The sequence below is a fragment of the Xenopus laevis genome, chromosome 6L (genome assembly GCF_017654675.1).
Source record: "Xenopus laevis strain J_2021 chromosome 6L, Xenopus_laevis_v10.1, whole genome shotgun sequence".
Classification (NCBI taxonomy): domain Eukaryota; kingdom Metazoa; phylum Chordata; class Amphibia; order Anura; family Pipidae; genus Xenopus; species Xenopus laevis.
This window is the reverse complement of record NC_054381.1, coordinates 93,485,083-93,629,261: the sequence shown is the minus strand read 5'-3', so window position 1 is coordinate 93,629,261 and position 144,179 is coordinate 93,485,083. Positions and strand designations below refer to the sequence as shown.

The window sequence follows — 144,179 nt, the reverse complement described above, 5'->3', positions numbered from 1 at the left end:
GAACTACCCTCCTTGACACATCCTGGCATGAAATGGGTTTAGCAAAGAATTTCATCTTTGTCGGTTTTGAATTGGATTGTGAGGAGCACCATGGCCCTGTGTCTGCTAATAACCCAAAGGCATTAATTTCTCCTTTGTATAGATTTGCGAAGAGGCAATCTAGCTATAATGAACTTTATTTCTTTTACTTTCTCATCTACAGTGGGCCAATTTAAGAGAAGAAGGCAAAATAGAAAACCGGCCCTGAGGTAGATATTAAAAGTATTCAAATAAATTAAATATTTGAAAATACTATAGTTAAAAGACCTTCTTGTTTTTCGTTAGGTTGTGTTTTTTTAGTGTTGTATTAATACAAGAAACAATTATATAAAGTAACCAACAGTTTCTAGGTCAAGGCATTATATAACCAAGTTTAGAAAGTGGTACAGAAGTGAGTGTTACATCATTGTTAAAATCCTAGATCCAACCATGGTGTCCAGATTACTTCAAATTTGGTCTGGGTACCCCTAGTTTCTGAATAGGTTTGCCATGAAGAAACACTAGGTAGGGTTGCTCTCATCCAGTCCATCTAAATGTCTTTTCTAGATTACATTAACAGGAATCAATATTGATTATGAGCATAGGTTTAAGAGGTAAGAGATGCACATGGACAAGATAATTTTTACAGTTTTTTTTGTTAAACCCGGTGCCCAGTTAACTATAGGGACAATGTCTGTTGTTGCAACAAGCATGACTGTGTTTGTTGGCTGGCTTAGGGAGAACTGGATAAATGTGTCCCTGGAGCAAATTAAGGAGAGCAGGATGGGCCCTTTATTCTGTACTCCATTTAGTGTTTGCAGCTGTCCAGCTATAGGTAGCTGTCTGAATAGGCTGCAGGTGAGCAGCAAATAATGGAGGTGTGGGATTATATTCGATTTATAGAAAAAAGAAACAGACCAGGAACAGGCAGTACTTTAGTCTGCAAACACCCTTTATTGGTGTATTCTCACTCACGACATGTTTCGGGAGCTAGTCCCTTTTTCAAGCTCCCGAAACATGTCGTGAGTGATACACCAATAAAGGGTGTTTGCAGACTAAAGTACTGCCTGTTCCTGGTCTGTTTCTTATTTCTATAAATCGAATGCTTATGACATGATGGATGGTGTGTGTTGAAACAGCAGGTCTACGCGTATCTGATTTTGTTCGCTCATTCTGTTCTGATTATTGTGTGTGGGATTATATGTCAGTGCTCTCCAGACACTTTCTTGTGTTGGAAGGGGTTGGTGCTGCCAGAAGGTGAGCTAGGCTGGGGATTGGTGGGCTGGTGAGCTGGTATCCCTGGAGGAGAGAGTCAGCAGTGCTTAGTGGGAAGCCTGAAATATTCTAGAAGCTACCCTGAATGGTGAGAAAAGTCTTGAACGTGTGTTGTTGAAATGCTGTTGAACCGTGTTCCTGTGTACCTTTATGTTAGGAAACGTTGGCCCAAAATAAATCTTTATGCTTCAGATCCTACGCTTACCTGCCTTCCATAGCTATCTCACCCTAAAAACTCTATAGGCAGACAACAATGGGGGCAAGAGGCAAATTCTGGGTGATGTTATGTGGAGGAACTCTAAACTATTTACTAAAATGTTAATGATATTTTTCCAAAAGTTGGCTATTGGAACGTAGGACCAGGTCATATGAAAGAGTTTTGCTTTTGCTCATTAGGGACAGGAGTCAACCATCTTTCTACCAATTTTGATGGGGGTGATATAGAGTTTGGGATTATATATTAAATGAGTCTGTCCTTAGTGGAAAGTTGAAGGCATTGTAGTATTTCTCTATTGCTTTCTCCCAGTCCTAAAATGAACCTTCTTTTGACATGGTAATAAAAGCCACTAAAGGTCTAGAAACCCAATACAAACCAGGTAGCATGTTTTGGCCATCTCTGCATTTTTCATAATCTTGCAGCTCTTCTTTACAGCATAAAAATGTAAAGTGTGCAATGTAAAAATGTTCATTACACAATAGACTATTTAGTACATTCAGGGTGACACTGGGGGGCCCGGGGCCCACCAGGGCTGCTTTCTCAGGGCCCCCAGTCAACATGCCGTGCATGTGCGCATGCCCACAAGTGCACACAACATGTATTGGTAGGAATATGCGCAGGGTGCAATCCGTTAGTCCCGCCGGTCCAGTCCATCCCTGAGTATTTTTAGCCTCTGAGGAAGCCAGGAACACTGGTGAAACGCGTTAGGCAATAAGGACACATGATATAAGGGCTGCAGACAACACCACAGAGTGGAGACCAAAAGAGCCGGCAAAACCACCCCTGGGAGAGCGCCCTATGTGGACTATATGCGATTCTTGAGTGAGTGCACTTGTTTTTAAAAAATTGTTTTAATAAAACAGGACTATACTATCTTCGGTTTCCATCTCTTTCCATGCTTTGGAGTAGGAGACTGGTGCGGAGCTGGAGCTAACCAGAACAGGAATATAAACTACGTGCATGTTCATACCCTTGGTTTGTGAGTAGGAATTGCTGCTATTTGGTGGATATAATATCAATAAGTTGTACCACAAAGGAACACTAGAGTAATGTGTGTATTATTGTAAAAGGGAGAGAGTAAAAGAAATAGGCACCTTTAGGGTTAATTGTTACTAAACACTGGGTGTTATCCCTTTTAACAGAAATACTGCACCATATTGGTTTCTAAACTTCTGTTGCCATAGGCGCTGGTCTTGCTTTTGTATATTTTGGATCCGTCCCTGAGTACATTGTAAACTTAATTATGAAATACACCACACATTAGCAGGCATCGCCAAATAAAAAATGGCATATTATCAAGCTGTATAATGATTTTCGACAACTACACACCTCTGCGTATAAATCTGGTGCAAAAGTAAACTGCTATGGAAAAATATGGCTTTTTATCCATTGCATTTTTTTACACTGCTTTTTAATGTGACTTATGTTTTGCAGCTTGAATGTTTCTCATTGATGTTAATGGATTACCCAAGACCTGGAGTGGTGTAAAATAATGGTGTTAAATCTGATGTTCACGCAGTGTAAAATAAAACACGCCTCTATAAATTTGCCATTTATTTTACACTACATTTGCAGCAGAAAATTCAGTGTAAAAGAGATCAGACACATAGGGACATATTTATAAATAGACACCTGAGTGCCTATAACTAGGGCGCAGCTTTAAGGGGATGCCCTTAGGGTGCCTATATAAAGAAAAAAATGTCTCCACTGCTGAGACCTTGCTATCTAAACCTAGTTGCGGAAGTGACATCACGAGCGTACATGCATGGTTCCCCATCGGGGGGCGCTCGTAGGCCCAGCCATGATTAGACCCTATTATGAATAGACCACATAGTGAGTAATTTTTCAGTTAAAGCCATTTATTACATTCAGCCAATAAATTATTCATTTGTGCAAAGATGATCATTAATTCTCTTTCCTCTCATTTCTATTATTGAGTGTCTGCACATCCTCACAAATTGACTCCACTGGGCTTGCTGTGACGGTGACCGTATTTAAGATCCACAATGACTTTAATGTTCAAAGGTGTTCCACATCTTTTCTGTGCGCAAATGTCAAGAGCTTTAACATTTTTTCATAAATACGATTTAAAATTAAACCCAAACATAATCCCCCTATTTGTCTGAACAAAAATGCTCCTGTTAAGATCTCTACATTTCAAAGAGCTGAGAAAGAAACAAAATTGGGTTTCAATGCTTGAAATGTATATTTTATTCTTATTATTGTTTTCAAGGCAAACACTACTTGCAATGCTGTATTTTATTTAGACAAAGCGTTTTTTCCTGCAGTAGCTCATCTGTTCATTTGTTCAGCAATCACTTCCACGCGTCAAGCCTGACATATTTACTCAGGGAAGGATACATCACCTTGCTGGAGAACAAATTGACCCATCACTTACAAACAGCTTACATTTCCTTTAAAGATGATAGGATGTGTATTCTTTATTCTCACTCTGAAATGATGAAATTTGAATAGAATAAAATACCTTTTGCACAAACAATACACAGCACTGAACCATTATATATTAAGCACATATTACCATCGGTTTAATATAATGTTAGCATGTAACATTCCCCCCTAAGTATAACATCTATTAAAAAAAAGAAGTGAAACAAAGGCATTTGTTTACGTCATTGTAGCAGCTGGGTTTCAGGGATGTAATTTACAATTTAAAGACGGATAGTAACCTCTTGTTTTACAAGGTGAAAACAGTGATTTATTTTATCCAAGAGTGTTGTACCTTAAAACTGTGTTTCTGCAAACAAGATTAATTACTTAATGACCCATAACAAATGTAGCCTTGTATGTAACAACTGACATGTTAGGAACACTTACCAGCGGCAGTCCTGACCCCGTTTAGTAGAACATGATTTACATTAATACTCCCAGTGAAAGAATTTTAGCATCACCGTGCCCGCCGTCCTGGGCCAAAAACGTTTACACTGTCTTTGCTAGAATACAGGTTAATGGTAGTTTTAGCACTGCTTGTTAATCAGTTGTATTAATATAATGCATGTATAACCAATGTTCTGTTGTGAGTTCATCAGTATAAAAGTCACCTGGCTGGAGGTTTCTCTTACAACCCCTTCACAGGTGAGCAATATAATTGGTGCAATAAATGCATGGGGATACAGATTGCAAAATTAAGATAGGGGATAAAGGGCTAATTCACCTTCAAATTAATTTTAATGATGTAAACGGTGATCTCCTGAGACTGTTTGCAAATGTTTATTATTTTTGTAAACTTTTTTTTATGTTTTTCAGTTTTTTTTGTTTAGCAGCTATCCATTTGGTATTTTAGCAACCACTTATAATACATGAGTGATACTCAGACTTCCCTAACTCAGCCTGCATTCTTGCACCTTTACATGGTCACAATACCCCTCAGTGACTTCTAACATCCTTATCATTTACAGTAGGGGGTACATTATCCCTTATAATACATGAGTGATGCTCAGAGTTCCCTATATAACTCAGTCTGAGCCTATTGCTTTTATATGGTCACAGAACCCCCCAGTGACTTCTAATATCCTTATCATTTACAGTAGGGGGTACATTATCCCTTATAATACATGAGTGATACTCAGAGTTCCCTGTATAACTCAGCCAGCAGCCTTGTGTCTTTATATGGTCACAGAACAACGCTCAGTGACTTCTAATATCCTTATCATTTACAGTAGGGGGTACATTATCTCTTATAATACATGAGTGATACTCAGAGTTCCCTGTATAACTCTGCCTGCAGTCTTGTGCCTTCATATGGTCACAGAACCTCTAAGTGATATCTAGTATCCTTATAATTTACAATAGGGATACACTCTGCAGCAGGAGATTCCAAAGTCAAGAAAAGGATCCAGAACTACTAGAAGATCATCAAAGACCAGCGGCTCCCTAAAAACGTTCCTGACACAAATACGATTTTAATCATTTAAAAATGAGGAGCCTCAAAATTTATATTAAACGTGTTTATAAGTTTATATATTATATTTTATATGAAAAATATGTTTTAATAAAATAAATCTAAAAAAATTACAGTTGTGTGATCACTGTATTTGTAGCGACTTATATAGACACTTCAATATGAAGCAATGACAGGGCAGTGTGACACGGGCAGGTGCATGTAGAGTTAAACATACGGCAAACTCCACTGACCCTCAATGAATTGACTGCCTAATTAGGACATTAATTAACAGAACTATTTACAGCTTATGCTTATTATAGTGTAATCAGCTGTTTCTATTGAGATCTATGGGGGTACATTAATACCCCAGTTTACTAACAGCAGACATTGGGTTGCATTTTACACCACAGTTAACTCACAGTGAACATGGGCTACATTGATACCGAGTCAAATAATTTTTAAGCATAAGGCAGATGTTGTAAGAAGGGAAGCGGACAATGTGGATACAGCAATGTAAAGGTTGGTGCCGAGCACACTGGCAAACTCACGTAATTGATCAGACCAGAAAAAATGTAGATTAAAATTTGAAGCTTTATTACATAATCATCTCTCGCCTGACGCGTTTCGTATCACTGGGATACTTAAAGAGATACTGACATCAGCCATAACATTTTTTATTAAATATCATAACATTGTCTTTGACTACTATTTATAATTTTGCCATAAAAGTATTTGCCTGATGCTTTTACATTACCTTTCTTACTACACTGTTGCTCTATGAGGGGGCTGCCATATTTGCGCAGCAGTTGTCTGTTAGCATTAGAAACTCTAACTGACAGGTTAAGAATCGACAGTCAGGTTTAGGAACTTCAAGTAACAATTACTTGCAAAAGCAGAACTATCAACGAAAAATAATTAACATGACCTATAGGTAACTTTTAATGCAGATTAATATTTTAAAAAATTTTTTAAGTGTCAGTATCACTTTAATCATAGGCTTGAGTGTACACAGATATGGATCAGTATTTAAAGGCTAAACTACCAATCAAAAGGGAGGGGGAGGAGAAATGAAAATTACATCACATAACAACTAATCCAAATTTAAAGGCAAAATATGCCCAAATACAAAAAAACACAAAAGAAACATACAAAAGACAGAATATATGTACAAAAAAAGGCACAAAAACATATATGAATAAAGGAAAAAAGCTATATTCAATCTAAAAGCAATTAGCAATGAGCAGGATGATTATAAAAAGGCATTGTAGAAAAATATTTAAGTGGAAAAATGTATAAATGTATTATAGTAGTATAATTATGATAATAGTAAATACATGAATGGCCTTGTTCCAAAGATTGATATAAATATGAATATTAAGCAATATATTGGTACATAAATATGAATGAATAAATATGATATAAATATATGTCTCTAAGAATAAGTCTCTAAAAAAATCTAGCCTCTTTTTTATATATAAAAAAATACATTATCTGTTATTATCACACACTTTATGTATGGGGCTATAAGCATCAGATATAGTTCTATGGTAGTTGATAGTATGCAATTTACCTCGTTCCAAACAAAGGGAAATGATGGAGAAGGAGGAGGAGAAACAAGCAATCTGGTGTCAAGGGTAAAAATCCAAAAGACTTCCCTTTTAAGTATCCTTTGTAAGATATCCCCCCCCCATAAGGTGCTACAATTCGCTGAATTCCTTATATTTGAAAACGGTTAGTATTTCCATTAGCGCAGGACAAAAAATGTTTTGAGACATTTGTGAGTTTCTTGTTCTGAATGTCAGAGATGTGTTCTCTGATTTTTTCTTTCAAACAACGAGAAGTCTGTCCTACATATTGTATATTACAATTTTTGCATGTAATGAGATATATTACATTTTTTCTACTGCAATTAATGTATTTTCCTGTTTTGTAACTTTTCTTTGTGATGTTAGAGACAAAACTGTCACCACAGAGTATATAGGGACATAAGTTGCACCGTATGGAGCCACATTTAAAGGTGCCCTGATAGGACAACGAAGTAGGGATTTGATCTTATCACAAACCACACTAGGTGATCAACTGTTCCCTAGCGTATCACTTTTTCTAGTGACAAATTTACACCTGGGACCCAAAATGTTTTTTAGTTTGTCGTCTGTCTGTAATATGGGCAGGTGTTTGATAATGATAATGTTTTTAATACTGGAAAGTTGAGGGCTAAAGGTGAGTATGCAAAGTGGTGTTCCTGGTTGTTGTAATTGTGGTTGATGCGAATATTTTGAATAGTATTTCTGCAACAGAGAATCTCTTTGAGTTCTTCAAGCTTTCTCAAAAGCCTTGGTGAATATGGACAGGTGATAATCCCTCGAGAGTAGTCTATCTCTCAAGCTGCAAGACTGTTTTACAAATTTTTGAAAATTGGAGCATAAACGCCTATTTTTAATCAAATGTTTGGGATGGGATGATGAGGCCTGCAGTATGGTATTAGCAACACAGCTTTTTTGAAAAAGAGTAGTCATAACTACATCATCTTTCTTTTTAACACGATATCCAAAAAGTTTATCTTTGTAGGATGGAATTCAGAGGTAAAATGAAGATTGAGGGCATTGTGATTCAGATATATCACAACGTTTTCAAAGTTTTGTTTATCACCTGTCCAAATGAATACAAGATCATCTATATAGCATGCATAATAATAGATATATTCTTTATAAGGATTGTTATCGCTATATATATGTCTATATTCCCATCAAGTCATATATAAATTCGTATAGGATGGGGCGAATTTTGCCCCCATGGCAGTGCCCTGTTTCTGAAGGTAATACTGGTCATTAAAGGAGAAGGAAACCCTTTCGGTGCAAAACCCCTCCCCCTTTAGGCCCCCCTCCCTCCTCCCCCCGGCCTATCTCCCCCCCCCCGGGCAAATGCCCCTAACTTGTTAGTCACCCCTCCATGCAGGTCCTCTCTTGCCGAGTTCACCGGCCCCATCTTCGTCTGAGCACTCTTCTTCCTGTACTGATCGGGGTTTGGCGGCACATGCGCAGTAGGAGGCATGTGCCGGTTGGATCTACTGCACATGCGCCCGAATTTCATTCGGAAACTTCGTGACTTTCGGCGCATGCGCAGTAGATCCAACCGGCAAATGCCTCCTACTGCGCATGCACCGCCAAATACAGGAAGAAGAGAGATCGGACGAAGATGTAGCCCGTGAACTCGGCAAGAGAGAACCTGCATGGTGGGGTAGCTAACAAGTTAGGGGCATTTGCCCGGGGGTGGAGGTAGGCCGGGGGGGAGGGGGGCCTATGGGGTGGAGGGGGAGGGGTTTTGCGCTGAAAGGGTTTCCTTCTCCTTTAAAGAGGAAGAAGTTCAGTGTTTACAAGAATTCAATAGCCTCATATAGAAAGATTTTTAGAATGCCATCATAAGTACTATAATTATCAAGATGATAAGTGATTGCTTCTAAGGCCAAATGATGGGGAATATAGGACACCAGTTGGTCGGCCCGACCCCGCACTCTCAAATGCCGACTTCAGGGTTCGTCTTTTATAGACACTGCACCTGCTCACCCCGCCCCTTTTGTGATGTCATCAGTGTGGCGGCGTGGGTCTATGAAAGCAACCCAGAAGTCAGATGCGGGCGGGCGCGGGCCAACGTAGGGCGGGTTAGAATCGGGAGCGGGTCAGGGAAATCCCGACCCACACATCACTATAACAGATACAATGATATGCGTAGTTTCAGGCCTTTGTTGCAGAGATTACCCTTAATCAGTGAGTGCCTGTACGGTCTTCTGCATAGTATAATTATGTGTTCATATGCAAATGTCTGAGGTATATAATGGTACTGGTGCAGACATTTAGGGTGTATATAGCCCGCATGCAGACTTTTTTCATCGGTTATGGTTGCCTTGCTTGTAGGTCATGTAATATGCTCATATTGAATTAGTGTACGTTATAATATACAGCAGGAGTGCCTATACTTTACTAATGTAAGGACCAATTTTAGCGGTGTTGTCCCATTATGATCTACATCTATAATATCACTTAGCATTCTATTCCATGGAAAATATTACTTATATTCATTTATAAGAGAATTTATATTGCTATATTTAACAACTATTTCTTATGTAACCTTGACGTAAGAAATATCTAAATGAAAAACATGAAACAGGAGGGCGATTTAGACAAGCTGTTTGTTGACATTGTCTTGAATCTACTGATCACTAGCTAAAGGTCTACTGGTAGATCCTAATCTACCTTTTGGGCACCCCCAATATACAGTTTTTTTTTATGTGGAAATGTGCAGTATAAATTTGTGCAGTATAAATTTGTGCAGTATAAATTTGTGCAGTTCTTCCAGTTTGGCTTTTCTTGAAATGAAATGTGCGGGAAAGAGGGAGTAGAAAACCATATCATCCACAATGCATATACTGTATAATGTAGGACAATAGTTTTCCATTAATCATCGAAATAATACATTTTAATATTACTTGGTCTCTGTCCCTTCTAATGTTTGTGCTAGTAAATTCCATCAGAAAATCTGACTATAAATAGGTTTTAAAAAAAGGTTTTACTAGACTATTTAGTAATTTATTGGTAATTTCGTAAATTCTCAAAACACACTGACCACAAAAATCCTTGTCCAAAACATAAAGAAATTCAGATTAAATGTGCCATTTCATTTTTTTTACATTATATGTATGACTGACACTTATTCCCATACTAAGATCACCCTATAGCAAGTATAGACACTTTGTGCTGCAAAAAAGCATCAGCCACAGGGGTACCTGCAGGGGAAACATTTGCTGTCTGACATATACTTGAATTAGGGATCAGTATCCATTAGAAAAGCTAGTTCTTGTATTTTGGTGCAAATGTCAATCCACATTGAAAAGAGATACAGAGCAACACACCACGCTGTCATTCTGAAACTTTTCTTGAACCAAAGGGATTACAATAAAGAGCTCTTTATGATCTCATCACTTTACACTTACAATTCTGAAGCTGAAGGAGCAGATCAGCATGATTCAACATGCAGAATTACAAAGATTTTACTAAGCCTTCTCTCCGTCAGATAGTTATTGAGCTTCTGCCATTAGATGAGAAAATGTGTCATAGCCTAGGGCTGGAAGCATAAAAAAATGAATAAATAAAAAACAAACCATTGCTTGTTGGAAAGACACAATGTGCATACCTCCCAACATTTTTGAAATAGAAAGAGAGACAAAAAGATTTGATGCCCGTAGCATGGCAATTTTTTGACCAGGCCCATTGTCTGGCCACACCCCCTAATTACCATGTTTATTTTACAAAATCTGGCAGGTTATGAAAGTTTGAACACATATCTGGGGTTTTTATGTGTTATTACAGTTTTGCTAATGAAGGTGAATTGCCCTTTAAGCTGCACGTCAGTTTCCCCAAGGGACTTATCTTGTTACAATTACTTATTTGCTTATCTTAAATTGTTACAAAAGTATCCAAGTGCACCTGATGGCTGTTCTGGACTCTCTGGCAAAAGCCAATTACGTTAGAAATTTTTTGTCTTTTTCTGGATGTTCAGTGCAGGAGATCAAAGAGAAAGTCGGGACATTTCAGTAACAATCCGCGACTGCGGGTTGAGCTGTCAAAATCGTGACCGTCCCACTCAAAACAGGACAGTTGGGAGGTATGAATGTGCTCTATGTGTGTGTTAACAATATTTAAGAGAACTTAATGAACTGCAAAAGCCCATGAAGCATGGCATGTTCTATTTGCATAACTGCATAGGGACACTGTTATCAAACCTTGTTCCTTCAATACAGAACATACAGCTTCTTTACTTTCTCAGGCCCCTTCCACTCTCTACAGTCCATGAGGGTTTGACATGTAAGGTTTTGGTACTATAAAGAACATGAACAAGGTGATGTAATAAAAAGTCAAAATTTTGCCCACATCAAGTAACCCATAGCATCACCAATTAGATGCTTATTTTCAAACATCTGACCAGTAAATGCTACCTGGGTTACTAGATAAGTTACAAACTAGAAAATATTTAGTACATGTCACCCAAAGATTTCAGTTTCTTTCGAAATACTCTTTTCCCTTTTACTCTTACAACCTGTGGCTCATGGATCACTCAGTATACATTTTATGAAGATGTGATACTATAATTAGTATAACTGCTTCCTGGTACTATGTTCTAATATATAGTATAACTGCTTGTCATCAGGCAAATCTGTAAACCATCAAGAGGATAAACCTGGTACAGGTATGGGATCCGTTATCCGGAAATCCGTTATCTCCCATAGATTCCATTTTATCCAAATACAGTAGAATCCATATTTTACATCCTCTGATTTTAAGTTTTCCCTCATTTTACATTGTTGTTTTGTGGTCCCACCTATATATTATGCATAATACATCTCCCTGATTTTACATTTTCCTGGATTTTACACCATGTTTTTCTGATCCCCTGAAAAACGTAAAATGGGGGTTCTACTGTAATCAGAATTTTTACAAATGGATTCCTTTTTCTCAGTAATTATATATTTAGTCCTTATTGGAAGCAAAACCAACCTTTTGGGTTTACTTTTTCGGGTTTCTTTTCTTTTAGATCTAATTTTTCGAGATTTATTAAAGCCGATGTGGCAAAAAGACAGAATCTGAAAATCCGCCATCTTAGACCTGCTGAGGTTGTGTATACTGTAAGTCAGTGGGAGAGATCCCTATCCTATGTTGAAGTTTATGTGGTCTGCGCTGGAATTAGCCTGAAAATCTGTCCTTTCCAGGCAAAAATCTGACAAAATCGAGTGAGTCGGGAAAAATTTAGAGAAATAGAGTTTGATTGTGGGTTCTAAAAGCTCTAAAACCAATAAAATGTAATAAATGGGCCTCTCTGTATTATTTCACAATTCATAAGTAACTGAACAGGGGTTTTTAAATTGTCATTTTCTATATAAAGTTACTAAATTACTTGTTATTCCCAGTTTAACTATTGTAAAAAATACAATAGTTAATGACAATTAGTAAAACTGAGTAGATAAGGGATCCAAAAATCTGTTGATTCTATACATGTGTTTATGAATTAATAAGCAAGTAACGTCATATAAGAAAACGCTGGACAAATCCAATAGCCCAATATATTAGTAACATGGAAAGCTGTCTTTGAGCACGATGGATATTTTCAGTAGGTACTATGAGGATATTGTTTTGAAAATCAGATTAACAGATTAACAAACATTATCTTCTATGTGTCTGTGAAGGTTCTCATCTTTATACAAGTCATGGTATATCTATAGTAATACCGTAAGTGAAATCAACTGGACTAGCTGTCTTTTTTTCCTCTTGAAGACGTTTCGCTGAATTGAATTGAGAAAGCCAGTTGGATGATTAGCGAAATGTCTTCAAGATTAAAAAAAATAGTCCAGTTAATTTGACTTATTACTATAGATATTACCTTCTGTGGTAAAACAGATTGCCAAAATTCTCCAATTGTATCACAATGAATAATCCTCTACAGGTAATTCACAGCGCTATATTTCATAAGATGAAGCCTTATTTAAACTTTAGATACAAAATATATCCTCAGGTGGATTTAGTACTTTTATATGATTGAATTCTTAAATAAATGAATTGCCTTTTTCTAGGGATGCACCAAATCCAGGATTCGGTTCGGGATTCTGCCTTTTTCAGCAGGGTTCGGATTCAGCTGAATCCTTCTGCCCGGCTGAACCAAATCCAAATCCTTATTTGCATATGCAAATTAGGGGTGGGGAGCAAAATCCTGTGACTTTTTGTCACGAAACAAGGAAGTAAAAAAAAAATTCCCCCTTCCCACCCCTAATTTGCATATGCAAATTAGGATTTGGATTCGGTTTAGTATTTGGCCGAATCTTTCGCAAAGGATTCGGGGGTTCGGCTGAATCCAAAATAGTGGATTCAGTGCATGCCGAACTTTTTCTTCCATGGAGTCCAGTCAATAGCCATTGGCAGCATGTAAATGAGTTTGCAGAGCTGTCCCTCACTGCAGATCAGAAGTAGACAACTCATCCTTGTGACACTCCAAAGGCTGCTACAAGAATCTCACTCTTTCAGTCAGTTCAGGCAATGGTCTGAGAATTCAGTGGTGTATTAGTCCATATTATAAACAAATCAAATCAGAAAGGTGCCACACTTACACTAGACCGCCTTTTGCAGCGTCGGGTGCACAGCTGTGTTCCTCTCTGCCCAAGGAAAAACTCCACTGTAAAGCAATAATTCCAGCAGCACTCCGATATGTGAATCAATGATTATTTATTCATGCCATTAGCAGAGCGACGTTTAGGGCCATTATAGGCTTGATAAAGGGCTGGAATAGCCCGAAACGTCGCTCTGCTATTGGCATGAATAAATAATCATTGATTCACATATCGGAGTGCTGCTGGAATTAGTCCATATTATAGAGCTGTTCATCATTTAAAAAGTATAATAGTTGTTATTACAATTGATCAGACTGAATGAAACCCTGACTTAGGAAGCCACAACATGACTGTAGATCTCCACTATTAGGCAAGGGAGTAGGAATTTAAGGCTCAACCACAAGGAGCTGTGTTTTCTATGGGTGTCAGTAATGAAGAAGTAACTAGGGTGCTGATTGATCTGCTGAAAAAGCTTCCTACGAGTTCTTAGTTCTTGGATAGGCTATAGGCTACCTTAGCCATAGTCTGACATTTTCCACAAGGTGGAGAGCTCAGAAAGCACTGGTGTACCCAACATTCTTTAGGGGCTCCTGGCTTTCTTCTTTGACAACTAAGGAAAACTCACTTATGGGGGGAACAGACTGGTGAACCAGGGAATGTCCAGGAATCCGGTGGTGTAGGCAGCCAGACAGTAACAAAATAGATATTTAGGCCAATAGGCAGAGCAGATGACTAGTATCAAAATCCATGACCATGAAAAGGGGGAAAACAGTCAATAGTCAATTGGATAATTTTTTAGTACTGTAGTCCTAAATTCTATTATGGGCAATATCCATAAAGAAAACTGTTCTCTGTACTATGATTTCCTCCCACAATCCTACAGTTAATTGACTTGTGATCATTTTCTAATACATAACCACATTGCTGCTCGTGGTTTTTTTTGTGATATGGCATCCTCAAAGAAATGTTGTAAATGCTACCCTTTCTGCTACAACAAAACAATTCATCAGCCCAAAGAGCTTTCACAGTTCTATAGGAAAAAGAAAGAAAATGGCCATCAGAACAGTGAAAGAGAATGATGAAACAGGATAAAAACAATACATTTTAGAGGATGAACACAAAATGAAAGGCAGATAATCTATTTTTCTAAGCATGAGCTTGGAGAAAGAAAAATAGTGATATCTTATGTCACAGATAACAGAATGAAGAATTCAGTACCTGGGAAAACAGTTCATTTATTCTAGACACGTGTAATTCAACTCTGACAAAGGTGATTTAATGCTATAAAAACTCAGCTGTTGTATGAGTTGTTTTTGAAAATCTCAGCACTTCTTCCAATACCTTACCACTTTCTAAACACTGATATTTCAAATATGTCATTTTTTTTATAACTTTCGTGCATTTTATTAGCAATTCAAACTTGATCTATGTTTAGTGCTTGATAATAAGCAAGTTTAAGGCTAAAAGGTGCTTTCAAGTGAGTCACCATACGAATTGAAAACTTGTTCGCTCAGGTGCTGCCATATTTTAAATTATTCTGGTGTATCTGGACTTTGTACAGGGGATTACACATACTAGCATATTTTAATTGTTGTAATCTATACAGGCTATGAGCACATTTTGTGAGTTGTTTTTGATAATACCATGCCTGGGGCATTCCACATGGTAGAATTGGTTTCAAAAAAATTATTCCAAATCCTATTTTATCAAGCTAGTCAAGCAAAATAAATGTTAATTACACTGTATAAATTATTTGGATCTTTTTTCCTTTGGTCTGGGAACTTATAATTATAGCAAGCAGGCAGGAGCCATTTTGTGGACACTGTTATTAAGGTAAGCCTTGCATCATCTCAGAATCTTGCACCAAAATGGGAGACCTGATGTCCATCCCCATGCACTGGTTACACAATTAAATGGTTAAGAGAAGTGGTGGAATGTGGGGAGAGCAGTGACATCTAGGAAGTGCTGAATGGAAAGTGAAAGTAATTGCTTGCCTAAGGCATAGAGGAGGGGCAGGCAATATTTGATTGACAGCTTCGAGTTTACAGCTATGGACACTTTAATAAAAAAAAAAGAATTTGGATTTCATGTTTAATTTGAAAAGGACTTTTATTATACAGTCTTGGTGACAGGTGCACTTTAAAGCACTTTCTGTTTTGGCCACTGTTTCAGTTCTCAGATATATGTTAACTGCTTTGAGCGGTTGAATCTGGTGTTGTAGGTGGCAAGACAGTAACAAAGTAGACATTTAGGCCAATATTCAGAGTACATGGCTTGTGTGTCTTTTGTTAAAACACTTTCTGTTTTGGTCACTGTCTCAGTTCTCAGGAATATGTTCTATTCTTCTGAACTACATTTTATACTGTGGGGGAAGAGTTTAAAAGCACTGAGCTCCAACCACCATCACATTAAAATGTACACATTGCTAGTTCCGATAATGATTTGTATATCTTAGGGTTTTGTTTATTCTGTGTTATACAATTACAGGCAATTAAAAATCAGCCCTGTAATACTATTACCGTATCACTGCATTCAAATATCAATTGTGACCATTTACTTAAAGTATTTCTAACCTAAAACTGAAATATTCTAAATGGATTTTTTGTTACATCCCCTGCTTCAAAGCGCTACTTTAAAATGTGTTCTCATTATCAAACTGAGAATACTGCAGCAGTTAGTGTGCAGTCAAGAATGAAATGTCTGTAGAGTCTATAAAGACCCATTTTATAGCTTTTACAAAGGCATCCAGTGTTCAAGTTTTAATAATTAATTCTCCATTCTTTTTATTCTGTATGATGCTAAATAAAATTGGGATAAAGGCTGTAATGTGCTAGGCAACGGCTTAACGCTAATCCTTTGGACATCTTCCGTTTATTATAGATTTTTTAACCAAAAAAATGCTTTATTTTCATTACCACAAATACAAGATTGTGTCATGCATATCGTACATTTTAAATCTGTGGGATGTTGCATACAACGTCCAGCATTGTAATATTGCTTTGCATTGTGAACAATAAACAGTAAACAGTAACTCTCTCATTACTATGTCTCCTCATTGTTTGCATTATATTCATAATTTTCCTATAGAACCTGGGCAGCCGCATCTAGGGAGGAGGTGTCACAAGGGCAGGGTTGACCTATGGTGGGTGTTCGGTATTGTTGCCATGGCAGCCAAATTGTATCATGCGCTTCCATCTTATTCTGTGAAAAAGCAGCCATCTCCTCCATCTGTTTCGCTAGAACTAAGAAGTGTAATTAGGTCATTCTGTGCATAGGTAGTATTAAGCTTCCATTTCCTTGCGATGATTGTGGCTGTAGCAGTAAAGATTTGGAACAAAAGTTATCTCATTGGAGGTGTGGAATCTGATGGGGCGGCTTGGAGTAGAGCTATCTCTGGTTTAAAAGGGATTGACCATCCTAAATGTGTTTTTATCCATTTAAAAGTTGAAGTCCAGAACTTGTTTACTTGTGGGCATTCCCACCACATATGTAATAAAGAGCCCTTGGTATCACACCCTCTCCAGCATTTCTCCTTATAAGTGGGGCTGATGCAGTGGATTTTGGTCAGTATCATGTGCCATCTAAAAATATTGTGGTTGTTGGTTTAAATGTAATTAGTGCATCTGGTTGCACCTTTAGATGCTGAAAATATCATATCCCAGCTTTGTGGTGTAAGGCTAATGTTGAGATCTTGTTCCCATCGAAGTTGATATAGTAGCTTTTGATCTGGCTCCTTTTGTATGAGCAGCTTGTAGCAGTCCGAGCGTACTCCTTTGCCATATCTACTTGCATAAAGTAGTATCTGCTTTGCATAAATGTTCCATCAATGTTAGATGTCTAATTTTCCTATAATTTGGTAAATGTGATTGTAGCAGGTGGCATATCTGTATCCAGATATATCTGGTATTGTTCGGTATATCATATTTCCTTTGCAGGTCCTCAAAAGGCCTCCATGAGCCTGCTAAGTATAGATCTCCTAGAATTCTGATACCTTTGTTATAGAGTTCTCCTATATTTATGTTTGGAATCATGAACTCGATGGTTGTGATAGGGGTGAGTATGGATGGAAAGACCCCAAAAGCATATTTTTTGCAATTTATACCCCATTTGTGCAGAAGTAGCTTCGTTGTCGGTAATGCTTCAAGTATGGCTGGTCTTGACTCGCATGGAGTCCACAATATTTCGGCTATGGAGTGACCGTTTAAGAAATGGGTTTCAATATCTACTCATGATTTATGCCCTGGGTCGCTATGCATTCTTATCACATTTTCAAGGATGGACGCTTTGTGGTATAGGGAGATATAAGGTAGGCCCTGGCCCCCCGAATTTATCGGAAAATGCAGTGTATTTAAGGCTAGTCTAGGTTTCTTGCCCTTCCATATGAAGGATTGGAGAGTTTTCTGGAGATCTTTAATAAATTTTGGAGGTATGTACACTTGTAATGCTCGGAATAAGTGGATACGTGGGAGAAAAGTCATTTTGGTCATGGCTATGTGGCCCAACCAAGAAAACTCGAATTTTTGCCATTTGGTGCAATCAGTTTTAATAGTGTTTAATAAGGAGGGGAAGTTTATTTCAGTATTCTGAAAGGTTTTAGGAATTTTAACCCCCAAATAAGATATGTAGGTGTCTCGCCATTCGAATTGGTATTCAAATTGGTATTCTCGTTGAGGTCGTGTGACTATATCATGCGGGATACCAATTGGAAGGGCTTGTGTCTTGCTACAATTTGTGTGATATTTTTTGAAAATATGCAAATTCTTTTACTACAGAATAGCCCAATTTTGTGTTGTTCTTCTGCTTGATACCCTTATGAGAACGGATTCTTTCCGCTAGGGGTTCAAGCATTAGTGCAAAAATAAGGGGTGAAAGTGGGCACCCCTGTCTGGTCCCGTTTGTTATGTTAAAGGCGTTCGACAGGGCCCCCGGGACTCGTACCATTGCTGATGGAGCAGAATACAGAAGCATGCTTTTAAAATATTACCTTTAAGTCCTACCCCTTTTAGAAATTCCTGCATATAAAAACAGTTTACCCTGTCGAACACCTTTTCTGCATCTGGAGATAGGACCATCAGGGGATACCTATCCTGTTCTGCAACGTGGATGAGGTCTAGCAGTTTCCTAGTATTGTCGGGGGCTTGCTTACCCATAACAAACACAACCTTTTCATTCCGAACCAGTCCAGGGAGAAGTGGAGTCAATCTGTTGGCTAAAATGTTGGCGTATATTTTGATGTCTGTGTTTAGGAGTGCAATTGGTCTATAGTTGGTGCAGTTATCTGGGGCTTTGCCCTGCTTTGGGATAGTGACAATATGGGTTGTGAGAAATTCAGGGTTTATCTTTTTTTTAATTGTCTGCAATCCAGTGGTTGTATAGTTTAGTAAGGTGTGGTGCCAAGATAGCTGAAAATAATTTATAATAATTATTTGAAAATCCATCAGGACCTGGGGATTAGCCTGCTTTAAGTTTTTTGATCGTATCTACTACCTCATCCTATGTAATTGGTTCATTTAAGATTTCTAGCTGATGTTTTGTTATAGAGGGGATTGTCACCGTGCTTAGGTATTACAGTATGGTAGAGTGCTTCCACCCCTGATCATGTACCCTTTGTGGTACCAGGTGCTACACCGGAGAACCCACTCCTGCCGTGTGGGTCATGGAGATACATAGAAGAAATTCCAGTGGCACACTGAATGCTGAAAAAAGTGTTTAGTTTATTCACCCAAATACATACAGACAAGGGCAACGTTTCGGACCACTCGGGCCCTTTGTCAAGCCTTGTGCCACTGGAATTTCTTCTACGTGCTTAGGTATTGACTTATCTCTGTTAAGGTAGGTTTGTGTTCCTGCTCTTGTCCTGAGAGGTTGTAGAGTCCTGTGTAATATTCTGTAAAAGCTGCTGCGATTTCTATTGGATTTGTAATGTGTATACCCTTATGGTTTAAGTGCTTAATTCTAGTGCTTGTTGTTCCTTAAGTCTATTAGCCAACATTCGGTCCACTTTGTTGCTTTTAGTGCAATATTTTAGTTTCAGTAGCTTCAGTCTATATTCTGTTTTGGCAAGTAGTAGTTTGTTAAGCTGCCCTCTAATTTCTATTAGCTGTTTTTTAATTTCCTTTTGCTTTGTAGGTTTTTTGGTAAGCTGAAGTGTGGATTCTAATTGCTTCAATTGGGCCTCTATTTTTGTCTGTTAAGTTTCTCTATTGAATTTGACTTGTTTGCTAAGGTTAATCAATACCCCTCTGGTAACTGCTTTGTTGGCTAACCCTGTCATCTGTGGTGATACCTCATTACTTGTATTAAGGTTAAAGTATTCTTTAAGTCCCTGTTCAATTTGCTGTTTATGAACTATTTTGGTTAGCAGTCATTTAATCGCCATATGTTGGGCCCCTTTATATTGCTTTGGTTTTTGATATCCACTAAAACTGGTGCATGATCAGACCATGATCATGTCGTAATAGCGGCCTTTTCTAACAAATTTGTTGTTTGCGAATCTGCTAGAATAAGGTCTATCCTTGAGAATAAGTCATGTCTTGGGGAGTAGTATGTATATTCCCTCGCTTTATGATTATGGGCTCTCCAAAGGTCTATGAGGGCATTAGTATTGATTTTGTGGGCTATTCCTAATAAATTTGGATGCAGATTTTTCCCAGGAGGTCTAAGTGCATCTACAGATTTAAAACTATAGTATAATCTCCCGCAACTACCAAGCGTCCCCTCTTAATCTCGTGCAGTTTATTAAGTGTGGCACATAGAAATTTATCCCAATTAACATTAGGCACATAAACATTGGCAATTGTATAAAGAACCCCATTAGGCAAGCAGATTACCACCAGATACCTGCCATTAGAGTCTGTCACTACTTAAAGCAATTCAAAAGTAACATGTTTTGATACCAAAATGGAAACTCCCTTCGTTTTATTTAATGCGTATGCGTGGAAGCTATGTGGATAAGGAGTTTTGAATAAGATAATTGCACCACTTATCTAATGTTAAGGAGTTATTTCACCTTGGTGTACAAAATTTACATACCATATTTTCACATCATTAAATATACAGTACATTGTATTCAGAACCAAATAAAACATAGTCTGCAACAAGAAACATAAAGGGCAAGCTTCCTGACAACTAAAACATACAGTTTAATGATCTAGGGTTTTCTGGATAATGAACTTCTCCATAATTTGGATCTTCATACCTTAAGTCTACTAGAAAATCATGTAAACATTAAATTAACCCAATAGCATGGTTTTGCTTCCAATAAAGATTTATTATATCTTAGTTGGGATCAAGTGCAAGGTACTGTTTTATTATTACAGAAAAACAGGATATTATTTTTAAAAATGTGTATTATTTGGATAAAATGGAGCCTATGGAAGATGACCTTTCTGTAATTCGGAGATTTCTGGAAAACGGATTTCTTGATTTACATACCTTTATATTCAACCAAGCACATAGATTTTGTTCTTTTGATAACTGTTATATACTTGAGTGCCCTAGAAGAATTATCCACACCCCATAAGCAAATACTATCTGTAGTATGGTTCCCAAACAGACTTTTACACACGCAAGGTGAAAAAGGGTCATGACTAAAAAACACTTACAACATTTATTATCATTTACAGTCATGTGTTAATTAAAATGTACTTGTTAATTACTTGTTATTTTATAGGTATGGGACCTGTTATCCAGGATGCTTGGGACCTGGGGTTTTCTGGATAAGTGATATTTCTGTAATTTGCATCTTCATACCTTAAGTTTACTAGAAAATCATGGAAACAGGAAATAAACTAAATAGGCTGGTTTTGCTTCCAATAAGGATTAATTATATTTTAAATTGGATCAAGTAGAAGGTACTGTTTTATTATTACAAGGAAATAAAATGGAGTCTAAAGGCGACTGCCTTCCCATAATTGTGCGAATTTTACAGTTGAATATCATGGTCCTCACTCATTTCTTATTTAAAAACACTGTTGGTTATGTAGAAATCAATGGCAGAGGTCCCTTGAACCATTTGAAGAGGTCAATAGTCTGTTTGATGTTTGAGGGTTTTTTGGAGGGTTTTGCCCCAAAAACTCGAATCGCAAACTTGTTTCGATTAATTTGGGGGGTTTTCAGACGAAAACTCAATCAATCTGTGTTTTTGGGTTGCGGGAGTTGAACTCATGGAATTGGGTTTTCAAGTTTTCAAGTTTTTTCTTAAGATACCATTGCGTTTCGATGCTATCTCAGTGGGTTTGGTCAAAAGCATGAGCTAAAAAGGAGCTAAAGGTACAATTTTGTGGATAAGATTCCTTAAAATAAAAGGAAACGTAATGTGACAGTATACCCTCTCTGGTCAACATGAGTGCAATGAATAGGACTTATACTGAACATACTTTTTGCCTATTGTTTTTATCATGAAAAATCAATGTTTTTTTGCCTGTCTGACCAATCGCTACTATCTATCATCACGAGTCATAGAGAACCAATCACTATGTGTCTACCTTCACTTTCTAACAATCTCTCTTGACTGTAATGTAATCAGTCATTTATCCAGCCAGAAGGACACCAGCTGTCAACAGCCAAGATCAACCCACACTACAACAAAACAATGCAAACACTTTACATATTACATAACATGCCATGAAAAGCTGAATGTGTGATACGCTTGGCACTGATGTATCTATTACCAAAAACTTCAGATTTATATGTGGTTTTGCTGTCAGACTGCAAGTTCCATAATAATCAAAAATATTCCATACTGCCAGAGTCATGCAGATGGCACCTAATTGTACAACTTCTTCCTATATCCTCTCAGTTTACCTTAACAGTTTTATCATTTTTTTTAGCAAAAGTCTGCTTTAAAATTTTTGAGCACTGAGTACGGTGCTTTAGGTCTGACAGGCGGGGAACAGGTGGAGAAAGATATGTCCCAGGGGCTTTGAAGAAAAAGGTAGTAGCTTGAAATGTATGTACTGTCTTGAGAATATTTTCAAAGCAAAATCATAGTTTCCAGTTGTGAAAAATCTTTGCCATCTTTTTATTCCTAAAGACACATTTTTGTATACTGCACCTTATTTCTTTTTCTATTAAAAGTATAAAACAAGAATACACATAAATGTCCATTTTGAAAATGCAATTTGCACCTTATTTATGAAAATCTTTAAACCTTTTGTTTATATGCTTGGAACAAAAGCTTTGAATCTTTATTTTTGGGCCAGTTGGAACACATTGGGAAATAAGCGGTAGATATGGTAGAAAACAAGGGAGTGAAGAACATTATATATTAATGTATTAACAAAAGTTAATCCCCCAAGGGGCCATTCCTGTACTGCACTATGCTGCTTAAAGTTTCAAGCTGGAGGCATCCAGTATTAGCATTGTGATGAGCTTCTTAACTGAATCACACAGAGTTGTAGAAAAGATTTAATAAACTTAGTAATATTTAACTCTGTGGAAAGAAAACAATACTGCATTGTTATTTTTGTCTGTTTAGTTAGTGTTATTATTACATTATAATCGCATTTCTGTTCTTGTTGGATAGTCTCATTTTTATTGTTTTCCATAAAAACACACAATATTGTAATGTTTTATCACAGTTCCTAGAGTATTTAATCTCTTTACTGCTTTTGTCTTTAGTGTGGCACTTAGCCTCTTTAAAGCCAGAGACATAATAGCGAATAGGGAAAGTTTAGATTCATATTGCAATCATTGCATCCAAAAATTGTTAACCAGCCATGCAGTATTCAGATATAATATGTATCTGGACTTTGGGTACATACCCTCTGCCATTTACACATATACTGACCATCTGGTGCATATTAATAGGGGTCGCTTATGATTCCCCCAGTAAAAAGTGCGAAAGCATTAATGCCATATAGTGCTCATGTATGGAGCTCTTCCCTAGTCAATTGTGTGATTTGTACCTAGTGCTGGATTAAACATTCCAGTGCAAGGTACACCATGCAGGGGGCGGAGGTCAGCCCAGTCCTTAAGACCTGCCTTAAGGACAGGGCCCCATTGCAGCCTATGTGTATCATACCTCCCAACTGTCCTGTTTTCTGCAGGACAGTTTTGATTTTAACAGCACAGCCCACAGTCCTGAGTTTCTTACTGAAATATCCCGACTTTCTCTTTGATCTCCTGCACTGATGCCAGAAAAAGATACAACGTTTCTGAAACTTAATTAAAATAAGAGTTTTTTTGGCAGAGAGTCCAATTTAAGATAAGCAAAGATACAATTGTATCTTATTTTATTGCAGCTTAAAGGACAATTCACTTTTTAAACATAAAACATTGCACTAAAACCCCCAGAAATGTATTCAAACTTTCATAACCTGCCAAATTTTGTAAAATGGACATTGTAATTAAGGGGTCATAACATGGACGTGGTCAAAATAATTTTGCTGCGCTGCACAACTTTTTGTCCTTCTTTCCATTTTTTCAAGGTTGGGAGGTATGGTGTATGTATGATGTGCAAGTTATGGGGCAGGCAAGGGGGACATCAATATACTTTCCCCCTCCAGGCCCTCATGAAAATCTTGATACTGAAGTAGAGATCCATAGGGTTAAGTTCCCCTATGGTCTGAAAATCCCACATGGTTTGAAATCCCCTGGTGTGGCCAGCTAATTTGTCACAGGGGGTCACCATCAGTGTCTGTGACACTGACATGCTCAGTGGGTTCTGAGCAGCTGTTGAGAAGCTGAGCTTAGGGGTCATCACAAATTATCAAGCAGAAAATGAGGTTGGCTGATGCTACAGGGTTGATTATTAAATTCTGATACTAGTTGCACTGATTTCTAAGCTGCCATGTAGTAATAAATAAATATTATATAGCCTTATATTGTGACATTTATATTCTATGTGTACTGTATATTGTGATTCGGTCCCTAAGCTCTGTAACTGACATCAGCACAGAGCAGGACTTCCCTGCTAAAAGGCTGTTGCCTTGGGCTGGTACAGAAGCCCAAAACATAATATACAACATTTCTAGCTGACTTCTTTAATTAAGTGAAAGTTCTCCTTTAAGGATCTGAGATGCTGAGGATGCCTGTACCAGCTACAGTATGTGTGAGTCCTGCCTAAGGAAGGGGATTGAAAGGCTCCAGCGTGTGTCCTAGGATTGCCACCTGGCCTCCCAATTTTCCTAACTTAGGATTCCCTTAGTATGACATGGCGATCGGCCATCATTGGGACCAGAGCAATGGGGATTGGCGCACAGGAGGTTTAAAAAATGATCATATCTCCTGCTCATCCACAGTGTTACTGAACCAATGTGGGTGTGGTTGGGCAGCATACCGCCCCCCTGAAATCCTGTTGCCCAAGGCCTGGGCCTTGGTGGCCTTTCCACAAATCCAGGCCTGAGTGTGGAACTGTGCCTATAAATCCTGTGCCAGCGTTGGACTACCACACTGGTACAGGGGAGGGGTATTATTGTTATTGGTATTGTGTAAGGGGCCCGATGGCTCAGCCAGGAGTAACGGACCAAGGAGGAAGCACCAGTCCAATAGTTTGAGGTACAGGCAAGGGTATAGAATGAGAGTGGTCGAAGTCCAGGCAATAAGGTCGGTTCAGGCAGCAAAGGTTCAGAATACGAAGTCAGGCAAGGGTCAATACACAGGATCAAGAATGATAAACACAGGAAGCGCACCCAGGAACTCACGAGGAAGAATCTATAGTAGGGCACAGTCTGCAGTGCTTCAGCATCTTTTATAGGCCTCCTTTGGCGCAAAAACAGACGCAGTGGCGTCATGACGCTGGCGTCTATTCTGACGCTGGCGCTTAGGCGCCGGCGACCAATTCGATACTGGCGGATCTTCTGACGCTGGCGTGATGTCACAGAACTGCGACCAGAAGGAAGCACATGGAGAACGCTGCCATCTTGGACTCCGCCATCTTGGGACGCCAGGTAAGAACTCCTTACATATTGTAATTGCAGTTCTATTTTTTTGCTGCAGTGTGTGTAATTATTGTTTCCTAGTGGGGCCACCTTTAGGTGCATCCCGTGATCCTACTAGGCGGAGACACTGCCATTGAGAGACATTCCCAGTACCCTTTCATTTAGCAAAGGGGATTCACGACTTGTGTATGGTAAGATATTAATGATGTATATCCTATGATACAAGTGATGACAAAATAGGGGTACACTGAATACAGGCAATACTACACTCATAGGGGCAGCCACAGTGAACAATTCTGCAATAGCAGAAGCTGGTGTGCAAATACCAAAAAAACAGCATTGCACCCAAGAGGTGATGTGTTCTAAATATGGCAACATGTGTTTCTTGATTACATCCTGGCTTGTGAGTCTCTGCCCATACTAGTGGATGCTAACGCTGAACTGACAAGCAGTTGAACACAAAAAATATGCACGCTATAGCAAATGCATGCTTAAGCACCCACGGGTACATGTTGAATTTTATATCTGTCATTAGTGCCTTAGAGGAGATTCAGTCCAGAGTATAAAAAGGGGGATTCGGAAAAAAACAATGACTTTTCAAACTTAAAATGTTTGAATGACAAAAGTACAAGCCAGAACAGAAAGTCTGACAAGCACAACAATATTTGTGAATATACATCAATATAAAAAATGCTGATGGCTTTGATATGACTATCGATTTGTCACACCAACTAATCATTCACCAAAGGTGACCTCTATTTTCATCAGTATGTTTTCACTCTTTATAGTGCTACAGTGTCATAGAGTGTTATCTAATACGATATTTTGTTATCTGGTGCACAACAAGGAGTGGCTTTTCAAATTTCACATTTCCTTTAAACAGTTTTATTGAAGATTTCTGCCCCTATAGAATTAAATAATTCTTTCATTTTTTCCTAGTTATGGTACAAATATTCATTTGATATTATTATTTTCTGAAGACTTTTTCTAGATACAAGTGTTAGATATTTTCTGGCTATTTAACCAGCATTCAGGGGAGCCCACTTTAGAATCCATTAGTTGATATTTTGCCCATCCAAATTTGGACACTTGTTCCAATAATTGGCAATCTGCTCCGATATCTGGCACAGAGTGTCATCTGTTTTCATTTTCAGCTGCTGCCTCCCATATCTTGCAATCTGCTTGCATATCCAGCCACCATTATCCATATCTGGCAATATTTTTCCATAGTTAGCCACTGCCTCCCATATCTGCTAATCTGTTCCCATATTCAGCCACTGGCTCCCATTTCCGGCAATCTTGAATTAGCATATACAAAAAGTGTAAAATTTCTTAAAGGGAAAGTCATCCCAAAAAACAATATTTACTCAATAAAAGAAAACATAATTCTACTTTGCAACTTTGCAATATACATTCACTACACATTTTCTATGGTTTTTAAGTTATTTGTATATGTATTGCTATTGATAGCAGTGTTTGTCTGTCCCTTTCTATTCTCTGTCCTGATGGTTTAGACTGTTGATACAATGTAAGACAAGGCAGCTGATTAAAAGACCTGTCTTTGCTGGGGAACCAAGACCTTTTCAACATTGTTTGAAAAGCAACAACCAGGAGATAAACAAATGCTGCTTTTAACTGCAATTGCTTTTAAAACTAACTTTAAACACCCTAAAAATTTTTATTAATTGTATATTGGAAAGTTGCTCAGAATTATGTTTTCTTTTATTAGGCAAATTTCTACTTTGGGATGACCTTTAAATGATCCATTCTACTCAGTGACATACATGTAGTAATGGTAACAGGGGGTTCATGTGGATGTACTGGAATTGGTTTGGGATTTAGCCAGGTGAATCAGAAATGTCATGTCATATGCACATGCTTAAAAGAGAAGGAAAGTCTTTTTTGCTTGGGGGTGCCAAAAGTTAGGCACCCCAAAGTGATTATATTTACTTATCTGACTCTCCGGGCCAGTGCACCGGCCTGGGGGTTCTTCCAGTGAGCACCAGAGAGTGATCGTCTTCTTTCTTTTCGCTGGCTGCGTATGCTCAGTAGACTAAAAAACCAAACTTTGCGTCTGCTTCGGGAGATTTGAAGAATGAAGAATCGATGCTCCGTGGTTTTCGCTGACAGAACCTTGGGTCGGTGCAGCTTTCTGCTGATAGGAGCACCAGCCCGGAGTGACAGATAAGTAAAAATAAGCACTTAGGGGTGCCTAGCTTTTGGCAACCCCAAGTTAAAATTACCTTCCTTCTACTTTAACAACTGAAATGTATATTTTGATTCATAGATATTTAATTTTGGCAGATTTGCGGAGATTCAAATATACAAACCAGGGTTTGGTATTTGAATAATACACCATGGAGGATTCAGGATATGGCTACAACCAGAGAGATGAGAGAGCTCATTTATAACCACAAGTGCAGATACAGAACTGAATTCACATTGATGCTATTTTCTTGCATACATTCACACTCCTTTGCCAAGTGCTGCACATATGTGTCTATTCTGATCTGATAGGCAGTGCACAATTGCACAAGGGTAATCTGGAATTACAGTATGAATGCCATTACTGCACCAGAAGTTAAACCATTCACACACATTAACAGCGAGATACATTTGTCAGTGAAACTTTCCAAAACAAATGCTAATTTGCGCTCTGCTCACAAACTGCAGAGGATGCTACTATTATGCTGGTTTTCTGGTAAGAAATACTCTACAGTGTGGCTCAAAACATGGCAATTTACATTTGAATTGTGCACTTTGTTCACAAATGAGTTGTTTGGTTCTAATTTACATCTCTGTAAAAATATATAAATTGCAACTAATAAGCTAGCAATTCCCAGAAATGTATATCATAAAAAAATAAAAAGCTAATCCTGACTATATTGCCTTTACAAGTCATTTGTTTTGAGAATTCTCTTCTCGTTCTGGGAAGAATCAGTGCTCCGTCCACATTTGTTTTAAAATAAAAACATAGGTTGCCACAGAGGCGATAATGGAAACATGTCAAAATGTTTTCACTTTCAGGGAAAAACTCATACAGATACATCTGTAAAAAAAACAATATGGTAATCAGGCCAAGAGGTCTTCCATCACTGGGATATCAATATTATCAGTGCAAGTATTTTACTACACAAACAAGGGATGACAGTCTTTTCTTTTTCTTTTTAAATATATAAAGAAAATTCCTGCTGAGATGTCCTTTAATTACTGTATATTGCCAGGATTCCTGCTTTCTCTACATTACTTATCTGGGCTGGATAGGTTAAATTTTGGGTCATTGAAATTTCTCAATGAGATGTGGCAATTAATATACAGGGTAGTCTGTTTTCATATACACTATAACATTTCAAGCTTGTGTGTGCTGTGAAACATTAAGCAAACAGGCAGATCTCTAATGTAGATCCTTATATACTGTATTTATTAAAGTAATCTTAAAGGTGTTGTTCAACTTTTAATTGACTTTTAGTATAAAGTAATGAGAGTGATCTTCTGATACAGTATGCAATTGGTTCATTTTTTATTATTGGAGGTTTTTGAGCTCTCCAGTTGCAATATCAGCAGTCTAGTTGCTAGGGTGCAAATATTTACATGATTTTTTTGTAGACAAAGTATGGTGAGCCAAATTACAAAATTAATTTTGTTGATTAAAATGACTTCATTATGTTATAAAAATCAGTTTATGAACAGTTTCTGCAAGTTACTAGTTATTCAGAAATTAGACCTTAGCATTAATGCCACTAAAAAGGTAGAATTGATTTAAACAAACTGTTCTTAAAGACAAATTATTAAAAAGATTTCACGTCCTTTTGCCAGACAACTTATCACTCAGCCGAAAAAAACTTAAAGCCCCAAATTCATCAAAGTGCGAATTTTTCACCAAGTTACCCTATTTTTCCTTGCAAAGGAATAAGATGAAGCTACATCCTACATCCTACATCCCAACAGTCTTCTGTCAGTGACATCATATCCTGTATGCCAGAAAAAAACATCCAACATACTTTCATACTTTAAAGTGGAATTATGTTTAAAAGCTGTAACTGTTAATTATATATATATATATATATATATATATATATATATATATATATATATATATATATATATATTTATTTATTTTTTTTAAATTTGTCAAGGACAAATGGTCCAAGATGGCCGAAATGTTGTCCCTGTTTTGTATGTGTATGCAGGGCCGGATTTCGCCATGCGGCGCCCCAAGGCCGCATGGTCCCAGCACCAGCCGCATCTTGTGCACACCCCCCTCCCCCTGAGGCTGCATGGTCCTAGCGACGGCTCTGGAGAGCACGCAGCTTTGAGTCTACAATGCTCCTTAGGGATCCAGCTGACGCCCTTATAATTTTGTCGCCCTAGGCCCTTTATGGGTTAGAAGGGTGCCCAAAAGGTAGATCGGGATCTACCAGTAGACCTTTAGCTGGTGATCAGTAGATCTCAAGACACTGTCAACAATCAGTTTGTCTATATCATCTATATCCTGTTTAATGCTTTCATTCAGAGATTTATTACATTAAGGTTACATGAGAAATAGTTGGTTATTAAACATAGCAATATAAATTCTCTCATAAATCAATATAACATTTTAGTAATATTGTCCATGGAACAGAATGCTAACAATGCTTTTTTGAATGTCGCTCATAATGGGACAACATCACTAAAAGTAGACCTTGCATTAGTAAAGTATGAGCACACCTGGTCAATAAATAACAAAACATTTCTTCACCAACCACAGTGTGCTACTGGATTTCTTCTACTGTATTTACCAGTTGACCAGAAGCAGGTGAGGGTCTTCTAGTATTAGCACCTGAGACATATACAGGCTTGAGCTCTCCAAATTATGAATCAAAACTGTGAGTGACATAAATACCTATTCCGAATATCAGTACGAGAGTATGCAAATAATATCACTAGTTATTTCTTGTGATGCTATTCCATGGGTAACAGAAATAAAGGAAGAAACTGATCCATTACATTCTATATCCTATTTATTCAAGATAAGTCTTGATCAGCTGCACATTTAAACTCCTTGGAGAATTTAACAGCTTGGATTGAATATGAAAGGTAAATTTACACCCACAGTAAGTATAAACCTTTCTAACTATAAGGAGTCTATGTTGACACAGAATGCCAAAAGTAATTAATACCTTTTGAATTTTCTGGACAAATCAATGGCAATTGCAGTTGGCTTGTTGAAGTAATGCAGTCTAATATTCCCAAGGTGTTAAACCTCCAACATTTTCTGACCAAACCTGATTAAGTTCTCATTACTGGCCTCAACGTGTCCAATAAGCAATCACTTCTTCCACCGCTGTCTCTGTGTTAATTATTTAAACTGTATCAGATTCAGCTTCAGCAAACACAAGTCTGCATCTTGCTATTTACCTCAGAGTGTGCAATTTGCTGTACTGATTACAAAAAATGTAAAGAGAAAATTGTATGATCATTGGTACTAGGACCTAAGCAATATAAATGATTGTTTTCTGGCATTATTTGTAACCACTAACTCTGATCATCTTGTTTCCAAGGTTGGCAAGTCTATTGTAGGATTAAGAGAAGGGATTTCACGCTAGGTAAAGGCTTAAAACATTTTACTGCTATACCCCTTAAAAGGATGCAGTGTCACTCCAGTTACAAGTGAATAAGTAGATATATTTATTATACAGACCTGTATGTGACAATTTTAAAAAATACAACAACTTGTTCTCTTGTAATTGGAGTGATGCTGGATTTCTTTATTTACTGTATTTTATATTTATTTCAAATCAAATATGGCTGCCATATTTTTTCTTCCAGTGAAGAGATATGTTGCTATCAGTGTTGATGCTTTTCACTGAGAGCTTGTAAAGGGTGATAGTAAACCTCCAGCCTTCTTCTGCCCCAGGCAGGGGTTGGCTAAACAAACGAGTGGGGCTCAAGCTGTGGTTCTGGGGGCCCAGAGCAGTAGATGGCACGTAGGCCTTAAGGTCTTTTGGAATTATCTTAGTTAAAAATGTCTATTTTCTATCCCTTTTCAGGGCTTCATCCTTCTTACTTTTTCTTTGTGGGTCCTCTCAGTTATGTACTTGGCAGGGTATCTAATACCCATGCACAGTTACCAGTGACATGAAAGTAGCGTAAGGCTTACCCCAAACTCAAAGGTGGCTGTTACAGGTAAAAACTTGCAGAAATTAAATGCATTCTGCAACATTTCAAAAGCAACAAGCTCTTTAGGACACAACAGTTCACTTAGGTAAATTATTATTTACGTAATATGTGTAATAACACAAAGCTTTATTATTCACATACAAGAATTGTGCATTAGTATGAAGAATAAACGCACAATAAATTTATAATTGACTGATACTTTTCCTGTTCTAAAACAGAGCTCTCAAGAGGGTCAAAGCAAAGTGCATGTGCCCTTGGCACATCAAAAACTCCTTCAAAGTACCTTATTTGTTATTAAAAAAGCTTGATTTAATCGGGGAAAAACTTAATAAAATCGAGCTAAAAGCCAAATTTTTTGGGATTTTTGTCCGAAAAGCCCAAAATAGGTGGATTTTCAGGCTAATTTCCGGCACAGGCCACAGAAACTTCTAAATAGGATAGGGACCTCTCCCATTAACAACCTCAGCATTTCTGAGATGGTGAATTTTCGGATTCTGCCTTTTTGCAGCTTTAGGTTATAATAAATCCACTAAAAATTCAAGATTGTATAGCAAAAAAATAAATATCATTATCATTGGGACTAACCCCCTCAATGTCATCCTTGTCCATTCCACCACTTACCTACAGCCGGATTTATCTTCCCCCCCCCCCAGGCCCAGCTTCTATGCCACCCCCCACCTGTTGCATTATATTTAATAGCATTAAAAAAAATCTCCTTATCTGATCGGACATAAGTAAATAGTGTATTGTCCATCTGCACACAGGACACTAGCGAGGTCACATGATTCCGTCGCTCTACTTGTGCTTGACAAATACACTATTTCCCTGCCTCCATGATTTATTAAAGCACAGGCAGGGCAGCAATGTGTAATATCCTGTATACACATATTTACATAATGATGTAGGCAGTCTGTTTGTTGCCCCTAACATTTTGCCACCCTAGGCCCAGACCTTTGTGGCCTTTCCACAAATTTGTGCCTGACGGTAGGTCACAGGGACCTCTCCAACTCCAGAAACTTCCCAGGGATTCTATATCTTATCTGTGGCCAACTTTTTAATTTACTGCTACATACTGACCCAATGGTGAATTAAATTAAGAATATATATATATAAGGTGATCTTGTCAAATCCGGAGCACGTGGATTGGCACTCAGAAAATTTAAAGAGCCAGCAAATCTCCCGCATGTCCCCAGTGCTTCCAAACTCATTGTGCTGTGGCTGGGTGGCATGCCAGCCCTAAAATTCTCTAGGCCCAGGCCTTTGGGGCCTTTCCACAAATCCAGGCCTGCCCTTACCCTCACCATACACAGCCCCCACTTCATGCTTATTATGCTGTAGGTCGGAGGCGTGGAGGTTTGATGTGAGCAAAATTTTAATGGTGGTCATCTTTAACACACAAAAGTCAAGGAGAAATTGAGAAACTCTTATTGGCAGGACAGTTGAGACCTTTACGCTACCTATAGTGCCCTAAGGATTGGTAATGTATGCATTGATGTTGCAATGAACTGGTTGCATGGACACTGCTCACCAGTGTCGGACTGGAACACCAGGGGCCCACCAAAAACCCTTAGACCAGGGGCCCACCCAAACACCTTTAGACTAGGGGCCTACGCTAAGTATTATTTTCTTCCTTTCCTCACTCAACCTCTATTCTCCTATTATCTTTTCTTTACATACTATAACCTATTATTCCATCTATTTAGCCTCTTTATTCTTATAGAAATAGGCAAGGACCATGAAATAGGCCAAATGTTTAGAAGCAGGAGGGCCCACTGACACCTGGGCGGGAGTTTTCCTGGTACCCGGGTGGGCCAGTCCGACACTGCTGCTCACAACTGGGTGCGAATTGTTTGGTTTGAACTGTGTTGAATTATGGGAAGTGACGCAAGCCTAAAATAATGAAAGGGTGAACATTACTATTCAATTTGTTACATCAAGCAACTTTTTCTTTATTAAAAGCACCCTGTGGATAGGCATTATTTGCGGTGACGTTGCTATAACATATTGGTAGCAACACTGCTAAAATTTGGGTGTAAACATCTCAGCAAGGATTTTGTTGTGAAAAGTGCTATTGGTCTTAAATATTGAGATTGTTCATTCATTTTGCCAGATAAAAATAAGGATTCTTCATGTTGTGGATGGCAATCTTTGCCCACTTGATGAAATTTAGGCTTTTTTGAGTTATATTAAGTCTGGGAATGGACAAATATCAAATACCACCCCAATAATACTGTCACACAAAAACATCCATTGTTTTTAACAGGCAAATAATCATGAAGTAGTAACAAGAATGAACTGAAAATATATTTATTAATTACATGTTTATTAATTAGTGTATTGGTTTTGCTACTATATTAGTTTATTTATTGCATATTTAATGTGTATTTGTGCTGATATGAAATTAATTGATGTATTACACTATGAACTTGATTGATTAATTGATTCAGGAGACCTCAGGAAAATAAAAATTAATTGATTGGGAATAAATCTATTGTGTGAGATTTATGAGACACTTTTTTGTATGGTAAATTTTTGACTGAATTATGGAAAGGCAACCTCTCATTGGACTCCATTTTATTCAAATTATTCAGATTTTAAAAAGTATTTCCTTTTCCTCTGTAATAATAAAACAGTACCTTGTACTTGATCCAAACTAAGACATAATTAATCCTTATTGGAAGCAAATATTTACATGATTTTCTAGTAGATTTACGGTATGAAGAGCCAAATTACAGAAAGATCCGTCATCTGGAAAACCCCAGGCCCAAACGTTCTGGATAACAGGTCCCATACCTGTAGTGTAGATTCCAAAGTAAGCAGGAGAGTGTGCGGTCACCTCTATATAATAAAAAAAGTTATTATACTTTAGAAAAGCATGTTCTTCAGATTTAGAGAAATTCCAATTCTGTTTGCCATATGGTGAACATCCCCGAGTTATTTAATTTCCATGGTAACCATGGTTTTGATGTTTATAAAATCACTAGATAGTTTATATCCATTACTTTTACGGATCTCTACTCTGTAAAGCACGTTTTGGGAAGAGCATTAATCCATGCAAATCTATAATTGATGAGAAAACTGGAAACAACCCCCAGTCCAGTATTTAAAACAACTTTTAATATTCATCAAAAGCCTCACTTATGAAAACAGTACATAGAGAAAAGTGCAATTTTGTTTTTGTTATCCACCGCAACTTGCATGCAGTTCAACAATATGTATGCTTTTTAGTGTGCATCTTCTTGAACAGAGTGCAAGTTGCATAAAACATTTGATGGCATTACTTCCAGATTGTACAATAATAATAACAGCATTGCTTAGCACAAGTGGACCTACTATCATGTCTAAACTGGTGGTATTTTTAGGATTCCTTGCTTATGTGTGTGCATTTACAAATAATTCATCATAGCCGGCTGGGCAGGGACTTTGGGACTGGCCAGAAGTTACTGGGAGAATGTATCAATGTGTGTACCTTTGTGAATGGCATCAATATAGGCTAAAATTTTAGTCCAGTTTAGAGCTTTGCACTTGTGCTTGCAATTGTAAATCAAGCTTCAAAGAAAAACTCCAAACAATGTAGGTCTCTATAAAAATATACTGCATACAACAGCTAAAAAATACTTTTTTAGTAGTATGTGCCATTGAATAAATAGAAAATGTAAATGTTTGGCAGTATGAGGCGCTCCCTGGAATCATGCAATTCATGATGCACACAAACAAACCAAGAAACACATACCTGTTAATTCACATCAGCTGATGAATGGACACATTTTAGTATTTTACTCCCACAATTTTTCCTGTTTCCGTTTTTTCTGGTCAGGTGATTTTTGAAGGAGCACACAAAATGGTGGCTCAAGGGAAAAGAAGTAAAAGTGTGATATTTACTGATATGTATATTTCAGTTTGGAAGGATTCTTTAATTGGCCAATAATATTATAAAAATGTAATCTGTTATTATTATTAACAAGTATTTATATAGCGCCAACATGTTTCACAGCGCAGTTGGTTAAGTATTCGTTCTGGGGGTATAGTTTTACTTTAAGGATGAAATGTAATAAAAACCATAAGATTAAAATACATCATTTGTATAAATAAGAACAAAAATTCACATTTTGCAATGAAATATTCTTAATCTGACTGTGCTTAAGCTATGTGGTGCTGATATAAAAACTTATATACATTGAACACTGGTGCAAACTATAAAATCTTCGTTCCACTTTCACATGGGGTCAGTAGGTACTTTCTGGGTTTGCAAATGCTACATTAAATTTGCAAAAAAAAGGTAAAGTTGTTCGCATAAAGCAACAATATTTTGTACTGCACACATTTTTCCATTAACTACTTTTATTATGTTCCTCTAAAAAGTTATACTTGCTAGAAAGGAAAGCACTGGAACTATAAATGCAGGTGCTGCATGACAAGGGATCCAAATGACCAGCAGCCATATTACACTGGTTTATATTTAAAGATTGGCAGAATCACATGAAGCTGTGATTGGGTGAGGAGGAAGGCGTTAAGGCAGGGGAAAGCTGGGCTGTGGTGGACAAAGAGAGGGATGTGATGTCAACGGAAGAAGCAGTTCACTTCCTTATCTTCTGAGCAGGTAGAAACATCCCACCCACCTGTCCTCCTTTTTTGCATATTTTGTGAAATGTCAGGAGTTTCTCTTCTTTATTTTCTCATATATTATCTATTAATAACCAAATGTGGATGTTTTCCTGCATGCACTGTTATATTGTGGGTTTTTTTCCTTCCTCTGGATCAAAACAGTGGATATATGATAACGTATTTTAAGTTTTGTCACAGCAGCGGTAGGACTTTACCAAAGTACTGCACACATAAATTAAGAAGAGGGAGAAAGCATGTTCTCTCCTGTGGCTGCACAGTTGGTTGATTGATACAGACGCTACTACTGCTTGTGCTAGGTAGCCATGCTTGGATTTCCAAGGGGCAGGGCTGCTGAACTTCTCTCATGGTGGGAGATGCAGTTCCTGCAGGTAGCAGGTTTGGGGGCCATCCTCTCTGTAGGTAGAGGCAGGCCCGGATTTAGAAACGGGGTGCCCCTAGGCCATCTCTGCTCATCTCCCCCTCTCCATCCACATCCCCCTCCCCTTCTGCTTCCCCCTCCGCATCCGCGTCTCTCTCCCCTTCCCCTCCCCGTCTCCCTCCCCTTTACCCTCAGCGTCTCTCTCCCCTCCTCGTCTGCCTCCCCTTCTGCTTCCCCCTCAGCTTCTGCTTCCCCCTCCGCGTCTCCCTCAGTGTCTCTCTCTCTCCCCTCCCCATCTGCCTCCCCTTCTGCTTCCCCCTCCGTGTCTCTCTCCCCTTCCCCTCCCCGTCTGCTTTCCCCTTCGCTTCTCCCTCCCCTTCCCCCTCAGCGTCTCTCTCTCCCCTCCCAGTCCGCTTCTTTTTCTGCGTCCCCCACAGCTTCTGCTTCCCCCCTCCGCATCTCTCTCCCCCTCCACTTGTGCATGCATATATACGCGTATCATGAATATGCGCAATTGTGCATGCGCAACTGACTTTAATGCCGCCCCTGAATTTCTGCCGCCCTAGGCCCGGGTCTTTGTGGCCTGGGTAGAGGCAGCCTAATACTCAGTGGTGGATATAATGACATAGTGCTGATCTCAGGTCTTCACTGAGTAACAGCAGAGCATAGTAGCAATCTCTTATGCAATTCTGCCTTTGGAATATTGCATTGGGTGAAGCTGGCAAGGTCCTATTTGTTTGATAAAATGTGAATAAATGCTGTGGCTATTTTACCCCATTTCTGCCTCATGGTGTTTCATTAAGGTATGTAACCATGGGGTTCAGTGGGATGGCTACAAGTGAAGGGTCAATTGAGGAGTCCCCTGGTTATGTAATTATATACAGTAAGCAATGAGTATTCAACACAAGTCCTGTTAGTGGTTTTGTATTCCTATATTTCACTTTTGGACAAAATCAGCACCACTATACTAGTTACTGTGCAAATGGACATAGGCTAAAGCAGATACATCTGGCATAAATTCATGACACATATATCAATCTTGACTGTACTAGAAAAAGAAAGATTTTAATAACAATGAAGGGCCTCAGCTACTATTCAACATTTGTTTTAGCATTAATTAATTTTTAATGACTTATTACTAGTTTATGCAAGATTTATAACCTTTTAATGAAATCATTGACTATAATTACAGCATGTGCCTGGTGGCATATTTTCTCAAGTAGAGGGTGGTACTAAATTAGCTATGCAGGAAGCAGAAACTAGTTGCAACAATACTAATCAATATTTGCCAGTCAACAAATCTACAGTCCATGCTAAGAAAAAAAAGTATTACAAAGTTATAGATAGGTATATTTAGTTACTTTTGCCTTTTTTTAATAAGTAGTAATAGTCTCCCATTTTCATAATGTTTTAAGATAAAACAATACAATTTAATCTGTGTTCAACACACTAGAAAACATATCATTTGTATATAAAGGTCATTGTTTACAAATTATGAGCAGATGGAATTTGTAGTTTTAGTCCATACTTTTTTGTGAAAATACTGTAGCTAAAGAACTTTTTCACATATTGTTGTTTGGTTAACTTTAACAGGCAAACAGATCATGAATATTTTTGGATTCAAGTCTCTACGACCTCTAATTTTTGAGATTTATCGAAAAATCTTAATCTGTAATTCAGATAAAACCTGAACATCTGTAGAAGTTAATGAGTTCAGAATTCAAGCTATTTTCAAATTTTAATTTTCAAAAATAAAAAATTCTAGATTTTGCACACTCATTAAAACTGAATAGTAGAATGCTTTTTTTAACGAGACAGATTTATAAAAGTATAGATCGCTTAAAAACATTAAAAAAACTTAAAGTGAAATCTCATTCTACTAAGAGTCTGCAAACATGTAAAACGTAATTTTAAAACTGCTTGAATTCTGATGTATGCATAAACTTGCTAGCTTTTAGCTGCTGATTTTTATATGAGCTTTTTTTAGCTTAATAAATTTCAAAATGCAAGTGTTATAAAAAATGTAATGACCTAATAGTCATGAAAATTTTTACCGCAAAAACTCAAATGACAGTATAAACCCAAATTCAAATATTTATAAATCTGTCCCATAGTGTAAAATTTTTTGGCTAAGACGAAAAAAACTTCAGTTTCTCGATTTATTATACCCAAAGCTGGAAACAGCTCAAAAATACTTCAGCTAGAACCTATCAAGGCCATGTAGAAGTAAATGTCAGAGATCCCTTGAACCATTGGAAGATGTTAATAGCCTTCATGATTTTCGAGTTTTTTTGCTTGAAAACTCGACCAACTCAAGAAAATCAAGTTTTTCCTGCAGAAAACTCAATCAATTTGAGTTTTTGGGTTCTTCACCTCTAATTCAATGATTCCAGTTCAGCTTTGAGTTCATTTGAGGCATAAACAACATCACAAATCTCTAAATTACATTTTTGATAAATAACCCCCGTAATTTTCCTCTAGAAAACAAAATAGGCATTACAAGCTGTAATTTATAAGGCTGGAATGCTAAAGGGCGCCTAAATCTGAAGTGGAGTGTCTCCTCACTATATGATCTTTTTAATGTATTGTATGTTAATTACAAAACATTTACAAACAAGCGCATTTTCTATAAGTGTTTACAGTTAACATAGTCATTGAATTAAAGGCAGAGTACTTCTAAATAAATAGGGTTCCACCATAGCTAGTGGTTTCCAAGATGAACATAAGGCCGCCCCAGCAGTACATCTCACAGGGTCTCAGGTCTGTCTATGAACAGCTTAGCAACTTTGACAGATTACCGGTGCTACCAAGTATCCCACCTGTGCTTCTGCAATATGGGAGTAAGGAAATTAGCAACAACTGAAAAAATACTGTTTTTTTTCTCTTAAAACGACAGGAAATTATAGAAAGAGATAAGCAAAGCAGACATACAGGATGTACTGACAAAAAAGCGTATACAGACTTTGACTATGCTTAGCACTAAAATATCCTTTCTCTTCTCTGCAAATCACCAGCAAATAAACTGCTCGAGGAGAAAATGACCTTTCAATTAAGCAACTTGTTCTGCAGCTGATGCATATTTCTCCATGAGTGAATTAATTTCATATGTAAAAGCCTCCACGGAAAACAGAAAATCATTCTTACATAACGGCCACAGCCATCAAATTTAATTCAAGTCAAAATACAAAATAATCATAATTGGAAGCTCATTTAGTGAGTCAGTGAATAGGCATGTTAACACTCCACAACTTGGTACGTGAGCTGCAATATTGCAAATAAACAAGCAGTAAATAATTAAAGTATCCATAAACTGGAAAACTGTTGCTGAAACAATCTTCCACTTTAATAGTCTTCAGAAAACCATAGGCTCATCATACTAGCCAGTTATGGGTTCAAAATAAAGTAGGACTTCAGCCCATTGGTGTCATGATCTACAAGTGTTATATTTAATTAGTAAACACACAAAAACATTTTTCTTGATGATTTTCCAGCAGAGAGCATTGATCCTCTCAACTTTATTTTTTTATGGTGGGCCTATAGCTAATGTCTAATTCAGCCATTCTTACAGAAAACTGCTCCCATCAATCCTTTCAACTGAGGTTTTGAACAATGGAACTGTAACCCCTATCTTGGCACTAATATCCAGGGCCACACTGGGGCACTAATAGAATAGATCCCAAAGATTTGCGGGGTTTGGATAAGTTAAGTGCCTCCACCCAGGGCTAAAACTAGGTACCAGGCATATAACTCCCTGGGAACTACAACAGCATTGATTTTTATACCCAATGTAAAGACAATAAACCACACATTATGTAGATATGTATACATTTGTAATATTAACAAGAAACGTTATAGTCAGTGCAATGAAAACAGTAGTGTCTAATGTCATTAACCATTGAGCTAGCAAGGAAGTAAAGAGGTTTATTATACACATCCACCTACCTGTCCAAATGGGTTTGATGAATTCCAGCAGCCTTAGGGGTTGTTCACATTTGAGTTAACTTTTAGTATGGTGTAGTAAGTGATATTCTGAGACAATTTGCAATTAGTTTTCATTTGCCCATAAATGTCACTGCTTACATTCCATTCAACTTTGCTTGCGTAATGGCCCGACCATTTTGGCTTATACTTAGCTCTAGCATTTCTGGGTCTAACCCGTATGTGTTAACCCTTATTCTATTCTAATACTGTGAATCCTGCACTTGTGTATCTTGAAACTTTCTTATTTGTTTCACACCCAGGCCTCAACGTGACTCTGACCTCATATTGTTCTTGTATTCTGCCCACTCAACCTGTGTTTCACCCACTCCAACCTATCCAATCCATCCTGAGCCCCACTTAATTCATCACCATCTCTTAACTCTTAACAACCCCTGCTGCTTCGTGCCTAAAAGACATGTCAGTTCCCAATTTTTTAGGATATGCCACCACTCGTAGTTGCAAGCAACTGATTAGCCAACAAATCAATGGTGCTCTCATTCAGAGATAACAGCATAAGACCGGAGTGGTATATATCAACTGCAGTCAGTGATACACTTATACTTTCTGAGGGTCATTAAGCATTGGAATGTTATGAGGCGCCAGAAGGAAGCTATGTATAGCTGATGCACATGTAATTTGTGTTCAGCAGTGTTACTTCAACAAACTAAATGTTTGTCCATATTTAAGCGTAAACCTTATGAAAAATTCAGTACATATATAAAAATTCAGTACATATATACTTATATTGTGTCTGCTTTATTTGTAATTTATTTGTCCATATCTGCTATTCATTATTGGTGGCCATGCTTTGTGACAAAAGTGTCGGATTGGCCCAATGGTATACCAGGAAAACTCCCGGTGGGCCCAGGTGTCAGTGGGCCCTTTTGCTAGTTCTAGCCCTTTAGCCTATTTCTTGGTCTTTCCCTATTTCTTTATGGGGAAAAATGCTTAATTATGGAAGAATATAGTAAATAGATTAGGAGACTAGGAGAATGAGGAGGTTAAATGAGGAGAGGAGGAATAATAGTTTGGAAAGTGGGCCCCTGGCAGACCAGCCAGACACTGTGTAATGGTATGATAAAATGTATTCATTGGTTGTATTTCAGAGTAACTTAAAAGGTTACTATGTTCAAAGGACTGACTGGTTAAGTCACTGAAAATACTCTGTTCCCTTCCAATGGCAGTTCCTTGTGAGATTGGAAAAATCTATTGTGTGTCAATTACTAAATGTAGATAGTAAGCTTTGAGTCAAGGACTCGTTGCTTGTGACTTTTCTGTGCTCTATAGTGCATAAAGAAGTAACAGTGAGAATAAAGTAGAAAATTAGGAAATTAGTGTATGCACCAATCGCCAACTTGAGAAACACGGTGGTGTGCAGGGTCAGTAAATTAATCAATAAGAAAAAGAGAGGATAGTAAGACCCATGATAAATGTACCTCCCACCAAAGTTGTACGTATATCTCTATATAGCACTTAAAACTTAACTTTTAATATATAAATATGAAATAGGTACTGTATGTCCAGACAAAAAATGTTAAAACTAACTAGGTAGTGGTGTAAAAGGAACCCACTCTGGGATGTAAGTGGTTAACAGCTGGCCGGTCAGCTGTAATATAACGGTGCTATGTGTGCTGAACTGCTGAAAGCACCATTGTAACTAGTCAAACCTGGTGTACCCAGGTAACAGTAAGGTGAGCCTTACAATCAGTTCAGGTTTCCACCCTTCCTTTCCTACCAGCCCGGTACCCTTCCGCCCACCATTTGTCCCATTTAAAGGGATCCTGTCATCGGAAAACAAGTTTTTTTCAAAACACAAGAGTTAATAGTGCTACTCCAGCAGAATTCTGCACTGAAATCCATTTCTCAAAAGAGCAAACAGATTTTTTTATATTCAATTTTGAAATCTGAAATGGGGCTAGACATTTTGTCAATTTCCCAGCTGCCCCCAGTCATGTGACTTGTGCCTGCACTTTAGGAGAGAAATGCTTTCTGTCAGGCTGCTGTTTTCCTTCTCAATGTAACTGAATGTGTCTCAGTGGGACATGGGTTTTTACTATTGAGTGTTGTTCTTAGATCTATCAGGCCGCTGTTATCTTGTGTTAGGGAGCTGCTATCTGGTTACCTTCCCATTGTTCTTTTGTTTGGCTGCTGGGGGGAAAAGGGAGGGGGTGATATCACTCTAACTTGCAGTACAGCAGTAAAGAGTGATTGAAGTTTATCAGAGCACAAGTCACATGACTGGGGGCAGCTGGGGAATTGACATTATGTCTAGCCCCATGTCAGATTTCAAAATTGAATATAAAAAAATCTGTTTGCTCTTTTGAGAAATGGATTTCAGTGCATAATTCTGCTGGAGCAGCACTATTAACTGATTCATTTTTTAAAAAACATTTTTTTCCCATGACAGTATCCCTTTAAAGTAAATTCTGATGCCCTGCTTAAAATGATTTGTAACGGCAAGTGGACATCGTTCAGTGGTTATTAATTAAGGAAACGTAATAGCATATTAAAAAAAAAAGGATTTTGCTCCGAGGCAGCACTACGGTCCACATTCAATTATAAATGGCAATCTACACATATCAGATATTTAGGTATAAATCTAACTTCCACCTATCAAAAGCTGTACAAAGCAAATTATGTCCCATTGGTGAAGCAACTTGAAACTGACATGAAAGATTGGAAAAAACATAATATCTCCTGGCTGGGAAGGATAGCAGCAGTAAAAATGAACGTGCTGCCTAAATTGTTATATCTTTTCGAAACTCTGCCCATTAAAGTACCCGTCACTATGTTACATTATATCCAAAAGCAGATAATTGGCTTCATCTGGAACAACAAGAGAAGCAGAATCTTGAGGTCAGTTATGACTGCTCATAGAAGTCAAGGAGGCTTAGCTGTTCCTGACATTAGCAAATATTATGATGCAACCCACCTACGACAAGTCTTGGCGTGGTTACAACCCTATGCTCCCACTAAATGGTCCTTACTTGAAGCTCATTGGACTCAACCTTATTATATCAGCAACCTTATATTAACTGAGAAGCCTAAGGTCCAACTCTCGACATTGGCTCCTAAACCTATACGCTTTACAATGGCCATTTGGGCTCACTGTGTTAAAAAATATAAGATTGATGCTTACCCCTCACCATTGACATTGCTCTTGGCCAACCCAGGCTTCACTCCAGGGCTACAAAAATCCTTCTCCACAAATTGGGCTAATCACAATCTGGTCAGAATCATGGACTTTGTGGACCCCCGAAGCTATAAACTTTATCCCTACGAAAAGCTGAGAGACAAATGTAAATGGGGAGCGGATAAGATAATGGACTATAACCAAATCAAACATTTCATAGAGGGTACAATGAGCAAACGCACTAATAGAACTCTCACTCCCTTTGAAAAAATCCTAAGCAGCCCGTATCCCCATAGAGGGCTGATCTCTCATTTATATACACTGATGAATACTTTGCCAGAGGACCCATTTCAGAAACATTCGTATATGACTTACTGGGAAACAATTCTGGGGCAAGAATGGTCCGTACACCGATGGTATACTGTTTGGGAAAATGCACGCAAAATGGTTACCTGCACCCAACAAAAAGAAAGTATTTACAAAGTCATGATGAGGTGGTACCTGACCCCAGATAGATTGGCCAACATATACCCACAGACTAGTCCCATTTGCTGGAGGGGATGTGCTCAGACCGGTACGTTGGACCATATATTATGGACTTGCCCCAAACTTGCAGGCTTCTGGGACGAGATATCCGAACTGATCTGTACAGTTTTGAACATCTCAGTGAAAATTGAAATGCCTCACTTGTTATTGGCCCTTCCAATCCCGAAATTTACAAAACCCGCTCAAAGAATAGTTAACCACATCGCAACTGCTGCCCGTATAGCACTAACCTCTAAATGGAAGTCCTCAGCGATTCCCACCTTAAAAGAGGTGATTTCCAGGGTTGAAAATAACAAACGATTTGAGCACATGACAGCCAGAATTACCAACACGGCACAACAATACATAAAAACTTGGCAAATTTGGGAGGAATACTCAGCAAGTGTACAAACTACGGGGACCATGGTGAATACCACACACAACAACCCTTCTCCCTTGCTCACTCCATGATCAACGGGGACCCAATTTGAACCCTACTCCCTCTCAACACTGCTAGTACTGATGGTGATACCATTTATTGAGACTTTTTGATATAGAACCTACGGCATATGATGGCTGCTCTAGCTAAGCGGATACCTGAACCGCTGTCACTGTATGATTTTCTCTGTTTTGTTCTCTTCTTTTATTATCTACTTGTTGCCCATATGTTTTCGCACCTTTCTGTATACTCATGCTGAAAACTAATAAAATATAAGTTACAAAAAAAAAAAAAAGGATTTTGCCATGGAAATTTACCAGGGAATACATTTTTATATCACCAAATTATGTAAAATAAAATTACTATACTGTAATCCTGTTAGTGCCACTGGGGATTATACTGTATCTATACTTGTCAAATCACGTTATACAAGCCATGCTAAGATTGGCAATCTTCCCAAAATCAGAGGCAATTGCAACAAACTCATCAAAATGTCATATGGAATATCCAAAAATACACGAGTGAGGATGTTATACATCATTCAGAGCATGAGTGTAAATGTCATGAGATAAATATAGAGAATATTGTCGTCATAATTTCATATGAACACACTCATGACAATACTCTCATTAAATCCCATAGAACCAAGGGCATTCATCGGGAAAATCCATTCACTTTTTTTAGTTAGGAGTGCCTTTTCCAAGTTGCCACAACTAATCCCCAAAGAAATTTTAAAGAGGCCTATAGCCTTAAGACCTTTGCTTGATTTATTGTGGCCATTAAAAAAATTCCTACTGACTGGTGGCAGTTTCTTGTAAGCTTTAACTAAGTCCGAGGCATTATCAATACAGCTTACATGTTCCATGACGGGTTTTGTCAATATAAAACTTTTTGCAGGGGCAGATCAACATATAAATTATACATTTGTTGCTGTACTCTTGCGGAATAAATCAGTAGAGCTGGTACCATCCTCTCTGATTGATAAGGAAGAATCAAGGAAATCTATACTAACATTACTGATATTATAAGTTAACCTGATATTGGGGTAATTATTATTCAGTAAGCAAAAGATTCCTCCAAACCGCACTGATCACCAGTCCATAGAAATATCAGTTCATCAATATATTGGAACCAAAGAGATACATATTGGGTATATTGGGACATATGGCCACCCAAAACCCAATTCACCTCCCTCCATTCCATAAATATACTGGCATATGTGGGTGCAAATGCAAATGCATAAAGATTCCACATCACATCCCACTAAGAGGGTGCCCAAATCAACTTGAACATGCAGACCGGCCAGCTGTTAACCACTTACCTTCCAGAGTGGGTTCCTTTTATGCCACTACCTACTTAGTTTTAACTATTTTGTCTGGACATAACTATTTTATATTTATATATTAAAATTTACATTTCAAGTGCTATATAGAGATATATAAGGACAATTCCTCTCTTTTTCTTATTGAGAATAAAGTAACAATTAAGAAATAAATACTTCTTACTGTGCATGTAATATAAAGGTTCAGTTACTAGTATTTCAGCAGCAGAACCACTGCATTTAAGCAGTCTGTTATTGTAGGCAAATGGAAGTCCTGTTTCACAGTATGGCATCATTTTATGTGTGTAACCAGGCCTGGATTTCTAATTTTGGCGCCCTTGGCCAGAGGGTCCTTGTGCCTGACCCCCCCCCTGTTGCTGCTGGGTAGCACGCTGCCCCTAAAATCTTGCAGCCCCAGGCCCGGGCCTTTGGGGCCTTCACTCAAATCTGTGCCTGTGTGTAACTGAGGGTATGTAATGTACATTAAAACTTTTATATTTTTAGTACTCTTTCTTTTGCCTTCTTTTTTGCACTTATCTAGTTTTTGACCACTGCATTTTCCCCTAAGTGCAAGCTATATGCGGACACAAGGCAACACAACTTCTCCTGTTTGTTACACAACAAATGTCATCTGTTTCCTTTTTACAGCCAAGGACCTCTTTAGTCATAGCAAACTATTTTTAAAGCAGGAGTGGAATCTGCTTATAATTATATATGTGGAATGGAAGGACGGTTTAAAGCAGCAAGGACCAATGGAAGCAGAGTTTTCTAAGAGGTGGAGAGAAGCAAGCCTTGCATGTTACAAAGACAGAAGTCAGAGTTCGATCTAAAGAAAAGAAATACTGCAAGCAATCCAAAGGAGGGACGGTATGATTATGTTAACTCATTATTGGATAAAACTAAAACAAAGCAATTAAAATAGCAATATTTTTCAGTTCCTTCTCCAGATGATTTTAATATCAAATTTGAAACACTTAGCATTTTTTGTTCGGAATTAAAGACAAGGGAAACAATTAACAGTTTAATAGTAATCTTATTGTTACTTATAATTAACTCCTTAAAATATGATAAATGTGTTCATTGTAGTTTTACTAATGTAAGTAGAAATGTTTTTTTTCTATATAATTCTAAGTGTTAAATGTAGTTTTACTAATGTAAATAGTAGTGTTTTTTTCTATATAATTCTAAGCAAAATTCCAATATATATACATTGAAGATTTCCAATACTTTTAGTTATTCATTTGGAAATGCAATTGCTGTTAAAAGTTTTTTTTTTAATCCCTTTCTGTTTTCTGGGTCTGCCTGTTAAAGTATGTAACAGAATTCAGCTCTCTTCCAGGTCTTTTAATCAGCTTAATCAACTGGCTTGCAGGAGTCAGTAGTGCAGAGAATGTAGACAGGCAGTTACTGCTTTAAACAGTTTTTATTTACAAATAACTTAAATCCATTGAAAATGTTGACTTATGTATGTTAGAAAGTTGCTTCAACATAAAACCAGTTTTTGGGCAGAAACCCCATTTAATGTGCATTTGTAGTTCACAGTAAACATTAATTTTGAGGTTTGCGGTTGCAAAGTGTTTGGTATTTGCCATGATATTTGGGAAATAGTGTAATCACAGTATATAAACAAGTTGCAGTTTCTGCAAATAATTATTTTTTAATTATAGTACATGTTAATATTTTCAGCAGTACCGTATAAAGATATGGAGCCTCAGTTAATATTGGAGGGGAGGGTTCAAAGTGTAAAAACCATCTCTCAGAGATCTGCATATTTTTCATGAATATTTAGAGACTATATGGATTTACCCTTCAATGCCCCTTAGCTTGTGCATCATCCAGATGCACAAGCTAAGGAGTGCCAATGTCTGCAAAAAGCAACAGTATTATCACCTGCTTATGGTAGAGGTTAAGTACAAGACTCTGTTGAACCCACAGCAATATTCTCTGCCCATGTGACATGGCATCTCTCATTTTTGCCTGTAAATGAGCAATAGCTCCAACACTTGCATGTATATATGAAAATACATAAGTACTAGTTATATACATGCATTGTAAACATATGTACTAAATGGCGGGGGCAGGGGTAGAGATCTCCAAGCTGCCATTATTATAAAAATGGTATATACTGAATATCTGTTCTGCATTAATCAATAAGAGGAGGGTCACCCCACTCCTCGTGGCCAGCAGTCCTATTGCACGCCTGGGGTTAGCAAGACAAGAGTTAATTGCACAGTCTAAAATCTTCCAGGAAGGGGCTAAGATATGGATTTCTGCCCTATAAATATTACATCTCTCAGTTTGTCATTCAACACAGAACATTCTTCTCTGATGTGTTTCTACCTGTTATCAATTTACAACAGCCATGTGATCTACTTGAGCCCCTAAATACCATCAATCCAAGGCACAGCTCTCTCTGAATCTCACATCCTTACTGCAAACTGCAAAATACCGGGCCATGATATGATATATAATTCTAATTATGCATTATTTTTAATGAAAGTTACTGATATCACATTTTTTTCATATGCAGTCCGTATTATAAGGGACAATGTTTTGGAAAGTAATCCGCCTGCTAGGATTATTGTAAATGACAATTGACATTTTTCTCCAAAGAAAATTGTTATTTTGAATAGATGACATTAAAGAGCTAAAACCTATCTGCTATTCCCAAGTGTCCCATTCTTCATATAAAACTTCAACCATATGCCTTGCTGAATAAGTGACTTGCTTTAGATGCAAAAGATGTAGAAGAAAAAGTGTGTTACTATATTATATACTCTACATTTTGTATAGAAAACATTTCAGCTTTGCAAAAAGAAGGAAAATAGTTTTTTAGTTTTTATTATTTGCCTTATCCTTCTGGCTCTTTCCAGCTTTTAAACGGGGGTCATTGACCCCATCGAAAAACAAATGCTCTGGATGGCTACAAATGTATTGTTATTATTCATTTTCTATTCAGGTCCTCTCCTATTCATATTTCAGTCTTCTTCAAATCAACAAATGGTTGCTAGGGTAATTAAGACCCTAGCAACAAGATTGCTGAAATAGCAAAATGGAGAGCTGCTGAATAAAAGCGAATTAACTCAAAAACCAAAAGTAATGAAAAATTAAAACCAGTTGCCAAATTGTCTCAGAATATCATTCCCCTTTATTATACTGAAAATTAACTCAAAGGTCAACCCCTTTAAAGGGGAGATAAATATTATCTAGCCATGAGTTACCTGAATGTTGCTGGACTGCAACTGTGAACATTCTTTATCACTATTTAGGTTTACGGCATTGCTTAATCATAATTTCCTCCAGCAACCCATTACAGGTAACCGCATCATTCAAAGAAAAACTTGCCTGTTCTGTGTTCAACGGTTCTGTTTCAATGAGATCATTGCTGAACGCATGGAACATATTTTTGTTTAGCACTTATAAAAACAGCACAATGTCTGCCCTTTTCATGTTTGCTTATAACGTAACCAGCTGTGCAAATGACAGCTACTGCGTTCAATTGCAATTACAGTTACATATAACTTGGAATGATTGTACATTGGAAAATTGCTTAGAGTTATATTTTCTTTTATTAGGCAAAATGTTATCTTTGGGTTTTCAATATGGAAAGTACATCCTTGCGTAATAGGGGAGGTTTATAGGAAAAAGGGGGATTTCCACCCGAAAAATTCTGTTTGGCAGTCAGTGTAAACAATTAGCCTATTTAAAGACTAGTTGCAAAATAGTTCACGGGAGCAAAGGAAAACTGGACTCAATGATCCAATAACAGCATTTGTGATGTCATATGGCAGCACAGAACAGCATGGGTCTGAACCTTCCAATAAAGATCTGACAGCTCAGTCTGTTGGAAAATTGATTGAATGAGTAAATTTTGACTATTTATATGTATGGCCAGGCTGTATAAAATCTTCAACCTTTCTACCTAGATTTAGCATTATAAAAGAAAACATAATTTTAAACAACAACACAAATGAACTAAAAATCTTCATTGATTTTAAAGTTCATCGAAAATAATGAATTACTATATACTGGAAAGTGACTTAGAATTACATTTCTTTGATTATGCTTAAAGAATATCCCATTCAGTGCTGATAAATGCATAGACAGATCCATGGATCTAACCTGATCACTGAACAACAGCATCTGTTAGCTTTAATGGCCTCCAGAGATGGGTGACCTAGGAGACCTGCTGGGAGACTTATTTATCAAAATTCAAATTTATGAATTTTAGAATATTCTTTTTAAAAACTCAAATGTGCGCTTATTGATAAATTGATAAAAAAAACTTAATATAAAAACATAAAAGAGTCAAATGCAGTAAATCTGTATTCTGTTTATTATTTTCAATTGGTTTACCAACTTTAAAACAATTAGTTTTTTTTTGTTTTTTTAAAATGGAAAGACTTTTGAATTGAACACAAAGCACTTTGCCACATTTTGCCTAGGACAACTCCTACCGACTCCTTGAACTTGCCTGCTTTAAGGTGCTGAATTTTTACATTTTAAATCTTGACAATGCAAGTTTTGAAAACACTATTTCAAAAATGCAAGTTTAAATTTGAGTTCGAATGTTGATAAAAAGGCCACAGGAAAGCACTTATCAAAGGTCGAATTTCGAATTCAAGTGAGTTTTTTTAACTCTAATAAATTCAGATATACACGAAATTCGATTGTAAATCGAATATCCAAAACTCGCACTAATTTTACTGACTCAAAAACTCAAATCGAATTAGAATCAAATTCGACTATCCTTGATTTTCTCCGAAAAAAAACTTGTATGTCAAGAAGGCTAGTAACATGTCCAAACTGGTCCCTGGACCTCTCCTATTGACTTATACATGAACTTGGCAGGCTTTAGGTGGCGAATAGTCGCATTTGAGTTCCAGAGCGAAATTGGATCAAAATAAATTTTGGATAATTCACAAGTTGAATTTGAGCGTTTTTACTTGAATTTTCAGTTCGACCCTCAATAAATCTTTTATTACTTATTCCCAATAGCGTCTAAGCACACTTCCATTACTCATTTGAATCTTTTCAGCAGCAACAGAATTAAGTCGCAAAAAATATATTCTTTTCAGAAGAATAATTATGAAATGCTAATTATTATATAAAATTTCAATGATTGTGTCCTAGGAAATAATCATTTTACTACTCCTGTAGTTACCAGATTTTGGCATTATGTCAGAGGCAAAAAAGGAGAAGAAAAAGTCTTCAGTTCCAGGTCACACAGGTCGTAGTTCTCTCCCACCAAATGTCTCTAACGCAGATGAAGATGAGGTTCCCACCATGGAAGCCTTTGGTGTCATTCCAAGGGGTGCTAACATAAAAGGTACAATACAGTTTATTTACTATATTACTATGAGTATTGTGATCTTAATGAATATGTTTAAGTGAGTTATAGTTATTAGTTTTCCTTGCTATTGGTAATTAATTTACTTGCTTGATACATGAGATCAGGCTGCTCTTTAGGTACCAATCTCAGTATCACTAGCTGTTTCCTAATTCTCATCAATAGCTGCATTCAATTGATGAACATGTTAGCTGTTATTTAAACTGCCAATAAATTAATATAAAGCAGAAACATGAACATTAGTTCACTAATTGGGCAGGTTAATTGAATCGCATATGAATTGTCACTCTGAATTGGTGCAAACCCTGACGTAGAACAACTTCAAATTGACTAAAATGTCACCAATCCTAATGACTACTTATTGTTACCGGTCATCCCTTCTAGAGTCACAGAGCACATAATTATTTTGTCACTTGCTTTTAATTTACCTAGAAATACATCTTTGAAATAGCTACAGAATGAAACATTTTGAAATCTCACTTCCAAATAACACTCAAGCCCACATTTATAGGAATAGGCTTCAAAATCAAACTGGGAATCCAGAGTGATCCTCGACATTCAATATGTTTCCCCTTGACAAGTTATATCTCTAGTGCAAACAACACTCTACCAACTGTTAAGCCTTTAAAAACTGTTAATGCGAGTTTATATGTGTAAGGGTTACAGCGTGGAACCGCTGTGATAGTGGATAGCCATTCCATTGGGAGAGGATATGGCGGAAGCCCAGGGGTGTACCCATAGATGATAGGGGAGGCAGACATGGTGAAAATAAAGCAGGTTTACTTGGAGCTTGCAAATAACACAGGAACAGTTCAAAATAAGGTAATTACCAGGAAGGTGAGGATAAGGAAACAATGCTGGAACAAGGCAACACAGGAGCTTGGAATCCAGGAGCTTGGGATACAGGTAAGGAATCACAGGAACAAGATACAGTGACCAGATACAGGATACGATTACAATTAATGACTCAGCCCTGAGCAAAGCTCAGGGCGGGGTTAATAAAGGGACGGTAATTGGGAATGGGAAACACATGAGGGTAAACGAGGTGGGTGGAGAATGGGGAGGAACACACTAGAAACTGACAGGTACATGAAACACAAGACACACAAGGCTAAGGATCAGCCTCAAAGAGCCCCCAGTGGCTCAAAAGAACACACATTGTCCAGAATCTGGGAAATAAAGATTCGAGTCCCGGGCTGATCCTTACAATATGGACTTAGTGGTTTGGAAAAAAACATTTTATGCATTACTGAAGTTTATTAGGAATGTGAATATTTATTAGTGAATCAGAGGCAAATGTATTTATATGGCACATATTATGGTTAAAATACAATATATTTATTAAACAGCGCCAAACTATATTTTCCCCTTTTAATATATATATATCCAGAGGTACTAATACTTACAAAAGCATATAAATGTTATTTCTCCTCTTATCTTATTACATCTGTTCATCATAGAAAAACCTATATCTAGTTTTGACCAAAAGGTCTACTCTTTTTATCTCTAAACATTGATCTTACTGTCTCCTATATGGGCTTCTAGTGCCTACTACAGACAATAAAGCAAATTATTTTTAAGAAACACTTTAAGACACGACATGAACTCAATAATGCGCTTATAAATATGGGGGAAATGTACCATTTTTGTTTATATTTTTATAATAAAAAATGTTAGCAAACTGAAATTCAAAGATGTAATGTGCATTATTTCATATTAAGAATTATCAGCCACATCCTTTAGGTTATTAAAAAGGTTAAAGCCCACCAGGTGGCTCCCTAACCCACTCATAGCCATTTACTTTTTCCCAAAACCCTGGAGCTGGAGTAAAAAAGTTCAATTACATAGAGTCATTTATTGTTAAAGGGATACTGTCATGGGAAAAAAATTTTTTTCAAAATGAATCAGTTAATAGTGCTGCTCCCGCAGAATTCTGCACTGAAATCCATTTCTCAAAAGAGCAAACAGATTTTTTTATATTCAATTTTGAAATCTGACATGGGGCTAGACATATTGTCAATTTCCCAGCTGGCCCAAGTCATGTGACTTGTGCTCTGATAAACTTCAATCACTCTCTGTACTGCAAATGGAGTGATATCACCCCCCTCCCTTCCCCCCCCCAGCAGCCAAACAAAAGAACAATGGGAAGGTAACCAGATAGCAGCTCCCTAACACAAGATAACAGCTGCCTGGTAGATCTAAGAACAACACTCAATAGTAAAAACCCATGTCTCACTGAGACACATTCAGTTACATTGAGAAGGAAAAACAGCAGCCTGCAAGAAAGCATTTCTCTCCTAAAGTGCAGGCACAAGTCACATGACTGAAGTGTAATGACTGCATGAGGCTGTGAACAAAGCACTGTTACACCATACCCATTCTCAGCTACCAAAACGTAAAAAGCTGAGTGAATGTGTATGCAATACTGACACAGACAGCTTTCCACCTTTGGTACCATTTTGTGACTAGGTAGATGATAGGTCAGGCAAAAGTCAATTTCCTATAGGTCTCCTGAAACACAAACAATCTTCAAAACCCCACCTAAAGTCATATGTATATAGAAACTGCTTCACAAATATAGAACTTCATTATAATTTTCTTATCTTCAGTTTGTTCCATCCTAAACCCTCCCCCCAAAAAAACCTTACTAAACCATGCTACATTTGTTAGATCGTTGCTAAATACTTTTCTTTTTTTAAAGAAAGCACGTGCACTCATAAAAGCAGAAGTACTACTCTATCTGGTAGTGTATGTTCCAGCAGAAATGATTAAGAAATTGCATAATACAAAACAATAAACCCACAGTGCTCTGGATGTAAAGTATAACCGAGAACACACATAAGAAAATGTTAATGTTTAATCATTACAGGAAGCCAAGGTATTTGAAGGAATGAACCATGCAAGAGTTTAGGAACTCTTGGATGTTTTTTGAACGCTCGAACACGAAGGCTCGGGAAATCTTAAATCGGGCCAATGTGTACACTGCAGTGTTAGGGGACACAGGCTATCCCTGTCCTTTCAGAATGCCATAGGGCAGATCCAAGCCCCTCATGCACACTGCCTACAGCCTCTACCACCCCCTATCTTGTGCATTTGAAAAACACTTAAGTAAAAGGAAAGGTGTGGGGGGTTAGGGACACACCAATATGTCTTACCCCTACCAGACCCTCATAAAATCTGCCCCTAGAATTTCTTAATATATACTGACCAAGTGTTTTATTTAAATCATTTTCATTCAGACCTATTAAACAGGTGTAGGGAGGCACTTTGATTTAAAATGGACTGCAGGCTTACTATATTAGTAGTCTCTGAGAACACCAAACTGCTTAGACACTGATTCAGCACAAGAAGAATAAATTAATTGTACTTGCTAATGTATTTTGCATAACCCACAGTGTTTGATGTGGTCATCCATTTACATTAATCACATAATTAATCTGGGTTAAAAAGGCAAAAGCCCATCAAGTTCAACCCCTCCAATTGACCGTCAGTGCATATATATATATATATATATATATATATATATATATATATATATATATATATATATATATATATATAGAACAGGAAACCGGCACTCACGAAATAGAGGTCAAGCGTGCCTGGGTGCAGTCTTAGTTCGGTGACATCAATTAGGAATAGTGAAGATCGCACTCGCAGGTCTTAATGTAGCAAAAGAAGTTTAATGTGGACAAGTGCTGACGTTTCGGCTGATACAACAGCCAAAGAAAGGCTGTTGTATCAGCCGAAACATCAGCACTTGTCCACATTAAACTTCTTTTGCTACATTAAGACCTGCGAGTGCGATCTTCACTATTCCTATATATATATATATATACACATACGTGTGTGTAGGTTTTGGTAATTTTGAAGGACATACAAGGCAAGGTTCCTAGATCCTTCTTAATTGTATTAATATATCATTACTAAACTCTATTAATTTCCATCATTAAATGATTAACCACAATGGAGCCAAGGATACCATCCGACTATGCAAATCTTAGATCCCTCAAGAGACGATCATGGTCCCAAGGTACACATTCCTAGTTTCTGTGAAGAAAAGTGATCTGCAGATCAATGCATCAATGCAAAGCCAAAAATAAAACGCCCACTGACTGGCCATTAACTAATGCATTTTGCTAATAATAACTGCAAAAAAAAGCAGACTTCATTGCATTTTGCAAATGTTTTGCTGTTCACTCATGACAATCAAAACAGGACTCAAATCCTTAAATGGTGTGAGCAAAGTGCAAGTTCAAGCCCAGTCGTCATGTTTTATCCCAACAATATGGCATTTCCCCAGAATTCCAACATCATTGTGGTCATAAGGGACAATGCATAAATTCTTGGCATTTGTGAAGATGTCCCTCTGGCATCATTTCAAGTGTTCAGCGCAAAAGTGACAAGTGTGATCTACTGCCTGGTCAGAAGGTGGCAGTTGCTCCAAGTTTTCCATGCGTCAATAGGTGCAGCAGGGCTTGATTCGGAAAGGAAAGAAGGAAGGAATGGGTGGTGCCGTGTACAACTATACAGAAGTGCAAGAAGCACATTCTGATGCAAGGGGAAATAGCAGGGACCACAACTGCACTTGTGGACATATATGAATAATTTTAAGCCTTAAACTCTACAGATAATAACTTCTATAGTTAAATTAAAGATAAATAAATGCATTTATATTAATAATATAAAACCTTATAACATAATTGTAATGCAGTTTAAGAGAGATTTTAAACTTCCAATTAAACTTGTGTTTTTTTCAGTATGAAGGCATCGGGGGTTGTTCTACTTCTCATAGAACAGCAGCCTTATATCATGGCCAGCAGACCAATGCCTCCAAACTTAAATACCTCATTTATGTCTTCTGGCCATCTGTGTGGCTTACCTCTTTATATCTGGGACATCTGTACAGTGGGACATCCTGGCTACTAGTGTCTTGTATGGGGTCGTAAAACAATGGTTTTTCATGATAGAAGTGGAGTATGGCTGCACCAGGGAACCCATATAGTAAGCTGTAAAAAAAGAGGAATATGGTTGATGGGTAGGGGAAGTGACGCTGCAGCCACTAATACAATACTAATCTAAAACCATTTTACTTTGACCTTTAATTGTAGAAGAATCTCTTGAATTTTCTGGTATTAGTTCACAATAGAGTATGTCAAATTATATATTGCTAAAATTCTTTGTTTTACAAAATTAAATATAGCAATTTCTCATTTATTAAATTCATATACCCATACACTCATCATACTATTAATAATGATATTAATATAAAGGGTCACATACTCATTATATAAATTGCCTAATGTACGTTAATACCTTTACTGAAAGATAAATATTACATTGGAAAATTACTTCTATATTTCTCATTCTTCTTCTGTGTAGACAAAGGGGACCTGTTTGTGGAATGATTAAAAAGTATCAGGTTGCTGTCGCTCTTTTTGTTTTTTAACCTAGGAAGAATCAATCAAAGGTCACAAATCTGAAATTCAGCAAAAGTCAGCACTGTGTGTCACCTATAACTAGAATAGCTCCCTTCTTACATTTGATTTATCCAAGACGGCTTATGGGAAGAAACACCTTAAGTAGTGGACAATGTATTCTTTTGGTCTTTTGATATTGTAGTATATGGCACAATAGACTAGTAACTAAGCAATCATATGTTGCAGGGGATATTACATTGACCTACAGAAAAAAATCAGAATTACTGTTTAAAAGAGAGTCCATAAAACTGTGATGTCTGCATATTACATAGATGTCTGGTGATAATTTTTTGATGTTGTTTTTTCTATTTTGCCACATGGCTATTTATTTTGAGCTCATCTTTTTTAATGTTATATATAAATAAATATATATCTTGTGCTATGTGCTGTGCCATGGGGTCTTCAGCCATATAAAGAAAGGTTAGAAATATATATTTCCATAAAAATGTTACTTAAGAAGTATTTCAGTGTTATAACAAATAAATTCATGTTTGTAAATAATGTGTAGTGTATAGTTCTTGACAAACTATTAAAGAATGGTGGCTTCACACGAGCATCAATAATTAATGTACATGGAACCATAGAAAATAAACCAGATGATATAGATTCCATGTTAACATTCAACAAGCAGCGCTTACTCAGCACATCCTCAAGCCTACTAACCTAATCAATACATTCCCTGCTGCACCCTTTAATCCATAATAGAGCAACCTAAATCCTGTAAAAATGCAATCCCCAAGGCAGGTGGGCAAGGTCAAACGAATAGCTTTAAAAACCACACAAAGACACAAATATATCAATGGGTACTTACTAAACCACTAGGGGACAATCAAATAGTTAAGCAGATCTCTCAAATAGCCTTGATGATATATGAAAGAGAACCCTTACTACCCGAATTCCAAGATAATAAATCTTACCAAAGATAACAAGAGGGGAATGAGTCCTCCCTATCATTAAATGCTAGGGGCTATTTTTTCTAAATTGCCAGTGTAGTAACTCCTGCTTTTTCCATTCATCATTTTTTGTTGATGGTGAAAATGCCTGTTTAAAAGACGTATGGCTAAATTACAACCAAATTAGTTATCAATTTTAGAATGAAAATTGGTCAAAGTAGTGAAATATTACTGACATCCCATTATATCAACTTCAACAATCAATTTTTATTAAAATGTGAATGAGTTCTTCTTTTACTCTGCCCAAAAAAAGCTTTCACCCTCCCAAATGAAATAAAATAATATTGCCAGGTCTGAAGCAATCCAAGTGTTATTTTGGGAAAAAGAATTGATAAATGGTTGGTTCACCTTCCTTTTACATCTTTCCAGCTTTCAAATGGGGGTCAATATTGCTTTGTGAGAAGACTTTTATTATTATTGCTACTTTTTATTCCTTAACTATCAAATCAGTCCCTCTCCTATTTATATTTCAGTCTCTTATTCAAACTACTGCCTGGTTGCTAAGGAATACAAGACCCTACCAACCAGAATGCTGCTGAAATTCTAAAACTGAAGAGCTGCTGAATAAACAGCTAACTACTGTATTTAAAGACCTTAATAGGAAATTGTATTTATTTGTTGTATGTGAGCAACATGGTGATAAAACTTCAGAGAAGTTTCAAGATTCATACTTAAACAAAACCATTATATATTTTGTAAGTGTCCAATAAATTACAGCTGAATAAATATACAATAGAACCCGCATTTTATGTTTTTCAGTGGACCAAGGAAAAATACTGTAAAATCTGGGAAAATGTGAAATTAGGGAAATGTGTTAACGCAACTTTTTCTTCAAACTCGAGTTTTAACAAAACAATATTTGCTGTGCTAGAGGGAATGTCAACAAAAACAATAATTTTTTGCCTAATAAAAGAAAACATACTTCTAAACAACTTTGCAATATATATTCATTAGAAATGTTCTATGGTTTTTAATTAATTGTCTATATATTACATAGTTACATAGTTAAATTGGGTTGAAAAAAGACAAAGTCCATCAAGTTCAACCCCTCCAAATGAAAACCCAGCATCCATACACATACCCCTCCCTACTTTTAATTAAATTCTATATACCCATACCTATACTAACTATAGAGCTTAGTATCACAATAGCCTTTGATATGATGTCTGTCCAAAAAATCATCCAAGCCATTCTTAAAGGCATTAACTGAATCAGCCATCACAACATCACCCGGCAGTGCATTCCACAACCTCACTGTCCTGACTGTGAAGAACCACCTACGTTGCTTCAAATGAAAGTTCTTTTCTTCTAGTCTAAAGAGGTGGCCTCTGGTATGGTGATCCACTTTATGGGTAAAAAGGTCCCCTGCTATTTGTCTATAATGTCCTCTAATGTACTTGTAAAGTGTAATCATGTCCCCTTGCAAGCGCCTTTTTTCCAGAGAAAACAACCCCAACCTTGACAGTCTACCCTCATAATTTAAGTCTTCCATACCTCTAACCAATTTAGTTGCACGTCTCTGCACTCTCTCCAGCTCATTTATATCCCTCTTAAGGACTGGAGCCCAAAACTGCACTGCATACTCCAGATGAGGCCTTACCAGGGACCTATAAAGAGGCATAATTATGTTTTCATCCCTTGAGTTAATGCACTTTTTATGCAAAACAGAACTGTATTTGCTTTAGTAGCCACAGAATGACACTGCCCAGAATTAGACAACGTGTTATCTACAAAGACCCCTAGATCCTTCTCATTTAAGGAAACTCCCAACAAACTGCCATTTAGTGTATAACTTGCATTTACATTATTTTTGCAAATGTGCATAACCTTGCATTTATCAACACTGAACCTCATTTTCCAGTTTGCTGCCCAGTTTTCCAATTTAGACAAATCACTCTGCAAAGTGGCAGCATCCTGCATGGAACCTATAGTTCTGCACAATTTAGTATCATTTGCAAAAATAGAAACAGTACTTTCAATGCCCACCTCCAGGTCATTAATAAACAAGTTGAAAAGCAAGGGACCTAGTACAGAGCCCTGTGGTACTCCACTAACAACACTGGTCCAATTAGAAAATGTTCCATTTACCACCACTCTTTGTAGTCTATATTTTAGCCAGTTCTCTATCCAGGTACAAATACTATGTTCCAGGCCAACATTCCTTAATTTAACCAGTAACCTTTTGTGTGGCACTGTATCAAATGCTTTAGCAAAGTCTAAGTAAATCACATCCACTGCCATCCCAGAATCGAGGTCTCTGCTTACTTTCTCATAAAAAGAAATTAAGTTAGTCTGGCAAGATCTATTACGCATAAAACCATGCTGGCACAAACTCATAGTATTATGATTTGCTATGAAGTCCAGTATCTTATCCTTTATTAACCCTTCGAAAAGCTTAAATATTGCTATTGAAAGGAGTGTTTGTAACATAGCATAGTAAGTTAGGCTGATAAAAGCCACACAGCCATCAAGTTCAATCTTTTAAATCTATATATGTATATATATAACCTTCCTAACTGCAAGTTGATCCAGAGAAAGGCAAACACATTTAAAGCCTCTCCAATTCAAGATGGCAATTGGACCAGTTTCAACTTGTACTATAAGATATCTTCCATACCCCTGTATTCCCTCACTTGCTAAAAAGCCATACAACCCCTTCTTAAAGCTGTCTAATGTATCAGCCTGTACGACTGATTCATGGAGAGAATTCCACATCTTCACAGTTCTCACTATAAAAAATCCCTATAGAATATATAGCTAGAACCTCCTTTCCTCTAATCGGAATGGGTGTCCTCTTGTCAGCTGGAAGAATCTACTGGTAAATAAAGCATTAGAGAGGTTATTGTACAATCCCCATATATATTTATACATAGTTATCATATATTATATATCCCCCTTAAGCGCCTCTTCTCCAGTGTGGACAGCCCCAACTTGGCCAGTCTTTCCTCATAGCTGAGATTTACTATGCCTTTTACCAGCTAAGTTGTCCTTCTCTGGACCCTGACTAATTCAATTAAGTCCTGTTTGAGCGCTAGAGACCAAAACTGCAGTGCATATTCTAAAATTCTAAATGGGGCCTTATCTGCGCTTATTCTGTACAGTGGAAGAATAACCCCTCTTCCCCCTTTTAATACAGCTCAAGACCTTGTTTGCCCTTGAAGCTGCTGACTGGTATTGCTTGTGTAGGGACCCACAGGGTTAATATGCCCTTATGGCTTTAATTGCCTACTCTCCCTCCTTTTACCTAGCTGCTGTATACAAGCCCATGTACAAGCCCATGATTACTTTCATCTGTCCAGTTATTGGCCAAGAGGTCTGATGACCACATCCTGTCACACTCTAATATAGTGCATGGAAAGGGGTGGCTCTTTCTCTTTGGCTTCTGGTGTCCTTTCCAGCTGGATGTGCCCATTGAGCCTGGGTACACCAAGGCCCAGTAAAGCCATTGCCCTATCGGGGAGCAGGGAAACCTATGAACGAGGTTAGCTAGAAACAGGATTAGATCTGTGATAGTCTCTCTAGGAGAGTGAGATAGAGAGTACAGATAGTAAGAGCAGCTTTGTGCTCCATCGGGATTGTAGCAGGGAGTAGCTTCCCAATGCTCCTAGCCTTTAGTGAAGGGACCACAGGTGATAGTGTCCTTACTCCGCTGGGTGGGATCCAGACAACTTTCAAGGTACATCTGCCTGAAGGAATTCCCTTACTACTTGACTACATCCTTATGGGAGTCACATTCCTCAGCTGTCTCATCCACTTGTCCTAGTCTATGATCTTATATCTGCCTATACCTTATTTGACTGTAAGTAAACCTGTGGGATATTTGTCTTGAACAAATAAATTGTTACTCCTTTGTTTTCACCACAAGAACCGCCTGGCATCCATTATTTCCTATTTTATTGCACAGTAGCCTGTGGTAGTTGTAGTTACACTACACTACACCTGAAATCTTCCATTTAGTGAAGGCCCTAGCCTTAATTGTTTGAGTCACATGTAACCCATGCTCTAAGCACTAGCTGGACATTAACTACTTTTGGTCTGCCTAGCCCAAGTTAGCTTTACAAATTTATTATTATTATTATTATTATTATTATTATTAATAAAGGACTGCAAGGCCCTTTTCCATTATGGATTTGCCTGGTGCAGTCCCATTAAGGGTATAAGTGACTTGCATATTTTTACATCCCAGGGGCATAACTTTACATTTATCAACATTGAGTCCCTTCTGACACTTAGCTGCCCAGCTTGCCAGTTTCTCTAGATCCTACTGTAAGGATGTCGCATCCTGGATGGAATTAATTGGGCTGCATAGTTTTGTGTCATCTGCAAACACTGATACATTACCTACAATACCCACCCTAAGTCATTAATGAACAAGTTAAATAAAAGTGGACTAGAGTGCGCCAGTCCCCCTGCAAAAAAATCTTCAGAGGGCTGCACACTCCAATCCCCATACTTCCTGTCTCACCTCTGCCCTACCCAAGTTCTGACCGTCCCACGTTCCGCCCTGCCTCCACCCACTCCTGCCCGACTTACTTCCCCCTTCCTCGCCGGTAAGAGAGAGCGGCTGGGGAGGTGGTTTATTTTTATCAATTATAGAGGAAGCAGACCCCACAGTTTGGGCCCGGGACTGCAAGGTTTGCTATCTCTATAGTTACGCCACTGCCTATCCTTCATAAAGCCATGCTGATTGCTGCTCATAATGCCATTCACTAGGACAAAATTTTAAATGTGATCCCTTAACAAGCCTTTAAATTATTTGCCCACCACAGATGTCAAATGTACTGTCCTATAATTACAAGGCTGAAATCGTAATTCCTTTTTAATATAGGAATTACGTCAGCTTTCCTTCAATCCAAAGGTACCATACCAGATAAAAGTGAGTCTGAAGAAATCAGAAATAGAGGCTGGTCTAAAACTGAACTAAGCTCTCTTAAGGTGGCCATACACGGGCAGATAAAAGCTGCCGACAGACCGAGTCGGCAGCTTATTGGCCCGTGTATGGGGCCCCCCGACGGGCTTCCCCGATCGAGATCTGGCCGAAAGTTGGCCAGATCTCGATCGGAAGGGACTAAAAATCCCGTCGGATCGCGGCCGCATCTGTTCGTTGATGCGGTCCCGCGATCCGACCGCCCGTTAGACATCGTTAGGATCCGATCGTTGGGCCCTAGGGCCCGATATTGGGGTGGGCATATCGGAGGGAGATCCGCTCGTTTGGCGACATCGCCAAATGAGCGGATCTCTCCATTTATGGCCACCTTTAGAACCCAAAGTGTGTATTCCATCTGGCCCTGGCTCCATGTTCACTTTCATTTTTAGTAAAGCTTTTTGAATCATATCCTTAGTCAGCCACTGACAAGTCTGAGCTGAGCCAACAGTGCAGCTAAGAGGCGGTTCTGGGAACGTTGACTGCTCTATTATATACACTGAAGAAAAGAACTGATTTAGCACATTTGCCTTTTCTGTGTCTGTTACAACCATACTGGTACCATTATTTAAAAGAGCCACACTCGCAACCATCTTTTTACTATTAATATACTTAATTTACTTAAAAAACGTAAAAAAAAACCTCACATTTATCACATCCACAAATTTTACTCATTTATCAAAAAATCAGCTTGAAAAAGTCAATGCGAAAAAACTTTGCAACAAAATCATGTGTTAATTCAAATATTTCAACTCGTATTTACTGGATTATCGGACGGAAACCATCGAGGATCACAATGTCAAGAGACATGTCAGGGACATCTGCCATTGACTCCCACGTGACCTCAACAGAGTATTTTTGGGTTAGCAGCTTTGGGGTAAAATAAAAATTTAAGTTTTTCCCCTTTAAAAACTCAAACAGAAAAATTTGAAGTTTAATAAATAGGCCCCTAAGACTGTTGCAATATTGTTTAAAAAGTAACAACCAGAATTTAGGCAAATGCTGTTTCAATAGCAATTTTTTTACAAATAACCTTAAAAGCTCATATTTATTGGATTATCGGATTGAAAGCAGCGAGCATCAAGATATCGAGAAACATCTTCAGGGACATCAGCCGTTGATTTCTACATGACCTCGATGTGTTTAAACTGGAGTATTTTCAGATTCAGATTCTTAACAGCTCTGGGGTATAATAAATCTCTAAAAATTTGAGGTTTTTTTTTCCTAGAAATAAGGCCCCTAACAGTTATGAAACATTGCTTAAAAAGTAACCAGGAGTTAGATAAATGTGGCTTTCAGTAGCAATTGTTTTGACAAATAACTTTAAAAAGCACTAACATTTTTTTTAATAAATTAATACATTTATATTGGAATGTTGCTTGTAATTATGTTTTCTTTTATTAGGCAAATTCCTCTTTTTGGGTTATATGTTGACGAGGGTTAAGCATTGTAGCATTTATGTTACACTATGGGACAACATGTGCAAGGCCTCTCTGCACAACTTAAAGCTATAATTGATTTGTACATGGCTGTATAAGGGCCAGACTAATTGGGCTATTTAAAGTTGATGCGGGAAAAGTCTTGACAAAATCATGCAACAATTTAATCGTATGACTTTTTCTAATTTGACGCTTGAATCATACGACTTGTTGCCCGAAAATCTTGACTTTTTCAGATTATCCTACAGAAACCAGTGCACGATGTCAAGAAACATCTTCAAATTGTAAAAGGGACATCTGCCATTGACTCCTGCATGACGTCATCAGGTTTTAGCTGGAGTATTTTTGGATTCTGATTTTTAGCAGCTTTGGGGTATAATAAATGTCTAAAAATGTTTTTTTCCCTCTAAAAATAGGCCCCTTAATTTAGATTATTTTAATCCATAGATGAATGTCTAAAAATGTTTTTTTCCCTCTAAAAATAGGCCCCTTAATTTAGATTATTTTAATCCATAGATGATTATAGGGTCACTTTAATTACTTAAATAAAAAATAACAATAAAAGTCCTCTAGTTAAAAATATCTTGTTGAGCATGTGGGTCACTTTTCATGGTTTGTAGAGTCTTTAAAAGATTGCTAGTATCATCAAAAAGTGAAAAAAAATTCTTACATTTAGAGGCCTGTTTATTAAAATTTGAATTTGTGAGGTTTTTTCTACTTTAAATAAACTCACTATTTTAAAAAAACTCATTTATTAAAAAATACAATAGTAAAAAATTCGATTGAATACAAAAACTCAAATACAATTTGTCAGATTTATATCCTTAGAAAACTCAAATTTGTGAGTTTACAAGCTCAAAAAATTTATTATATTATAATATATTTTCTAATTTAAAAATGCCTTAAATATTGCCTAGGACAAGTCCCCTTGACTTCTACATGAACTTGCTAGATTTTAGATGCCGAAGTTTTACATTCGAGTTTTTTGTGCTTATTAAATATCAAACTTTTGAGTTTTTGAAAATATGACTCTAATTTGTGAGTTTTTGTGCATAGAAATATGAATCTTGGCAAAATTTTGGATCCGAACTTTGATAAATCACCCTCTTAAAGTTTATATCAGTTGGTTGAGCAGGTAAAAATAAACCATTTAGTGGCAATCAGAAAAGCTTATCTCCTCATTCAGTTCCAGATTTTTCCATGGAGTCAGATGCAATTCACAGAGGAAAACTTACAGTATTTCACTGTTTGTTACATGAAAACTTTACTGAAGTCTATGGTGAAAAACAGAAACTTAATTTGGAAGAATTTTGTTCTTTCTCCTCAAATTGATTCTCGGCTATAAGTTTTCATGTGAAAAAAACATAAAATAACATTTTCTAACTGAGATTAATTTGGCCGATTATTTTATCTGAGATAGGATAGCTTCTCATTCTGTTCTCCTTTAGAGATTTCTGTTTATCTTCCTGTGTAAGAACTAAACCCATTGTATTCAACAAAGCTTATTTTTTATCTGTTGCTTAAACATGAACCTTTTCTCTCCAATTTTATAGCTGCCCGTGTGACTACACCGTAACTTATGTCTAAAACATTATTATTGTTTCTGAAGCAAACATACAAATTTTTTTTTTGGTGCAGGGTAACAGTAATTAAATGCATGTAAAACATTTTCACTTTTTTTGGTTTTACTGTTCTTTAACGTGGCAAAGTCAATCTACATTTTAGTGCCAAGGACACCAGAATCTTGTGAAGAAATGAATTCTCCATATCCACAAATATGAATTTTTTATTTCTAAACCTATTGAATCATTTTGCTCATCTGCCACCATATATGTTTGTTGATCTACCTAACCTCCTTGTTAAAGGCAATAACAATTTGGAAATTTGTTTTCTGAAAAATATATATACCATTCAATTACTCATTTGCCATTCTGAAGAAGGCAGCAGCAATACAGATACCCAAAGACAAATGATTGTGATAATTCATGGTGAAAACAAAGGAACCTTGAGAGGAGCTGCACGTCTGTATTTAGCAAATACATTGCTTTTTTATTTTTGTAAAGCAATGGTAAATAAGCCATTAAAAAGCATGTCATTTACATTGTTACCACATTGGGAGATATATCTCAGAGCCTTAGCATTGTGAAGACGGCATTAAAAATGAATTGTGAACTAAAGAAAAAACCTAATTGCTCTACTGTCAGCAGTAATAAATTAAATCTACTGATGGTAGAATCATAATAGCTGTAATGCTGTTATGGTATTTTCCCAGTTCCAGAGTATCCGGGAACTTTGCATTGTTTTGAGGCAGAGACATGTAGCCGATGAGATGATTGATGAGTAAGTTATCATGAGTTTTCGCAGGGAAGGGTATCATAATAATAAGAATTATGGGCACATCTGTACCTTCCACACTGAAAAAGGAGGGAATATGGTGGTAGGGAATGTAGTAGAATGAGTAAATGAAATAATAATTCAGCCACTATACTTAGAGCATATATTATGAGTATCTGTATAAAGATGTTATACTCCAGAAATACTTAAATAAGGTAAAAATAAATAGATATTATATTGAATATGACAACCCGGTAACTATAAATGTGTAAATAAAATGAAAGAGTGGAAAGCAAATGTGTATAAGGAACATAGCAGTAAAAACTCCCATATGGCTAAAAGATACATACATCAATAAGATAAAGTCAAAATGCATAAGACATGCAGCCATGCAGCATATAACAGATGTACCATAGCATGCAGTATATATCCTCATGTGGTCCTAGTGCCCTGCTGTAGTGCTTCAAGTGGAAGTAAAAAAATGTATTAATCAAGTTAATGTATTCTATATGACTCTTTTGGCTTTGGCATGTATACATGTTATGATGCTTATACATATATGGGACCTGTTATCCAGAATGTATAGGACCTGGATAATGAATCTTATGTCTACTAGAAAATAATGAAACACGATAGGATGGTTTTGCTTTCAATAAGGATTCATTTTATCTCAGTTTGGAACAAGTACAAGATATTGTTTTATTATTACAGAGAAAAAGGAAAGCATTTTTAAACATTTGGATATTAAATGGAGTCTAGAGCTTTCTGGATAACTGCTTTACAGATAACAGATCCCATACCTGTAATAGGTTTGATATTGTGTTAGTGTTCTGAAAGAAGTTTCATTAGGTGATCAGACTGCTCCCACCTTCTTGCAATAGATGCAATTTCCCAAATGATATGTCTTGCCAAATCTATCTATAATTGTTGAGCTCTCAAAAAAAGCTGGAAACAGAGGTTGGTAGCCTTTGCTGCACCTCCCACTAGCAACAGTGCCTGGAGTGGGAACAGGACTCCGACAATGAAGGAGTGGCAGAAATGCTGAAATAGCTCCAATAACAAGGATCAGTTGGTCTCTCTTTTATGGCTCTGTTTTTTACTTTCTCAAATATGGAATGCATCCTGCTAGAAAAAGAAATAGAGAAATAAGAAGCCCATTGCTTCCATCGTATAAAGAATAACTAAGCCTTTTAGTAACAACTGTGTGTCACAGGGCTACCATACTAGCCTAGGGATACAACGTCCTTGTGACAATAAAGAGCTTTTGCCTCTACTGCTGCCAATCAGTTCCATGGAGGCAGCATGACAGATGGAAGCCTCAAATATCATAAGGTTGCAGTACCTCCAGGCTAATAGTAGTCCCATGTTCCAGCTACTGCTATAGAGATCTTTTTTTAACTAAAAGGCTTTATTGGCCATTAGTTTCAATAATTCATCAGGTTACAGCATAATATAAATCTGACAGCTGCAAGGAATAAACAAAACAAACTCGCTATTGTGTAAAGCCAGCAGTAAGCTATTACATATTTACTAAACTACTGTATAGTAAAAGGAATTATTCAATGGCCTGGAATATATACAGGTTCCCTTACTTGCACACCCATTATACAGCAATCTCTGAATTACAGGAAGGCCATCTCCCATTGAGCCCACTGTACTTGTTCCAAACTACAATATAGTTAATCTTATTGTAGGAAAATCAATTAAATATTTTTTTATTGGTGATCCAGTTGATTAAAATATCTCTTATCTAGAAATCTCCAGCTCCTGAGCATTCTAGTTAACAGGTCCCAGACCTGTATTACATATGTTTTTAAAGCAGTGGGTGTACAGATTATTCAGTTAACAGCAAACCACAACATAAGACTCCAATCACTTGCAAGTGGAAAGCAGATTTAAAAAAAAAAAAACATGACCTGCAAAGTTAGGACAACCTTTTCTAGTGATATAGTGATATATGGGCCAGATATTCCAGTTATTTCCATAGAGCCAGATGCAATTCAATGAGAAAAAAAAAGGCATTTCACTGTTTATCACATGAAAACTCAATTGGAAAAAAAAAATGAATTAGGGGAAAAGTTTTTTCTCCTCAAATTGAATCTTGCCTATAAGTTTTCATGAGCTGTGATAAAGCATACAATAATATAATATAAAAAATAATATAAAATTCACTAAAAGGAGAATTTTCCCTTTAGAAGGCTTTGCCACACTTTGCACCACTTCGTCAGACATTAATTCGCAGCAGATACGCTAATTCGTCAAAATGCAAAGTTGCATAGCAGCCGAACGCTGGCAAAGTTTCGCTAGCATAAATTCGTCAGCGCAAGCATTTCATAGTGAACTTTTGCTAACGTTCATTTCTACCTACCAAAACTTCTTTAGTACAGTTATGCTTAGGTCAATTTGAATAGGTCGGGTACAGATGTCTTTATTGAAATCCAAATGCTTGAATTATTATTTAAAATGTCCAAGGAAGCAAAATAAAGTCCTAGACATGAGCCTAAAACTAATGTGGCATGTCCCTCAAATGGTTAAAAAAATATTAAAACAAAAATATTTAACAGTTAAAACTTTAAAACACAATCCCACTTTAAAATACGAAAAAACGCCAGCGTTTTTTTAAAATTTTTATAACTTTTCAGCATACATGATATGAAACTTCCTAGTGATGTACTCTTTCGCTAGCGAATTGTCCTCTACGCCTGTTATTTTACTAATACAATTAGATGTCCCTGCGGATTTCTGAAAAAGTATTGCTAGCGTCGGCCACTTCGCCCTTTAGTTATCTCGTTGATTTGAATCGGGGCGCAATATATCAATGATTTAAATCAATGGGTCAGATTTAAATCAATGAAAACATTTTATTTTATGGTTTACTAAGTAAAAATGTATGATCAAGACTGAGATTAAGATTTGAGATTGAGATTGGAGGAGAAGAAATTTTTCTCCTAGATTTTTTGTTATGATGGTGAGATCTGCTGAGAGTTTCTGTCCAGCCTGATCTATACATTTCATTATTTCAGCTTGGATATGGGTCTCAGGGTATATGTTTATATTTATGTATATATGGGATTCATTTGAATTTGATATTACACTTGCTCCATGTTAGACACATGCCCTTGGCATTACATATATAATTTACGTTTCCAACATAGTTAGTATTTACTGTTTGTACAGTCCTGTGCATTATTTTGATGTACGAGGGAACTCAGCAACATTATTCTGTCAGTAGATGGAACTGGGGCTGGGATACATGACCCTGCTCGATGTCTGACTAATGATTCACAATTTACCCTTTGTGCTAAATTTTTAAAATGTGTTTGTGGTTTTGTCTGAGGTTAGTTATTATATATACATTTTTTGCAGAACTAAGATGTTTGTATATATTGCTTAGGTTGTAGCTCCTTAATAGGTTTTTGTCATTTTCTTTGATATTTATTATATACTAGTATATAGTATATTTAGTATATATATGCCCATGGGAAGCTCCCACTTATATTAAGGACTTTAGTTTCTCAAGGTTAAAGATTATTTGGTGTGCATTATAGAAGTTTGGTAATTTCTTATTTTTACAGCAAGGAGAAATATGGATAATTTACCATTGCAAAAGTGTACTATAGGTATGGAACCTATTATCCAGAATGCTCGGGAGCTTAGATTTTTTCGGAAAATGGATTTTCTGTAATCTGGATCTTCATACCTTAAGTCTACTAGAAAATAATTTAAACATTAAATTAGATGATTTTGCTTCCAATAAGGAGTAATTATATCTTAGTTGGGATCAAGTACAAGGTACTGTTTTATTATTACAGAGAAAACAGAAATACTTTTTACAAATTTGGATTATTTGTTTATAATGGAGCCTAGGGGAGATAACAGATCCTATACCTGTACTAGTAAAAAGATATGAGTATGAAAGGTTTTTGGATAATGCCAGTAGCCCATATTAAGTAAATAGGCTTAGCATTAGCATCTGTCTCCCATAAAACCGTGGGAATTTATTATGATGCTTATGATTCAGTTCAATGGGAGACATGTTCTAACAGTTTATCTCATGGAGAATCATAAAATAAAGGTAAATGTAATTTTTTATTTCTTTATTACAGATTACCTCGAAGTCCAAAATATTCATCTGTTCAAGCAGACCAATGAAAAGAATAAGCGGGAACATCATACTGACAGATATTACAATAACAAACTCATCATACGTCGTGGACAGACTTTTGACATCCAGATAGATTTTAACCGGCCTTACAATCCAGAAAAGGACCAATTTTGGATAGAATATGTTATAGGTATGACCATTACATAAATGTTTATGAACAGCTTTTCAAACCAATATGTTTTTTTTATACTTTCCCCTTATACATCTATTTTCTTTTATTTTACATCTTGACATTTATGCTGTGACTTATGTCTTCCAACTTATTACTTAGCTTACATAAATTTATCAGGGTTGGCCATTATCGAATAGGTTTCCAAATTAATAAGGGAGAGATTGTAGGTGAATGTTTATTTGCTGCTTTGGATATTGCTGATACAAGGGCAGGGTGACTTTTATATATCTGAAACATGTTTTTGCCCTGGAGGGTCCATACCAAATGTACATAAAGTAGAATTTCAACCCAGGAAGACAGAAAACCAAAGAAGAAATGTGAGCCACTCAATTTGTTTTTTATTTCTCAGAAAAATATATACTGCATTTCAGGCTTGGAGAATCAATTAAAGCCAGGCACATTCCAGAAATCAATTCTCTCTGTGGCAAGTGGACCTCAATCCATATCCAAAGTAGCGGACCTTTATGACCTATTTTGCCTCTGAAAATGTGCACTTTATATGAAAACATTTAGTACTTTATTACTGCCAAAATACCTCTGCTAAATAGATATCATGTCATTGATTAGACTAGTCCGGCTTTGCCATTGTGTGCCTATTAGGTTACTTATTTGCTCATTTGATTCCTTCAGCAGTCTGACCTCTGGTAGTTCATAATTTAGTAATGTATTTTATCATAAACCGTTCGCAGAAAAATTACTTTTAGGAAGGTTATTTTTACCTTATCACATGTAGATAAATTGAGATATGTGAGCAGCAGCCTGGAATTAGGTTGGGAAATCTATTCATAAACTCATATTGGTCGTTGAAAAGAAAAATTAAATGTGTTAAATTAAATTATTCAACTGACTAATGCAGGTACCAATTTCTTTCCACCGAGTTAAAGATTTACAATACTATTATCATTGTCTATGGTAGTTCTAATGATAATGATAAGGAAAATGTGTCATTAAATCTACTAATTAAGCTATCTGTCTCTGTTCTGGAGGCTGCATTCTCAAAATGTGCATAAATAATCAAGCTGTTGATGTTCTTCGCGTTAAAAGCATTTTCTTTTGTTCAGCACCTGCATACATCTCACAGACAGGAAAACACACCACAATAAATTTATCAAAGAAAAATGGATGCGCTTTGGCAGGAGAAAATCATTACAAACCACTTACTCATAGGAACACATACAGTTTGCAGCAGCCTTTTATAAATGTGAAGAATTCCTCAGTGCTTATTTCTTTTGATACTTAAAGCAGTTGAATGTAACATTATGCTTTTGGCTAACAGAAATACATAAATGGATTATGGGAATGGAGATGACCTTTAATTTGTAGCAGAACGACTTTGGCTAAACATTCTATGTGGTACAACTGAACGCCTGGACTGGTTGTTAAGTTTCATAGCATACATTTCCAAAATGTTGGTGCTGCATGCCCAGGAGAGCAAATCTGTTGATGGAGGCAAACTGAAGGCCAATCAGTAAGTTAAAAATTAGAGGTGAATTCTTATCTACTGTCCCAGCCTATTTTAGGGTAACCTTTTCTAGAAGCTGAGCGGCCCAGGTTATTTATAAACACATTATTCAAAAAACTGGTTCCCTCTGATTTATTTTACTCATATTTATTATCAGTAAGAGGAAAGCATTATATTATCTACTGTATTTGTAAAAGTATCTCGAGAAAAATTTGTCTCAGTCCTTAAATACAGATTTAGAAGGTTTCTATAATACCCTTCAGAGTAAAAGCAAAGTAAGTCAGTATTATCCTCGGTATAACCTTAATTTAACAAAAATTCATGATCTTACCTTAAACCAATTAGAAGTAAAGAATAGCCACTTATTTAACAAACCTCCTCATTAGGATGGAAACAGTACAGGTACTTCTTGCTCTATATCAGTATTAATATTTAGTATCAATGTTACAAAGTCATCTATCCCTTGACTAGTAACCGGATGCAAACAATTCACCATAGGGAAGTACTGTATGCCCATATGTTTTCCCTGACTGGATACCTGGCTAGCAGCTTCATTGTCCAAGTGCTTGAATCACACACTTCTTCTATTAATAGTTTTCCGATTATGGACAGCTGGGAGTCATTGAGCTATCACAATAGGCATTCATTGCTGCTTGAGAAGGTACATATTTACTCATTAATAGTCTTTCTAGAATATTAAAACAACAATATACATATGTAATGGACTATTCTGGCATCTTGTGGCTTTCACATTCTGCTATTCTGGCACCAACACTTATTTGAGAAATGCGTGCTGAATGGATATACAAAAGAACTCCATGTTTATCAGTGAATGTATCTTATGGACGTCCTTTCCGCACAATTCATCAGAAACTACTGGTAACTAAGAAATAATTCAAAATCTTTGAATCACTAATACTTGATAATGAATTCATAATGCCCCTTCATCACTCACTTGCTTGGGCAGGGACAGGGACTAAGTCACTACCTGGGATCCCTCTGTGCAAGCTGAGGTGGGAAAGAACTGCACCTGGGGCAACACCGGGTCTAGTCATATGCGGGTGAAAAAAAAACATAAATCTGCAAAACATAACATTACTTTATTTATATAACTCTACTAGGATACACTGCACTGTACAATTTTACATGCTGGTTATGAAGATTCATTCACATACACTAATAATTTTATGACATGTAGATGAGAATAATGTAGTGAATTATCAGGGAAGCTCAATCAGCACAAAGTAAGCGAAAAAGAATAATGGTGTATACTGTAACAAAGTGCTGTTCTTTCAAATATCAATCTCAATCTCTCAAATTATCACACAAGTCAGTGTAGGCTGCAGTATATTGCAGATCATTCTTTTTCAGACATCAGTAATTCATTTTGCATGCCCCTCTCATCTTTCTTTCATAGTAATGAGGCAAGGATATATTTATTTTTTTCCACAAATGGTTTCTTTAATCTGATTTATATTGATGTTTTTGTGAGAACAATGTGTACAATTGCATGCACTATTTTTGGACCTCATTGTGTAAGAGCTCATATCAGATTTCTGATAAATGTCCCATTTATTTTCTGCTGGACACACACACAAATACAAACCCAAGCAGGGTTATCAGTTATCATAGGCATACAGTAGATATGTGTATATGGGTGTGTGTGTGTGTGTGTGCACGCGCGCACTCAAAGGGCATTATCTTATTTATTTCATATTCTCTATTTGTATAGTGCTACAATATTCTGCAGGGCTTTACAGGGAGTATACATCTTTTATATATGCACATGCCCCAGAGGAGCTTACAATCTAAAGTCCTTCTCTCATTCACCCCCACTAGGGCCAATTTTATCAGGAGTTAGTTAACCTCCATGTATGGTTTTGGAATGTATTTGGAAACAGGATGCTCAATCATCCTAACATTTTTGCCGTTGTGCAACTCACTAATTCAAGAATCAGATTCTTGCACTGGACTGTAGGGCACCGTTTTGTAACTACAGCAACTACAGTTGTGCAACAGTAACCAACTCATGGAAAACCAGTTTATCAGAATTCAATTATACATGTCATTTGTAACCGATATTTGTGTCAACCTCAAAAACAGAGGTCTTGTTTATCCTGGCATGCCTTGGGCATTAATAGATTTAATTATCAAAATGCACATTTTTTAATTTTAAATCTGTTTTTATTTTCATATCAGACAAACCTCAGGTCTCTATATCTGCAGCGTACAAAGTTTGCTGTAGCCAGCTAATATTGTGCATGCGTTTCACCAAGCCAGTTGATGCACTGAGTTCTGTTTTATCTGTAGCCTCTCCCATGGGAAGGTACTTTCCAGCTTTCATAGTATCATTCACACAGTGAAAAGCTTTATTAATCCATTTATCCTCTCAAGTGTAATCTTACCCTAAGAAATCCAAGTTGCACCACAACACGGTAAACTCAGATAAAGGGATATTCCATGTAAGCATTTTACTTCTCTTAACAGCTATAATCCATTTTCAGAAGTGTCAGGCTGCAGTGTTCCTGCTTTTATAGAATTTAAACACCTAGGGGCAGATTTACTAAGGGTCGAATTTCAAAGTTAAAAAAACTTCGAAATTCGACCCTCGAATTGAAATCCTTTGACTTCGAATATTGAAGTCGAAGGATTTTTAGCGATCGAACGATCGAATAGAAATTGTTCGATTGAACGATTAAATGATTTGAATCGAACGATTCTAACGATTTTTAGCTATCGATCGAAGGATTTCTATTCGATGTGCAAAGACTTAGAAAAGTGCTGTGGAAGGTCCCCATAGGCTAACATTGTACATCGGTAGCTTTAATTTGGCACAGTATGAAGTCTAAGTTTTTTTTAAAGAGACAGTACTTAGATTATCAAATGGTCGAATGTTCAAACGATTTTTACTTCTAATCGAAGACGAAGAAAATTCGAAGTCGTAGCATCCTATTCGATGGTCGAAGTATCCAATACTTCGAAATATCCAATACTTGAAATTCGAACTTTTTTAACTTCGAGAATTCACTTGAGCTTAGTAAATCTGCCCCTTAGTTATAGTGATAACAAATATGCCATGCAGGTGAACTAAAATTTCAAACTGAACAAAAGTCCTTGATGGTGGTAGTAAGCACTGTATACGTTGTATAAAATATAGAATTCCCAACTGTTCCATATCTTTCCTTTTTGTAAAATTTGTCCTGGCATCTCCGTAATGGACTGTTAACAGTCTTCAGACTTTAAATTGTTAGCAGAAAAAAACCACAAAATCTTATTATTCGTGTGCTTCTTTATACCAAAATGTATTATTTGTGCACTTTTTTTCAGAATAGAACATTAGTAATCCCCACATTCTTTGCTGTACACTTACCCACTGCAGGAATGTTTAACATCATGCTATCTTACCTATCATAACACAAGGTAGAAAAGCTCCTGCCTGGAAACATCCCCAAAACAGAGTTGGTGACAACCCTAGTAAATGCAATCTCTCCAGATGATGTTTCATAGTGGTCACTTGAGCTCAATAATTTTCTCTATTTTTACTGTTTTTAAAGCTGTATTAGTTAGCAGAGGGACACATATCAGTGCCTTCTAAATACCTACTATCTATCTTGAATTGAAATGTTTTGTGGAACTGTCACTTGCAGTTAGCTAGAAAGGGACATCATAACCTCACTGATACAGCAGGAATGAGTAACCTTGGGCCTCCAGATGTTCTTTCTGTCCCAACTCTCCTCCAATCTTCCAATCTCAACCACTTGCCCCTCTATCTCCCCACCCAAATGGCCAAATTTCCATCTAATTGGCCCCAATACAGCCTTTTAGGTCACAATCTTCCACTTACTGTATATGTCACTGCCTGCCACCTCCCCAGCTGTGCTGTCAAAATTTGTCTTCAAGAAAGGTGGCAACTATAGAGGCTACTATACCACATGCTAAAATATAATAGTGAAACAATCATAGAAGTGTTTTTTTGAATAAGAAAGTGAAACCTTGAAATCAGGTCAATACACACTTGGGGCCATTTCGTTTAGAAATTGTATTCCTATCATGATAGTATCAGCTGAGCAGTGATAAAATATGGTTCATAGGGCAAACATTTGTGGCAATTTGCCTTTTCTTTTTTAAACATAATGCAACAATTAATTTTACAAGTGGATTTCAGGTTGAATATTATGAACAAATTATTAAATATTAAAATGCAAATTAGATTTCTTTAACCCCACATTTTGCATAGAGGAAGAATTTGATCCACAGAACATGGTAATGCACTGCTATAAATATCTTCCAGTGTCTAACTGTGTGAGTGTCCAGTGCATTCATAGAGCAATGGGTACAGAATGAATATGTGCCTCGAAGCCATAATAGTTTAGCATGAGTCTGGTAGTTTGGAGTTTGCAGGCTGCATTTAAGTTTTTTATCATTAGCAGGAAAATGAGACTCTCTTCTTTAGTTAAGTTTTTCTATAACCAAATGTTTGTTACATTTCTAGGTCGTTACCCACAGCAGAGTAAAGGAACATACATACCTATACCCCTTGTTGATAAACTGGAAGTAGGAAAATGGGGAGCACAAGTTATTCGAAATGAGTACAATTCAGTAAGTGTCACTGTATCATCAGCACCGGATTGCATTGTTGGCAAGTTCCGCATGTATGTCGCGGTCCTTACTCCATATGGAATTTTGCGTACCATCAGAAATTCTGAGACAGACACCTACATTCTCTTCAATCCATGGTGCAAAGGTAGGAGAATAGTTCTGGGATTCTGTACATAGAATTAACCTTTGTAATATATATATCTTATTATTAAATTATATATATATATATATATATATATATATATATATATATGTGTGTGTTTTAGATTTTACAAGAGTGGGTACTTTTTTCTTTTTAACCTGAAAAATCTAATTTTTACTCAAACATAACCTCGAAAACTCAATTTTTTCATGCAAAACACATCTTGAACGTTAATAAATCTGCCCCTTAATGTTTTTCTGTGTTCATAGTCAACCTTTGAACTACAGTTACCAGCAGCTGACAGCCAAGAGGGCAGCACATAGACTTACACTGTTCTGGCAATCAGGCAGTGGTTTGAATGATGGACTGGAATATGAATAGGAAAGGGCCTGAGTAGAAAGACAAGAAATTAAAATAAACACTACAGGTATAGGATCCATTATCCGGAAATGCATTATTATCCAGAAACCTCCTACTTACTGGAAGGCTTTCTCACATAGACCCCATTATAGGGTTAGTTCACACGAGGAGATTCGGGGAGATTATGTCGCCTGGCGACTAATCGCCTCGTCTTCTGATCGACAATCTCCCCGAAGTGCCTCAGCGTGTTTTCCCTTAGGCTAATGAAAAGTCGCCTGCGCTAATGCACACGCGGTGATGCATTTTCACACAGGCAACTTCAGGCAACTATGGAAAACGCATGGAAAGATCCCTTAATCCGGAAAACTCCAGGTTCTGAGAATTCTGGACAACAGGTCCCATACCTGAAATAATAAAATTGTAGCCTCACAGAGCAATAGTTGTTGTTTTTTTGGCTACTGGGGTCAGTGATCCACATTTGAAAGCTGGAAAGATGTAGAAGAGGAAGGCAAATAATTCAAAAGCTAAAAAAAACAAAACAATTAAGACCAATTGAAAAGAAATAGGAATAGGACATTCTATAACATACTAAAAGTAAATATAAAGGTGAACCAACCCTTTAAGCTTACTATTAATATAAAAATAGGATTACAATTGTATTATGTGAAAAATGCTATAAATATGCCATGCAATAAAAAATATTATTGAACTTTCTTCTGCCGGCTGGATGAGGGTAACTTCACATGCATCATTTAGGCAGCACTGTTATGGAACAAGGATAAATTATTTTGTTTTGCTGCCTTTTTCATACTCGGGGCAAATACATTGCAGCATAAACTGGTTGAGACTTATTCCACTAAAATTAAATAAAATAGACAAATATTTTCAGCCACATTTGAGCAATGTTTTGAAAGTTGAAAACCTTTTTATATGACTAATGTTATTAAAGAATGGGCCATGGGCAACACAGAATACCTGGGTCTACAAACTTAGAAAATAACTAGATGTTGAAACACAAGCCCTTTGGCTGTTGTTGAACTACAATTCTGAGCATCTGTCAGCATCTAAAACAGTCTCTAAGCCCCACTCTGCCTTACTGCTGTGACAGTCTCATCTTCCTGTCATACAAATCAATGTAAGAAAAACAGTAATTTGTTTGCACAGGAATAAAAACTGGGTAAATAGATAGCCCATGCAAAATAAAAAAATGTTTCTAATATAGTTAGTTAGCCAAAGATGTAATCTGTAAAGTCTTGAGTGACTGGATATCCTATATAATAGCCAGAACACTACTTCCTGCTTTGCAGCTTCCTTGGTTTCCACTTATTGGTTACCAGGCAGTAACCAATCACTGACTTGAGGGGGGCCACATGGGTCATAACTGTTTGCTTTTGAATCGGAGCTGTAAGCTAAGGATCAGTTGCAAATTCACAGAACAGTTATGTCCCATGTGGCCCCCCTTCAAGTCACTGACTAACTAAAGCTGGCCATAGACGCAACGATCCAATAGTATGAATCATCGTACGATCGGACTTCCGCATCTCCCGACCTGCCACTAACCATTCAGATCAAATAAAGTAGAAAAGAACAGATCAGCTGATGTTCTGCCCCTGACAGCAATCGTACGGAAGTTAAGTCCAAAAAAAGCTGGTGAAAATCACACGATCGGCAATACATGCAGAGATATTATCGGCAGCCAACAGAAATCTTTTAACCTGCTCGATCGACCAAATGACTGATCTCCACCGGATGAAAAATGTCGGAACTCTCCACACATGGTCCGAAAATCGTATGAATCCTCGATTCGTATAATCAGATCTTTGCGTCTATGGCCAGCTTTAGTTAGTCAGTGAGTTAGTCACATATATGTAGAGGAAGAGTCACATCGCAGGTCTTATGAATGCTGTGAATTGTAATAGCAGAAGACTGACATTTATATATATATATATTGTATACAGTATATTTATGTGCTAAGACGTCTAACTCTCAAACTTGCCTATGCAGGAGTATAGCCAAAGCCAAGACACACATATAAAGATGTTCAAATATGTAAAAACTTTGGTTAATTATGAATAAAGATATATCACAAAAGTACAGGGGTCCTGGATCATGATTTTGCAGAGCACTACCATGTTAGGGAATACAGTAGGAAAGGAAGCCCTTTACTGGGGCGTGCTGGAATGGGTAACCTTTCATCCTCTCTCTGAAAGAAATTTCCATTAAAATGCAATATATAGTAAGATGCAGTTCTGAACAAATTATATATCTAAAATAAGAAATGATTTGCCTGTTTCTATAAATTTGTCTAGAGGATTCTGTTTATATGGACGATGAGAGAGAAATTGAAGAATATGTCATGAATGATATTGGAATCATTTTCCACGGAGAAGTGAACAACATCAAGAAAAGAAGTTGGGAATATGGGCAGGTATGTATTAGTGGATTTTTAGCAGCAATACAAATCCTAGTAAAAGAGGTTCAAATCCTAGTAAAAGAGGTTCTGATGATTATGGATAACAGATCTGTATTGACATGAAGGCTTGTGAACGTGACTATATCAGAAGGAGTGATTAGCCTTAGTTAACTGTTTTATTATATGTCGTATTGCACTTCTGTGTTAAGGCATAGCTTCTAGAATGGGTTTTCTTCCAGTTTCTCATAATCTTTAGCTATAGATAAGGTGTTCTGTTGATTAGCTATGTTTTGTGAGAAAAAAAATTCTGTTAGGCAAGCTGAGTGCAGCAGTAAACCACATAAAATGGAAAACTCAGTTGAAATCTTTCACCGTGTACAAAAAGGAAATGAGCATTGTGTTCACCTCTTCAGCATAAATGCAAGGTGTGCTATACATTATATAAATTAAACAGTTTTTACATTGACTGATTCAGGTCAAGCAGGTATTTGCCAATGGAAAGGTTGTTCTTTTTTATAGGCAAAAATATTCTTAAACAGTGATTATCAGCTTCTTGATAAACCAGTATTAGGTTTTTCCAGTAGATCAGACATTAATAAAAGTTGTATTAATATTATAATAACATCTGTTATATGAAACCTCTTTCCAATGTATTTTTAGTTTGAAGAACAGATCCTAGATGCATGCCTTAACATAATGGACAAAGCTCAACTGGATCTTGCAGGACGTGGAAACCCTGTTAAAATTAGTCGTGTTGGATCTGCAGTGGTATGTGCCTCCAGCATATTGATTTTGAATAATTCACAAATGTTAAGAAGTAGTGGTGAGCCAAATGCGTTGGAGTCAATGGGAAGGTAAAAAGACATTGCAGTTAAGGGGTTTTTAGCTCTGCAATAGAATTTACATTGGCCAACCCAGTTAGAGAACTGTTCTTCATAGATAAAAAAGTCCATTGCTAATTTCTTCCAAAGATTGTATTTGGACAGCCTCTTAGCTAGATGGTATAGTGTATGTGTCTGTGACTTTAACACTGGGAGTAATACAGAGGGTGCTGTGCTGCACTGCACCTTCAGTAGTTTCTTATCAGTGCCTGTTCTACTATGTCGCTCTCTCTCTCTCTTGCACAGCAGAGTTGCACCATATGCAGAACACTGACAGGCTGAACAGTGAACACAAGAGACCAAAATCTGTTTCGTATAATATTATCGATTCGTCTATGGCCACCTTTAAGCAATTGCTGGAGCCCGTCAGATCAAAGACATCATAGATAGCTACGAGCATACTTGCTTTCGATTGGCTCCTGCTGCACACAGGGAACTGTGCTTTAGGAGACCTATAGGATTACAGCAGGCTTCCATTATCGGCCCTCCACTATGTAGGCCAGAAAAATTTCTGCCCTTGGTTCCACAGAAGTTGGACAGTACTGACATAGAGGTTAAATATCCATTAACCAAAGGAATATTTAGTATATCAATTTCCTTATGTTGCACCTATTCAATTTCTTACTGCTATATTAACAACTTACTAAGAGTATTCCTATTTAGGCATGTTCTTAACCATATAAGATATGTATGTATGGGTTTAAGTGTTGTATGAATCTTATGACTGCAAGAATATAATAGGCACCTTCATTACCATTGTAAATCACAAATACAATTCAGATCAATTGAGCTGTTATTTAGCTGCCGATGAGAGTCCTGGGTTCCAGGAACCAATCAAACAACTCATTAGCATTAATCCACATGTGTCCTGAGAAAGAAGAAAACAATATGGTTTATCTTTATCTCAGATGACAAGAAGGCAAGATCCTGCTAGAAAACTGCAAGGAGTATGGATGACGCTGATCACTAGAGGGCAATGCAGATGACAAGTTTGCTGCTATATGTGGGGCTAAGCTGTCACAATATTCTGTTAGCATCAAAGAAACCCTGTTACTTATAGGAGTATTATCACTTACAATGGGCATTGATGACAAAATCAGTGGTTTTAGACCACTTTTTAACAGAAAAAGCACAAAACTTAACACAATACAATGCAGAATAGGATATTTAGTGCCATGTTTTATTTCAGTCATTTATAAATGTTATTTTGTTTTTCTAATTAATTGTTAAACTGTCCCTTTTCTGCATTTCAAAATCTTGCTAATTAGTTCTGTGTATTCTTTTTTCCATATCCACATGTATTGTCAGAAAATATCTAGAAACAAGCTACTTTTGTTGAATCAATTTAGAAATCATATGACTTTTTTATGTGAACGTCAAAGGGACGCACCAAATTCATAACTTTTGAATTTAGTTACATGCCAAATCCTCAGACAAATATCCAGCTGAATCTGAAGCATAATTTGCTATTCATATTTAAGAAAAATTCAATCAGCAACCAATCAAATCTTTGTTCTTATTTTCTAACTGTTGAAGTCTAAATCTAATTGCTGATTGGTTGCTCTTGACAACATCACCGGTATACTTCTCTCCACTTAGTATTAGTATTTAGGTACAAATAAGCACTAAGGATTCAGATTAGTCTCATTCCTGCAAAAAGTTTGTCCAGAATATGGATTTGATGCATCCGTAATCAAAGTTAAGTCTGTTTGTATTTTTTTGCATATTTATTTATACGAAACATATGTTCTATATATGTCATAACTCATTTGAATCAGGGTTAAATCACCTGTCAAATTAACATTTCAAGAGAAAAAGTATTGTGTGTAATTAACCTGTAAGGCCCTGAATATACTCTAATTATTGATTAATTATTAAATCACCAGTCACCCACGGCACAAAGTACAATCTAAAACACTATGGGGGGAATGTAATAAAATTTAAAAAGAGCAAAACTTTGCGAATTAAAATTGGCTTGTCGCAATGTAATATTCTTCGTCAGGCTTTTATTGCATTGCAAATTTTATTTGCGCATTGCAAATCTTTAACACCCGCTCTGGAGTTTCGTTAAATATTTTGTCACAAAAAATGGTTTACGATTGCTAAAATGTATTACATACACATGCGAACGTTCCCAAAAGCAGTTTGGTGGCTAACTTTGAAAGGAAGTCATGGAATTCTTAATCAGTCAAAAATACGGTCGATAACGGGTGCAGGCGTCTTTGCAAACGTTATTTGTGATAAGCAATCATATTACATTCCCCCTTATCTGCTCTATTTTGGGTGGAGAAAAACAAAAATATGCATTATCGAATCAAAATGAAGGGCCGAAGTGAGTGAATTGCATTTTTTCCATTGGCAAGAAAAAAACATGTGTCCCCGTCCTAAAAGAAAAATTATTATTTTTTTTTTCCATTAAGCCAAACAACCTGTGCTATCATAAAAGGGGCCCTAAGCAGAATTTTGCAAAATTTCAACATACATACCTGATGATTAAGGATAAGTGTGCAATTCATTAGGTGCAAGTCAGTTGTGCAAGTTAGTTGTGCAAGTAGGTGCAGCAAGCCAAGGGATTCCTAGAAGTAACTCCTTCTCAAGGCAGTCATTTCAGGGTTCTTTTGTGACCTGTACTTTGCATCTTGGACTGCTGTTTTAGCAGGAGGAGCAAGTATAAAGTTCTAGATGCAAGAACATTTGTGTATATTTGTGTGCCCAAATTTGCACTTTTCACTGCTCCTTGGATTTGTATAGAATACTTTATGACTACATTTTCCTTCAGAAATGCTGAACTGCAGGTGAATACTTGTGTTGGGGTTTTATGGTAACTTTTTATCTGCCTTCCTTTGTACGAATATTAAAATAAGAGTTCAGGGGCATGCAATTATAAATTGTGCCAGAAAGCTAAAGAGGAAATGGCTACTTAGCAAAGCTAAACTTTAAGTTGAAAAGGTTTTTAAGAGCCAGGTACTACATGCTTGTCTTCATAACTGGTGATGGGCGAATCTGTCCAGTTTTGCTTCGCCAAAAAATTCACGAAACTGCAAAATATTTGCGAAACTCATTGAAGTCAGTGGGGGTCAGAATAATTTTGACATGCAAGAATTTTTTCGCAAACGCCAATTTTTATACATGTATATGTACAGGTACGGAACTTGTTTTCCAGAATGGTCAGGGCTCTCCATACCTTAAATCTGCTAAAAATGAATATAAAATAAATAAACCCAATAAGATTGTTTTACCTCCAATATGGATTCATTATATCTTATTTAGGATCAAGTACAAAGTACTTTTTCATTACTAAAGAGATAAAGAAAATAATGTATACAAATGTGAATGCTTGGATTAAAATGGAGTCTATGGGCATTCCCATAATTTGGAGCTTTCTGGGTAATATATATACATATACTGTATATATATATATATATATATATACCGGTATTTATTTATTTATATATATATATATATATATATATATATATATATATATATATATATATATATATATATATATATATATATATATATATATATATATATATATATATATATACAGTATATATAAACACAATATGAATAATAATAGTAATTGTAAGAATATTTTACCATGAAATATTCTCAGTGAAGTTAGAGTGCTAATATTTTTATCATATTCTCCTTCCCCCAAATAACTACTTGACAGAAACATAAACCTCAGCCTTTATGGGAAAAAGGTCATGTTTAATGAAAGATGGCAGGGCAAATTTGGAACTATAGTACTAAGCCATTTGCATTCACTGAAGAAGCAGTCCTACACTATAATTGATCATGTCATCAAAGAAATAGAGAAGCTTGAGGCCTAATTGAGGGCAACATCTTAACATTGTTTCAAATGCTTATAAAACAGTATGAGCTGTATAACCAATTGAACCACACATGGGGTAAAATAATTGGTTTATTGATGGAAGTGAAATAGTTTCATGTGAAACAGTTTCTGTTTGTCAGTTACTTTATTTCCCAAGAAGATTATATATATATATATATATATATATATATATATATATATATATATATATATATATATATATATATATATATATATATATATATATATATATATATATATATATATATATATATATATATATATATATATATAATCTTCACCAAAGAAGCCGCACAGCACAGGACTTATTGAAAATAGTGCGTTTATTAGAAAATCTAACGTTTCGGCTGCAACACCAGCCTTTGACAAAGGCTGGTGTTGCAGCCGAAACGTTAGATTTTCTAATAAACGCACTATTTTCAATAAGTCCTGTGCTGTGCGGCTTCTTTGGTGAAGATTGTATGCGGCTTTTGCGAGGCATGCACCCAGGCTACGTGACGACTGCTTATCGTGAGTGCTGGGATTTTGGGGAAGTATATATATATATATATATATATATATATATATATATATATATATATATATATATATATATATATATATATATATACAGTATATATAAACACAATATGAATAATAATAGTAATTGTAAGAATATTTTACCATGAAATATTCTCAGTGAAGTTAGAGTGCTAATATTTTTATCATATTCTCCTTCCCCCAAATAACTACTTGACAGAAACATAAACCTCAGCCTTTATGGGAAAAAGGTCATGTTTAATGAAAGATGGCAGGGCAAATTTGGAACTATAGTACTAAGCCATTTGCATTCACTGAAGAAGCAGTCCTACACTATAATTGATCATGTCATCAAAGAAATAGAGAAGCTTGAGGCCTAATTGAGGGCAACATCTTAACATTGTTTCAAATGCTTATAAAACAGTATGAGCTGTATAACCAATTGAACCACACATGGGGTAAAATAATTGGTTTATTGATGGAAGTGAAATAGTTTCATGTGAAACAGTTTCTGTTTGTCAGTTACTTTATTTCCCAAGTCTGGGTGTATGTTGTTTTATTTATGTTGCATAAAGAGTGATTCTACTGATACTCAGAAAATAATGACTTTGAGTTTAGGACAAACTCAAAGATACTTTGTAGGTGAAAACATTTCTTTTCCCCATGCCATATTATTTTAGAACATTTGTTTGCGCATTATTATTATTCTGTATGATATTTATATTCATGTTAAGTGTAGCTATTAAGACACTAAACCCAAGGGTTTGGTTTGATATAGTAGTGATATGACTTTGGTGATACCACAAAGATTCCCAGTACATTCCAACACAAGCTGAAAGTGAACTCAGATTTATTACACAGGAACTGGGCTGAAATGAATTGGTAGTTAAAGGAGAACTCAACCCAACTCAATTATGAAAACCCCCTACCTACTGCCTAGATAGTCCCCCCCCCTTCTCCTCCCCCCCCTACATATTTCAATAGCCCTGGAAATGTCCCTAAAGTATTTCTCACCTATCATTGCAGAGTAAGCGCAGCGGAGCTCATGGTCGCCATATTCCAGATCTTTAGATTTCTTTTGTCCTCATCGTCAATTCGGCTCCTCTTCTGCAATTTCCGGCAATTTTGGCGCATTCACATTCGGTACAAACTGGAAGACTGCTCCAAATGTGCATGCGCCAATATGGTGCTGTATTACAGATGAAAATTGGTGATCTGGAAGATAGCGCACACAAGCTCCAATGCACATACTCTGCAATGATAGGTGAGAAATATTTTAGGGACATTTTCAGGGCTTTTAAAGTATGTGGGGGGATGGAAGCAGCGAGGGGGAGTATCTAGGTTAGTAGGTAGGGGCTTTTCTTAATTGGAGGTTCAGTTCTCCTTTAAATGCAGAAAATAGAAATGATCAATGTCAATAACAAAATGAAATGCAATGCAATTTAAATCGGTTAAATCTACACTAGTATTTTATTTTAACAATAAAGGTAAATAAGCATCTGACATTTAATATATTGAGCTTCACAAGAAAAAAGGAATTGCTGTATCCCTCAAAGGGAAGGGGAATAACAGAAAATTAATATAGTGTATTATTTCCACACTAAAATGACACCTTACCTGCTTAATGAACAATATAATGTTAGTGGCTTACACCTCTTTATGTGAAAAAACCTTTTAACATTCAAGTTTACAATCCTGTGCTTTAGTGATTGAGCACACTGAATATGCATTTGTGATGAATTAACCCTTGATCTGCCTTTCAATCCGTACAGTGCCAAACGCTTCCCCAAAGTGAGTGGATAGAGTACGTAACTAAGGTTGAGAAAGGTAGCAACTGTTTTTCCCACATATTGGAGGCCACATGGACACTCCAATATGTAGATTACGTTAATTGTTTCACATTTTATTAAATCTTTTATTTCAAATTGTTCTCCAGACACCTTGCTACTGAACCTTTTTGTTTTTGTGCCAAACCTACATGCCTTGCAGAGGCTGCATGGAAAGCAGCCTTGATATTTATCATACGTTCTCTCAGCCTTCTCTGCATTACAAGTGTGCACTAACTTCTGTTTTAGATTTGGAGCTTTTTGGAATATAATTTTTGGTTTTGCTGGAAGAATCGTTTCCAATTCCTTATCCAAACTTAATACGTTCCAGTGTTTCTCTATGATCTTACTTAACTCTCTGGCCTTTGAATTGTATTGTGTCACAAAACACATATTATATTTTTCTTCACCTTTATTCTTGTATTGTACTTCATCTTCCTTTTTATATTCCAACATTAGGTTTCTATCCTGTTTCCTGATATCCTCAAATGCCTCATGTATATTATTCTCCCTATATCCTCTTTCTTTATACCTATTCTTTAGGATCTTTGAATGCGTTATGTCACTGCAGTTTTTTCTTATTCTTCTGAACTGTCCCTTTGGTATATTCCTAATACATTGGGGATCATGGTTACTGGAGGCCATGATGTAATTATTTGTATCTGCTTCTTTAAAGAAAGTCCGTGTTTGTAATTTCTTATCCTCAATGTATATTTGTAAGTCTAGGAACTCTATATTTTCTTCACTATAACTTAAAGTAAAGTCATTCATATTAATTTTTTGTATAACATTTTTTAATTCTATTTCTCCTTTTTTCCATATTAGTAAGATATCGTCTATGTAGCGATTCCAGAGAACGAGGCTCGTGTCCTGTATTAGGGGCTCTAGTATCACTTTCTCCCAGTATCCCATAAAAAGATTGGCGTAACTGGGCGCGAACCTCATTCCCATTGCGGTCCCACAGACTTGTAGATATTGACCCCCATCGTATCAAAAAAAGTTGTGTTCTAAAATGAATTGTATACTGTTTATAATGAATTCTTTTTGTTCCTGGCTCATATCATCGTCTTTAGATAAAATTGATATTTGGGAGCTCCCCTAAGGTCCTAAAAGCCTGCAACGTTGGGTCTCTTAAACTCCCAGGATCACTGAGTTTTGTATAATAGATTTAAATGTGTACTGTCACTTTAAATGTAGTTATCCATGGCTTACCTCCCAACATTCATTAAATGGAAAGTCTAAGTAAATCACATCCACTGCCATCCCAGAATCAAGGTCTCTACTTACCTTCTCATAAAAAGAAATTAACTTGGTCTGACAAGATCTATTACGCATAAAACCATGCTGGCACAAACTCATAGTATTATGATTTGCTATGAAGTCCAGTATCTTATCCTTTATTAACCCTTTGAAAAGCTTTCCTACCACTGACGTCAGACTAACTGGCCTATAGTTTTGAGGCTGAGAACGGGATTCTTTTTTGAATAGAGGCACCGACGTCAGACTAACTGGCCTATAGTTTTGAGGCTTAGAATGGGATCCTTTTTTGAATAGAGGCACCACATTAGCAATTCGCCAGTCTCTCGGCACTATGCCAGATCTCAATGAATCCTGAAAAATTAAGTAAAGAGGTTTGGCAATCACAAAGCTAAGCTTGCTAAGTACCCTGGGATGAATACCATCTGGCCCCGGACCTTTGTTAATCTTAACATGTTCTAGTCTCTTTTGAATTTCTTCATGTGTGAACCATACATCATTATTTGTATTACTAGAATTGGGACTATTAAGAAAGAAACCTTCACTTACTGGATCCTCATTTGTGTAGACAGATGAAAAATATGAGTTCAGAATCTGAGCTTTTATTTTGTTTTCATCAACCAGCTGACCCCCCTCTGATAGTAAGGGTCCCACCCCTTCCTGCTTCATTTTTTTACTATTAACATATTTAAAAAATAATTTGGGATTTTTTTTACTGCTTGCTGCAATATCCTTTATCCTATATCAATTTTAGCTTGCCTTATAGCTTCTTTGCATGATTTATTGGCCTCCTTGTACCTTATAAATGATTCGGCTGTCCCAGCTAACTTGAAAGCCTTAAAAGAAAGTCTTTTCTTACCCACCTCAACACCAATGCTTCTATTGAACCAAAAAGGTTTTGCTTTGCAACGACGTTCCTTGCATACAAGTGGAATATACTGACAAGTATATTTATTAAGCATTATCAAGCATTTTAAATACTTCCCATTTTTGTTCTGTGTTTAACCCTGTGAAAAGCATTTCCCACTTAATATGTTGCAGAGATGCCCTTATACTGTCAAAGTTTGTACGTCTGAAATTTTGTGTTTTAGTTACTCCCTTCTGCAACAGAATCTCAAAGGAGACCATGTTATGATCACTATTCCCTAAATGCTCACCCACACAAATGTTAGAGATGAGTTCAGTATTATTAGTTATTACAAGGTCCAAAAGAGAGTTATTCCTAATAGGTTCTTGAACGAGCTGGAATAAAAAGTTGTCATTCAGCATATTTACAAACCTACTAGCTTTTTCTGTCTTAGCAACCGCATTGCCCTAGTCAATGTCTGGATAATTGAAGTCACCCATAGCAACAACTTGACCCAGCTGTGAAGCCGCTTGTATCTGCAAGAGTAGCTGGGCTTCATACTCGACACTTATACGAGGTGGTTTATAGCATACACCAATGATAATTCTTTTTGTAACCTTTTGCCCAGTCAAAATCTCTACCCAGAGGGATTCTACACCCTCACCAGTGCCAACTATGGTTATTTCTTTAGCGTACGGCTTTAATTTAGGCTTTACATACAAACACACTCCTCCACCCTTTTTAATCCCTCTGTCCCTCCTAAAAAGGGTGCAACCATTTAAATTCACAATCCAGTCACATGTTTCATCCCACCATGTCTCAGTGATACCAATTATATTATATATATATAATTTTTAGAGCATGCAATTAAATTTAGGTCTCCCATTTTACCTGACAAACTCCGTGCATTTGCCAGCGTAGGTTACTACTTTTACTTTTGAAATTTGCATTACTTAGTGAAGAATTATCATAAAAGCATACTGATTCCCATTCTTTATTATTCAATACTATTCTCTCAAATAGCAATATATTTCAGATTTCAGTGGATGGTAAATCCCTGGCTGCAACCATAATTCCTTGTTAAAGATTGGCAACACCTCCCTGCCTTAAATTAATTGCTCAATGCACGAACATGAAGAGCTCAACCTGATCCCAACACACTTGTTGTAAGTGTAGGGTGCTTATCCGGAAAACCCTTCCCTCGCATAAGGGTCATTGGGTGAATAGCAGAAGAAATTCGGATGCACACCTGTTAATTGCAATTGTGTCCAAGACAGTGATTTATTTGAAGCCCAAAGTATACATCACAAAGGGGCAACGTTTCGGACCCCTCCGGGTCCTTTATCAAGCCTCTTGTGTCACATACAAATACAACTTAAATAGGGGTAACAGGGGGTTGGTGATTGTGAGCCCCTCCCCCTCGTTAAAAGGTTAAAGGTAATCTCAATTGTGTGAGTCATAGTCCAGTATCCAGAGTGTTCGTATTTGAATACAGGTGAAATGTCCAATCAATAGAGATGGACTCTATTGATTGGACATTTCACCTGTATTCAAATACGAACACTCTGGATACTGGACTATGACTCACACAATTGAGATTACCTTTAACCTTTTAATGAGGGGGAGGGGCTCACAATCACCAACCCCCTGTTACCCCTATTTAAGTTGTATTTGTATGTGACACAAGAGGCTTGATAAAGGACCCGGAGGGGTCCGAAACGTTGCCCCTTTGTGATGTATACTTTGGGCTTCAAATAAATCACTGTCTTGGACACAATTGCAATTAACAGGTGTGCATCCGAATTTCTTAAATTAATTGCTCAGCACCCCACCTGGGTACAATGAATTCACAGATTACAAAAAAGTGGTTTAAAACCTTTAGAACTCATTGCTATTCCCTTTGGTATTGAATAAATGAATATGTAGAAATTTGTTCTAATAACAATGATTAATATCCTGTGTGTAAATTGCAATACAACAACAGCAGAATAATTACAAAAAAACTCCAATTAAATAGATGCATTTTAATCTCACCCATGACATAGTAAGCAAACAAATATATTTTACAAAATAATAGACTGTCTCTTTTATGTAGAATCATTTTGGTGTTAATTAGGCATCATAGCTCAAAATGTGATAAGGTTTGCTTTTTACCCATTTTTCCCCATTCAATCAAAAGGTTAATTGGCTCAAAATCATAGCACACTATTTATAAGCACACAGCAATTATAAACATGCAAACTTAATGAGCATCTATGTTATGTATGTATGAGAATCCATGGGTTTAATTTGCAGTTTCACAAGAATGAAAGCAATGCACCTCATCCGTGCCATTACTTGGTAAAAGAATACAATTAGACATTGCACAGTTATAAATGTGGACGAAATACAAGTGACCTAAAAAAATAAACATTGTTATTACAAGCACAAAAGGAAATAACACTGGTTGGGAGAGGAGAGAGTAATAGTAGATACCCACACAACAAAACCTTGCCATAGAACATTACCATAAACAGCATTTTATTGTCAAGGAAACTGTGGTGAGCTTGATGTGTGTGTGTTAGCATTGCTATATGAATATATTCTACAAGATATTTGTAAGCAGCAAGAGCAAAAGCACTACACTGAGATTCGAGACTTTTCACTTTTCTTAGCACCACATAACCACAATAGACTATTTTGCACTATGGAAATCCTCCACCCCATGTGGTTATTCCAGAAGAGCACGGGTCAAGTCAAGTCAAGTAGGCATTTATTGTCATTTGTACTGAAAGGACATAGGAATTATTGTGCCACATAGGGCAGTAATACACACTTCGATTTTTTAACAATATAATACAGAATTACAGAGTACAGTAATAAAGTGCAGTAAGTGCAAAATTAAACAGAATTATAGAGTATAATTATAAAGCGCAGTGAGTACAGATATTTATTGTATATATAAAGTATATAAGCAGTCCAGTGAGATCATGAGGTTTAAACAAGTCCTAATGGTTGTTTCTTTCCCGACATATGGACCGGTTTGCAATTAGTCTGACTGCTCTTGGGAAGAAGCTGTAAAGTCTTTTACTTCTAGTTTTTATACTTTCAGGCCTTTTATGCCTTAGAGAATAATTGGGCGTGTGCCAGATGAATACTAAATGTCCTGGATGACTCAGGTCACTAGTAATGGCTTTAATTTTTTTCTTACACCTGGCAGTGTCTAGATCGGATCATCATGGAAGTGTAGTGGTTATGATCCATTCAGCAGTTCTTGCCACTCAAGAGGTTTTTTCCTGTTGTGCGATGCTGCCATACCACACTGCTATGTTGCCAGTTAAAATATTTTTGATTGTGGCTCTATAAAAGGTAATTAGCGCCATCTTATTGACTCTACACCTCTTCAATCCTCTAAAGAAATGAAGACGTTGATGAACTATTTGCATTATGGCTTTAGTGTTGTCAGTCCATTTTCAATATGTATACCTAGAAATGTTATGCTCTCAACCTGCTCAATTTTGACATCTTCAGTTTGTAGCAGTTCATGTTTGCATGTGTTTGTAAAGATTCTCATTCATTCAGGTCATGGTATATCTGTAGAAATAAGTCAAATCAACTGGACTAGCTGTATTTTTTTTTCCCTTGAAGACATTTCACTAGTCATCCAACTGGCTTTCCCAATTCAGAATAACTTGTAAATAGGATCTTTCTTCTGCAATATATCCTCTGGAATGTTGCTCCGATCAGCATAATCTATTTATCATAATCCACAAGGATGTCTTGAAGTTACAGTAGGTGTTGATTGTATTAGCATGATTGGAGTTTTGAGGTGTTATTAAAACTTCCAGGGATAGGTGCCAAAACAGCATTGTATGTAGCACACAATAGATGTTCACAAAACAAGCACAGCTTTGTCAGCACAATAAGAGTAAGGAAAGGCAAGAGAACCATTCTCCATTCTGGTATCCCATTCAGGGAACAACCAAAAAGCGGAGAAATTAACTGGGAGGAGAAAAGAAAGAACATGGACACAGGAAAACAAAGAAAAGTAGGTATGAATGTGTCTGACATGGCTCTTGCTCAACCAGAGATAGAGGTCCTAGCCAAAGAGTTAAATTTTGCAAATGCTCCAAAAACCATCCCTGTTGCCAATGAAGCCGCAATCCATAACAACAAAGTACCACGAAATGAAGCTGAACAACTTTGCCTCAAAATGTCTGCAGCCCTAGCCCAGTGCTAAACCACCTCCATCAAACCTGACATCACAGGAAAGCGAAGCACTGATATCCCTCAATAAGTACTCAAATATCATCATCCTGCCTGTGGATAAAGGAAGATGCACAGTTGTACTTAATACATCAGACTACCATACAAAGGTGACCACACTTCTAAGCGTCAACAACATGTATGAAGCCCTAAGAAGGGACCCAACCATCAGCTACAATAAAAATGTCATAGACCTCTTAAAACAGCTGAAGGAAGACAAAGCTATTGATAGGGCCACATATCATCGCCTCTAGGAAGGGCCTTTCTTGGACCTATTGCAAGCAGCATTAAATCTGTGACCTACAACATGGCAAAATACCTAGCCAACATCCTAGCCATTTTGGTTGGAAATACAGAGCTTCACATCCAGAACTCCAAGGATTGGCACTGGACATAGAAGAAACCATGGTATCCTATGATGTGTTACTTCTCTTTTTACGTGCATTCCCATCACAGAGGAAGTTAAAACAGTAAGAAAACGGTTGCTAAAAGACAACACCCTTGACAACAGAACAAAGAACCCAGAGCAAGTATGTTTCTTACTGGATCTATGCCTAAGTACTGCCTATTCCAAGTACAAGGAGAAATTCTACAGGAGAAGCATGGCTGTGCCATGGGATCAACAGTTTCACCCATTGTGGCAAACCTATACATGGAGGAAGTGGAAAGAAAGGCTCTAGATAGCTTCAAAGGAATCACTCCCAGTCATTGGTTCTGATTTGTGGATGACACATGGGTTGAAATACACACACAGGAGGTACAGACTTTCACTAAACACATCAACACATTTGACTACAACATCAGGTTAACATGAGAAGATGTGCAAGATAACACACTGGCTTTTTTGGACTATTTTGTAAGAGTCAGAGAGGGTGGAAAGCTGGAAATAGAAGTCTACAGGAAACCTACCCACAGACCAGTACCTGCTGTTTGACTCCCACCATCCACTAGATCACAAGCTGGGGGTCATCAAAACTGTACATCACAGAGTAGACAAGATCCCCACCAGCACAACTCAGAGGGGCCCTGAAGACGTGTGGGTATTCAGATTGGGCCTTTGTGAAAACTTGTAGAAAGAGAAGAAATAACATCAAGACTTCCGATGAAGGTGGAAAACAGCACAAGAGAAAGCCCTCCCATATGTAGCTGGGGTGTCAGAAAAGCTTAAAATGGTTTTTAATAAACACTGCATCCCTATCTGCTTTAAACCCAGCAACACAATGAGGGAGCAACTAGTTCACCCAAAAGACCCAACCTCCAAAGCACAAGAAGAGTAACATTGTGTATGCAGTGCAGTGTAGCTATGAGTGATCTGATTTCTATGTGGTAGAAACCAAACAACAGTTACACCAGCGTATGGTGCAGCACAGAAGAGCCAGCTCCTCTGGTCAGGGTGTGTACCTACATCTAAAAGAAAAAGGACACATGATTGAAGACTGGCAAGTCCAGATTCTAGACTGGTAGAGTGACTGGTTCAAAAGAGGCGTTAAAGAAGCCATATATATGCAAAAAATGAAAAAAAAAACAAGTTTGAATACAGACGGGGGGTGCAACATCTATTTTCTGCCACATACAATGCTGTTTTGGCACCTCTCCCTGGAATGTTTAATAAAACCTCAAATTCCAATCATCCTAATACAATCGACACCTAACCTAACTTCATGACATCATTGCGGATTATGATAAACAGATTATGCTGATTGGAGCAGCATTCCAGAGGATATATTGCCAGAGGAAGATCTTATTTACAAGTTATTCTGAACTAAGAAAGCCAGTTGGATGACTGGTGAAAAGAATTCAAGGGGAAAAAAATACTGCAAGTCCAGTTGATTTGACTTATTTCTACAGATACATGTTTACATGGTTGTTTTCTGAAGTCTACTTAATCTTTTTTGGTTTTCCTGTGTTGAGAACTAGGTTCTGTTCTTAACTGTATTTAATAATATTGCATACTAGCTGTTTGTATTCTGTTTTATCATTGTTCTGGATGAATCCAAGCACTGTTTTGTCATCTGCAAACTTGTAGTTATCTACAGGAGATGAACAGTAGGAAGTGTATAGGGAAAAGATCTTGGGACCACCTTGTGGTGTGCCCGTGCTGGTAAAGATTGTAGTAGACATGCAGTTCCCAACCTTTACAAACTATGGTCTGTTCTTAAGAAAGTCAAGAATCCAATTACAGAGATGCTGGGGCTGAGTTAGAGTTGTGTGGATTTATGGTATTGAAAGCAGAACTTTCTTTGGGTTATTGGGTAAGAAACCCTGTAGTAGAATAACCTTTAGCATTATTGGCTGAGACGTGTAATGACTGCTTTATAGTGTGTGTATATAGGTGCTACATAAGTGTTGGTTTTCTCTAGGTGTAGTAAAGCACAGTGCAGTGCTATGGCACTGTAGATCTGTTTGGGTGATACCCAAATTGGAGTGGATCCAGAGAGCTGGGAATAATGGAGTTTTTACCCTTGAGTACCAGTTTTTTAAAGCACTTCATTGCAACCAGTGACCTCAATTTTAGGCTTCTTTGGTACAGGTATGATCATCATAAAGGATTCTATGGCTTGCTTAAGGGAAGCATTGAAGATGTCTGCATAGGTTTCAAATCTGTGCAGATTTGAAAAACTTTTGGAGAGACTCCGTCTGGGCCTGTGGCTTTATGAGGGTTGATCGTTTTAAAGGACTTAAGGGCGTCCAGCTTGGAAATGTGTAGAATGGGGTCATATTGAGTGTCCTGATGATCTGTGGGCAGGTTTGTTGCTGTTGTCTGAAATAATCTGGAGCCTCCTCTTTAGTTTCAAAATGTCCATAGAAGTTGTTGAGGTCTTCTCGAAGATTGGCATTCATGTGTTTGTAGCTACTTTTATTGCCTTTGTAGTTAATAATGTCTTGGAATGCTTGCCAAAGTTAACGAGGATTTCCAGCAAAATGCTTTTCCAGCTTGTCAGAGTATTCCTGTTTGGCTTTCTTGATGGCTTTTTTAAGTGTATATAGAGCAATCTTATATTGGATGGGATGCTTGGCTTTAAAGGCTGTGTGACGTTCGCTACGTTTTTTCTGTACTTCGCTGTTGAACCATGGTTTTTGGTTGCAATAAACTGTAATTTCTGTACAGGGAATACAGGTGTAAGTACACCAACTGATGTAACAACAGCTAACTGTGTCTGTAAACTGGTGGATTTCGTCAGCTGTGTCTTTAAACAAGGACTGATATGTGGACTCAAAACAGTCCTTTAGCTGATCAGTAGCAATTCTGGACTACCCTCGTTTTGAGCAGTGATGACTTCAGGTGCATTTTATAGACTTGACTTGTAGTAAGGCCACATCTCAGGGAGAGATTGCATAGGAATCTCTTCCTGAGATGTGGCCTTACTGTAAGTTGGATGAAAGGCTCACAGTGTTTCTACACAAAAATCTTGACACCAAGTTGATAACAAATTGTTGCTCTAACAGGCATGGTACAGGTTTATAAGTTTTTCCAGATGCAGTAACCCATAGACACCAATATGATTTTTTATTTTAAACAGGTGAGTAGGAAATGCTACCTGGTGATTGGTTGCTGTTGTTGATTAGACCTGTAGCAAATAGGGGAATCCAAGAGAAGTAACACAATACACTCCCTATTTAAATACCACTTAGAGAAAACAATGAAAATAACAAGGAACTGACAACCATAGGGTATAGAAAAAATCTATACTCCACCACTTAAGCAATATGAACATAATATACATGTCAGATCCCATGTAAAATGAAATATAGTTAAGAATTGTAATGAGCTATGCAGGGTATTTTATTGTACAATTGAATAAACAAGGGGTTCTCAGGATCCTTTCTCTCGCATAGGGTAGGCACTCCGCACCCATCCTGCTTACTAACAGGCTGGTGCCTGGTGAAAGCAGTCCTTGGGGAACCCCTGGGATTCCAGTGAGCGTGATTTAGTGGATAGCTGAGTGGATAGCTGAGTTCTCTTTAAGTTGGGACTCTGTATGTGGAGTGTCAAACAAAAGGAGTTCTAACAAGGTAAAAAGTTTGTTAAATATTCTGGGTTTTTTTTTTGTTCCTGCTTGTTGATCTGTAACTGGGATCATAAATGCTAGCAAGATTGAAGGTCTGACCCAGTACACAGTCTGCCATATGTATGCAGATTCAGAGCAAGAGTTCCAACCTTACCTCTGTGGAGGTTGTGAGCAAATTGCCACTTTAGAGGTTCATGTTCAAGCACTAGAGCAACAAATTGCAACACTGCAGTCAACTGACAATCTTGAGAGGAGTCTCTTGCTGATTTAGCAGTTTCAAATAGTTTGAGGAGAACAGAACAGCAGCTGGATGATGAGGCAGTTAGGTGTGTGACGGTTAGAAAATCTAGTGTGAGCAAAAGGAAAAGGGAGGCTGCTTTGGGGTTTATACATCCCAACAGATTTGCCAGATTGTGTGACGGGAGTGTGAACTCTGGATTGGCAGTTCTAGATGGGGCTGATCTCTCTAACAGCCTAGAGAACAGTTTCTCTAGTAGTGATGGGGAGGAGAGCAGAGGTAGGCAAAACAGATTGTGGTTATAGGGGATTCAATTATTAGGAAACTGGATAGGGTAATTAGTCATCCAGATTGCTACAACCGAAAGTTTGCTGTCTTCCTGGTGCCAGTATTTGGCATGGGGTTGATCGTGTAGTCAATTATTGGGTGGGACTTGGCATGACCCATCTGTCTTAGTACATATTGGTACTAATAACAAAATAAATGGTAGAAGGAGGACCTTAAAGATTGAGTTTTTGGATCTAGGCTTGAAGATTAAGGGAAGGTCTTCCAATGTAATTTTTTGGAAATTTTGCCTGTGCCACGTGCAAGTTTAGGAACACAGCGGGAGCTTTGGGAGTTAAATTTGTGGCTAAAGTCTTGATGTAGGAAGGAAAGGTTTGGGTATCTAGAGCATCAGGCTGATTTTTCCTTGGGGGACAACCTATATAGTAGTGACATATTGCACCTCAATGGAAGGGGGTGTGCTAGGGGAAAGAGTTGCTAACAGGTTGGAGGAGTGTTTAAACTATGCAAGGTGGGGGTGAGCCAGAGTATAATGGGGAAGCTAGTGTAGACTGGGCAGTGGGATTAGTAAGGAATCATAAGGGAGGAGTGAGGGGACATACAGTTTACCAGCTAGGAAGATCCATCTGTTACAAGAAAAACAGACTAATAGTAAGTTTAAATGCAATTCTCCATTAAATAATGTAAATATCAGAGGTAAAAGTAGTAACCTCTGCTGTATATTGGCAAATGCATGACATTAGGTCAGGTAAAATGGTAAAGCAAGAGTTAATTGCATGTGCTAATAACTATGATATAATTGGTATCACTGAGACCTGGTGGGATGAAACCTGTGACTGAGCTGTCAATTTAAATGGCTAAATAAAAAAACCTTTTAGGAAGGACAGAGGTATTAAAAAGGATAGATGATTTTCTCTTTATGTAAAACCTGAATTAAAGCTCTAAAGAAATAAACCGTGGAGGCACTGGGGAGGGTGTAGTATCCCCTAGGGTTCAGATTTCGACTAGGCAAAAAGCTAAAAAGAAGATGATCATGTATGCTACAAACCCCATGAATAAGTGACGGGATTGAGGCCCAACTACTATTACAGATGGAGGCTGCTTCACAATTAGGTCAAGTTATATGGGTGAATTTAATTATCCAGACATTGATTGGGGTAATGGGGTTGTCAAGTCGGAAATATCTAATGGGTTTGTAAATATGCTTAATGACAACTTTTTATTTCAGCTAGTTCAATAAGAATGATTCTCTTTTGGACCTTGTAATAACTAATAATACTGAACTCATCTCTAGCATTTGCATGGATGAGCATTTAGGCAATAGTGATCATAACATGGTCTCCTTTGAGATCATGTTGCAGAAACAACTCTATAAGGGAGAAACTAAAACACTAAACTTTAGACATGCAAACTTTGTCAGTATAACTGCATCTCTGCAACATATAAATATACGTCAGTATATTCCCCTTGTAAGCAAGGAAGGTCGTTGCAAAGCAAAACCTTCGTGGTTTGACAGAATTGTTGGGGTTGAGACTTGCTTTTATGGCTTTCAAGTTAGCCGGGACAGCTAAAACATTTGTCAGGTATAAAGAGGCCAATAAATTAATCAAAGGGCTAAATGGATATGGAAAAGGGCTTTGCAGCAAGGAGTAAAATTAACCCAAAATTATTTTTTAAACATGTAAATGGTTAAAAAGAATGAATGGATGGGGTGGGACCATTGTTGTCAGAGGGGAGGTCCATTGATTGATTGTAACAGAGATGAAGCAGAGATTCTAAACTGTTATTTTTCATCTGTCTACTCAAATGAGGAACCAGGTATTGAAGATTTCCTTCTAAATAGTCCCAATTCTATTAATTCAACAAATGATTCACGCAAGGGGAAATTCAAAAGAGACTAGAACATGTAAAGATAAATAAAGTTCCAGGTGTTATTCATCCCAGGGTACTAAACAAGATTAATTCTGTGATTTCCAAACCTCTTAACTTGATTTTTCAGGATTCATTGAGGTCTGGTATGGTGCTGAGAGAATGCAAAAAGGGATCCCCTTCTCAGACTCAAAACTATAGGATGGTTACTTCAGTGGTAGGAAAGCTATGAAGGGGGTATTAATTATTAATTAATTATTAAATAAAATATTGACTTAATCATTATCTATGAGTTTGTGCCAGCATAGTTTTACTAATCGCCTTTTATGAGGAGGTGAGCAGCATTGCAGTGGCAGTGGATGTAATCTACTTGGACTTTGCTAAAGCATTTGATACAGTACCACACAGAAAGTTAGTAGTTGAATTAAGTTATACTGGCCTGGAACATAGTATTTGTAATTGGACAGAGAACTGGCTGAATGATAGATTACAAAGAGTGGTGGTAAATGGGATATTTTGTGATTGGACCAGTGTTGTTAGTGGAGTACCGCAGGGCTCTATACTTGGTCCTTTGCTTTTCAACTTATTTATTAATGACCTAGAGGTGGGCATTGAAAGTACCATTTCTATTTTTGATGATGATACTAAATTGTGCAGAACTACAAGCTTCATGCATGATGTTGCCACTTTGCAGAGTGATTTGACTAGATTAGAAAACTGGGCAGCAAACTGGAAAATGAGGTTCAAAGTTAATAAATGCAAGGTTATGCACTTTGGCATGTTGGGGGGTTCCTTAATTGAGAATGATCTAGGGTTTTTTGTAGATAACAAGTTGTCTAATTTCAGGCAGTGTCATTCTGTGGCTACTAAAGCAAATTAAGTATTGTCTTGCATAGAAAATGGCATTAACTCAAGGGATGAAAACATAATTTTGCCTCTTTATAGGTCCCTGGTAAGGCCTCATCTGGAGTATGCAGTGCAGTTTTAGGCTTTGGTCCTAAAAAAGGATATAACTGAGCTGGAGAGAGTGCAGAGACATGCAACTAAACTGGTTAAGGAGATTGAAGATTTAATCTATGAGTGTAGATTGTCACAGTTGGGGTTGTTTTCTCTGGAGAAAACACGCTTGCTAGGGGACATGATTAGAGGGCATTATAGACTGCTAGCGGGAGATCTATTATTCCATAAAATGGATCATCAGACCAGAGGCCATCCCTTTAGACTAGAGGAAAAGTACTTTAATTTGAAACAGTTTAGCTGGTTCATCACAATGAGGAAAGTGAGTTTGTGGAATGCCCTGCCGGAAGATGAAGTGATGGCTGATTCTGTTAACAACTTTAAGAGGGGCTTGGATGACTTCTTAAACAAGCATTATATCCAAGGCTATAGTGATACTAAAATCTACAATAAATATAGATTTGGTATATATAGTTTAATTGGGTGTGTGTAGGTAAGTGTGCTGGGATTCATTTGGAGGGGTTGAACTTGATGGACTTTGGTCTTTTTTCAACCCAAGTTAACTTTGTAACTATTTGCATAAAGTGGGAAAAGGGGGTCATCTGGGATTCCAAAGCATATTTTATTGTTAACCTTAACTAATTAAACATATTGGGTAGGGCAAGGAGAGAGTCAAAAGCATGTCCCTATAGTTAGAAAGAAGTCCAAGTATATGGAGTTTTAAATTTAGTTTTAAATTTAAAAATTTCTACATCCATGAACCAAAAATTGTATTTCAGTTTTCCATTACTGTTCCATGAGGTAGCGTCTCTACTAACAATAAGCCCTCACAGTCATTTTCTTGTTGCTATGAAGAAAACGTAGAACAAAACTATATTTGGTGTATTTTAAATAAAGGCCTCTCTCAAATACAATAAACACTTTTTTCTTTGGTAGGAAGTAGCAGGAAGATTTTCCTTTTGTATTAACTCAGTATCTTTAGGGCCATGGAACAAGGGGCATTTTAACTGTCACTTCTTGTCAAGCTCATCAAAATCTGGTTCCCAAATGCATCTTCTTGATGTCTGTACAAGTTATATTACAGGTTATATTTTCCCATAGAGAGCTGCTTGTGCCACTTCCCACAATCATTAATTGGAAACAATCCATCATGAGTACTGCATGCACCATGTGCCATATCCCCACAGAACAGTTTCATTCAGTACAAATAGTATCTAGATTTACATATACACAAACCATATGATGTTTTTTTTTATTAATTGTTATCATGTTTTCTTTAAGATAAATGCAAGAGATGATGATGGAGTTGTTGCTGGGAACTGGAAAAATGATTATTCTTTTGGAGTGTCCCCATCTGCCTGGACAGGAAGTGTAGATATCCTGTTGGAATACCACAGTTCGGGTCTTCCAGTGAAATATGGTCAGTGCTGGGTCTTTGCTGGTGTCTTCAATACATGTAAGTATATAAATAAATTCAAAACACAATGATGTGTTAAATCATTTTGAACATTTATAATCTTGTATGAACCTAGAACCTAGAGTACAAAAGGAAAATAACATCAAAATAGGAAAAAAAAGCAGTTGGAAGTAACTTAAATGCATTTATTTGCCACCCATGATAAAGGCATGACCATCGTTAGCCTATTGGATATTATAAGATTTGTTTAAAAAAGCCAGGGGTACAGTTACCATTGATATATATATAGTTTGATATTTACTGACATTCTGGTTCTGTTACCAAGTTTGTGTTGGATTTTTATGCACTTGAGAAATTATTGAATCTCCAGAAATTTGTATAGAAGACACATTTGTATTGCCCATCAAAAATTTGGGAGTGGGGGTGCTAAAATAGACAGTGAAACATCTGTTTCATTTCCAGGAAGTGCCATGTGATATCTGGGTTGCAAAAACTGCTCTGCCAACTGGGGCCAAATTATGTGCATTCTCTTACTTTCAGGCCTCCATGTTGTGCGCACAGTGTATTCGGCAGCCCAATTTGGGGGACAGGCCAGGTGCAGTCTTATCTGTTGCTCCCCAGTTATTATGGCATTGATTGTATCTTAGCATATAATTTTGGGTGATACTCAAAGAAGACAAAGTAGGACAATGCCAGACAAAGAAGCCAAACTGTGTGTGATTAATCTCTTTTTCTCCAATTACTTCCCCACCAGCAGTAATGTAAATCACTGGTGGTAAAATATATTTTGCTCTTTGTTTTTCTGAACTTGCCCAAACATTTCTCTTGCAAGGCAATTGCTAAAAAAAAATCCTCTGTGGGTTATTGGCACTCATAGGTAACTTTTATCTTTTATTATTAAGCATTAACTGTGATGCACAACAATCCATTTGAAGTCTAGATGAGTATATCACCCTTAAAAACAACATATGTCTCCAGTAATGATGTGTGGGTCAGGAAAAACTCAACCCCCACCAACCCTAACCTACAAAATGTTGCCATTATAGGACCTACACCAAACCTGTACCCACATCTTCTTGTTCTGCCCCCCAAGACAGGGAATCTTTGTGAGTAATGGCAGAGTGTACTTCCCCAGTCTGACCTGCACCCAACCCTAACCCACAATGGTTGGTCAAATTTCAATCCAAACCTGCTCTTCCGGTGGTCAATCTTTAGGTCACCGCAGGTTTTGGGTCAACCCACACATCACTAGTCTCCAGATATACTGTGCTGTATGGGCCTTCATTAAATATATAAGGTATTTTGATACAACTTGTAAATTAGTTAGAGTAGACTTGGGCAGGAAAAGGCAAAATCACTAATAGCTTAATACACTGATAAACTGATCTTATTTTTGTTGTTAAATATATAGAACTCTTTTTTTCTTTTGTTCTCATGCTTGTGTGTACTTTGTCCTAAAAGAAAAAACATTAACACAATTTGATTGTAACACCCTTTGCTGGTCTTCTGGAGTCTATTTGAGATGAATTTAGTCTCTGGTAGTTCTGTCTTTATCCTTTTGGCTTTAGTTTAGATATAAGATCCTTAGCTAACCATATAGTATAACCAATATATGCATTGTAAACTGATGGCTGAGTAAAATGGATCATAAACAAAGTGAAGAAGTGCACATGCATTGCAGAGATTCTGACACTGTGATATATACTGTATTGTGTGGACACAGAGGAACTGGGACCAAACATGATTGAATATATGTACTGACACAGCAACATGCAGGTTATTACCATATCTACATATTTGTCTTTCGGGCTTAACCACTGTTGGTTGCTGAATGTATAAGAGCTCTATTCAAACAGTTTTGCTAAATTATTAAACTTTCAGGGATAGTAAAGCAAATGAACTCCAATTCCTTGTTATTCTACATGAAGCTCTGCTTCCCCCGAGACCTTATTATTAGCTGTATAAAACTATTCTCTCTCATCTGTGACCCAGAAGGAAGGGGGATGGCGCATGATTCTGTTAAACTAGTTGGTCCCATAAATAGCAAGGGCAGCAGTTGTGCAATGGTTATCATATGACTTTATGGCAGATTTTATTTGGAAACCTACTGTAAATATATTTACATTCTGTGCATATTTTTACTTTACATTTTTAACCATGGTGGGTTCTAGTTCAGCAGTCCTGTCTTCTTTCATATGACAAGCAGGGAATTGCTTTAATTAAACCAAGAAAATGCTGAATATACTGGTTGTAAGAACTCTTTTCAAAATAACGTAAAAAGTTAAAGTAAAAACATACCATTTTAAAGTATTTTTTATCTTCAATGTATTCTCTGTAATCTAGATGGTATGAGAGTATTGCCTGTTGCTTACAATGAAAGCTACACTAGTATAATTGTTTTTATGCACTTGAGCTACCATTATGCTTAGCCATAAGGCTAAATATTCCTTTAATTTCTCCATAAGCCATAAAGAAAAATCACCTTTCCTGGATACTTTTCTAACGCATGGGCCTTATTACAGCAATGTAGTAACCAATAGCAATCATTTGACATTTAAATGTTGTGATTTCATTGGCTCCGGAGCAAGTCGGCAGCTTATTGAGAGGGCCTACCTGAGTGATATGTAGCCAGAAATAAAACCAGATAATTATTGTGTAGGATCAGCCCTCACTTGATCAACATCTACATCTATGTAGGTCTATGTAGGCCTGCAATATTATCCAGTCGTTGATCCCCAGGTTAATAAACAGATCAGTCCAAGTTAGCCTGCTATGTGGATATTTAAATTGGACAAAGATTCACTTGTTTTCCATTGTAAAGAATTAAAAGATTATTGTTTAGTTTTCAATCTTATTACTGCCCCTTTTATAGCCCCCTTGACCAGGGTTTACTCATATGTGAATTGTGTTTCAAGTAGGTCTGGTAATATCCAGCACAGACCTATGACTTGTGCAATTGCCCTGTTTTTTAGTACTCAACTGTTCAGAGATATGAAAAGGGTCCAGTGCCACACTAACCAATAGTAATAGTGCCCCTATCTAACTGCACCAATGTGCACATGTTTATGGGTAGGTGGGTAGGCAAAGGGGAACAAACCCACCCGATGGGTGACACAAGTAGAACCGCCATGTTACCAGGAGACACAAATTAGTAATGAATAGTAAGGGTGAGATTTAACTGATTAAGTTAGAATAGCCTATTAAACTATTTTTTACTGAACAAGAAGGGGAAAGGGCAGATTACTAAAACCACCATTCTGTTGTTGCAGAGTTACCTGCTGGCACTCTCTACTTGTTGGAAAACAACAGAAAGAGATTGTTCCAGTGCATGTTACTTAATGCAGGGAGGTTCTATTATTTGTTATCAATGTGATGTCATGTTTGACCTGTAACCCTGTGTGTTTTTCTTCTTCCTCTTCCTTTGTATGCTCTCTATGAAAATTCCTGTTGCAGACATGTTATGCTGAAGTGTTTATGCTGAGTTCTATAAAACAACCAAGTTACTGTTCACACAGAAGTTGGTGTGTCTGTCCTCACTTACAGAGAAGCGGCACATGCAGTTCAGATCAGCTCTCTGCTAACACTCCTGTCATCTTTTTCATTTGGTACAGTGAGAGATACCATGTATGGTATTTAAGTGCCTCTAAAACTGGGTATTTGCTGCTGATTTTAACTGTGAAACTTTGAATTTGAATGCATTCACAGTTATCATTTAAAAAAAAAAGTTGTTGCTGAAATGCTGTAAAATCGCTAATGATACTATTTAATGCTGAAGACTTCTTTCCTCTTTTTCATAGTTCTGCGGTGCCTGGGAATACCTGCACGAGTTATCACCAATTATTTCTCAGCTCATGATAATGATGCCAATCTCCGTACAGATGTCTACCTCGACGAGGATGGGAAAACAAACACTTCTCTCACAAAGGACTCTATCTGGTATGTGACATGCCAGCGTTCAGTGTTTTAAACAGATAAAGGCAAAGTTAATATCACAACCATAAATAATTGAAAAAGGAGGATAAAAGAGTATAAAATATACAGAAATATGGTTTACAACCTGATTCATTGGCCTAGATTTATCCAGCAATCCATTCAATAAGCCCCACATAAAAAAAAGAAAATCTTCTGGTAGTTTTCTCAGATTAAAGCAACTAAATAATACTTTTGAAGGATTCTTAGGATAGGAAAACCTAACCCCATGGATTACTGGTCATTAAACCCCTATTCCTTCCAAATTAATGATTTAAAATGTACTTAATCCATTCTCTTGACATACCACAGAGATTCACCCCGTAGTATAAATATGGGTAACGAAGTGTCACACAGTTTTAGGTGCCAACTAAAAAAAGCATGAGAGATCTATACATATGTAGTGAGTCAGTAGAAAACAAGAATGATAATCAATGTCCAAGTATGTAAACGAGCAATTTACTTGCTGCCTAAAATTTTCCTTTTCACTTTAATGGCTTATGCAAGGCCTGAGATGGTGTAAAATAATGGCATAAAATATGGTGAGATAGCAGTGTAAAAGAAATAAACATATAAACGTGACTCCTTCTTTTGAATGGATACTTTTTATGATTGTGGAAAATCGTGTATAATCAGAAATACACCATTTTATAAATATGCCATTTGTTTTACACTGATTTCTAGTGTAAATTGTTTTACACAGCTTGATAAGTTGACCTCTTGGTCTGCCATCAATCACCCCTGACCATCAACAAAATAATCATAGACTAAGCTAACAATTTAATACATTTAGCAGAAGCATGCAACATAAACCTATACTATTAACAATCACAACAATTACAAATACTGCAGGTTCTCACTTCGCTGAAGCTACATGGCTTCTCTTTGGTCACATACTATTTGTCAGGAGCCTAACGGAGAAGTCTGGACCAAGGAGGAAGATTAGGGTTAAAGTCCAAGTTTGCGGTATCCAAAAGGGTAAGCATAATCAAGTTCAGGCAAGAGTTCAATAAGGCAGGCAACAAGAATCAGAATCAGGGTCTAGTAGAGGGTCAAGTATCAAGGAAATGGTGAATTAGGAATTTAGGAAACCCAGGAACACGATTCAGCAATTCCTATAATCGGGCATTGAACCCGTGACCTGGAAGTCCTTTTATTTTCAATGTTCTCACCGCGACCACTCACATCATCGCACCGGCGTCAAGGCGCCAGCGTCAGCCCATGTGGGTCATCTTGTATGCAATGCCGCCGGAGATGGGAGTGCCATTGTGCGCTCCTAACACTATTACAACAGGTACTTCTATTACTTACCTTTGGAATTCCATCCCTGAGTTTTGCTCATAAGAAACCCTTAGATGTCCTTCATAAAACTCAATTCCAGTTACCTAGAGCACTATCACAGGATTAGATCCAGTACTGGCACCAATGAAACATTTTGGCATCATTTATTACCCTCATATCGCCAAAAAAGTAAGTGAACAAGGCACTACAGCAGAGTGTTTAATTGCCACACAACATGTTTTCGAGCCTATGGGGCCCTTTGTTACCCTTATATCTCATTTACAAAGACCACAAACACAAAGGGCACAAATAAACTCAAATGAGTGTTCATTCACTCAACTAAATTGAAATTCTGACTTAAGGTGCAGGGCCCATGAGTGCTAGGCCAAGTTCTAGGTCCATACTCAATCATCCCACCAACCCTGCTGCCAGTCACTTGCATGCCCCCCCCTTGCCACCATCTATGACTGCTCATAAACCACCACCACATTGGTGACTAAGTTGACCTTCTCTAAGTTGCACACCCCCATCCAGTTGTGCCCTAGGCAGTTCCCTACTCTGGCCCTGGAACCCATGCTTTGTGGAATACAAAGACCTAAGCCCATGGAGCAACGTGAGGGGCAAGGTGACAGATGTGCAAACGTGCAAATAATAAGGTCTCTCTGCACTCATCTATTGTACTTTGCATCCTGCCATGTATCACTTCTGTCTGTAAACTGGCAACTAACTTAGAATATAAGTTCTACTGGGTGAGTCCCTCCTTTCTAATAAATCTTAAATCTTGGCACCTAAACGTAACTGTGTGTATTTATTTTCTGCTCATAGTTTTCCCCTATGTCTTTTGTATGTAGGGTTTGATATAAACAGGGCTGTTTTAGAATAATGTGCTTATGACAATAAACTTTATAAGCCACCATACCGAATCCAAGGTGACACCTATTTATTAACCATATTACCTTTGTTAAACGCCCTACATGATTGTGTTGAGATTTCAAGTCCATAGAAAGATACAGATCAGAAAACGTTGATTCAATACATTTTGATTTTGTAACTCAATATTAAACTTAACAGTATATTAAGGGAGATTGGGATAGTGACATAAACTAATTACATTCATGTAATTCCCTGTACCCAGTTTCCTAGAAATATACTTCTCCAGGAGGGCCTGAAGATGTAACAAGGGGTACTCTTCCTAAGAACAAGTTAGGTTGAGATATGGTGTGAATGCCTATTTGCTCCTCTAAATACACCAGTCCACCTCAGTTAAGATGAGATTTGGGGTGAACACTTATAGATGGATAGATCTAAATTAGATGCTAAAATTTGACTGATACAACAATAGTTTCCTATATCTTTATCCATGTTTTATGCTAACAGGGGCCCAGAGCAAATGTAAGATATCCAAGCTTGTCTTGAACTAAAGAAGTATGTCAACCACTGCCCTAGGACCTTTAACTGAACAGTTTTGTTCTAAAGTAAAACTATACTGTAATAAATGTATGGTGTTGTGCTAGTAGATGACTTTTCACACAGCCATTAAACTATAGAGTTTACTTTGACTCTTTTGTAGAGAATTGCTGGGAATATGTCCCCTTCGATAACAGTGATACTGCAAAAACTTTTCAACAGCATTCTTTTGCTCTTTCTAAAGTGCTATTGCATCGAATATTTTAATTAGTCTTTAAATGCAGAATTAAATACCACAATTTGCGTAGACAATTCCAAGATGAATGACTAGAGCTTTATCCTGTTCTTTCTAACCTTATCAGTAGATACAGTTTTGCAGGATAAAGTCTTCCTGTTATAAAAAAAAATGCAGGATTTGTAGATAGGTTGCCTTGAATAATTCTATTCATACGTCTTTGCCTCATTATGTTTCTCCATTGACAAGTTTTCCTTGATCCGAGAAATTATTCTTGCTTTGAAATGCCTTGTTAGACATGCTTTAGATTCTCCTGACTTCTTCTTTCACTTTCTGTTTTTGCCCATTATTAATGAAATGGCCAGAGTTTAACAATTCTGTTTTTTTACTGACATTTTTATTGCTGCTAAAATTTTACAGATCAGGAATGCATAAGTGGTACTTGAATTAAATCAGTTTCTTCACACTTGGCATGGTGCAGATAATTTAAAAAGCAAAATTATCCAGATGCTTGTAATAGAATATTGTATGCAGTTGATGTATTTCAAAGAATACAATGAAGGCATTAAAGAGATTGACACCAGAAACAAATACATGCTACACCTCTCAGCAACTTGTCTTTCCTTCGCCTTTTCATAATTGTTTTGTCTCCAGCCTTATCCCTATGTAAAATCAAATTAAAATCAAATTAGATATATTCGAGATATATATTTTACTTCTTTGAATCCTGCCACAAGCACAAAGGGGTTTGACCACATACAAATAATATTTTATGTGGCTTTACAAAAATTCAGTACCTATTTTGGGTGGGAGGAGGGGATGTGTCCATTGAACAATCTCTAGCATGTTGGGGTGTGTGGTATAAGTTTAAGTATTCATAAAACATTATGTTGAAATTATACAGGAATTATCATTGCTGGAATGAGGCTTGGATGACTCGACCTGATCTTCCTGTTGGGTTTGGAGGATGGCAAGCTGTAGATGCTACACCACAGGAAACCAGTGATGGTAAACTTTTACAAAATCAGTTTAAATGTATTCAATCTGATTTTTTTTATTTTATAGTGTAAATGTAATGCAATGTTAAAATTAATCTTTATTTCATTGAACTTTATGAGAGAAAGGTAAGCATTCAAGACTTTTACAAATGACAACATAGCATAGATATTTCGTATCGATTAGGAACAAAGGCATGAATGAGTGAATCTGGGTGGAAATGAGAGAAAGCTGGTGTTCTTCATGCTTCTAAATCTGCTGATACCCAATGCTACGATGAGGCATGAAAAGGTGGAATGCGCACACATATGGCCACATTTGCAGTGATATGGTCCATAAGGTTAAGGTTACAGCTACACATGAATAGATCTGCCTGTTTGAAGAGGTCACCAAAAGAGTATCTTTGCCTGTGGCATAAGTACCATACAGACGACTGGGTCTGCTATATGGTAGTCCCCCTCACAAGCGAAGTAAATGTTATGTACGACAGGCATGGATAGGCGAGCAGTAAACAGGGAGAAGGTAGTGTATGGGGGGGAAGGGTCAATGTGCACGCCGCAACAGTCTGTGATTGGCCCTCCTGAAGATTTTTCTGTGGGGTGTGGTCCCGAACACTAATAGTTACACCACTGATTTTTGCTTAATTTTGGCTACCCATATGCATCTGACCTCAGGCCAATGGTCAGATGTTAAACCAAGCCTACATAGATTATATTTTCAAACGTGCTGACAGATATCTGGCCAATAGATGTACTTTTGATTCCTAAAAGGAAAGTAATAGTTTTAGATAACATCTGCCCTGAAGTTACACGTGCTAAATCCACACAACATAATACCCAGAAAATTGGCCTTTTCATGTTACTTATTTTACACCTTAACTTATAGACACTGGCGAAAAGAAAAAGTTTACTATTCAATAACATTTTGTTAAGACTATGAAGGAGGTGCTATAGCAAGGAAGTGCTAGAGAAAGTATTTTCATAGGAGATTCAGTCATTGCCTTTCTAACTAGACATTAAGCCCGTTAAATTAACGGGCGCTAGAACATATGTAGTCAAACATTTATAAAAACAGAATTGTTCTAGGTCGGCGAACGGTAACGTATTTACGTTTTTCAGACTATCACCCACAATGGTAAAACACGCCACAGCGTAAGGGCGCGAAGTTGCGCGTCTATCTACGTCGCTAGCGTAAATGCGCCAGAGACAGTCTGTGGGGCACATGCGCAGTACGAAACACTTCATCTTTATTATATAAGGATATCCTATATAATAAAGTTGAAGTGTCTCTGCGTCCAGTCCCTGTGTCCGTGGGATTGCGCTACTGCGCATGTGCCCCACGGGACGCAAAGACACTTCAACTTATAATGTCACAATCAGTCATTAGCTCCTCAGCTTCACTCCTCCTCTTCCATTTTCTGGTAACGTGGCTGCGCCATCCAACGTACGGCACGTCCAATCAGGCTGACGATATCATGTGGTGCCGCCCCCCTGTCTCCCTCCCTTGCCCAACTGGCTGCTATATCCCGGCATCCCTTGCGCCCGCCTCTTTCTCTTTCCGGTAACCAAGATGTCTAAAAGAGGTGAGGGCTGAGCACTTGTGACTTAAATCCGTCGTCATCTGCCGCTTTGTTCGCGTTGCTGATGGCTGAAATGATGTGAGGCCTCTTTCTGTTCCCCACTCTCTCCCCTCGTGACCATGTCCATATGAGCGATAGTGGGAAGTCTGGGAGCTGCGGGGAAACCTTAAATGTCCCGGGAATCTCTTGCTGATGGGAAGCCATGTTTTATCTACCGTCACATTTCTCTTACATTCATTGTCTCTGCTAATTGTCTGCTTTTTGTCAGTTTTTTCAAAAAAAAAAAAATTTTGACGCCGCGAATTTTCGCGGGCGTTTCGCAAATTTATTCGCTGGTGGCGAATCACGCAAATTCACCGCGAATTCACGCCTGGCGAATAAATTCGCCCATCACTAATCCAGGCCGTTTCATAATGGAGAACATGCAACAATCCTGATATCCCAACTTATATTTGCAAATGAGAAGAGGTCCTTCAGTTTTTGAAAGTTCAGTGAAAGGTTCTATGCCGATGGGGTATTTATAAGAACTGAAATGATCTGTGTGTCTCTAGGGAATATTTTATAGATTGTTCTATTTCTAACAAAATTCTAGCCACACAGAATAAAATGTGATTAGCTTGCAACTACTTTGAGAATATTATTTGATAAGCTAATAAGAACACAATAACACACAATAACAAGCTTATTACTTAGTTCATGATCAGCTAGGCTCTCTAAGAGATGCCCCTTAGGGCGCCATTCAATTGACATTTGGATCCATAATAAACATAAATCAATGTGCACTTTTCCATTGCACCTATTGTGCTTCCACCATGACTACACTTTTAGAATGACAGGCTGGTAAGGAGCATTCCTGTGGTTACCCATGGACCATATATGTATTGTTCCTTACATCATGTGCACAATGTGTAACTGCTAGCACACTATTTACAGTCAGGCATAAATCTGTTTCTGAAGGTGCACCTGACAGCAGCAGGGGCAGGCTGCATTTTGGAGAAGGTACTCTGCACTTTAAAGCCTGTCCCATTTTAGTAAATGAGGCCTTTATAGTTAATGCATTGACAGATAATTCGTAAAAATGTTTCTTTGTTGTTTGTCTGCCACTTATCAGCAACCTTAGACCTGTGGAGTTGAGATTGTTTTTCTATTCTGTAGCATCCGTGTTTTACAATCGCTTATTTTCCCCATTCTCTTAAGGTATGTTTCGATGTGGGCCTGCATCCGTTCAAGCCATTAAGCATGGTCACGCCTGCTTCCAGTTTGATACACCATTTATTTTTAGTGAGGTATGTTGTTTCTCTTTACTCACTCTAATGATATTAAAAGAGTTTGTTTCAAACATAATCTTTGGTTTTGTTTTATTAATTAAATATCATCTATGATACACTGAATTAATTAACATTATTTTAGCATGCAATATGTGCCTTTTTTATAATTTGTATAATTTTATAATAATGTATGTACAGTATATCTGTATGAATTTGAATGATCTGACCACCCACTCTACAGCTTGTTCTGTTTCTTAATAATTGATTCCTGATACTGTGAATTTGAACTCAATTTTGAAAGGTGCAGTATAGCTCTGAATTCTGTAGCAGCCTTTGAAATATGTAATACTATATAAGAGCATAGGAGAAATAGTGCAAACCAAACAAAACAATATCCTCTATCGTGACAAACACTTAAATGAATACTGATAGCTCTGATAAGGGTGAACACTTCTGAACCCAGTATATGTAACAATATCTATTACAGTGCATCCATTCTAGTCCTATACTAATTAATTTATATCGAATATGCTGATTTGAGATAAATAGGTAATGCAAACTGATTCATATGTGCCATTCATTTTATTGGGTAACGTTGTGCTTATATTGCAGTACGTGTGCTAGTTTTTTGGGAAAGTATAAATATATACTTATACATCAGTATATATGTATATATTTATAAATATATAGTCGCTATATGCCTGGCATTTTATTAAAATGTAGGGATTATGATGGGTCAATAAATATATAATTATATATTCACAGGTAAACAGTGACATTGTATACACTAGAGCAATGAAAGATGGATCAAAAGTTATTGAACATGTTGACAAATCACATGTGGGACAAAAGCTATTGACAAAACAGATTGGTGGAGATGGCTCACAAGATATAACAGACCTATACAAGTTCTCTGAAGGTACATGAACTTTAATGCATAATTGAAGAGTTTATCATTATATCTCCAACTGTCACCCTGATCTTATTAGTTGCTCCCATCACAGTTCTCTTTCTGTTGGTTGCTAATCTCCTAATTCCTGCCCATGGGCAAAGAATGGCCAATTCTAAGCAACTTTTCAATTAGACTTCATTATTTTTTTTTTAATGTTTTTTAACTATTTGCCTTTTTCTTCTGACTCTCTCCAGCTTTCAAATGGGGTCACTGACCCCATCTAAAAACAAATGCTCTGTAAAGCTACAAATGAATTGCTATTGCTTTTTATTACGCATCTTTCTATTCAGGCCTCTACTATTCATTTTCCAGTCTCTTATTCAAAGAAATGCATGGTTGCTAGGGTAATTTGGACCCTAGCAATCAGATTGCTGAAACTGCAAACTGAAGCCCTGCTGAATAAAAAGCTAAATAACTCAAAAACCACAAATAATAAAAATAAAAACTAATTGCAAATTATCTCAGAATATAACTCTATACATCATGCTAAAAGTTAACTCAAAGGTAACCAACACCTTTAAAGGCATTCTGTCATTTTTTTTTTACAAAATTCATCAGTTAATAGCACTGCTCTAGCACTGAATCACAGAATCCTGTGCTGTGCACTGAAATTCATTTGTCAAAAGAGCAAACAGATTTCTTTTTTATTTTAAAATTTGACATAGTGCTAGACATGTTGTTAGTTTCCCAGCTGCCCTCAGTCATGTGATGTGCTCTTCGTCACATATAGCAAACCCAAGCTCCGGGGGAGTAACTGGGTTCCTATCTAGGCATGCTCTTCTGGCTATAACAAATACCTTTGGCTTTGGGCCTGGCCCTCAGCTACTCTGGTGCCACCAGGACTTACCACACAAGAATCCAGTACTCCAACAGGGGCAGACAAGGGCACTAAAGGTATACTCTGGGAAGAAGCTATTACAGAAGGAGTTGGACATAGTCAGGCTGGGTCAGAACCATATAACAGAAGCAGAATTGTGAGGCAAACCCAAGGTCAGGAACAAGCCATGATCAGAACCAGGAAGTCACACAGGGGACAGGAGCAGGTATCAAAGGAACAGCAATCACAGGGAACAGAGCACCTAGGAACAAGCACACTTGGCCTATACCAAGTCAGTGCAGAGCAGGGGGTTATATAGCCAGACTAATGGCTAATACTGATCACTTGTGTCCAGATTAACCACAGGTGAAACAGGCCATCACTACTTGAAAATACAGAGATACCATTAGCAGTGAAACAGGGCCTTAGCTGTATGCTCATATAGAGTAGAGGCAATGTAGACTGCATTGAAAACAGCAAGTCACTGGTTCAAGCCCACACAGAATGTTACACTCTGATAAACTTCAGTCACTTTTTACTGCTGCACTGCAAGTTGGAGTGATATCACTCCCCAGCAGCCCATAAGCAGACCAACGGGCAAGTAACCAGACCCTGACACCTACATTGCTCAAAATGCTCCCATGGCCCACCTAGTGGTAGATATGAGAACAGCACTCATTAGTAAAAATCCATGTCTGACAAACCAAAGTCACAACTCCTTCTGTTACATTGAGGAGGAGAAAAAATAGCTTATCTGAAAGCAGTTCCATTGTGAAGTGCTGGCTCTTTCTGTAAGCACAGGATCAGACACAATGAGATAAGATGGCTGCCTACACACCAATATAACAACTAAAAAAGACATTTATTGGTTCAATCATAAAATTTTGAATGGTAGAATGAATTACTTGCAATGAACACAGTGAAATTTAATAATAAAAAACGATACCGTAAATGACAGAATCCCTTTAAAAGTTTTATCCCAAAGAACCCCTGTTATCCATGTGTTATAGTCCTTTGTAAATTAGATTATTGACTAGAAAATGAACTACATCACAATTTATAATTAACAGTTTTAAAAGTATGATTATATAAGGCAGGATATATTTGTAGATTTTCTTACTTACTTGAGATCTCTTGATACCGATAACCTTGTCTGATTTGTTTAAAAAGAACCCCAGCTCTGTTTACTAAAGAATCAAACAATTCAGTCAGGTCTTGAAGTGTAGTCACAGCGTTAATATCCTTACTAAAACGTCTCTACCATCCATCTATGTATCACAAGGAAAACCCTTGGGTTCTCGGTAAAAAGCCAAGAGGCTTTCGGAGAATATCTGTAACCTTTTGCAATTTACTTTCCCAATTACCACATCTATATATCTATCTATATAGAAAATTGCTTTTTAAACTGTTATCGCAGAGCAGGCCAATTGTCAAATAGTTAACACTTAAACATAAATGCTGATGTTATAACAAAAGAAATAAATGAAGTCCACTGGCAAGTTGGGGCCACTTAAATGCTAGGAGGGACATTTAGTCCATATATGTCCAGTTGAACAGGCATACTCTTAATAATAATAGAGAAAGGCCGCTCCAGACCGACCCTCCACCTGACATACCTTAACAGCTCCTGCCAGTTCAATGCCGCAACTAACTGGGTGCTCAGCCTCCAGCATCTCAGCTGTATTCACATTCCCCTCATGCACAAACCAGACGGCACTCCGGATAAGAAAACAGGCTTTGTGTACAAATATTGGCTTTTTATCGTTTACCGGACTGGCAATCTGTGGGTTCTGGCAAATGCCAGAGGGGCTGCTATAAGGTGCCATAGCAAGTCAGTATTTAGTGGGCTGGCATGGGCTGATTGGGCCACTGTGTACCTGAAATGCCAGGGCCTATTTTGACTCTCAGTCCAGGTCTGGCAGCTGGTCAACTCTAGAATGTGGGTTAGACCAAGAGCTGGCACAAGGGTGTTTATAGCAGCTGGTCAATGCCACAGCGTAAGTAAGACCAAGCGCTGATGATTTTTTTCTGTGTTTCATGCCAGAAAAACAAGGCCTGATGCATTTCACCACAGCACCCTTTAGCATAGGCTCCTCTATATCATAGGCCTTGTTGTCTAGCAGCCTGTTGCAATAAACAACCACTTTTCTTAACTGGAGTGCCGTCTTGTTTGTGCTTGAGGTGAATACTATTAATAAGCCTGCTCAGCTGGAAGCTTGGTAGATGTTGCACCACATAGGATTTTTATTTCCTCAGCCCACCTAAAAACAATCATATACTTTTAAAATATGTTGGTACCTGAACTTGTGATGTGGAAAAAGTTTGATAGCATTGCTCTTTAAACCAGAATACAGTATTCAGACAATCCTGAATGCACACTGTGTGCACTGTATACTGTATGAAGCCTCTATATTGCTGGACAAATTTGAAGAATTCGCACATACTTTATATTTCCACCATTTTGAGGAACATAAAATTATTAAACAATTAAAAAGTTTACACATTTACAAAGTATGCAAAATATGTATCCTATTATTCACACTGTGTATTGTTCATAGACACAGTTTTGATAAACATATATATAAAAGACCCTGAGTTTTGATTCAGTTTCAGAAGTTAATGAAACGTTGAACTGATTTGTATATTGTAATTCAACCTAGTTTAAATTTTTAAGATAAGGAATCTTATGTTTGTGATATACTGTAATTTATTTTCATCAGTCTAAACACTGTCCATTAATCCATTAAATGGCCAACTATTAAAGGTTTATGACATAAGTATGTTCAAATGGCTTAATACCTTCATGATAAAGTAATACACACTAAAATCAGTAAAGCTGTGGAGGAAATTAACAAATGCTCAATAACCTTATTAGACACTGTGGTGCTGATTCAGTCATTTTTAATGGACCTTACATCTTCAGCTCTGCGGAGATTAATATTTAATTACAAATAAACCCGGCATTATAGCCGAGAGACTGCTGCACTCTGAAAATCCCTCTGTGCAAGCTTGTCTAAACATATCTGTACGCTAATTACCAAAAAAATAAACATGTGACTTGGAGCAATGGATTTATTGATGCACACCACAACTTCCTTTATTTTTGTTACATTTGAAATACATATTTATATATATATATAAATATATACAGTTAGATATTTTACTATATATATATATATATATATATATATATATATATATATATTGTTTTATTTTGGAAGAGATGCAAAGGGAAAATATAAAATTGGAAAGTCTGGAAAATGAAAGCAATGCCAGAGATCACTATTAGGAGTTTTCAATATTTAATGGGAGGGCTGTTTGCCATGCAATACCTTTGAGATTTGTAGTGTGAGTAGTGTGCGGTTGCCTAGTTACTAACTCCCATGACGATGGCTCTGAAGAAAGGTTGTAGAATGCTTTCCTGTTTTATGTTATGGCTCAAGTTGCTTAGATTTCAGGAAAGAATATCAAATAGAATCTCGGCTCATAATTGCATCCCATAAATCCTTTCTTTTTTATTGAAAAGGCTTCTGGTCAGAGACAAAAAAAATACCTGAAATAAAAGAATACTCGTGGCACACATTACAAACATTTACAAAAGGACAGATGGATATATTTAATAATTTTGGGGAATTTTGTGCAACTATTTACTATGTTTTTGAAAATTACTGGTAAACAATCCACAGGGACATCACCAATTTACTAACAGGCATAGTGGACAATTCGCTAGCGACAGAGCTCAATGCTAACAAAGTTTTGCACCCTTTCGCCAGGTGAATTTTCGCTCAGGCGAACGATCGTCACTAAAGTGCGAATTTTCCAGTACATTAACCCTTTTGGTAGAGTCTGCTTCGCCAGGTTATACCTTGTTAACTGATTAGTTGAATCTTATGTGAGTGACATCATACCCTGTATGCCGGAAAAAAAAAAAAAGAGAAAACGCTGGCTTTTTTTTCTATTTCAAAGTGGGATTATGTAAAAGTTGTAACTGTTAAATATTTTTTTTATTACATTTTTTTTTAACCATTTGAAACTCATGCCGCGTTTTGATGAATACGTGTATGCGCCGTGAACTAACCTCTGATGAAGCTGCGCAAAGTGTAGCGGAGCCTTTAGAGGCTAAAACTCGCCTTTTGGTACATTTTCCAAACTGGGTTGGTGCAGAAAATGAGGTGTACACAAAGTGTACACAAAACAAATATTTATTATGTTTTGCCTCAGTTCTGTGACCATATATTGCCCTATATCAGACAAAAAAGACTGTAGGTGCAAAGTACCAAATATGGGGAAAATTCAACAAGCGAATTGTCCCCATCGACTGCTTCGCCATACCTCTCACAACTTTGCCAGGCGAAAAGTCTTTACCACTATGCTAATTCACTAAAATGCAAAGTTGCGTCTCAGCAGCCAAACGCTGGCGACTTTTCACTAGCGTTACTTCGGCAGTGCGAGCGTTTCAAAGCGAAATGACGTTAGTCCTTTTACGCTTAGGTCAATTTGAATAGGGTGGGTACATTAAAGTCGTATGGACGTATGTATTAGAGATGTTGGTGCAAATGCTTGAAGGGGCCACTTTTTATTACAAATGTCCAAGGAACCTGAATAAAGACAAAAAAAATCCTCTTATGAGCTACACATGAGCCCACCCTAAAACGAATGTTCCATGCCCCTCAAATGTCTGGGGAAAAATGTTAATCCAAAAAGTTTAATAGTTTTTTCAGGGTAGTCACCAGCATTTTTACAACTTTAATGCATTTCCGGGCAGACAGGATATAATGTTAGTGACATAAGACTGAGGAAGATTTAGCTTCATTTTAGCAGTTTGCCTGGTCTGAGGTGGTGAAGTCAACTCTGGCAAAAGAGGTAACATTCAGTAAAACGACCATTCCCCAAAGTGAAAAGTCGCCTGCCAATAGAGTGTGAATGAACGCTAGTGACGGTCCCGTTTGCAGGTGAATTGTCGCCTACACCTGTTAGTAAATTGACATGTCCCTGCAAATGGGATTTCTGGCGAAATGTCGCTAGTGTTAGCCACTTCACCCTTTAGTGGTGAATCTGCCCCTGTGTGTTAATATTTGCCTTTTCCTTGTGCATTAAACAGTTTTGCTACATACTCGCAACATAAAAGAAATAGAATAAAGAATAAGAACACAAGTTTGAAGGAGCTTACATGGTAACTGGAAAAATTGGTTTACGTTTTAGAAGTGAAAATTACAGTATAACGAGCATTAATACAAAATGCTAAATTCCATCTATTTGTTCATCACAACTAAATATAAAGTTTCATTAAAGGCAGAGAATTTTGTTTTGCAGGGACAGAGGAGGAAAGGCTGGCTCTAGAGGCTGCCCTGATGTACGGAGTCAAAAAGGAAATCAGAGATGAGGATCAGCAACAGTCTGCTGCCGACACAGATATGGACTTTCAGGCAGATAATGCAGTATTTGGCAGTGACTTCAAAGTCACTCTAACTTTTAAGAACCGGAGCACCAATCTTTATACTGTATCCGCTTTTCTCACTGGACATATTGTCTTCTATACCGGGGTCCTGAAGTCTGAGTTCCAGAACAAGAATCTAGAAGTGACATTGGAACCTTCATCCTGTAAGAATAATAAGAAGTCTGTATTATGTAAACACTAAAATGTTACGCAGAGCTGCAGTTATGTACATAGACTATAGCACACAATTAGCAGACAACCCTGCTAAATATCTTAAGATGGCATAAAAAAATGTCATCAAAATAGATGTTAGCAAAAGGGAAACATTTACTATTTTTAAAATGATAGTAAAGCTAAATATAGCTTACTGTGCTCGCAGTACGTTCACATCTATATATTCCTTTATAAGAGAGAGATCTACCATATTACTTACTTTACATCCTGCAATTCATAACAGTATATGTAGTAGCCCCAAAATATATTTCATACACAAAATAAGCTATGTCCTTAGGTTTATTGTGGAATAGCATAGAATAGCATACATGTAGCATAGATAACTAAGATATAATTTCATGTTAATGGGCAAATATATAAAGTGCTCATGTCTTGTGCATATTACATGTTGCTAGTTAGGTTCAACATTGCTATACTGAGTCTGCAAATCAACATCCCAGTGCAGGGATAATAAAGCCCTCATGAATACCTTTGGTACCTTGCTGCCACTGATAATTCATTGGAAATGTTAAAGGGGTCTTTCACATTTATACTTTCAGTAGGAGAGAGGAGAGCACTCTGACGCAGATTAACTGCTTGTGATTAATATTTATTTAAGCTGCTATACACTCTTTCACATTTATGTTAGCGTTTAATTTGGTATAGAATGACCAGTTCTAAGCAGCTTTTCAATTGTTCTTCATTGTTTATTTTTTATAGTAATTTTGAGCCTTCTTCTAACTCTTTCCAGCTTTCAAATGGGGGTCACCGATCCCATCTAAAAGTAAATGCTCTGTAAGACTACAAATGTATTGTTATTGCTACTTTTTATTACTCATCTTTCTATTCAGACCCTCTCCTATTCATATTGCAGTCTCTTGTTTGAAATGATTCATGGTTGCTGGGGTAAGTTGAAGTTGAACCCTAGCAACCAGATTGCCAAAATTGCAAACTGGAGAGCTCCCGAAGAAAAAGCTAATTAAATAAAAAAAACACAAATAATAAAAAATTAAAACAATTGCATATTGTTTCAGAATATCACTCTCTACATCATACTAAAAGTTAACTCAAAAGCTTCAAACAACCCCTTTAAGCTGTGCAAATAGGCACTCAAACATAATGTACATTTATTGCCAATATTTAATTCCATGGTGTTTGTGCTTCATACAGGATGTTAGCATGGCAAGCATATTAAGAAATAAAGAAACAGATTGGCAACTAGGACAGTGATGATTTTCTTGACAATTTGCTGCTCTATGTAGCTAGTTTGTGGGTGAGTCAGCCACAACTGTGAGCCCCTACAAGGTTGTGGACTATAGTGACTACTATTACAATGACCTTTATTATAATCTGCTATAGGGAGGAGAACTTGTCATTCTACTACCTGATCAAACTTCCCAAGTATATACAAAGAGACTAAAAAACAGACCTGTACAGGTGTCCTAATAGTTTACATTTGTTGTAGTTTAGCTTAACCTTTAATAAAACCAGATTTTCCTTAAATTAGGTTTCTGTGCTAGAGCTAATAAGACCCATGTTTTTTCCTTGCTGAATTTGAACGGGCCCCTTTAATTTAATCATGTTATGTGAAATCACCGAAGAGCCAAAGAAAATATGTGATATTTTGCTTTGTGTTTGCATTGTAATAAAAACAGAAATTGGATTCCATTTTGAAGAAGTAATACTGTATCTCTTTGCATAATCGTTATTTTCAACTTTGTAGGGTTGCCAGCATGGGTTTTAAGTGATTTACATGACTGTCTATTTATTAGCTGGAGATTATGTGTGTCTGAAGGTTAGGAAGTGATGTGGCTACAGGAGAGGGATAAAGAAATCCAGCACAGTAATCTGCAGTTGAGTATTGAGTGCAGAGAGGTGGAATTTGCGTGAATTTTCATTTAGGTTTGGAAAACAAATACGAGAACAGATGCACAATTTGTAATGCTTGGTAACAGACCACCACTTGAATATGTAAATTGGGTTTTCTGTCTTTTTCCATTAGCTAAATCTGTGGAAGTTCTAATAAAAGCCCATGAGTACTTGAGCAAGATTGTGGAACAGGCCTCCTTACATTTTTTTGTCACGGCTCGTATTAATGAAACAAAGAAGATAATGGCAAAACAGAAGATTGTGATACTGAAAGTTCCTGAGCTACATATCAAGGTCAGTCGTAGCCTGAAAAAAAATCTATGCTTTTTATTAGCTTTATAAAGAGATAGTCATGGATTACTTCAGTGCAAATAATCATTTGGAGGACCACAATCTATTTCTCTTATAAAAGCGGTAGCAGGTTTGTGCAAAGAGAGGATAAAGGTGTTTGAGAAAGAGACTGTGCTGTTTTGAGTGAGACCATCTAACTGTTCAAACCCACCAGAGTGGAATTAATTTAAATGGCTATTTACTTTTTAATAAGTATCCTTCTGCACAGCCTGCCTTTTTTCCATCATACACAGTCTGCCAGGTTTAGGTTTAAAAGAAAATTAACCCTTTTATGTAATATATGTAGATGAACAGGAACTCAGAGGCGCATAAAAATAGCTAACATTGAGGTTACATGCAATGCCCTTTGTGGCTCTATCTGATGTCGGACGGTAGGTGATGGCATTTTGATCTCCCTAAAATAACTTTAATGGTCAATACACCATATATATTGATACTAATGGGGGCACTCCCATGTTGATCCCAAGCCATGGAAACACATTAATTCTTGTCAAGAATGGAAATTTATTAAATTCAGTGGTAGTGGTAAAGATTAAATTCTAATTCTAATTCCAATAGGATAATGTTTAGTGATATATCAGTCCCTGTTTCAGCTCTCACTTACCAAAAAGTGCAGCCACTTCTAAGGATGGTCAGACCAAATGAAAATATGAAATATATAATAGAAAAACAAAAAGATGACCCAACATTGCAATAGTAAATAATCTATAGAGTAAATCTTAAATGCAAAGGCCTAAATAGGAAAATAAAAGGGAAAGAATAATTTTGACCATTATGCCCTATTTATTTTTTAAACTCACATAGATGTACAACATTCGACATTCGAGTTCTTAAAGTGTCCATACACGGGCCGATAAAAGCTGTCGACAAACCAAGTTGGCAGCTTATTGGCCCATGTATGGGGCCCTCTGACGGGCTTCCCCCATCAATATCTGGCCGAAAGTTGAGCAGATGTTGATCGGGCAGGGCTAAAAATCTCGTCGGATTGCAGACTGCATCTGTTCGTTGATGCAGTCCCGCGATCCGACCATCCGTACGCCTGCATTATGATACAATCTTTGGGCCCTAGGGCCCATGATCGGATCAGTCCGATATCGCCCATCCAGTGTCGGACTGGGACACCATGGGCCCACCCGAAAACCTTAGAAAAGGGGCCGACTCTCAGTACTATTATTCTTCCTCTCCTCACTCGACCGCTATTCTCCTAGTCTTTTTTCTTTTAATACTATAATCTATTATTCCATCTATTTAGCCTTTTTGTTCTCATAAAAATAAAGAATGACAATAAAAAATGCCAAATGTTTAGCAGCATGAGGGCCTACTGACACCTGGGCCCATCGGGAGTATTCCTGGTATCCCAGTGGGCCAGTCCAGACATATCGGGGAGAGATACGCTCTTTGGCAACATCACCAAACAAGTGGATCTCTCTGTGTATGGCCACGTTTACACACCATATCATTTTCATGGCTGATTAGTTATATTAATTATAATAATTTTTTTTAAAACTATAAATTCTGTATGCACCATTGGGTTGATAAGTAATAAGCAGGTCCATGGAAATAATATGATTGTAGGGTATTGAACGAACATGTTTAAGTGGTATCAGGATGTGGGAGATGGAAGTATAATGGTTAATTAACAGTAACTGAAATGTTCATTACTAGAGATGGGCGAATGTTTTTGCCTTGTTTCCCCGCAAAAATGACGCCCATAGACTTGTATGGCGTTGAAAAAAAAGATGCGGGAAAAAATTTTTGCAGCGCGCCAAAATTTTTTTGATGCCCATAGACTTTAATGGGCATCGCGACATTTCGCCAGCAGCGAATTTTTGGTTAAACGAAACGGTTCAAATATGCCCATCCCTATTCATTACTATTGCATAAAACAAAAACTTGTTCTTGGATTACATTTAAGTAATTTCTGCTACTAAGATCAATTTAGGAACTGGTTTTAAAGAAGCTTCCTAGTTATTTTAGAAACCATCCCAATTTGAAAGGACATCCAGCATTCTCATGACAGCAACTGTAAGTAACCCTTTGAGATTGTGAATGATTTTTCTTTAGATACAATTTCTAACCTGTACCCTGGCCTTGTGCAACTGACTGGAGCGCATTCCTCTAACTAGCTACCGTATATACTCGAGTATAAGCCGATCCGAGTATAAGCCGAGGTACCTAATTTTACCTACGAAAACTGGGAAAACTTATTGACTCTAGTATAAGCCTAGACACAACTACAGCCCTGTCTCCCAGCAGCGCACCTTCCGCCAAAGAGACTCCCCCAGCGATCGACCGGACTTCTTTGCAAAGTTGATGGTGACAGAGAATTGTGCAGAGAGTGCTGTGTGTCATAAAACCATCACTGATCTTTCGTATAACCAACAGATGGCGCTGTGTGATATTGCCATCACTGTTAATCCTTTATTCAACCAACAGATGGCGCTGTGTGATATTGCAGTTACTGTTATTCTTTGATATAACCAACAGATGGCGCTGTGTGATATTGCAGTCACTGTTATTCTTTGATACAACCAACAGATGGTGCTGTGTGATATTGCAGTTACTGTTATTCTTTGATATAACCAACAGATGGCGCTGTGTGATATTGCAGTCACTGTTATTCTTTGATATAACCAACAGATGGCGCTGTGTGATATTGCAGTCACTGTTATTCTTTGATACAACCAACAGATGGCGCTGTGTGATATTGCAGTCACTGTTATTCTTTGATACAACCAACAGATGGCACTGTGTCATATTGCAGTCACTGTTATTCTTTGATATAACCAACAGATGGCGCTGTGTGATATTGCAGTCACTGTTATTCTTTGATACAACCAACAGATGGTGCTGTGTGATATTGCAGTTACTGTTATTCTTTGATATAACCAACAGATGGCGCTGTGTGATATTGCAGTCACTGTTATTCTTTGATATAACCAACAGATGGCGCTGTGTGATATTGCAGTCACTGTTATTCTTTGATACAACCAACAGATGGCGCTGTGTGATATTGCAGTCACTGTTATTCTTTGATACAACCAACAGATGGCACTGTGTCATATTGCAGTCACTGTTATTCTTTGATATAACCAACAGATGGCGCTGTGTGATATTGCAGTCACTGTTATTCTTTGATACAACCAACAGATGGCGCTGTGTGATATTGCAGTCACTGTTATTCTTTGATGCAACCAACAGATGGCGCTGTGTGATATTGCAGTCACTGTTATTCTTTGATATAACCAACAGATGGCGCTGTGTGATATTGCAGTCACTGTTATTCTTTGATACAACCAACAGATGGCGCTGTGTGATATTGCAGTCACTGTTATACTTTCATAAAACCAACAGAGGGCATTGTGGGATATTGCAGTCTCTCCCCAAGTGAACTGTTGGTATAGGAATGATTAAAAGTGACTGCAATCTCGGCTACTGCCCGCTGTCCCGAGTATAAGCCGAGGTAGACTTTTTCAGCACATTTTGGATGCTGAAAAACTCGGCTTATACCCGAGTATATACGGTATGTGTATATTTACATTAAACTAAATTTCAGTAATGGGATTTACAAGAACATTAATAATATCTATTGCAGCATTTTTATAATGTTGTTTTACAATATGATATGCCCTTAGGCAAAACCATGCGACTGCTGATTTCTTGTTGAATAAAACAATGATTGGAGGAAGTAAACATGTTTATAATGCAAACTTAATGTATCAGTACAAACTATATTAAACTAGAACAGGTGAATATGGTTATTTTTAATAACTATGACTTAGATGATTATTATTGTTTAACAGTTCACAGTTCCAATGAATCACATCATATAAATGAAATGCCAGTTTCAATAAATATCACCCTATTAAATCAATCTGTACATAAATCAAAAAATGTATTATTATATGAATACATTTTTACACTTAGGGGTGTATTTATTAACATTGGAGACAAACATCACCCCTGATGTTGCCCAAAGCAACCAATCAGCTATTAGGTTGAACAATAACAAGTTAGAAAACAAAAAAAAAAACTGAGCTAAACAAGCTTATGGAAAAAAAAAAAAAGAGGATGGTGTTTTGTGGAAATTATATTGCCACAGTAAGGAACAGTAAAGTTAGGTTGTGTGACACAACCCCAGTACAAGTCCTCATCACAGTCAGAACAGACTGTTCAAGGCAAAGTTTTTATGATTCTATAAGATGCTTCACAAAAAAAAGAATATAGATCAAAAGATACCATATGGGCATGGACACTTCCCCCCACCCCTGGAATTTTGAATACCTCCAAACTGTTTTGTTTACAGTTCACAGCCAGCTGCCAAATACCTGTTTAAATGTCCCACATTGCTCCTAGAGAAAGAATGCAAGATGGCCATGTGTTCCACTGTGGAATGCATGGCCATCTTGGATCTTTTACATGATCCAAGCCAAGAGAGACGAGCAGCATGGGAGCAGCAGCAATAACTTTGGTGTTGGTATTCTGCTTGTGCAAATGTAGGTGAGGTAAAGCTTTCAATCTATCCATTTCTGCATTGATCTTACTAGCATGTCTGGAGTTAATAGAGTGCTCATTGGCCATTTTTACAGTGGTCTTACTGGCTTATAAAGGTTTAATAAAGTGCTCACTGACCATTTCTACAGTGATTATGCTGGCACATTGTGCCAGTATTTAGATTATGTGTCTATATCACTTCCCATAAAGTTGCATGTTCTGGCACTTCCCACTGATTGGCAGCTCTGTTCCTGATTGCACATCCTGCTTCTAAACTATCCCAATATACTTGTTAAAATACACATTTATAAACCATAAAAAATGTATAATATACTCTCTAATATAGCTCATATACAGCTATGTACATTGTGTGTAACTTTATGGGCTTTGTCAATAAACTTATTTACTACAATTTCGCCACCTAGTTATTGTATAAAGGTTTGGTCTAGAAAGATAGGTTGTTTTTGTTTGCTTACTTTGCCCCCCTCCATGGAAAATTCTCTGTGGATGCCCATGGTCCCAGCATACTATAACAGGACAGGTAAGTAAATATTGCCAGGGACATAGCAAAACCATCTAAGAAAAACCTAAATAATAATTTTCTATTACCTGGTTCATCTAAATGGTTTTACTGTCAGGAATATGGCTTAAAATTTCCCTAAGGGATTGAAGGGTTAGGAGTTAAAGCAGTGATCCCCAACCAGTGGCTCGAAAGATAAAAACCAGGTGTATTGCCAAACAGAGCCTTAATGTAGGTTGAAAATCCACATAGGGGCTACTAAATGGCCAATCACAGCCCTTATTTGGCACCCCAGGAACATTTTTCATGCTTGCGTTGCTCCCCAACTCCTTTTACTTCTGAATGTTGCTCACAGGTTTAAAAGGTTTGGGGATCCCTGAGTTAAAGCCTTCCTGCTCCAGATGAGCAAGAATAAGCTTTTGTCATTGTATGATTCACCTCGATACAATGTCCCGATCAAATGGCCCCTGAAGCACTGTCCAGCTGTTCCACATTGTGCTTTACACTGTATAATAATATATAGCAATTATATACTGTCTGCCCTCTCCTGTGTGAAAGATGAGCTGTGATTGGCTGTCTACATACCATTGTTCTTCAACAGGCACATATGATTTAAGAAACAGACAACAAAGAGCCTTCTATAAGTAAGACCCTGGTTCGATTCCCAGTAGTAGCTCCTTGTGACCTGGACACTCAACCTCCTATGTCCCAGCATATCAAGTCGGCTTATACATAGGCAATTGTGTCTATGTATAGTGGCTAGCTTGGTTGCTATTTTACTTTTATTGGTTACATTTTCATTTCTCCATGAATCCTCTTCACATTTTAAAGGGCAGCTAATGATGTATGATGCCAGCTATCAAATTGCCCACCATAATTGTGGCTGCATGTTCACAGTTAGTGAAATTGTGCTATCAATGGGAGCTGAAAGCAACTGTCACAGAAAAATCAGTTGATTATCACTGTCAATAAGAAGTAAATTGATACATATAACTGATCCTTGTGATATTACTTGGGGAAATAATTTAGTTCAAAGCTTCATTGCTCTTCAGTTTGCTGGAACTAAGTGCTGAATGCCCCTTTTCAGTACATCAAGTCCTCAAATTTATATGGGAGTATGTTCCTTACATGAGTCTGTATTCCTTAAAACAAAGCTACCCCATAATTTCTGCCTGGTTATTATGGGTGTCTCTTGTGAGCACATTAGATCCCCTGTATCAGTCATTCCAGATTCTGTTAGTGAAGCATACTCCAATGTTACAGGTATATCTGTACATAGCAACCCCTCCCGTACTAAAGTGACAATGGCATGCTCTATGGGAAAAAAACAGGAACTAACTTTAGAGAAAGGTTTTTTCAATATGTTGGCGCTCTGAAAATACTTGTTAACAATAGTATATAAATATCTCTTCTATTTTTGTATGAATATATAGGTTCTTGGAGAGAAGACAGTTGGTAGTGAAATGACTATTGTGGTCGAGTTCACTAATCCATTAAAGAAGTCACTTCAGAATGTTGCTTTGCGTCTTGGAGGACCTGGACTTATGAGAACAAGAGCTAAAGTTTTTGGGTGAGTCAAAGTTCACATATATCTGAAATAATGCACTAGATGATCATTAATTTCCGCCCTTATAATGAAATTAAAGTGAATAATATGATGAAATATTTCATGATACAGGATCCATTATCTGGAAACCAATTTTTCAGAAATCTCAGAATTACGGAAAGGCAATCTCCCATAGACGCCATTATAATCAAATAATCCAAATTTTGGATGCCAGAGACTGATATACATATAACTTACTTAGACAGTGTCCGACCAGCATTGCTAGAAAGATTATTGAAACTATTCAAAGTCAGTAAACTTCTGTAATGTTCACAGTGTCTCCTTACCGATTCACAATTCATTTAAAGCTGAGACTATTGATTCCATAGTTCAAGGATTGTATTGAAGATGTCTGGATAAAGCTTTGGGACCTTTGTATGCAGAGGCAAAGGCTAGCTGCACTTTATTTAAATAATAATTCCATTTGTGTCTAGGTAATCAGGATGATAAATAACATATGCCTGATGATGGCTCAGCACATTATTTGGGATCATTCATCACTTTATTTTCTTTAACGCATAAATGATTATTGCTGTTTAAACGCATGGAATGTAACATTTTATTTTTTTTATTTTCTCTCTCATACACTAATATATCCACTCTCTCTCCTAAATACTTTTCAACATTATCAAGAACAATTTATTAGTACAGCATATACAGGTATATAATTTATTATATAATATATTTGTATATATATATATATATATATATATATATATATATATATATATATATATAGATATATATATATATATATATATATATATATATATATATATATATATATATATATATATATATATATATATATAATGCACACACAACCTCTGCAATGCAACTACATTCAAAAAAGTGGGGTGCTCAGTCCAAATATATGCATAGAGAAATAGTTTCAGACAGGCACACCCTATATAAAAATCATGTAACTTTTATAATTGACACACTGGGTCTTATTTATTAACGCAGCGCTAAAAAGAGCTCATTGGCCTGAAATTTGCCCAGCGCATGCGAGTATTTAATAACGTAGCACACTATACCTTAACAGTGCGATTTGTGTGCTAATGTAGACGCAGACAGGTGCGACGTGTGAAACTGCGTATCAGCTGTCGCAATGCTTATAATAAATTGTGCACACAGGAAGATACCGCAAAGGTAAGGATTAGTTGTGCTCATGTATGAATGCGCTGCTTTAATTAGTTGCATCACATTTCGCGCATATTGTGTTCACTTAGACGCATCTGCGTTTGTTTCTATGCTAATATTTGTTTGGTTGCAAAGGTGTTTAGCCTACCTGATACTCTTAAAGGAACCTTGGTCAATATAAACATGTTGGGGGGAAGGCATGGTTAACTTTAAAGGGATACTGTCATGGGGAAAAAAAAAATTTTCAAAACGAATCAGTTAATAGTGCTGCTCCAGCAGAATTCTGCACTGAAATCCATTTCTCAAAAGAGCAAACAGATTTTTTTATATTCAATTTTGAAATCTGACATGGGGCTAGACATTTTGTAGATTTCCCAGCTGCCCCAAGTCATGTGACTTGTGCTCTGATAAACTTCAATCACTCTTTACTGCTGTACTGCAAGGTGGAGTTATATCATCCCCCTCCCTTCACCCCCCCCCAGCAGCCAAACAAAAGAACAATGGGAAGGTAACCAGATAGCAGCTCCCTTAAGGTCCCCATAGACGCGACGATTCTTCTTGCCGAACGACCGATTTTAGGGAAGTCCGACCAATCCTTCGAAATTATCGTGCGGTTAGTGGTATTCGAACGATCGTACATCTTACGATTTTTCGGCCGACATCTGTCGGGAAATTGATCGGCCAGGTCAAAAAATCTTTGTCGGCCCCAGTGCAATCTCTCTATGTTTGCAGGGCCAAGCAGGCAGCTCCCCTTTGTTTTCCTGCCAAATTGGTCTTTTTAGTTGAGGTCAATTCGTACGATCGTACGATCGTTCTGAGAAGATATTGGTCTCACGATCAGGATCTGATCTTTTAAAAATCTCAACATCTATGGCCAGCTTAACACAAGATAACAGCTGCCTGGTAGATCTAAGAACAACACTCAATAGTAAAAACCCATGTCTCACTGAGACACATTCAGTTACATTGAGAAGGAAAAACAGCAGCCTGCCAAAAAGCATTTTTCTCTTTAAGTGCAGACACAAGTCACATGACCAGGGGTAGCTGGGAAATTGACAAAATGTCTAGCGCCATGTCAGATTTCAAAATTGAATATAAAAAAAATCTGTTTGCTCTTTTGAGAAATGGATTTCAGTGCAGAATTCTGCTGGAGTAGCACTATTAACTGATGCGTTTTAAAAAAAAACATGTTTTCCGATCACAGGATCGCTTTGATTTAAAACTTTACAGGGGTTGTTCACCTTTGAGTTAACTTTGAGTTAACAAACAACAGCCCCATTGTATTTGCCAGAACCCAGTTTAGCAGTGTGGCTCTGCACACATGTATAAAATTCTCTTTCAAGCAACATGAAACGCAAAAATGTGAATATACTAGCGCAGCTGGGCCGGAATGCACATGTTGAAGAGCGTTACTATTACGCCACGAAGAGGTGGTCATAAAAATTGTGGTGCTGTTGCCCAGGTGCAGTTTTGCACATATACAGATGCAAATCTGCGACGGCCGAAGTGCAAGTGCATTGTAGCCACGCCCCTCACAGCCACGGCATAGTTTGCGACATAAATGCCCAATCTTTTGCGCAAAGCACATAAACAAAACCATCACAAAAGCTCTGAGTTATGCGCAACATCACTGAAATATATTAGCGATCATTCGCGCTCGTGATGGCGCAGACAATCTTTTGCGTCCACTTATGCGCTGCGCTGCTTTAATAAATGAGCCCCATTGTCCCAAAAAAACATATTTTCTCTTAAGCTTCCATCAAAATCTTTACAAAAACATATGCATGCAATGTTAATGATATATTTGCCTTAATACCAGATGTCTATTATTACATATCTGTATATATAGTGAATAAAGTACCCCCTCTTGTAAATTATAAGGATATTATAAGTTACCGAAGAGTTTCATGACCATATAAAAACACGAGGCCGAAGGCCGAGTGTTTTTATACAGGTCATGAAACTCCAAGGTAACTTCTAATATCCTCATATTTTACAACTGGGGTACTTTATTTATTATAATAAACACATTTCAGTGAGTCATGTGACAGAAATGACATCAGAACTCACCATTTATAACTGATGACATCAGAACTCACCGTTTATAAGGATATAATTTACAAGATATTCATAGCTTTTGTGTATTATAACATTATATTGCATAATTTTTTTGGGGGGGTTATATTATTTTTAGATGCTGCAAGTAAATATAGTATTCAGAGCAAGCTCACCGAATTTCTTTGTTGGCTTCTTCCACAGGTATTCTGTGTGTAATACCCAATAGTTCAATGCATTCAGTAGTTGTGGAACAAATCCAGGGCAGCAACTTGTCTGCAAAGTTCTTTATTGGGATAATAAGTTACACAACATGTTTCGGGCCCACGCCCTTAAAGGGCGTGGGCCCGAAACATGTTGTGTAACTTATTATCCCAATAAAGAACTTTGCAGACAAGTTGCTGCCCTGGATTTGTTCCACAACTACTGAATGCATAGATGCTGCAAGTAATTGTGGATTTGAGCTTGCATTATGGTTTCATTTTTCTGAGCTCTAGTGGCTGAAAGACTTTAAATATTTGCAGTAGATTTAATTAAAAATTCTGTAAAAGTACTTCTTCAACAGGGATTATTGCTTGATGTGTTTCCTTCATTTATTTCAGGGAAATTCCAATGAATTCATCATTGACTTGGGAACAGAAATGCATACCACAACGAGCAGGTCTGAGGAAATTAATTGCTACACTAGATTGTGAGACAATACGACACATTTATGGAGAGCTAGAGCTGGAGGTCTTGGATAATCCTCTGTAAATCTCTATTTTGTAATGCAATAAGCAGGGTTTGCATATATATATATATATATATATATATATATATATATATATATATATATATATATATATACACACACAGTATATATATGAGTATACGTATATGTATATTGTGCTCTGGTTTAGAAAAACACAAGGATGAACTTGCGGTTATACCCTGTTCAATCATTTTAATACTGCAACCTTATGCTTTAAAATAACCAACACATGGCTTAAGCAAACACACCAGCATTAACCTATACCAGAAAACATCAGGACAAATGTTAGTAATTTTACTGCTTCTAAGTTTTTTTTAGATCTAGGGGCACTTTTAGTAAAACTCGAATCAATCAAATTTTTTTGTAAAACAAATATGACCAAACTCCCTTCCACAATATTCAACTTATTTATCGATAATTTTTCTTGAAACAATCGGAGCGGCAAAACGTCACAACAAAATCAAGCTCTGAAAAGTTGATTTTCATCAAAAACTTGACTTTTTCGGATTATCGGCCAAAAATCCCAAATTTTTCAGATTATCCAGCCCAGATGACAATCTCAAGAAACAACTTCAGGGACATCGGCCATTGACTTCTACATGACTTCAACAGGTTTGAGATGGACTATTTTCAAAATCGTATATTTAACAGCTTTAGCAGCTTTGGGGTATGATAAATCTCTATAAGTTCGAGTTTTTCTTTTCCCCATGAAAAATTCCTTGACCAGAAAACAATTGAGGTTTAATAAATGGGCCCCTTATTTATATTTTTCTGAAGAGTAGAAGCTGCTAGAGAACATACAGAGACACCTCACATTCCTGTAAGGCAATTTCATTTCATATCAATAGCACATAGCTTACTTTGTGAGTAACATCTATTGTATACAATAAGATATGAGCACAATCACCCTACAGCTGTCATTATGTAAAACAAACCTATTTGCAAATAACAAACTGCTATTTTGTCATGTTGGAATTGGGAAGTGGTGTAGAAACTTGCACCAATGTTGCTGTCCATTTTAGTAGCACACTGTGGCCCTTAATGAACAGACCTCAAATGGCAATCCATGGCCATGAAGAAGCCCTGTATTTTATCCATATTTTATTGTATCCATTTTCTAATTTAAGTGGATAGGAAGAGTTTATTCCCATGAAAACTCACGTTGCATAAGCTTAGCAACATAAACGGTAGTCCATCCAATCCACAATTTCAGTGTTTAAACTGGATTTTATGTTTAGGTTCTGCTTAGGAGCAGAAACCCATAGCAAACTGGTAACCAGTAAATGCTACCTGCTGATTGGTTAATAATATTAATCAGCAGGTAGCATTTACAAACAATTATGTTTGCCCAGGTACAGTAATACATATTAACTTAATATGTATTACTGCACCAGGGCAAACATAATTGTGGTCATTTATCAACACTGGACAAATTTGCCCACAGGCAACCCAGTGCAACCAATCAAATTTCTGCATTCATCGTTCTACTTGCAGCTGGCTTTAAAAACGAATCACTGATTGGTTGCTACAGATAACTGCCTTGGGCAAAGTGTTAATAAATGAGCCCAAGTGCCTTTTATGACATAACCCCTGGTTCCAGTTATCTTGAAATATTCAGTGTGTTTATATACGTATTATAAACTAATATCTCACCCGTGGTGGGAGGGTGGATGTTACAAAACAGGTGTCATTTACAGTATACAGTAGCAAGTTATTCGTTTTGCAACTGTACTAAGACTAATGAAAGCAAAATTCCTATGACCAGTTCATTATTTAATAAGAACACCAGCAAATCAACAAACAGTCAGATATATTTTTTTATATAACTTTCAGATCATTATTCCACACTGGGATATAAAAAAGCTAAAGACATAAAAGCAGTTAAATATATTATTAATACTTAATACACAGTGTATGTGCTTCTCTTCTCTAGCAGGAAATAAAAATATCTCCTCTTCAGAGGATCATTAATATTGCTGTCTAACCACTTTGTAAGGCTCTTACTTTGCGTTAATTAGTACATTTCCTTTTTTTCTTAAATGTTTCTTATAAAACCAAACAATCCTACTTATGATATGCATGCATAAAGTAATTATACTCAAACTTTTTAATTGAAGTATTAAATTGCACACTGGCTTTTTAATTGAACCGTTAAATAAAGTATATTTGATTAGACTTACGGTATAAGTAATTTGTTCTTCTTTGAAAAAGCTCCATCTTTTCGCAGTAGGTTTTGTTATTTTTGGATTCCAGAAAATGCACTCTATGCTATATGAACTATTTCTAGTTAACTCTAGTTAACTACATGTTGGAAACTAAACACAGGCTTCAGTGTTTGTTATAAGGTGCATAGGAAACAATGTCATCTATTTTTAATAAATAAAAGTAATTTGATTATAAACAAGTAGATCTCACTCGGGGTCACCAACTACATGTATCTTGGTTCTGATCTGTTTAAATGGCCATTGTGATCAACAATTGTATTCCAATGGGGCCCATGGAGACTCATAACCACTGTCTAAGGACCACATCAATGGCCTTTATAATACAACCTAGCCAAATTCATATCAAACATTTCCCCCATCAAATATTGATTAATAGAGCATACGGTTGAAGCCATAGAGGAAACAATGGTCTGCTAACGATGAAAAGTGGATGAACTGACCGCTACTGTGATGGGATGCCTTAACTTTTTTTCTCCTACCTATCATACCTCCCACATATTTGAGTGTATATGTATGATATAACCCACATGCCAGTATACATAGTTACATATCTAATTTTGGTTTAAAAAAGACAATCAAATTCAAATTCTCCAAATTAACCCCAGTGCACATACACTATTTATACCAACACCTATACTAAACTAAATGTAGATCTTAAGATCACAATTGCTTGGATATTATGCTTGTTCCATATATAATATAATGAAATAGGTATGAGATCTGTTATCCTGAAACCCATTATCCAGAAAGCTCAGAATTAAGGGAAACCCATCTCCCATAGACTTTATCCAAGTAACTGATTTTGTTTTTCAAATGATTTCCCTTTTTTCTGTAATAATAAAACAGTGCCTTGTACTTGATTCAAGATATAGTTCATTCTTACTGGATGCAAAACAATGTTATTGGGTTTATTTCATGTTTAAATGATTTTTAAAGTAGACTTAAGGTATGAAGTTCCAAATTACATAAAGATCCAGTAACTGGAAAACCCCTAGGTCCCGAGCATTCTTATACTGGTATGGGACCTGTTATCCAGAATACTTAGGACCTGGAGATATTTCCGTAATTTGGATCTTCCTACCTAAAGTCTACTAGAAAAACATAAAAAAAAATCAATAGGATTGTTTTGCTTCCAATAAGGATTAATTATACTTTAATTATACTTTGGCTCAAGTACAATGTTCTGTTTTATTATTACAGAGAAATGGGAAATTATTTTTAAAAACTTGGATTATTTTGATAAAATAGAGTCTACGGGAGATAGTCTTTCTGTCATTCTGAGCTTTCTGGATAATGGGTTTTCCGGAAAGCAGATCCCACACCTGTATTCTTAAAGAACTAATGGAAAATAGTAATCTAAACTAGAAAGGAAAAAAACCACTTTAAATTTGTTGGTGTTATAAAAAAAGTAAATGAAATATGTTGAGTTTATATATTGCTGTGGAGTAAAATGCAAATGTCTGAGAAAAAACTTCACTCAGAGGACCTGGAAATGGATTTCTGTTTATTGAGCAGTTGTCTATATTTCAGTTCAAATCTTAACAACATTAACAAGTATTCAATAATCCTCCCAGCCCCCAGCTTTCTGTAGATCTATAAACAATAACATACACAAGAGCTTTGCATCTTATTGCTATTGAACTTGATTCATAGTAAATGGGTCCCACTCCTAAGACTTGTCCCTAACTATACAAAATCTTTCATCTATAGTGTACATCCAAGCATAACAGATAGTGTTATTAGGTACAATATTATTATGGCAAAGCAGACTTGTGTTCAACTACAGAATGGGGAACTGCCTATAGTGTATCAAATGTGCTTGGATTGGTACAGTGATATTATGATCTTTATACTGTATATATTGCATTCTTTTCTTGTAAACTGGATGAGATTCTATGTGTCAATCAGATTTGATTGGCCACACTAAAGTTGCCGCATACTACTACATTGCTCTGGCTGGAGGAGATGGATTTAATTTACATTAAAAATATACTTCAGTCTGACTGAAGTCTGTAGTGTGAAGTGACCCTATAGGCACAAGTAATCATCACTTGAGTTTTATTGCTTGAATTGTCCTAAAGGGTGTCTTGACTTTGTATTATGCATTAGTCAGATAGTGTCCACACAAAGTGCTTCAAATAAGGGCCAGAAGTTTTTGTATCACTTATGTGTACACAAATCCAATCATTTTCGACACATACTGACGGAATAGGACACAAAGCCACTCTATAGTCTATACACACCCTCCATCTCCTTTTGGCATAAACCACCACCTCACCACATTGAGCTTGGAACCCTGGAGCACTAAGACACTAAGGTAACCCAGGTGCAGTAACCCATAACAACCAATACCTACTGATTGATTATAGTGGCACCTCAGCAAACATATCATCAATACAGGCAAACAAAAGTGTTGAATAGCTGGTATTTGATACCTGTCCCTATCTTCAAGTTTTCACCCCTAGGGGCAAATTCACTAAAGGACGAAGTGCTTAACGCTAGCGTTAATTCGCTAGCGTAGCGCATTTTTGTTAATTCGCCAATTCACTAACGGACACTGGCGTAAATTCGCTAGTGTTACTTCGCACCCTTACGCCTGGCGAATTTGCGCAATGGACGTAACTACGCAAATTCACTGACGCGCGCATTTTTCTGAACGTTACCTTTTACGCCAGACTTCCTTCGCCACCTCAGTCCAGGCGAAGTGCAATAGAGTAGATAGGGATTGAAAATTTTTTTGGGGCTACCCTCCTTCCCCCCTACATTTCCTAACTCATGGCACCTTAACTAAACAGTGGGCACATGTGTAGGGCAAAATAAAAATTTTATTTTCTGTTTTGAAGGTTTCCCAGGCTTGTGTAGTGATGCTACATATACCTCCATTGTAACTTTAATTTGGCGCCGTATGCAAATTAAGCATCGCTAGCGTAACTTCACTTTGCTTGGCGATTTAACGCTAGTGCAACTTCGCAACCTTACGCTTCCCCTGAACGCAACTTTGCATTTTTGTGAATTTGCATAGCGCTTGCGAAAATATGCCTGGCGAAGTGCGGCGAAGCGGACACTGGCACAACTACAAATCTTAATGAATTTGCCCCCTAGTCTTGGAGTCTTAAAAAGCTAGTATGGATTCGTCCCTGTACCCCCAATTTATTTATTTGAATCTAACCCTCATTTGGGGAACTGGTTGTTTAGTTAGTTTGTTAACATCCAGTGGGACATTAAGTCATTAAACTTCAATCACAAAAGAACACTAATTTTAACAGAATCAAAATGGTCACACTGACACTCAATGAAACTATATATACTAATATCTATACTAATTGTAGATTTTAGTATCACAGTAGCCTATGACATTATGCTTGTCCAAGAAAAGTCCTTCTTAACAGAATAAGCCATCACAACATCATCCGGCAGTAGATTCCCCAACCTCACTGTCCTCACTGTGAAGAACCGCCTACACTGCTTCAAATGAAAGTTAATTTTCTCTAGTTTAAAGCTATGGCTTCTGGTGAGGTGATCCTCTTTGGGGAAAAGGTCCCCCACTATAATGCCCTCTAATGTACTTGTGAAGTTTAATCATGCCCCCTCACAAGTGTCTTTTTTTCCAGAGAAAACCTTGGCAGTCTATACTCATAATTTAAGTCTTCCATCCCTCTAACCAGTTTAGTTGCACGTCTCTGCACTCTCTCCAGCTTATTTATATCCCTCTTAAGGACTGAAGTCCAAAATTGCACTGCATAGTCCAGATGAGGCCTAACCAGGATCCTTTAAAGGGCCCACAATTTAATTTTTACAGGTGGGGGCACAAGAGGGAACCAGCAGGCAGCAGTATTCCACAGAAGTCGAAGAACCCGGAAGCAGAAATGCTGTGGCAGGAGGTTTATGGCTATGCAGAGAATAGCAGTTCGAATTTCCCGCCCCATACTGGTTTCTGCTGGGGAGCGGACGGGAAAGAACTTTGTTCCTGCTTGTGTAGACTTGGTTGACACATAATTCATCATGGCTCCCTGCAGTTCCTCCTCTTCCCCCACCCAAGGCTGTGCAGACAGTGAGAATCCCAGTAAAATTCAGAAGGGCTACTCAGATTTATTACTCCTAACCTGAAGTTTCTTGTGGTTATTTCTGCAGAAATGTGGCTCTTTCTTCTCAGTTTCTCCCACAGTGACAACATTAACTATTTCCTTTATTTGCCTTTATTAGCCATTTTGAATTTTAATGGGATCCTGTCATCAGAAAACATGTTTTTTTCAAAACACATCAGTTAATAGTGCTACTCCAGCAGAATTCTGCACTGAAATCCATTTCTCAAAAGAGCAAACAGATTTTTTTTATATTCAATTTTGAAATCTGACATGGGGCTAGACATTTTGACAATTTCCCAGCTGCCCCCAGTCATGTGACTTGTGCCTGCACTTTAGGAGAGAAATGCTTTCTGGCAGGCTGCTGTTTTTCCTTCACAATGTAACTGAATGTGTCTCAGCGGGACATGGGTTTTTACTATTGAGTGCTGTTCTTAGATCTACCAGGGAGCTGTTATCTTGTATTAGGGAGCTGCTATCTGGTTACCTTCCCATTGTTCTGTTGTTAGGCTGCTGGGGGGAAAAAGGGAGGGGGGTGATATTACTCCAACTTGCAGTACAGCAGTAAAGAGTGATTGAAGTTTATCAGAGCACAAGTCACATGACTTGGGGCAGCTGGGAAGTTGACAATATGTCTAGCCCCATGTCAGATTTCAAAATTGAATATAAAAAAATCTGTTTGCTCTTTTGAGAAATGGATTCAGTGCAGCATTCTGCTGGAGCAGCACTATTAACTGATTTATTTTGAAAAAAAAATTTTTTCCCATGACAGTATCCCTTTAACCTTAATATTATACATATTAACCTTAATTTGCATTTTAACCATAATGGTATACATGGAATTGCCACTGTGACTTCCTTATATGAGTTCTGGGGGTAGTATACATTATAATGTGTTTGTTTATATTGTTATATTTACAGACGGTGTATCTGTAAAATGGGTAGTGGTTATTTGGTGGGTATGTCTCACAAAGGGAGGTGGTCTAAAAATGTTGCTGTAGTCACACTCTTCCTCCTGTGCCTAGATTTTAAAAATCTGGACACATTACTCCAGACTTGTTGGTGTGTTCCATGGCAGGCCCGGACTGGCAATGTCCTTGTTCGGGCAAATGCCCGAAGGGCCGCTCCAATTACTGCTGAAATGGGCCGCTTCTGTTGTTTAATGCAACAGACTACAGCACGCACGGCAATTAATGCCTCTCCTTTGCTTCTCCCTTCACAAGCACTCAAACACATACCGAGCAGCCTTGTGTTCCTCCCACCTCCTATGATTGGCCATCAGTCAGGGAAAGGGGAAGATCACGCCCCTCTCATTGGCCAGCTGACTGGTTGGGGAGTTTCCGCCCTGTTTCTGTGAAACGAGAAGCTGGGGGGAGGAGGTGGAGAGACAGAGAGTAATGAATGGCACGGCAGGCTCCTTCCTGGTCAGTATCAAGCAGCTGGGAAGGTAGGCAGATGATATCCAATTAGTTGCTGAAAGTACCAGCAGAAATCTTCACTGCTGTTTGCTGGTTATTGTGAACTTTTTCAATTGATTGATTTGTCTATGAATAAATCCGTTGATAATGTAAAAAAATCAATTTTACAGTGTTTTTTCTTTCTTTACACTAGTAATATTGCCTAGTATATATATATATATATATATATATATATATATATATATATATATATATATATATATATATATATATATATATATATATATATATATATATAAATAAACATGTAACCTGCTCTTGCTGTTGAGGGGCTGTGCAAAGGCAGCAGTACAAAGGGCAGCACTAATACATTCCACATGCTTCACAGTGGTTTCATTTTATGACAGAATCTAGCAAAAAAAGAACCTCTGAAATATATTTTTAATGTAGTTGCTACCAAACAGCAGGATTAGTTTAGTAACCCTTTACCTCATCAAGAAGGTTTATTGTGCAGGATAAAGACCATGAGAAAAATATCTCTGAGTTGGTCCCCCCTCACTCTAAACCTTGCCTTCTGGTTGGTGCCTGCTGGTACTGCATATGACCAGCACACTCTGGCTTTCACTATGTTAATTAAAGCGTTATATTACATTTGTCCTATAATTCAAATTTTCAGCACAAATATGTGCATCATCTGTTATTCTGCACTGCTGCACAATACTGCATATATAAGTAGTGCCTGCATATTTGTGCTTATCTCCTAATTTATTTTAAAGTGAAATCCATAAAAACTCACACTCACGGCCAGACTTACAATCTGTCTGATCGGGGCAAATACCCAAAGGGCTACTCCATTTACTACTGAAATGGCTGCTTCTGTTTTGTGTAGTTAAACTGTAGTCGGTCTCACCAGGGCCCATCAGAGCTACGACAGACTACAGCACGCAGCTTCCAATACAGGAATGGGATCTGTTATCCAGAATGCTCGGAACCTGGGGTTTTCTGGATAACCCATCATTACATAATTTGGATTTTCATACCTTAAGTCTACTAAAAATCATATGCTATCTGTGTGTATAGCTTTTGGGCCTGCGGGATAGTTTATAGATGCTTTTTGAGTTAACTTTTACTATGGTGTAGAGAGTGATATTTGCAATTGGTTTTTATTTTTTTGTTATGTGTAGTTTTTTGAGTTATTTAGCTTTTTATTCAGCAACTCTCCAGTTAGCAATTTCAGTTCTGCCTATCCCCTGTCAGTGGTGTAATTATAAGGGGTTAGGGGGTACTTAGGGCCCACAATTGGATCAACCCAAAATCGCCCACCTCAAGCCGTTGATTTATTTATATACAGTAGGCAACTGTGCTGATGAATTATAGCATCTATGGCAGTATATCACAGTTATTTTGAGAATCATTTTTATCTGCATACACAAGAGGGTGAATAGACCTACGAGGTGCACACCAATATGCAAGTTTTAACCCAATATATAAGTGTGGCTGAGTACAAGAGCATTGTGTGTTTACATGTGGGCTGCTTTGATTTTTTTTGCCCGGGCTGCTTTTTACTCCCAGTCCGGCCCTGTTCCATGGTAAAGATTTGTTTTCCTTTATTATGCTATCTCTGAGTGCCTCAGAGACTGTTTTTCCTCTAACCATAATCACTGTCTCGTTTACCTGGCAATTAATGAAAAAAAAAAATGCTTCCCAGCAGAACATCAAACTAGCAGCTGAATGTACCTCCTCCTTGCAGTTTTTTTTTTATGCTGAATTGCCCCATGAGAGATTGAGTAAAGGTCTGTTACAAGCAGGTTGAAACAGTTCTGTCTGTTTTTCACTTTATCTGTCTGCTTGTCAGTGACAATGAAGAGTTCCGAAAACCAGTGCTGTGGGCATAAGCAAAAGCAGAAAGGAAATCAATAAAGTTTCTATGTTCGGTTAGGTTCATTGTAATGCTGAGCCACCGCTATACTCTACAAAACCTGCAAAACATCAGTGCGGAAGTGACTATCATTCATTAGCAGGAGCATGTTTATTGTGGGTGGATAAGAGCCAGAATATTGCAGAACAGCACTTAGCATGTCTGCTTGACCTTTGGTGAATGGGACTATGTGCGTATGCTTTTAAGCATATTTTTTTCTCTTCAGAATACGGTCATCAATGAAGCTTCCATGATGAAAATGCAAGTTACTATTTGGGAACATTTTATTATGATTTTGCATACTACAATTCGTAACTGGCATCGAATTCAGAAACTAAGTCTGACCAAAATGATTTGGTCTGGCCATTCAGTCATTTTATACCATAATGGAGTATCCACTAATCCATGTTAGAGGCAGCTCCTATGCAATATCACATGGAATCACATGGTCATTCTCTCAAGTTAACTGTGCATGGGGTCATTGCCTATCCTGAAGAAAGCTGGGCCTGCATTTGAGTAGCAATTCTAATCAGCCCTTAAACCAGTCAGTTAGATAACTCAGCTACTGCTTCTAATACCTTTCGTTAGGTAATTAACCTGATGTACATGGGTTACTCAAGCATCCCACATACCCCCGGTTCAGAAAAAGAGCTCTGGGGAGATGTCTGGGCCCTTTAAAGTGTAGGCAGCAGGAAGCAGGAAGTGTAGTAGATGTATAATAGGCAGCTGCTACCCCTAGTGAATAAGATACAAATATGTGGTAATGGGGTATCATGATACCAAGAATCTGGGGGGAAATGCATTAAATAAACACAAATGTAATGTAACACAAAAATATATAAATAAGTTTGAAAATAAAATGTTCAATGGTAAAAGTGTAAAATAGTATTAAATACTACACCATAAAAACCATTCCTTTAATAAGCAGAGACAATGTATCATATCAAAAGTTTTATGTGCCCTGGTAAAAGTTATTTTAAAAATACAAATGTGTAGTTATATTCCTCCCAGCCCCATGTTTTGGTGGAATATCAGTTTCACTGAATGTGGGGATGCTGATTTGTTTACTTTTCCCAGTCAATATATCAATAAATAGCAGCCTGTGTAACTCTGTATTCCAGAGAAGACATATTATCTACTGTACATCACAAGGAGTTTCTATGAATGTAGAAAGCATGTGAGGAAAAGACCTGGCTGAAATGTACCTGCTCATTTTGTTATTTTATATTCATTTTTATAAGCAGGGTTTATATACGGTGGCATTTTTTCAATCAGATCCATTAATCTAGGGCAGGGTTCCCCAACCTTTTATACCTGTGAGACACATTTAAATGTAAAAAAGTTGGGGGGCAACACAAGCATGAAACAATTCCTCAGTTGTCAAATGGGTTATGATTGGCTAATTGGTAGCCCCTATGTGGACTTGCAGTATATAGGAGGCTCTCTTTAGCAAAACGCCTGGTTTTTCGGCAACAAAATCTTGCATCCAAGTCAGGAATTAAAAATTAGCACCTGCTTTGAGGCCAATGGGGGCAAGATCCAATGGGTAGTGAACATGTTGCTCACGAGCCACTGGTTGTGGATCACTGTTCTAGGGATACAG

General features: G+C 37.2%; 1 protein-coding gene across 1 annotated transcript; it reads left to right on the top strand.

Annotated features, from left to right (window-relative positions):
- Positions 1–46,699: 46,699 nt before the first annotated feature.
- Positions 46,700–135,108, top strand: f13a1.L (coagulation factor XIII, A1 polypeptide L homeolog). The gene is made up of 15 exons (XM_041566278.1): positions 46,700–46,851; positions 51,145–51,313; positions 70,571–70,759; positions 76,756–77,007; positions 79,674–79,792; positions 80,438–80,545; positions 101,855–102,029; positions 105,788–105,926; positions 109,787–109,890; positions 112,655–112,743; positions 113,491–113,644; positions 119,808–120,095; positions 122,147–122,307; positions 128,812–128,948; positions 132,785–135,108. The coding sequence occupies exons 2-15, from the start codon at positions 51,163–51,165 to the stop codon at positions 132,933–132,935; spliced, it is 2,217 nt and encodes a 738-aa protein (XP_041422212.1). The 5' UTR covers positions 46,700–46,851; positions 51,145–51,162; the 3' UTR covers positions 132,936–135,108.
- Positions 135,109–144,179: the final 9,071 nt, after the last annotated feature.

Bases quoted from the DNA above. Each gene is read 5' to 3' on its own strand.
- f13a1.L (XM_041566278.1), top strand. From the start codon at position 51,163: ATGTCAGAGGCAAAAAAGGAGAAGAAAAAGTCTTCAGTTCCAGGTCAC. The intron at 105,927-109,786 runs GTATGTGACATG...GAAATTATACAG, and splicing joins CTCACAAAGGACTCTATCTG to GAATTATCATTGCTGGAATG. The intron at 109,891-112,654 runs GTAAACTTTTAC...CATTCTCTTAAG, and splicing joins ACCACAGGAAACCAGTGATG to GTATGTTTCGATGTGGGCCT.